The sequence below is a fragment of the Carcharhinus amblyrhynchos genome, chromosome 2 (genome assembly GCF_965287045.1).
Source record: "Carcharhinus amblyrhynchos chromosome 2, sCarAmb.v2.hapA, whole genome shotgun sequence".
NCBI classification, from domain to species: Eukaryota; Metazoa; Chordata; class Chondrichthyes; order Carcharhiniformes; family Carcharhinidae; genus Carcharhinus; species Carcharhinus amblyrhynchos.
The window spans coordinates 140,678,528-140,800,423 of NC_137325.1; the positions used below are offsets into that span (position 1 = coordinate 140,678,528).

At 45.7% G+C, this 121,896-nt stretch overlaps 2 protein-coding genes across 3 annotated transcripts; both read left to right on the top strand.

The window, feature by feature from the left end:
- Window positions 1-22,012: 22,012 nt before the first annotated feature.
- Window positions 22,013-81,809, top strand: hhatlb (hedgehog acyltransferase like, b). 2 transcript variants are annotated; one of them, XM_080213459.1, is made up of 12 exons: window positions 22,013-22,172; window positions 54,818-54,952; window positions 55,895-55,962; window positions 59,407-59,520; window positions 63,826-64,020; window positions 64,921-65,130; window positions 66,542-66,713; window positions 68,073-68,217; window positions 69,522-69,557; window positions 70,702-70,903; window positions 75,761-75,905; window positions 80,061-81,809. In XM_080213459.1, exons 2-12 carry the CDS (start codon window positions 54,847-54,849, stop codon window positions 80,171-80,173), a joined length of 1,506 nt encoding a protein of 501 aa, XP_080069585.1. In that variant the 5' UTR covers window positions 22,013-22,172; window positions 54,818-54,846; the 3' UTR covers window positions 80,174-81,809. The 2 variants fall into 2 exon arrangements, with proteins under 2 accessions (XP_080069585.1, XP_080069575.1); XM_080213449.1 differs by lacking the exon at window positions 22,013-22,172 and adding an exon at window positions 35,744-35,962.
- Window positions 81,810-96,247: 14,438 nt separating this feature from the next.
- Window positions 96,248-115,507, top strand: klhl40b (kelch-like family member 40b). The gene is made up of 6 exons (XM_080213470.1): window positions 96,248-97,455; window positions 99,325-99,485; window positions 102,474-102,581; window positions 108,064-108,249; window positions 113,277-113,423; window positions 115,188-115,507. Exons 1-6 carry the CDS (start codon window positions 96,331-96,333, stop codon window positions 115,297-115,299), a joined length of 1,839 nt encoding a protein of 612 aa, XP_080069596.1. The 5' UTR covers window positions 96,248-96,330; the 3' UTR covers window positions 115,300-115,507.
- The last annotated feature ends 6,389 nt before the right edge of the window (window positions 115,508-121,896 follow it).

The following is a 121,896-nucleotide window of genomic DNA, read 5'->3' on the forward strand; positions in this document are numbered from 1 at the left end:
CCAGGCTCACATTGTGGTTTACTTAGAGACGCTTAAAAAAAGGCTAGAATCGTCCGTATCTAAGGAAGGATGTGCTGGCCTTGGAAAAGGCCCAGAGGATATTCACTAGAATGATCCTTGGAATAAAGAGCTTGTCATATGAGGAACGGTTTAGAAGGATGAGGAGAGGATCTTATCGAAACTTACAGGATACTGCAAGGTCTGGATAGAGTGGCCATGGAGAGGATGTTTCCACTAGTAGGAGAAACTAGAGGTGGCACGGTAGCACAGTGGTTAGCACTGCTGCTTCACAGCTCCAGGGACCTGCGTTCGATTCCCGGCTCGGGTCACTGTCTGTGTGGAGTTTGCATGTTCTCCTCGTGTCTGCGTGGGTTTCCTCCGGGTGCTTTGGTTTCCTCCCACAGTCCAAAGATGTGCGGGTTAGGTTGATTGACCATACTAAAATTGCCCCTTACTGTCCTAAGATGCTTAGGTTAGAGGGATTAGTGGGTAATAATATGTAGGGATATGGGGGTAGGGCCTGCGTGGGATTGTGTAGACTATGTGATCGGTGTAGACTCGATGGGCCGAAGAGCCTCTTTCTGCACTGTAGGGTTCTGTGATCTGTGATCTATGATCTAGAACCAGAGGGCACAATCTTAGGCTAATGGGATGATCTTTCAAAATAGAGATGAGGAATTTTTTTAGTTGGAGAGTGATGAATCTGTGGAACTCTTTGTCGCAGAAGGCTGTGGAGGTCAGGTCATCAAGTGTTTTTAAGACAAAGATAGATAGGTTCTTGATTAATAAGGGGATCAGGGGTTATGGGGAAAAGGCAGGAAAATGGGGATGAGAAAAATATCAGCCATGATTGGATGGCGGAGCAGATTTGATGGGCCGAGTGGCCTAATTCTGCTCCTGTATCATGGTCTTATCTACATATCTAAGGAAATTTGGCATGTCAGCTAAGACTGTCATCAACTTTTACAGATGCGCCATAGAAAGCATTCTTTCTGGTTATATCATAGCTTAGAATGGCTCCTGCTCTGCCCAAGACTGCAAGAAACTACAAAAGGTCGTAAATGTAGCCCAATCCATCACACAAACCAGCCTCCCATCCATTGACTCTGTGTACACTTCCCGCTGCCTCGGCAAAGCAGCCAGCGTAATTAAGAACCCCATGCACCCCAGATATTCTCTCTTCCACCTTCTTCCTTCAGTAAAAAAAATACAAAAGTCTAAGGACACGTACCAACCAACTCAAGAACAGTTTCTTCCCTGCTGCTGTCGGACTCTTGAATGGACTTACCTTGCATTAAGTTGATCTTTCTCTACACCCTAACAATGACTAACAATACATTCTGCACTCTCTTGTTTCCTTCTCTATGAATGATATGTTTTGTCTGTACAGCATGCAAGAAACAATACTTTTCATTATATGTTAATACATGTGACAATAATAAATCAAATCAAATTAAATCAAGTATGTATTAATAAACAGGGCCTTGTCCCCTATAGACAGAAGGGACACAAACACACATTGCACCTTTTTTCAACTGAATAGCAACAAACACTGCCTGGCTCATTCTTGAGGGCAATGACTTGACTGCTGCCACCAGACTTTTAAATGGACTTAGCCCATACTAAATTGATCTTTCTGCAATCTCTCCTTTCCTTCTCTGTGAACGGTATGCTTTGTATAGCACAAGAGACAATACTTTTCATTGTATGTTAATACACGTGACAATAATAAATCAAATCAAAATCAAAAATCACAGTCAACTTGCCTGGTCTGAATTTAAACAAAGCTTGTAGTTAACTATCAGATATTAGTTAACTGATACATTCCAATGGCAACACCTCGATCAAAGTAAGTCCACTTGCCAACCAATTGACACTCGTGCAGTATTATTTGTTGTTCGTTCTACAATCTTGCATTCTGAAATTGAAAACAGTAGTGGGGCCACAACTGGAGTATTTGTGTGGTTCTGGTCACCACAGTACAGCAAGGACATAATTGCTTTGGAGAGAGTGTAGAAGAGATTTACAAGAATGTTGCCAGGCCTAGAAAAATGAGGCTATGAGAAGAGATTGGAGCAGTTGGGGTTGTTTTCCTTGCAGCAGAGAAGGCTGAGGGATAAAATGACTGAGGTATACAGAATTGTCAGGGGTAAAGATAGAGTAGACAGGAGAAACCTGTTTCCCTTGGCACAGAGTTCAACACTTGGGGGTCATAGATTCAAGCTAAGTGACAGAAGGATTAGATGGGACATGAGGAAAACTTCTTTTATGCAGAGGGTGTTGGGTGTCTGGATTCACTGCCTCGGTTGGTAATGAAGGCAGAGACCCTAAATTCTTTTAAAGGTACCTGGATCTGCACTTTAAGGCTTGTTAGCTACAGGGCTATGGGCTAGGTGCAGGAAGGTGGGAATAGAAAGGGCACCTGGATGTCTTTGGGTCCACATGGACAAGATGGGCTAAATGGCCCTTCTGTGCTGCATCATTTCTATGGTTCCTGTAAATTGTCCTGATCTGATAACAAAGTGCCTTTTGTAATCGATGCTTAATGACAGATTTCCTTCCATAAGGGGCATCAGTGAACCAGATGGGCTGTTATGACAACCAGTATTTACTTGGTCACCAGTTAATTGATCTCAAATTCCCCAGCTGTCGTGGTGGGATTTGAACTCATTTCTCTACGTAATTAGTCCAGGTCCCTGGATTACTAGTTCAGTAATGTGATAACTATGTACCAAATGACTACCATCTTGCACCCACTCACTTGTGTAAATGATTGGTCTTGGCAGAAGCCAATCAGACTGTCATTGCTGTCCTTGCTTTTACTCCCCCCCTATTGTCATCTGTCCTTTGTTATTATTAACCACTAATATAACGTGTGTTTGTCTCACCTGATTTAGGGGCCATAAAGAAAGAAAAACTTGCCCCTCACTCGGGAGGAAGTCCTGCCTTAAAGAGCTGTCGGCCAATAAGATTGGGTAGCTCAGATGGTAGAGCATCAGATTTTTAATCTGAGGATCTAGGGTTCAGGTCCCAGCCTGGCTGCTGCTTTCGGGGCATTAAAGTTATTGGCAGTAGGCAGGAATGCGGGGTTGAGGTTACAATCGGATCAGCTATGAATGGCAGAGCAGGCTTGAGGGGCCAAATGGCCTACCCCTGCTCCTAATTTGTATGTTCATATAGCCTGCAGCACCCCTGTCCCTCCAATGAAAAGAGCTGCAGTGAACTGAGGAGGACTTTCAGGAGGATGCCTGAGACTTGTACCAGAAGGGAAGTTAGGTTTAAGGGATTCTAGTGCAGAGAGGATAGGGAAGGCTTTGGGAGGGTAGGAAAGGGACAGGTGATCAAAATGATTGGTGGGGGGGGGAAGGTGGAGGGAAGTCCAGTGGCCACTAGACCCTAAGGGAAGGGTGGCACCCGCAGTCAGAAGGGGGCTTCGAATGGACGCACCCAAGCTCCACTTTCCATCCAAGATCTAAGCCCGTTCTTTTTTGGGCTGTGGGCTTCCACCACACCAGGTAAATCCCCACACCAGCCTAAAAGTTAAAGCTGGTGAATAGTTGCCCTAAAAACCCACTGGTGGGGGAGTGTGAAATTCAGTTCATGAAGATGAAAAGAATAGGAGGTTATGTCAATAGGCTGAGACATAGTTACGTTGACAGAGGTTTGTGGCTAGCATAAATACAGACGCCCCACACACTTTCCCCATCTCGTCTCGATAGGGAGATTTTTAAAAAGGATGCCTGTTCCTGGTTTTTACCCAGAGGGTAGTGACGGTCTGGAATGCGCTGCCTGGGAGGGTGGTGGAGACGGGTTGCCTCACATCCTTTAAAAAGTCTCTGGATGAGTACTTGGCATGTCATAACATTCAAGACTATGAGTTGAGTGCTGGCAGATGAGATTAGGTGGCCAGGTCAGGGCCTTTCCTGTGTCGGTGCAAAATCAATATGCTGAAGGGCCTTTTTTGCATTTTGGTATTCTGTGACTACAAAAAAATCTGCGCGTGGGTTTTTAAAGTCACAAATAGGCTTACATTCACACTGCAATGAAGTTACTGTGAAAACTCCCAGTCACCGCACTCCGGCGCCTGTTCGGGTACACTGAGGGAGAATTTAGCATGGCCAATGCACTTAACCAGCACGACTTTGGACTGTGGAAGGAACAACCGGAGGAAACCCACGCAGACACAGGGAGAACGTGCAGACTCCACACATACGGTGACCCAAGCTGGGAATCGAACCGGGGTTCCTGGCACTGTGCGGCAGCAGTGCCCACCACTGCGCTACCATGGTGGTGGTGAGGGTAGGATTGTTGCGGGTTGTGATGTTGCCGAGGGCAAACAGCTTCTACAGGATATGGACATCTGTAGATTTGGTGCCAATCATGAATCAGCTCCTTATCGGTGTGGTGAGGGAGGCAGGCCGTCGGGGGTGGGGTGGGGCGGGGGGGGGGGGGGGGTGAGTGTGGAGGGAGAAAATACAGATTGGCACGGTAAGAATTTTAAGAGCAAGTTAAAAATAAGCCAGACTTAGAAAATGACAAAGATTCACACAACACTAAAGTAATGCTTAAGAATTGCAAAGCAGCAAAAGCCAAATATGGATCTGCATTGGGAGACAGATTTTTCTGAGTCAGATTTCTCTGCCCCCTCCCCCCATCATCACCTCTGAAATAGTTGAGACAGATGTCCAACTCTATCTCAGAATGCGCTGTCTTCATTTATAGAAATGAAGCAACAGGGAGGGGTGGGGGCGGGTCTGAGGCAAAGTAATTCCCCACAGAGAAGGAAGAAAAACAGATGCCGTCTTCTCACTCAAACCTGGTTCCTTGTTGCTAAATCAGTTACCGAGAACACAAGAAATAGAAGCAGGAGTAGGCCAGCAAGCCCCTTCAACCTGCTCCGCCATTCATTACGATCATGGCTAATCTATGCCGGCCTCCACTCCTTTTCTGGGCCATTTCCCCCAGCCCTCTATCCTTCGATCTATCAAATATTTATCCACCTCCACTTTGAGTACTTCATAGGGCGGGATTTTCCAGCTGCACTCACCCCGAAACCGGAAAATCCCGCCTGAGGTCAACGGACCTTTTAGCCCCTCGCCTGCTATGATTCCCAGGGCAGGCGGAATGGGAATGTTCACCCCATAGAGCCATAGAGCAATACAACACGGAAACAGGCCCTTCGGCCCAACTGGCCAATGCTGACCATGATGCCCTCCCAGCTCATCCCAATTGCTCTCATTTGGCCCATATCCCTCTTTTTTTTTCCCCATCCTTTTACTCATCCAAATGCTTTTTAAATGTAGCTATTGTATCTGTCTCAACCACCTCCTCTGGCAGCTCATTCCATACACGCCCCGTCCTCTGTGTGAAGAAGTTGCCCCTCGGGTCCCTTTTAAATCTTTCCCCTCTCACCTTAAACTTGTGCCCTATAGTTTTCAATTCCCTATCTGGGGTCTTAACTTTATCCTTGATCTCCTTTGTTAACCATGGAGGGCCGAAGGGCCTGTTTCCTGTGCTGTACTGTTCTTGTTCATGAATCTTGCCTCATTTTGGACCAGCTGTTTGAATATTCTCATAAAGGGTCCACAAATCCCAATGTTTAATGTCTAGGTAATGTTACAAAGCAACTTAAAACACTCAAGAACGGATTTTAAAACCCGGAGGAGGAGTGAAATGGCTTATTGAACTCTACAAACACAGAGCTTGAGGACGTCAGAATCACGTGGACGAGCTCAAGGGGCCTTCGAGAGTAGATGGAATTCCTTTTACTGCAAGTGGATACGTGAGATGGAGCTGGGTGGATTAGCACTTTTAAAAAAAGCAGAAGGAATATCTGTCTGGCCAGGGACAGGATTGAGGGATCGAGTAGGTTTAATGCTGAGTGAACCACTGTAGCCCCTGAGTTGCAGGGACAATAGGTTGATAGTTGATAGGTTTTAAAAAAAGGGTGGCATGGACAAGTTGGACCGAAGGGCCTGTTTCCATGCTGTAAATCTCTATGACTCTATAATAGGTCTATCAGAGAGAGGATTAAACTTCGGTCTATGGATTGAATGATCCAATGACCTTTCCTTACTGGAGCAAAGGTGATGGAGGGGAGATTTGATAGAGGTGTACAAGATTATGGTAACTTTAGATGAGGTAGACAAAGAGAAGCTTTTCCAAAGAGAAGCCGATGATATAAGAACCAAGGCACACAGATTTTAGAATTAAGGCAAGAGATGTTGGGGGATATGAGGAAGAGCTCTTTTACACAGTGAGCATCAAGAACTTGGAACTTGCTACCTAAGAGAAGACCAAAGAACAAAAGAACTAGGAGCAGGAATAGCCCATCCGGCCCCTCGAGCCTGCTCTGCCATTCAATAAGGTCATGGCTGATCTTTTTTGTGGACTCAGCTCCACTTAACTGCCCGCTCACCAAAACCCTTAACTCCTTTACTGTTCAAAAATTTATCTATCCTTGCCTTAAAAACATTCAGTGAGGTAGCCTCAACTGCTTCACCGGGCAGGGAATTCCACAGATTCACAACCCTTTGTGTGAAGAAGTTCCTCTTCAACTCAGTCATAAATCTGCTTCCCCTTATTTTGAGGCTATGCCCCCTAGTTCTAGTTTCACCCACCAGTGAAAACAACTTCCCTGCTTCTATCTTATCTATTCCATTCAGAATCTTATATGTTTCTATAAGAACATTCCTCATCCTTCTGAATTCCAATGAGTATAGCCCAAGTCTGCTCAGTCTCTCCTGATAAGCCTGTCCTCCCAACTCCAGGATCAGCCTAGTCAATCTCCTCTGCACGCCCTCCAGGACCAGTATATCCTTTCTCAAGTAAAGAGATCAAAACTGTACACAGTACTCCAGGTGTGGCCTCACCAGCACCTTATACAGCTGCAACATAATCTCGCTGTTTTTAAACTCCATCCCTCTAGCAATGAAGGACAAAATTCCATTTGCCTTCCTAATTACCTGCTGGACCTGCAAACCAACTCCTTGAGACTCCTGCACAAGAACACCCAGGTCCCTCTGCACAGCAGCATGCTGCAATATTTTACCATTTAAATAATAGTCCATTTTGCTGATGTCCCTACTAAAATAGATGACCTCACATTTATCAACATTGTACTCCATCTGCCAGACCCTTGCCCTCTATCAATGGCTTCAGAAAAAAATTGGATAGGATATAAATTAACAAGACAGAGGAATGAGACTGACCAGATTCTTTTACTGAAAACTGCACAGACTTGAATGAATGGCCCCTCTTCTTTGCCATGGTGACTTTATGTTCCACATTCAAATTCCAAATGATACAACACTACTTAAAGTGTAGCTAGGATTCTGGAATGTCTTAACGGTCCATATTTGGAACATACTTCAGCCCCACCCTATACTTTAAGAAGTTACTTCCGGCCTTCCTTTTCAGATCCAACCTTTATCCAGACACAAGTTGCACTTGCCCAGAAATAGCTCCAGCTCTCACAGAGTAACCTAGAGAAGTTTGCAGCTGAGATTCTGATTCTGAACACTGTCGACAAAATATCAGCATGTCAAGATATTAAGAACATAAAGAAAGCAAGAGAAATCCATGTGTCCATTGAATCTCCTCTGCCATTCAATTTGTTAATGGCTGATTGTTTGAGTGTTATAGTCAACATCTTCCTATTTGAATGTGCACATTATGTCTTGAGCGAGTATGAGTATGTGCAAGTGAACACCATGGGTGGCGGAGGCTTTTGTGGGTCTACCCTTACCATGAGGGGCCTGTGTAACTAGCTGCCTCCAGTTCTGAGCCCATACGTACTGTGTTTAGCTATTTTTATAAGTAAAGAAGATTGAATATCAATATCCGCCATCTACAAGGTCACAAGTCAGGAGTGTGATGGAATACTCCCATCTTGCCTGGATGGGTGCAGCTCCAACAACACTCCAGAAGCTTGACATCATCCAGGACAAAGCAGCCCGCTTGTTTGGCACAAACATTCAATACTTCCACCACCGATGCTCAGTAGCAGCAGTGTGTACTATCTACAACATACAGTGCAGAACTTCACCAAAGATCCTTGGAAGGCATCTTCTCAACTCATGACTACATCCATCTAAAAAGACAAGGGCAGCAGATACATGGGAGCACCGCCACCTGCAAGCCACTCACCCTCCCGACTTGGAAATATATCACCGTTCCTTCACACTTGCTGCGTCAAAATCCTGAAATTCCCTCCCTAACGGCATTTATTGCCCATTCTTAATTGCCATTGAGAAGGTGGTGATGAGCTGCCTTCTTGCATTGCTGCAGTCCATGTGCTGTGTGCCCACAGTGCTGTCAGGGAGGGAATTCCAGGGTTTTAAGCCAGCGAAGGAACAGCAATATTTCCAAGTCATGATGTTGTGCGTCTTGGAAGGGAATTTGCAGATGGTGGTATTCCCATGTATCTGCTGCCCTGTCCTTCTAGATGGAAGTGGTCATGGGTTTGAAAGGTGCTGTCGAAGGATCTTTGGTGAATTGCTGCAGTGCATCTAGTAGATAGTACACACTGCTGCTACTGAGCGTCGGTAGTGGAGGGATTGAATGTTTTTTGATTTGATTTGATTTATTATTGTCACATGTATTAGTATACAGTGAAAAGTATTGTTTATTGCGCTATACAGACAAAGCATGCTGTTCATAGAGCACAGAGGGGAGAAGGAATGGAGAGAATGCAGAATGTAGTGTAGGTAGGGTGTAGAGAAAGATCAACTTAATATAAGTAGATCATTCAAAAGTCTGATGGCAGCAGGGAAGAAGTTGTTCTTGAGTTGGCTGGTACATCATCTCAGAATTTTGTACCTTTGTTTGTGGATGGGTTGTAAATTAAGTTTTGACCTGGATGTCATTGAGCTTGTTGAGTGTTGTTGATTGTAAATGTCTGAGGCCCCAGGATGCTCCTTATGACACTTCTCTATTCACAGTCTATCTTGGAGGACCAGGAGAGATTTTAACAGAATTATTTCAAGAGCTGATATTACTCACCTTTGAACTGAAAAGAATGAGAGATTTGATTGGGCTTTTGGCTAAGGAGAAGAGGGACAAACTATTCCCACTGGCAGGAGTCCATAAGCATGGAGTACAGATTTACATCGAACAGCTAAGAAATAGGCCATTTGTCATTTATCTCCCCTCCCATCCTACTTTATTGAACACTTTCAGTGTGTTCTCAAATGCTTCTCTTTATGATGATTCGAAACAATGCAGAAAGGAAATGGGAGCTGGAGAGGCTGAGTTAGAAGCTCTCCTATCTCCGAGCTGGAAGACCCTGTATTCAAGGTCCACGGCAGGACTTGTTGGCCACAAAAGTAGCTGGCCACTAATGCAGGCGAGCAGTGTGCACTGGTTCCAGTAATTGGTTCCAGTCTGGGTAAGTGGGTCGGGTTAGCGACAGAAATGGCATCCAGCTGTAAAACCATCTGCCAAATCCAAACATAATGGTGAAAGTATGATCAAAAAGTAATGTGGTGACCCCATGGAAAAGCTGAAAGAGAAAGGAAATGGGATTGATCTAAAGGTCCGATAGAAGAAAGTGGAAGAGAGAATGTCCGGGGTGCGAGGGGTCCTTGATTATACTGGGTGCCCTTCCGAGGCAGCGGGAAGTGTAGACAGAGTCAATGGATGGGAGGCTGGTTTGCGCGATGGATTGGGCTACATTCACGACCCTTTGTAGTTCCTTGTGGTTTTGGACAGAGCAGGAGCCATACCAAGCTGTGACACAACCAGAAAGAATGCTTTCTATGGTATGTCTGATTGGGGCTTGTCTTGGATAGCGTTACTCCTGTAGACACGAAATCAGAATTAAACCTGGCTTCGATGGAGTAGGAACAGAAAACTCTGGGAACACTCAGGGAGAGAAATAAAGCTACATTTCAGATCCATGACCTTCAACCTCTGACCTGCTGCATTCTCTGTCCTTATTTCACATTTCCAGCATTTGGGGAGAGGGAGGTTTGCAGTTTTAATCCACGTGCCTGTTTGCAATCCCTCCGGCAGCAAATCAGCAATGGAAGAGTTAAGAGACTGACAGCACTGGCTCCTGTTGTACGGGAGGTCAAAGCAATTCACCTCTCAGAGAATGAAAATCAATGCCCAGTTTAGACAAAAATCATTAAGAATCAAATCAGCAAAGTCTTCCAGGTCGCTGGAAACGGCAAGGCAATTTCAAATCCTGTGATTGTGGCAGATGGAGGGGTGAAATTGGCTAACAGGTTTAGTGTGTGCTGTTACCTCAGATCTTTACATTTCTTCCAGAGTCCAGACTCTCAATGATGTGCAGAAGTAAAGGATCTGTCTGTGCATTATCGACATATCAAAGTGGAAGTTGTCTTGCACTTCCAGCTGCAGCAGTCCCTTCAGACCTTGGAGACCATGGCAGACATTTTTCTAATTTAGTTATTAGTGTCAGTAGTAGGTTTAAGTTAACACTGCAATGAAGTTCCCCTAGTCGCCACACTCCAGCACCTGTTTGGGTACACTGAGGAAGAATTTAGCATGGCCAATGCACCTAACCAGCACGTCTTTCGGACTGTGGGAGGAAACTGGAGAACCCGGAGGAAACCCAGACAGACATGGGGAGAACGGGCAGAAGGAACTTTCTGTATCATGACTGTTTGTTTTCAAACTCCAACTCCAAAGGTTATCAAATTAATTTATGCTTCTAATTTTCTCCCCATCTCCCCTTCTCCTAGGCATGCTGACTTATTCTTGGACTGGGTTTCACAGGTGCTGATGTCCCTCTGATTCCTTGCATAATCAATAACTTATATTTGCGACCTCAGGAGTTGAGAAATTGGTCATTGTTCCATTCCTCTTCGAGATGGAAAATAAAGGGGAAAAATGACCAATTTCCTAAGAAAATGACTTGTGTGCCCACTCCCTCCAAGAGAGATCAGGTCTCATTTTAAAGTCAGAGGGACAGTGCCTCTGACAATGCAGCACTCCTTCAATATTGCATGGGAATACCAACCTGCATATTATAAGGGGTAACGAGAGGTACAGACTGGTGAGAAACTCAGCGGGATCTGGCATGGGGCTCGATTAAATAATTCCCTCTTGAATATTCTGTGGGGAAAAGGAAGCAGTGATATTGTCACTGGACTAGTAATCCAACACCTAGGGTAATACTCTGCAGATCTGGGTGCAAATCCCACCATGGCAGATGGTGAAATTTGAATTCAATAAAAATCTGGATTTAAATGTCCAACGATTTCTCAGAAGGCTAAGGAAATTTGGCATGTCAACTATGACTCTCACCAACTTTTATAGGTGCATCATAGAAAGCATTCTTTCTGGTTGTATCATAGCTTGGTATGGATCCTGCTCTGCCCAAGACCACTAGAAACTACAAAAGGTCGTGAATGAAACCCAATCCATCATGCAAACAAGCCTCCAGCATAATTAAGGACTCCACACACGCCAGACATTCTCTCTTCACCTTCTTCCATTAGGAAAAAGATACAAAAGTCTGAGGTCATGTATCAACCGACTCAAGAACTGCTTCTTCCCTGCTGCTGTCAGACTTTTGAATGGATCTACCTTGTATTAAGTTGATCTTTCTCTACACCCTAGCTATGTCTGTAACACTGTATTCTGCACCCTCTCCTTTCCTTCTCTATGAACGATATACTTTGTCTGTATAGTGTGCAAGAAACAATACTTTTCACTGTATGTTATTACATGTGGCAATAATAAATCAAATCAAACCATGAAACCATTGTCGATTGTTGGAAAAACCCATCTGGTTCACTAATGTCCTTTAGGGAAGGAAATCTGCCGTCCTCACTTGGTCTGGCCTACATGTGACTCCAGATCCACAGCAATGTGGTTCACTTCAGTTGCCCTCAGGGATCTACAATAAATGCAAGTCCAGCCAGCGATGCCCACATCCTATGAATGAATATTTTAAAATAATTGAATGATGAGTTATGTAACTGAAGCAGGGGGCAGCACAGTGGTTAGCACTGCTGCCTCAGAGTGCCAGGGACCTGGGTTCGATTCCCGGCTTGGGTCGCTGCCTGTGTGGAGTCTGCACATTCGCCCGTGTCTGTGTGGATGTCCTCCAGGTGCTCCAGTTTCCTCCCAGTCAAGGATATGCAGGTTAGGTTGATTGGACATGCTAAATTATTCCGTAGTGTCCTGGGATATGTGGATTAGTGGGGTAAATATATGGGGTTACAAGAATTGGGCCTGGGTGGGATTGTGTAGGTGCAGACTTGATGGACCAAATGGCGCCCTTCTGCACTGTAGGGATTCTATGATTCTATGAGAGAGGGAAAGAAAGGGTTAATTGGCACGATAACCACAGACTTCAGCTGCTGACTTGGAGTGATTTGATATTGTGGTGACGTCAACTTTTAACCTTTGTTTGTGAAGTTGTTGAGATTTGCACTGTCGGAGGCTTAAAATGCCACAACTGGAAAATGGCACAGCAATGCTGAGATGATGAGGACTGAATTCTTGAGCTTAAGGCGTTGGCAGATTTAATGTGTTTGCGTCAACCATCTGATCAAGGATGTGTGTTTAAGGCTAATTGGATACCTGTCACACCGTGCCAACCCTGAAGCTTCAGGGCAAAACTAAAAGCCGGTGTTTTCTTTTGTGAATCATCAGCAATCCTAATTTCAAATCATCAAATTCTAATGTTGGAACTGAAATTGATGGTATCAGGGATGTCAGATCTCAGTTACACGAAGAGACAGGAAAGGCTCGACCTTTTTTTTCCCTTCAAGCAAAAAAGATTGAGGGAGAGGATGATTCGAGGTGTTTAACATTTGGAGGGAATTGAATAAAGTAGATAGACAGAGAGTGTTTCCGGTAACCTGAGGAGAAAGATTTAATGTAATCGGCAAAAGAACCAGATGGTGAATGAGGAAAATGTTATTTTACACAGGGGTTTATTGTGATCTGGAATACGGATCTCAGTGGATGATAAATTTCAAAAGGGAATTGAATAAATATCTTGTAAAAGAAGCATTTACAGGGTATATATGTGGAGTTACAGGGCCTGGGTCTGGGTGGGATTGTCGTGGATACAGACTTGATGGGCCAAATGACCACCACCTGTACTGTGGGATTCTATAAACCTGAGTGTCAATGCAGGGCTGAAGGAGATCAGAAGATTGAATTGGTGCCTGAGGAACCAAGCCTCCAACAGAAGTGCTCTTTATTTTCTTTGAACTTGTAGTGAGATTAAATCAGACAAGAACATAAGAACATAAGAAATAGGAGCAGGAGTAGGCCATCCAGCCCTTCGAGCCTGCCCCGCCATTCAATAAGATCATGGCTGATCTGTCGCTGCTCAGTTCCACTTTCCCGCCCTCTCCCCATAACCCTTAATCCCCTCTCCTATCAAAAACCCATCAACCCGCGTCTTAAAAATATTTAGCGAGGCAGCCTCCACCACTTCAACGGGCAGAGAATTCCAGAGATTCACCACCCTTTGAGTGAAGAAGTTCCTCCTCAACTCCGTTCTAAACCGCCCCCCTTTTATCTAGAGGCTGTGCCCCCTAGTCCTATTGTCTTTTTTGAGCGGGAAGAGTCTTTCCACCTCTATCCTATCCATCCCATTCATCATCTTATATGTCTCAATGAGATCTCCTCTCATTCTTCTAAACTCTAACGAGTACAAGCCCAGTTTATTCAGCCTCTCCTCATAGCTCAACCCCCTCAACTCCGGTATCAGCCTAGTAAACCTCCTCTGCACTCCCTCCAAGGCCAAAATATCTTTGCGCAGGTGCGGCGCCCAAAAATGCACACAGTACTCCAGTTGCGGCCTCACCAATGCCCTATACAGCTGCAGCAAGACCTCCCTACTTTTATATTCAATCCTCTTCGCTATGAAGGCCAGCATCCCATTCGCCTTCCTGACCACCTGCTGCACCTGCAAGCTGGGTTTTTGCGACTCATGCACAAGGACCCCGAGGTCCCTCTGCACCGTCGCCTGCTGCAGTTTTTCGCCCCGTAAGTAATAGTCCTTCCTACCATTCTTCCTACCAAAGTGGACCACCTCACACTTGCCAACATTAAATTCCATTTGCCATTTCCTGGCCCATTCGCCCAGCCTATCTAGATCCTTCTGTAGACTCTCCACACCCTCCGCACAATTTGCCGTTCTCCCAATCTTGGTGTCATCAGCAAATTTCGACACTCTACACTCGGTTCCCTCCTCCAGATCATCTATATAAATGGTAAAAAGCTGAGGCCCCAGCACCGACCCCTGGGGCACTCCACTAGTCACCATCCGCCAATCCGAATAGCACCCGTTGACCCCCACTCTCTGCCTCCTATTTGACAACCAATCCTCTATCCACGCTAACACCCTACCCCCAACTCCATGTCCCCTGACCTTCTGCAATAACCTCTTGAGAGGCACTTTGTCAAACGCCTTCTGTAAATCAAGAAAGACCACATCCACCGGCTCTCCTCTATCCACCGCCCTAGACACATCCTCATAGAACTCCAGTAAATTTGTCAGACACGACTTCCCTTTAATAAAACCGTGCTGCGTCTGCTCTATCAAGCAATTCCCTTCAAGATGCCTCGCAATTTCCTCCTTAATGACAGATTCTAACATTTTACCTACCACAGACGTTAAACTAACCAGCCTATAATTCCCCGCCTTTTGCCTGGCACCCTTCTTAAACAACGGCGTAACATTAGCCGTTTTCCAATCATCCGGCACTTCCCCGGAATCCAGCGACGTCTGGAAAATAACCACCAAGGCATCCACTATCACCTCCGCCATTTCTTTCAGAACCCTCGGATGCATTCCATCCGGTCCTGGCGACTTGTCCACAATCAGCCCCTCCAGTCTGTCGAGCACCGCCTCTCTAGTAACAGTAATGTCATTAAGACCCTCCAGTCCTATCACCTTTCCATCGCTAACACCCGGCAAATTATTCACGTCCTCCTCCGTGAAGACAGAAACAAAAAAGTTATTCAATACCTTAGCCATATCCCCATCCCCTACCACTAGGTCCCCTTTCTCATCCTCTAAAGGACCAACATTCACCCTAGCCAGCCTCTTCCTTTTTATATATTTATAAAAACTCTTGCTATCCTTTTTTATATTAAGCGCTAGCCCAGCTTCATAGTTTCTCCTACCCTTCCTTATCAACTTCTTTGTCAATCTTCGTTGACATTTAAACCTCTCCCAATCCTCTTCTCGCCCACTACTCTTAGCTACTCTAAATTCCTCCGCTTTTAGTTTAACACTTTCCTTCACCTCCTTCGTTATCCACGGCTTATTACCTCTCCTCCTACTATCCTTTTTGACCATCGGAATAAATTTCCGTTGAGCACCAAGAAAGATCTCCTTAAAGATCCTCCACTGCTCCTCAACAGACCCTCCCTCCAACGCGCTCTCCCAGTCCACATTCGCCAATTCTTCTCTCATCCTACCATATTCCCCTCTATTCAAACAAAGGACGCGTGTCCGGGAACCCACTTTCTCCTCCTCCATCTGCACCAGAAACTCCACCATACAATGATCACTCTCCCCAAGAGGATCCTTCACCACAAGGTCCCTAATTCTACCCGCCTCATTACATAGCACCAGATCCAAGATAGCTCGCTCCCTCATCGGCTCCAACATATAAGATGATTAGAGGTTTAGATAGGGTGGATAGTGATAGCCTTTTTCCTCGGATGGAGAAAGCTAGCACGAGGGGGCATGGCTTTAAATTAAGGGGGGGTAGCTACAGGACGGATGTCAGGGGTAGGTTCTTTACCCAGCGGGTGGTGAGGGATTGGAATGCCCTGCCTGCTGCAGTTGTAAATGCGTCTAGTTTGGGGGCGTTTAAGAGATCTCTGGATAGGTTTATGGACGAAAAGGGATTGGTATAGGCTAGTGGGTCATTGTTTTTGTAACTGGTCGGCGCAACATCGTGGGCCGAAGGGCCTGTTCTGCGCTGTAATGTTCTATGTTCTATGTTCTATGTAACACACACTGTTCGAGGAAACTATCCCGGCAGCATTCCAAGAACTCATCCTCGAGCCCCCCACGTCCAACATGGGTCGACCAATCAATATGCAGATTGAAATCCCCCATAACTACGGCCGTCCCATTCCTGCACGCCGCACTTATTTGCGCGTTAACAGCCCGCCCCATCTCCAGATCATTATTCGGGGGCCTATAGACGACACCCACCAGCGTCTTCCTCCCTTTGCTGTTCCTAATCTCCACCCACAACGATTCCACCCTCTGCTCCTTGGCTCCAATATCATCCCTTGCTACCACCGTGATGCTATCCTTAATCAGCAGAGCTACGCCCCCCCCTTTTCCCTCCTGCCTATCCTTCCTAAACACTTGATAGCCCTGTACATTCAGCTCCCAGTCCCTGTCACCTTGCAGCCACGTCTCTGTAATGGCCACCAGATCGTATCCATTTGTGTCGATCTGCGCCACCAGCTCATCCACTTTATTCCGAATGCTTCGTGCATTCAGATAAAGTGCTTTCATCCCAGCCTTCACCTGGACCCTATTTGCCGCAACGCCACCAACTATACTCACGCCCCCTACTCCCTCTATTATTGGGACATCCTCGGCCTCTTCCCTTACATGTACCCTCTCCTTAACTTTAGACTTCGTAAGGTCACCTACCCTCGCACCCTCCCCCCCCCTAATTAGTTTAAAGCCCTGTCTACAGTCCTCTTTACTCGATTCACCAGCACTCTGGTCCCAGCACGGTTCAGACCAATCCCATCCCACCCGAACAGGTCCCACCTACCCCAATACTGGTGCCAATGCCCCATAAATTCAAACCCATTCCTCCCACACCAATCCCTGAGCCACCCATTCACTTCCTTAATCCTGTCAACCCTACGCCCATCTGCACTCGGTTCAGGCAGTAGCCCAGAGATAACCACCTTGTCGGTTCTACTTTTTAATTCCATTCCCAGCTTTTCATACTCCCTCCCCAGATCCTCAGTTCGCATTTTGCTTACGTCGTTGGCACCCACATGTACCACAACGACCGGATTCTCACCCTCCCACTCCAGGTTCCTCTGCAGCCCAGCTGCGACATCCCGGACCCGAGCACCAGGCAGACAACACACCCTTCTGTGCACTTTGTCATTGTGACAAAGGACAGTGTCAATACCCTTCACCCCACTATACCCAATCACTACTACGTTCCTTTTCCCTTTCTCTTTGCCTATGTCCTGCTGCAGCACTGTACCGTGTGCAGCTTGCTCACCAACCTCACCTGCCTCGTTCTCGTCCAGCCTGGAAGCAAGAACCTCAAACCTGTTATGCAGATTAAGAGGCTGAGGCCTCCGCTCCTCACCCCCCTTCCTCCTCCCAGCAGCCCCCACTTGTCCCTGACCCTTAGAGTTAGCCAGTCTAGGGGGGGGTGGATGTCACTTGCACCCCATTGACAATGGCACCCTCTCTCCCCCTGATGAGCCTCAGTGCCTGTAGCTCAGAGGCCAGCTCATTTACCCTGAGCTGGAGCTCCTCTAGCAACCTGCACTTACTGCAGACATGGTCACTGGGATGAACCCTAGGGTCCACCAGTTCCCACATCATACAGAAACCACACATCACATGCCCCTCCATTATTCACTGTAGTAGTTTTGAAAAAATTTTTTTGTTTTTTTTTTGTTTTTCAAACGAACTCACCTGGCCTTTTTTCCTTCCAGCCCTTTTTGATATTAAGCCCTAGTAGCTCACTCTGCTTCCCACTCACTCCGCTGCCCGCTGTCTACACCAGGCCTCCTTTTAAACCTGGCACTGATTTAAAGCTGATGGCCCACAACTGCCTGCTAACCACTCCCTCAGAATTCTTAAAGCAGTAAATACAATAAATAAATGCTTTAAACAGTTCTACAAAGAACAAAGTGCTTTAAACTTATTTTAAACAGGTTTTTAACAGGTAAAATCTTAGCTCTCTCTCTGCTCCTTCACTCGTCTGCTCCAGCAAACAATGGAAGGCTTCACCTTGTGGTCAGTTGATATTTAAATCTGATGGCCCACAACTGCCTGCTAACCACTCCCCCAGAATTCTTAAAGCAGTAAATACAATAAATAAATGCTTTAAACAGTTCTACAAAGAACAAAGTGCTTTAAACTTATTTTAAACAGGTTTTTAACAGGTAAAATCTTAGCTCTCTCTCTGCTCCTTCACTCGTCTGCTCCAGCAAACAATGGAAGGCTTCACCTTGTGGTCAGTTGATATTTAAATCTGATGGACCACAACTGCCTGCTAACCACTCCCTCAGAATTCTTAAAGCAGTAAATACAATAAATAAATGCTTTAAACAGTTCTACAAAGAACAAAGTGCTTTAAACTTATTTTAAACAGGTTTTTAACAGGTAAAATCTTAGCTCTCTCTCTGCTCCTTCACTCGTCTGCTCCAGCAAACAAAGTAAATTGTTATTTCAAAAACATGGCATAGGTACGATAGATCAACTGACCTCCTGTGTGCTGTGCAACACTGAGAGTTTTATTCTTCGGGGGATGTGGACATCGCTGGCAAGGCCAGCATTTATTGCCCATTCCCAATTGCCTTTGAACTGAGTGGCTCGCTCAGCCATTTCAGAGGGCATTTGGTCGCCGCACTTAACGCAAGGATATTTTGGCCTTGGAGGGAGTGCAGAGGAGTTTACTAGGCTGATACCGGAGTTGAGGGGGTTGAGCTATGAGGAGAGGCTGAATAAACTAGGCTTGTACTTGTTAGAGTTTAGAAGAATGAGGGGAGATCTCATTGAGACATATAAGATGATGAATGGGATGGATAGGATAGAGGTGGAGAGACTCTTCCCGCTCAGAAAGGACAGTAGGACTAGGGGGCACAGCCTCAAGATAAAGGGGGGGCGGTTTAGAACGGAGTTGAGGAAGAACTTCTTCACTCAAAGGGTGGTGAATCTCTGGAATTCTCTGCCCGTTGAAGTGGTGGAGGCTGCCTCGCTAAATATTTTTAAGACGCGGGTTGATGGGTTTTTGATAAGAGAGGGGATTAAGGGTTATGGGGAGAGGGCGGGAATGTGGAACTGAGCCACGACAGATCAGCCATGATCTTATTGAATGGCGGGGCAGGCTCGAAGGGCTGGTTGGCCTACTCCTGCTCCTATTTCTTATGTTCTTATGTTCTTAAGAGACAGCCACATTGCTGTGGCTCTGGACTCACGTGTAGGCCAGACCGGGTAAGGACGGCAGATTTCCTTCCCTAAAGGACATCAGTGAAGGTCCTTTACAACAATTAACTATGGTTTCGTGGTCACAATTACTGAGATTGGTTTTATACTCTTGCTTTTAAGCAAGTATGTAGCTTGGAAAAGTGGTGGTAGTTAGGTGGGGTGGAAGCGTGGTGGGGGTGGGGGTGATTTAAGTAGGGATAGGTTGTCAAGGAAAGAACAAAAAAGGAAAAGGTGATATGAGAAAAGACATTTCCACACAGAGAGCGGTTGGGGTCTGGGATGCTCTGCCTGGAATTGTGATGGAGGCAGGTTCAGTTGAGACATTCAAGAGGGCAGTAGATGTTTATTTAAATCAATAAAAGGGGGTATGGGGGAAAGGACAGAGGAATGGCACTAAGTCATGATGTTTCTTTGGAGAACTGGTGCAGACCTGATGGGCCAAATGGCCTCCTTCTGAGCCGCAACAATCCTGTCATTCTGTGATAGGCTGGAGAGCAAGTGGCAAGTACAGCAGCAAAGTGGCTAGCACTGCTGCCTCATAGCGCCAGGGACCCAGATTCGATTCCTGGCTTCGGTCACTGTCTGTGAGGATCTGCATGTTCTCCCCATGTCTGTGTGGCTTTCCTCTTGGTGCTCTGGTTTCCTCCCACAGCCTGAAAGACGTGCTAGTTAGATGCATTGGCTGTGCTAAATTCTCCCTCAGTGTACCCGAACAGATGCCACAATGTGGCGACTAGGGGATTTTCACAGTAACTTCATTGCAGTGTTAATGTAAGCCAACTTGCGACTAATAAACTGAAAAAAAAAGTGATGAATTAGCTGGAGGGATAATTGTTACACAACCTGTATTTAGATAGCACCTTTAATGTAATGAAATGTTACAAAGGGCCTTTCAGGAGCATTATAAAGCACAATTTGACACTGAGCCACTTACAGCAATAAACAGGCAAAGGCTTGTTTAAAAGGTAAATTTTAAGAAGCAACTTAAAGGAGGAATGTCAAATGGGTTGGTAACGGGAGGGGTAAAGAAACACAAATTGGCGACTGAGAATATTCCTTCCCATAAGGAAAAGATGAGCCTCTCATGCACTGTCACACCCCCCCTGGAGAGTGAGCTATACCTGCCCTGTTAAATCATTGACACTCAGCATGACTTCAGACTGGAGTGAGCCAGTTATAAAACTGCGCTGCCCTTGAGGACAGTGAGTTCGCTGAATGACATTTAGTGTGATTGCTTTTTGTCTCGGTGGGGGTGGGGAAGGGGGTGTGCTTGGTCTTATCAGCCAATATAACCTGACACTGAAGCATCAGGGAGATGTAACCAGCAAAAACACCCCCCGCCCCAGCCAACGCTCCCCCCCCCCCCCCCCCCCGCCCAACCCCCTCACCCCAACAAGACAGGCCTCGTGTCTCTTCACACTCCTTACCCAGGTGGGAGGGCAGGCTGACTGGCCTGGGTCAACACTGTCAGCACATCGAACCCACGGCATTCCCAGAGCGCCCTTCATAATTCGAGGACATTGCAAAGTGCCTTCAGACCAATGGAACACGGTCAAACCAGAGAGTAAGCTCTGGAGACTTAATCCCTTCTTTCACACTGATATCATTTGTCATTTATAATGGAGAATTTCGGAACATAGAAACAATAGGAGCCATTTAATTAACCCTCTGAGCCCTGTGTCGTATTGAACTAGAGGGGTTCCAGCTCTATCAGAGGCCTCAAAACTAACTCATCGGCCAAATAGCCTCAGCTCTGAGAGAGTGACTTTGTCCAACCCACGGAGGTGAGGAGACATTTCTTCACCCAGAGTGGGGAGCCTGTGGACTTCATTAGCAGAGGAAGTAATTGATGTCAAAACATTGAATGTATTCAAGAGGCGGTTGGATATAGCACTTGGGGGGAATGGGATCAATGGTTATGGGGAGAAAGCAGGACGAGGCTATTGAGTTGGATGATCAGCCACGATCGTGATGAATGGTGGAACAGACTCGAAGGGCCAAATGGCCTCCTCCTCCTATCTTCTATGTTTCTATGTTTGCTGTGCCAAGTAGTTTTAACTGAGTGACTCATTCTCAGCTGCAGGGAGAATGCAGGCACCTGCGCTTTTCAAGAAGTGGTTCTCCTCTTGGCTGCAGAAACAGAAGCAAATGGCCTTCAACTGACGTCACCATGACCACACACTACTTGATGTGTGGCACAGTGGTTAACACTGCTGCTTCACAGCACCAGGGACCCGGGTTCGATTCCTGGCTTGAGTCACTGTCTGTGCAGAGTCTGCATATTCTGTATGGTTTTCCTCCAGGTGCCCAGCTTCATCCCACAATCCGAAAGATGGATTGGCCGTGGCAAAGGTATGGGGATAGGGTGGGGGAGAGGGCCTGGGTAAGGTGCTGTGTCAGAGAGTCAATGCAGACACAATGGGCCAAATGGCCTTCTCCTGCACTATAAGGATTCAATGGTTCTATCTTCTGGGAAGTTTAGAGAAAGGATGATTTTATGATTCCAATGAGATTTAGGTTTGAGATTATAACTGAGGATAATTTTGTATTTACCCTGATATTAAATACTAACTAAATAAATTGAAGTGCAGAAGACCATGAAACGGGGGCGTAACTGGATTTTTCAGGAAGCAGGCGATTTGTTAAGAAGAACAAACATTGAGATTTTGTTTTAAGATAAAAAGATTGTGGCATTCTCTCTGAACAAATCATGGCTTGCCCTTTAACATGGAGATTTGTTTTGCTCAAGGAAGGAGCATTGGGTAATTCACTCCCCCTCAACAATCAGGAAGCTGTGGGTAGCAGGAGTTCCCTGGAGTCTTGCTGTGTACAACCTGACACCTGGAGAGACATCAGCACTGGAAAACAAGCCAGCAGCACACACACAGTGCCGGGCTGAGCTTCCCACTCTAATGTGGGTTGGAGCTAGCAATGGGGCCTTTATTGTCTGCAGGACATGTTGCTGCCAGCTCCAGCTAGCAGGGTGCTGCACTGTTGGGCCATCTCTGTGAAGGTAAGAAGTTGTGTTTAATATGGAGCAAAAATAGAGGTGATTCTTTCCTCAGACTCTGAATGCTGGGCACTCAATGTGTGATGAGTATCTCAAAACATTCTGTTTGGAAATGTTTGTTTAAAGCGTTTAGTATTCTATTCATGAGAAGGAGAGAGGAGCAGGACATAATTCCCCCCAGCCCCAGTATTTTAATGTCAACAAGGAAACACTTGTTTAATGAAGTGCCTGATAAATGTATAGATGCTAAAAAGTTACGATGGGGGCAGCACGACAGTACAGTGGTTAGCACCGCTGTCTCACTGCGCCAAGGACTCAGGTTCGATTCCTGGCTTGGGTCACTGTCTGTATGGAGTTTGCATGTTCTCCCCATGTCTGCATGGGTTTCCTCCGGGTGCTCCGGTTTCCTCTCACAGTCTAAAAGATGTGCTGGTTAGGTGCATTGACCTGAAGAGGTGCCAGATTGTGGCAACTAGGGGAATTTCATAGTAACTTCTTTGCAGCGTTAACATAAGCCTTACTTGTGACTAATAAATAAACTTTAATCCATTTTAAAGGGCGTTGTGGCACTTAGTCAGATGATTTGCATTGAAGTGTAACAACTTGTGATTATTCCTACCTATCTGGGAGTGAACTGCCTTCTGTTCACTCCCCGGGATGTGGCCATCATTAGTAAGATCAGCATCTATTGCCCATCCCTAATTGTCAGCTTTTGGAATCGCTGCAGTCCATGTTTTGTGATGACAGAGTAGTTTGCTGGGCCATCTCAGGCAGAGTTTAAAATCCAACCACATTGGGTTTGGAATCTTTTTTTAATATTCATTCGTGGGACATGAGTGTCGCTGTGTTGTGCCTGTCGCACAGTCTGTTTTAATCTTTGTATGGTGGACAAATAACTGCGAGTAGACGTCTTGTTAGTACAACCAATATTTATTTAAGAACACAATCAATAATCACCCACCCAACCAACAATAAGTTATCTTGCAGAAAATACTAAAGTTCAAGTCCTTAACCTAAATTTGAGTGACTGGTAAGTACCCAAGTAGATATTGGCCTTTATCTGTGTGTTGGTCTCGGTTGCCCTCTGTGTCGTCTGGTCCTTTGGTCTGGTCTGGCACCCTGGCTCTGGTCTTCCTTCCTTCTCGGGTGTGGTGGCTCTCCTCATGCTGGTCATTGCTGGCGATGGTCACCGGTGTTGCAGTTCGTTTGTGGGGTCAGAGAGAGAGATACTTGGTTGTGCAGCACCCTTTATACCCCGTTGGGTTTTGCAGTCCTTTTGGCCATTGCCAATCAATCGATCAGGACTTGATCACCCTGATCCATAAAGTCCAACTGGCTTCTGCCACACCGATCTCTGGGTGTGTCCCCAACGGCCATGTCTGTAGGTGCTGGGGGGGGCACAGAGGGTTCACATTTCCCTCCCAAATAAGGGGTTACTCACCCTTATGTCTGGTAAACAACCCAGTTTGACCAGAAAGTCTCTTTCGTCCTGGAGATGACCCATATCTTGTGTATTCACTCGTCTGGATTCCAGCCTGTTTATCTTTGTCTTTTAAGCTGTAGCCTGTCATTTTAGTTCATGCTCAATTGTCCCAGAGTGCTTTACACATCGCCATTTTAGATGGCCTGTTTGGCCACAGCTGACTGGCCAGCATTTATTATCCATCCTTAGTTGCCCGAGGGCAGTTGAGAGCCAACCACATTGCTGTGGCTCTGGAGTCACATGTAGGCCAAACCAGATAATGACAGCAGATTTACTTCCTCAAAGGGCATTAGTGAACCGGATGGGTTTTTCCAACAATTGACAATGGGTGGGATTTTACAGCCTCGCTCGACCCAAGATCAGAAAATCCCACCTGAGGTCAATGGATATTTCCATTGTCTGCCCCTTGCCCATTCCGATTCCGTGACGGACAGGGTGGTAGAATTCCGGCAAATGGCTTCATGGTCATCCGTAGATTCTTACTTTTTTAAAAATTCAAATTCCACCATCTGCTGTGGTGGGATTTGAACCCGGTCCCCAGAATATTGGCTGAGTTTCTGGATTAATAGTCCAGTGGTAACACCAGTAGGCCATCGCTTTCCGCCATAAGTGAGAGCAGATTAGGATGGCAGATTTCCTTCCCTACGCAAATAAGGTTGTATTGGCAACACAGTAGCTTCAAGCTTACCATCAGTATTATTAGCTTTTTAATTCAGGATTATTTAATTTATGGAATTAAAATTCCCAGTTGGCATGATAGGATTTGAACTCCTATCTCGGGATTACTAGTCCAGCAACGTAACTGCTGAGCTATCATAGATCATAGAACCCTACAGTGCAGAAAGAGGCCCTTTGGCCCATCAAGTCTGCACCGAACACAATCCCACCCAGGCCCTACCCCCATATCCCTACATATTATACCCACTAATCCCTCTGACCTATGCATCCCTAGACACTAAGGGGCAATTCCTTAGCATGGCCAATCAACCTAACCCGCACATCTTTGGACATATTAAGAGAGGCAATGGGATGCCCTATTTCTTTTTTGAAGGGGTAACCAAGAAGGTAGATGAGGGCAGTGCAGTTGATGTTATCTACATGGACTTTAGCAAGGTCTTTGACAAGGTACCGCATGGTAGGTTGTTGCATAAGGTTAAATCTCACAGGATCCAGGGTGAGGTATGTAAATGAATACAAAATTGGCTTCTGCAGGGTGGTTGTAGAGAGTTGTTTTTCAAACTGAAGGCCTGTGACCAGCAGGGTGCCTCAGGGATCAGTGCTGGGTCCACTGTTATTTATCATTTATATTAATGATTTGGATGAGAATATAGGAGGCATGGTTAGTAAGTTTGCAGATGATGGCATAGTGGACAGCGAAGAAAGTTATCTCCAATTGCAACGGAATCTTCATGAATTGGGCCAGTGGTTGACAAATGGCAGATGGAGTTTAATTTAGACAAATGCGAGGTGATGCATTTTAGTAGATTGAACCAGGGTAGGACTTACTCAGTTAATGGTTGGGTGTTGCAGAGAGTTATAGAACAAAGTGATCTAGGCATTCATGTTCATAACTCCTTGAAAGCAGAGTCACAGGTGGACAGCGTGGTGAAGAAGGCATTTGGCGTGCTTGGTTTCACCAGTCAGAACAAGAGTTGGGACGTCCTGTTGAAGTTGTACAAGGCATTGGCAAGGCCACACTTGAAATACTGTGTACAGTTCTGGTCACCCTATTATTGAAAGGATATTATTAAACTAGAAAGAGTGCAGAAAAGATTTACTAGTTTGCTACCCGGACTTGATGGTTTGAGTTATAAGGAGAGACTGAATAGACTGGGACTTTTTTCTCTGGAGTGTGGGAGGCTGAGGGGTGACCTTATAGAGGTTTATAAAATAATGAGGGACAAGGTAGATAGTCAATATCTTTTCCCAAAGGTAGGGGAGTCTAAAACTAGAGGGCATAGATTTAAGGTGAGAGGGGAGAGATACAAAAGTGTCCAGAGGGGCAATTTTTTCACACAGCCAGTGATAACTGGAACAAGGTGCCAGAGAGGTGTGCACAAGTTTATTTTTTAAAAAACATTTAGATAGTTCATGAATACAATGGGTATAGAGGGATATGGACCAAATGTGGGCATTTGGGATTAGCTTAGAGTTTTTTAAAAAAAAGAGCGGCATGGACAAGTTGGGCCAAATGTCCTGTTTCCATTTTGTAAACCTCTATGACTCTATGATTCTGTGTCCTTTAATCTTATTCACGGGGTCATGGTTAGCGAACAAGCCAAATTTCAACCTTGTGGCCGCTGAGATGAAGGGCGGCCACTCATTCAGCCCACTCACTAGCCAAGGTTGCCCATCACCGATGTACTGGACCTTCACTGGCCCCAGATGGGGGAGGGAGTCAAACGTTTGGCATTAGACAACTGCTGTCTCACAGACAGCAACACAACAGCTCAGGGTAACCCATACCAACCTGAACACCTCACAGTGTCTGGACAGATTGACTTTATTTTTATTTATTCTTTCAGCGGAGGGGGTATCATTGGCTAGGTCAGCATTTATTGCCCGTCCCTGAGTGTCCTTGTGAAGGTGGTGGTGAGCTGCCTTCTTGAACGTAGGTACATCCTCTGTGCTGGTAGGAAGGGACTCCCAGGATTTTGACCCAGTGACAATGAAGGAACAGCGAGTGGTGAGTGGCTTGGAAGGGAACCTCCATGTGGCAGTGTTCCCAAATGCCTGCTGCTTTTGCCCTTCCAGGTAGTAGAGGTTGTGGGTTTGGAAGGTGCTGTCACAGGATCCATAGTGAGTGGCTGCAGTGCGTCTTGAAGATGCTACACACGGCTGCCTCTGTATGTTTGTGCTGGAGGGAGTGAATGTTGAAGGTGTTGGATGGAGAGCCAAACAGGTTGCAAAGCGCAGGTAAATTCAGAGCAGCCAGTCCCCTTTTGAAGAATTCACTACACCAGCCATGTTTATTATTTGTTTATTGTGATGTCTCTCACACTTTGAATTTAGTTAATTACCATCAAGATTGTGAGATTGACACACTAACCCTCACCTTGAAATGGTCTTTAAATCACAGCCCCATATCCGCAAGCTTCATGTAGTTGTGTAACTGCTCAAAGTATGCACTTGTCATCAATCCATTGTGGCCAGATTACTAGTACATGCTTTTAATGATAGCTTTTGATCTGATTTGATTTATTATTGTCACATGTATTGATACACAGTAAAAAGTATTGTCTCTTGTCTGCTATACAGACAAAAGATACCATTCGTGGAGTACATAGGGCAAAAGGAAAGGAGAAGGTGCGGAATATAGCGTTACAGTCACAGCTTGAGTGTAGATAAAGATCAGCTTAAAATATGGTAGTTCCATTCAAAAGTCTGATGGGAAGACGGTGTTCTTTAATTGGTTGGTGCGTGATCTCAGACTTTTGTATCATTTTCCTAACGGAAGAAGGTGGAAGAGAGAATGTCCAGGGTACGTGGCATTCTTAATTATGCTGGCTGTTTTTCCAAGGCAGCGGGAAGTGTAGACAGTCAATGGATGGGAGGCTGGTTTGCATGATGGACTGGGCTGTGTTCACGACTGTTTGTAGTTTCTTGCGGTCTTGGGCAGAGCAGGAGCCCATACCAATCTGTGATACAAACAGAAAGGGTGCTCTCGATTGCACATCTGTGAAATTTGGTGAGAGTAATGGATCTGCTTTCCTGCAGCTTGCCTCCAAGTACACATGGGTTTACACATGGCAGCACTTTCCAAACCCAAGACCACTTCCATAGAACCATAGAAAATTACAGCTCAGAAACAGGCCTTTTGGCTCTTCTTGTCTGTGCCGAACCATTTTTTGCCTATCCCACTTTTTCTGGAACAAGTTGCCAGAGGTGGTAGTCGAGGCAGGTACAATTTTGTCTTTTCTACCAACTCTGGCCTTTTGGTGTTTCCTTCCTCCTCACTCAACCTCAACCATTAAGAGAGAAAATAGAGATTTGTACTTTTACAGTGTCTTTCACGATCGTACAATATCCTAAAGTCAATTACAGCCTGTGAAGTATTTTTTTGATGTGTAATCACTGTTGTAATGTATTGGAGCTGGCAGCCAATTTATGCACAGCAAACTCCCACAAACAGCAATAAGATAAATGACCAGATAATTTGTTTATCGGATGTTGGTTGATGGGTAAATATTGGCCAGGACCCCAGGGAGAACTCTCCAGATCTTTTTCCAAATAGTGTGCTGGGATCTTTTCTATCCAGCTGAGTGGGTAGGTGGGACCTTGGTTTAATATCTCATCCAACAGTGCAGCACTCCCTCTGTATTGTATTGCACTGAGCAGCACCATTGGTGACAGAATCTTTAGTCATCACATTCCTGCTTGCAGGAATTCTTTCCTTCAGTCTCTTTTACCTCAGCTGTATTTGTGGTTCCCTCCCCTAATCTCTCTCCCTTAATCACTCCCATCATGACATAGGCTCCTCTTACAAAGCAAAATGTGATGTCTCCAATCTAAATGTTACCTTATAAATTTCTGCGTAATAAAAGTCTTAAAAAAGGGAGAAATTGACAGGGATATTGTTGATATTTTCATACATTCCATGAATATAGGGTTGATCCTGTAAACTAGCAGATTTCTTGTCCTAAGGTGCTTTTCCCATTCTAGACTTATGCAATAAACACCAGGTAACCCGGTCATCATCATTTTGCTCTGTGTGGGTAGATGCTTGCTGAATGCAAATTGGCTGCCATTGACGGCACCTCAAAAATATTTCCTGCGTCGCAAAGGAGTTTGGAATGTGCAGAGGTTGTGAAATACGCCATATAAATGCAACTCTGCCTTCCTTAGGAAAGGCCATTGAAGTAGACAATAGGGGCAAGTTGTTACTCAAGGCACGGGGTGAGAAGGTGGGTGGGAGAATGTGGGATCTATCTGTTGGCCAATGAGCATTTTTGTGAGCCTGAAAATTAGTTTTTATAACATAGAATATGACGAAGGCCATTCAGCCTCTGGAGCCTGTGCTGTTGTTCCAATGGATTATGACTGGATCATTAGATCACATTTGGGGAAAGTTACAAAACAAAGAGATCTCAGGATACAGGTTCATAGCTCCCTGAAAATGGAGTCACCGGTGGACAGAGTGGCGAAGAAGGCATTCGGCATGCTTGGTTTCATCGGACAGAACATTGAAAATGGGAGTTGGAATGTCTTGTTGAAGTTGTACAAGACGTCCCAACAAGGCAACACTTGGAATACTGTGTGCAATTCTGGTCACCCTATTACAGAAAGGATATTATTAAACTAGAAAGAGTGCAGAAAAGATTCACTAGGATGGTGCTGGGACTTGATGGTTTGAATTATAAAAAGAGGTTGGATAAACTGGAATTTTTTTCTCAGGAGTGTAGAAGGCTGAGGGGTGATCTTATAGAGATCTATAAGATAATGAGGGCACAAATCAGCTAGATAGTCAATATCTTTTCCCAAAACTAGAGGGCATAGGTTTAAGGTGAGAGGGGAGAGATACAAAAGTGTCCAGAGGGGCAATTTTTTCACACAAAGTGTGTGTGTCTGGAACAAACTGCCAGAGATAGTAGCGGAGGCAGATACAATTTTGTCTTTTGAAAAGCGTTTAGACAGTTACATGGGTAAGATGGGTATGGAAGGATATGGGCCAAATGTGGGCAATTGGAACTAGCTTAGGGTTTAAAACAAAGTGCAGTTTGAACAAGTTAGGCCGAAGGGCCTGTTTCCATGCTGTAAACCTCTATGACACTATGTGGTAAATCAAAGAATAGAGACCAGGCAAGAGATAAAGATATAAATGTGGGAATGATAAAAAGACAGGATGGTACAGAAAATACAAATCTAAAAGTAAATTAGCTAACAAGGCTAACAGTTACAAAAATAATAAAAGGGGAAAAAAACCTAAGGCTTGGTACCTGAATACATTTGATTTGATTTATTATTTTCACTGGTATACAGTTAAAAGTATTGTTTCTTGAGCGCTATACAGATAATGCATACCGTTCATAGAGTACATTTGGGAGAAGGGAAGGATAGTGAGCAGAATGTAGTGTTATGGTCATAGCTAAGATGTAGAGTAAGGTCAACTTAATAATGGTAGATCCATTCAAAAGTCTGATGGCAGCTGTTCTTGAGTCAGTTGGTATGTGACCTCAGACTTTGGTATTTTTTTCCCAATGGAAGAAGGTGTAAGAGAGAATGTCCAGGGTGTTTGGGGTCCTTGATTATGCTGGCTGCTTTTCCAAGGCAGCGGGAAGTGTAGATACAGCCAATGGATGGGAGGCTGGTTTGTGTGATGGACTGGGCTCTGTTCATGACCCTTTGTGGTTTCTTGCAGTCTTGGACAGAGAGGGAGACAGATCAAGCTATGATACAACTAGAAAGAATGCTTTCTATGGTCATCTGTAAAACCTGGTTAGAGTCGTAGCAGACATGCCAAATTTCCTTGGCCTCCTGAGAAAGTAGAACACATGTAGCATTCGAAACAAAACAGATGAACTGACAGCACAAATAGAAATAAATACATACAATCTGATAGCCATTACAGGTTAGGACCTGAATACTGAAGGGTACATGACACTTAGAAAGGACAGGAAGCCACAAAAGGTGGAGGTGTGGCTCTCTTAATTAATGATACACTGGGGTTACCCAAACTCAGGAAACCAGGATGGAGAAGCAGTTTGAGTAGAGATGAGAAATGATAAAGGTAGGAAGTCATTTGTAGGAGTGGTGTACAGGTGTCCTCACAGTAGCTATTTGGTATGACAGGGTATAAAGGAAGGAATGATGGGAACCTGGGAATACAGTAAGAAGTCTCACATCACCAGGTTAAATTCCAACCAGTTTATTTGATAGTAAACTCACAAGCTCTTGGAAACACTATTCCTTCTCCACATCATAACCTGGGAATAATCATGGGAGATTTTAAACTACATATAGACTGGAATAATCAGATGGGCAAAGGTAGCCTAGGTGTAGAATCTATAGAAAGTTTTGAGATAATTTCTTAGAACAGCATGCTCTGGACCAACCAGAGAGCAAGCCATAGTAATCTTGGTATTATGCAATGAGATAGAATTAATTGATAACCTCAAACTGAAGATACCCCTAGGTAGCAGCAATCATAATATGATTGAATTTTATATTCATTTTGAGGGAGAGAAGAGTGGGTTTAAGTCTAGTATCTCAAACATAATTATCTTGCAATTGTGTCTTTGCTTATATATATAGTGTTTGTGAACCTACCTCCACTCATCTGATGAAGGAGTAGTGTCCAAAAGCTTGTGATTCCAAATAAACCTGTTGGACTTTAATCTGGTGTTGTAAGACTTCTTACTGTGCCCATCTCAGTCTAATGCCGACACCTCCACATCATAGCTTAAGGGAAATTAAGAGGATATGAAAGCCATGCTAGCTAAAGTGAACTGGCAATTTAGTTCGGTAAAGATACAGAGGCAGATATTTAAGAGGATATTTCTGAATACAGTAAATAGATGCATTCCAACGGGAAAGAAAAATTACAAGAGGTGGACCTGCAATCCATTGTTAAACAAAAAAATTAAAGTTAGTATCACACTTAAGGAAAAACATATGATAGGCAAAGATGGGTGGCACATCAGAAAATTGGACAGAATATTTTAAAAAGCAAAGAATTACAAGAAGATTGAGTATGGTGAGGCCGCAGCTGGAGTACTATGTGCAGTTTTGGGCGCCGTACTTACGCAAGGATATTTTGGCCTTGGAGGGAGTGCAGAGGAGGTTTACTAGGCTGATGCCGGAGTTGAGGGGGTTGAGCTACGAGGAGAGGCTGAATAGATTAGGCTTGTACTCGTTAGAGTTTAGAAGAATGAGGGGAGATCTCATTGAGACGTATAAGATGATGAATGGGATGGATAGGATAGAGGTGGAGAGACTCGTCCCGCTCAGAAAGGATAGTAGGACTAGGGGGCATAGCCTCAAGATAAAGGGGGGTGCGGTTTAGAACGGAGTTGAGGAGGAACTTCTTCACTCAAAGGGTGGTGAATCTCTGGAATTCTCTGCCCGTTGAAGTGGTGGAGGCTGCCTCGCTAAATATTTTTAAGACGCGGGTTGATGGGTTTTTGATGAGAGAGGGGATTAAGGGTTATGGGGAGAGGGCGGGAATGTGGAACTGAGCCACGACAGATCAGCCATGATCTTATTGAATGGCGGGGCAGGCTCGAAGGGCTAGTTGGCCTACTCCTGCTCCTATTTCTTATGTTCTTATGTTCTTATGAGAGAAAGCTAGCTAGCAATATGGAGACAGAAAGTAAGATTTCCTATAGATATTGAAAAAGAAGAGAATTAACAAAGTGAGCATTGGTCCCATAGGGAGTGAATGTGCTGAATTAATAATGGAGACTAAGGAGATGGCAGGTGAATTGAACAAGTATTTTGTATCAGTCTTCACTATAGAGGATACAGATACTAGGGCCTGAACCTTTTTACAATTTATATAAATGATTTGGATGAAGGTAAGTTCGGAAGAGGACATAAGGCAGCTACAAAGTGATATTTGTAGGTTGAGCAGATGATAAGACCATAAGGGGCAGAATTAGGCCGCTCGGTCCATCGAGTCTGCTCCACCATTCATAGAACATACAACACTACAGCACAAACAGGCCCTTCGACCCACAAGTTGCGCCGATCACATCAATACCTACCATTCCATAGACCTATCTATAACCCCCAATCCCATTAAATCCCATATACTCATCCAGAAGTCTTTTAAAAGACCCCAGCGAGTTCGCCTCCACCACCACTGACGGCAGCCGATTCCATTCACTCACCACCCTCTGAGTGAAAAACTTACCCCTAACATCACTTCTGTACTTGCCTCACCGCACCTTAAATCTGTGTCCTCTCGTAGCGACCATTTCAACCCGGGGAAATAGCCTCTGAGAATCCACCCTATCTATTCCTCTCAACATTTTATAAACCTCTATCAGGTCGCCTCTCAACCTTCGTCTCTCCAGGGAGAAGAGTCCCAACTCCCTCAACCTATCTTCATAAGGCATGCCTCCCAATCCAGGCAACATCCTTGTAAATCTCCTCTGTACCCTTTCAATAGCTTCTACGTCCTTCCTATAGTGAGGTGAGCAGAACTGCGCACAGTACTCCAAGTGGGGCCTGACAAGGGACTTATAAAGTTGCAGCATTACCTCCCAACTCCTAAACTCAATCCCTCGATTAATGAAGGCCAGTACACCATACGCCTTCTTGACCACATCCTCCACCTGCGAGGCCGATTTAAGAGTCCTGTGGACCCAGACCCCAAGATCCTTCTGCTCTTCAACACTGCTAAGACTCCTGCCCTTGATATTGTACTCGTTCATCCCATTGGTCCTGCCAAAATGGACCACTACACATTTATCCGCGTTGAAGTCCATCTGCCACTTCTCTGCCCAGTCTTGCATCCTATTTATGTCCTGCTGCAACTTCTGACATCCTTCCAGACCATCCACAACACCACTGACCTTCGTGTCATGGGCGAACTTACTAACCCATCCCTCCACTTCCTCATCTAGGTCATTTATGAAAATGACAAACAGCAAGGGTCCTAGAACAGATCCCTGGGGCACTCCACTGGTGACTGACCTCCATGCAGAAAAAGACCCATCCACAACCACTCTCTGCCTTCTGCAGGCAAGCCAGTTCTGGACCCACAAGGCCAAAGGCCCTTGGATCCCATGCCCTCTCACCTTCTCAAGAAGTCTTGCATGAGGGACCTTATCAAACGCCTTGCTGAAGTCCATGTACACCACGTCCACTGCTCTTCCTTCATCAATGTGTTCAGTCACATTTTCAAAGAACTCAATAGGCTCGTAAGGCACGACCTGCCCTTGACAAAACCATGCTGAATATTTCTGATCATGCTAAACCTCTCCAAATGCTCATAAATCTTGTCCCTCAGAAGCCTCTCCATCAGCTTACCAACCACTGAGGTCAGACTCACCGGTCAGTAATTTCCCGGGCTATCTCTGTTCCCTTTCTTGAAAATAGGAACCACATCCGCAATCCTCCAATCCTCCAGAACCTCTCCCGTCTCCATCGACGATGCAAAGATCATCGCCAGGGGCTCTGCAATCACCTCCCTCACCTCCCACAGTAACCTGGGGTATATCCCATCTGGTCACGGCGACTTATCTATCTTGATAGAATTCAGAAGTTCTAGCACATCCTCTTCCTTAATATCCACAATTCAATCACGGCTGATATTTTTCTCATCCCCATTCTCCTGCCCTTTCCCCATAACTCCTGACCTTCTTATTAATCAAGAATCTATCTAACTGTATCTTAAAGACACTCAATGACCTGGCCTCCACAAAGAGTTCCACAGATTCACCCCCTCTGGCTGAAGAAATTCCCCCTCATCTCTGTTTTAAAGATCGTCCCTTTTAGCCTGCGATTGGGTCCTCTGGTTCTAGTTTTCCCTACTAGTGGAAACATCCTCTCCACATCCACTCTATCCAGGCCTCGCTGTACACTGTAAGTTTCAATAAGATCTGGCAAAACAGCATAATATGGGAAAATGTGAAACTGTCGAATTCAGCATGAAGAAAGAAGTATGTTATTTAAATATTGAGAGGGTGCAGAGGCTTCCGGTTCCTATTATTTCTTTGCTAGTGCATGAATTACACAAGGCTAGTAATAAAGGTAAGGCAAGTAATTAGGAAAGCTAACCACAGTGTCATTGTTTATTGTTAGGGGAATTGATTACAACATTAGAGAGATTATACTTCAGTTGTACAAGGCACTGGTGAGGCCACATATGGTGTACTGTATATAGTATTGGTCTCCTTATTTAAGGAATGATTTAAATGTATTTGAAGCTGTTCAGAGAAGACTGATAACTAGACTAACATTGGTGCTGCCTTTTTCACTGTATCCCAGTGAGGATACACTGAGGAAGGCAATGGCAAACCGCTGCAGTCATACAAAGCATAATCATGGAGCAATCCATTGGAAGTCCATGCTTACCAATGCCCTCTCAGAGCAGGGCAGCTGAAGGAAAAGGAGGTGGAGAATGACTGACAGACTTGAAGCTTACAATATGTACAATATCATTTTGCTTGGGGCAGCACGGTGACACAGTGGTTAGCACTGTTGGCTCACAGCGCCCGGGACTGGGGTTCGAATCCTGGCTTGGCCTCTTTTAAGGTCAAACCAAATAAACAAACTCGAGTTAAATCAGGACAAAGTAAAAGGGGCAGCTCCCCAAAAGGAAGGGGAACAGCCCGAACAAAATCAAAGTACAAAGGAAACTTGAAAACATCACATTAAAATGTGATTATTAAGGTCAATAATGCACCCCAGCCCCTGCGGTGCCCAACGAGCGAATCCTGGCTTGGGTCACTGTCTGTGTGGAGTTTGCACATTCTCGCCATGTCGGCGTGGGTTTCTTCAGGTGCTCCGGTTTCCTCCCACAGTCCAGAAGATGTGCTGGTTAGGTGCACTGGCCATGCTAAATTCACCCTCAGTGTACCCGAACAGGCGCCGGAGCGTGGCGACTAGGGGATTTCCACAGTAACTTAATTGCAGTGTTAGTGTAAACTGATTTGTGACTAACAAATAAACCGTAAACAAGCTTTCCAACTCACCAAACACTTAATTATGATGTTGGCCCTTTAACAAGGAAGAGATCCAAAACAGAGATTGCCAAGGCAATTCCGTAGCACAGCCGTATATAGAAACTGTAGTGCTCTGAATTGCACTGCCCCTGAAAAGCTGGTGGCAGCAGGTTAAAAAATAACTTTTCAAAAGGTAATTTACTTTGGGCAAAAATAGAGCTGCAGGGCTGTGGAGAAAGGGCAAGGTGTGTGAGATTAATTGGAACGCCCTGGGCTGACTGTGAGGAGACAACATAGAGCATTAAGTAGGTAATTTGCCAATTGATGAGCATGTCGAGCCTGTTTGCTGTCCCTCCGACTTTCATGGGGAGACTGGGATGACTAACACAGCCAGCAGTGGATGGGGTTAAGGAAGCTGTCACCTCTTCCTGGAGCTGCTGAAGACAGAAAGGCTTGATGGACAGCTGCAGGGTGCCTGGGACGAGCCAAGTTCTCCTCTGCTGGGACTGCATTTAAAAATAATCCGCCGTTCCTGACTTCTGCTGCGCAGCCTGGGGCGGTGGGGGAAGAGAGAGGGCTGCTGCCAGTCCCATCAGCAAAAAAAAGAGAGCAAATCCCAGGGAGGAAGGCATGAGTTAGAACCGTGGCAGACACAAAATCTTCAGTGTCCCCACTACCCTTGTTAAAGTACTGGATTCAAGGTCAGTGCATTTAGGAACTGGGGGGGGTGAGCAGAATATCTGTAAACTGCTGCAGTGCAGAATCGGTGCCAAACAGCAAGTGCCTGGGCACTGTATAAGCATGCATGGGCTTTCAGAGAACTCCGACTGTCTGCATTGCTCTCCCTCTATCTGTGTGTATTTGCGTGTTTACAAACTGACCCTAAACCGCTTATTTTCCAATGCTGTATATATTGCAAATGGTGTGTTTCAAAGGACGGATAAATGGTAAGGGTGGGGGAAGCAAATCGTCTACATTTTCAGGGAGCGAGTGAGCCTCGAACCTCTATCCAGAGGGCTATATTGAGTGTCGCTGCAGCTGACGAGAGACACTGCAGTCCCTTAAAATAGGCAAATACGCTGCTGTACCCCTCCAATGAACTGGATAGGCACTGCAGCAACTCCCTGTAATAAATATTTCAGAGATGTCTCTGCCCCGTGGGAATAATAGTATTCACCACCCCCCCATTTCATTCACAGCTTGTCTAGGCATTCCCCCCCCTCCCCCCCCCCCCCCACTCATTCCACTCACAGCTCCTCTGGGCATTGTGTGGATTTGGAGATACCCAAATATTGAGAAAATCTCAGATTCATTTTACAAACAAGAGTTGGGCTCAGTAAGTCCGACACACTCATTGGAATTCAGAAGAATGAGAGTTGGCCTCATTGGGGAAAGTGTCAGATTCTGAGGGGTATCCTGGCTGGGAGAATGGATAACACAGCTGCTGAGAGGATGATTCCCATTCCTGGGAATAAAGGGGTCTCCTATTTAAGACGGAGATGGGGAGGAATTTTCTCTCACAGAGGGTGGTTGGTGTTTGGAAATCTCCACTCCAGAGAGCTGGATCATTCAGTATACCCAGTTGGTGCAGGCTTGGAGGGCCGAAGGGCCTGTTCCTGTGCTGTAATTTTCTTTGTTCTACATTCAAGAATTTGATTTGATTTATTATTGCCACGTGTATTAGTAGACAGTGAAAAGTATTGTTTGTTGCTGCTATACAAAGCATACCATATATAGAGAAAGAAAGGAGAGAGTGCAGAATGTAGTGTTACAGTCATAGCTAGGGCATAGAGAAAGATCAACTTAATGCGAGGTAGGTCCATTCAAAAGTCTGATGGCAGCAGGGAAGAAGCTGTTCTTGAGTTGGTTGGTACGTGACCTCAGACTTTTATATCTTTTCCCCGACGGAAGAAGCTGGAAGAGAGAATGTCCGCAGTGCGTGGGGTTCTTTCTTATGCTGGCTGCTTTTCTGAGGCAGAGGGAAGTGTAGACAGAGTCAACGGATGGGAGGCTGGTTTGTCGTGATGGATTGGGCTACATTCATGACCTTTTGTAGTTCCTTGCGGTCTTGGTGAGGAATTGAGATCACAGCCAGAATCCAATCCTATTAAATGGTGGAGCAGACTCGCTAGGTTCAATGGCCCACTATTGGAATAGGAATGGCCATTCCTATTTCTTCTGTTCTTACGATCAAAAATCATCGATTATCTCTGCGCAAAGGAAACCTCTTCACTTGGACACGTTGATCAAGTTTTCTAAATATTTCAGTTTCAGATGATTTTTTTTAGCATCTTTCATGTCCTTGCGGTGTCTTCCAAGAGCCTTTGTGTCCACTGCAGTCCTGCTTGAAGCCTAGTTGTTGTCATAATGTAGGACAGCTGCAGTCAATGTGTGCACAGCAAGATCCCACAGGCAGCACTGTCACAGTGAAGAGATCACCAGTTTATAGCAATTGTTTGAAGGATTAATACTGGCCAGGACAGTTCCCTGCCCTCCTTTGGAACAGTGCCATGGGATTCTTTAAACCCACCTGAGCTGGGGGCTTTGGTTTAATGTCTTATCTCAAACACCTCCAACGGTGTGGCAGCGGCACTCTTTCAGCACTACTCTGGTGTGTATGTCTAAACTTTTGTACTTTAGCTTGCTGGATGAATCGACTATATTATTTATAGGTTCAGATTCCGAAGGGCTGCCACTAGTGATGTGTCTGACTGCAGAACCATCCCAGAAAAGTCCCAGATTTGAGCTCTGTTAAGTAACAAGTTAATGCTGTTGCCATTAATGTTCTTGGGCTGGGTAGGGGTGTGATGTTCCCACTTTTAACTGTCCAGTTACCCTGCTGCTGAAGGTGCAGACACACTGACTCTCCACAAAGGAGCTCACATCAGGAATGGCCCTGCAGATGAAGTCACCCGTCGCTGGTGTCACGTAACAAATCTATTTCCCCCCCTCGCTCCAGCGGATCCATCCTGGTATAGAATTATTTCCGCTCACTATGACTCTGTCCCTGTATGGGCCAGCTCCACTCAAATACCATGTAAAAGTTGCTCCCCAGTCATTAACTGCAAAGACTTTATTCTCAATTAAAACTACAGGGGACAGGAGAAGACTCGAGTTCAAGGCTTGAGGAAAGAGCAGGGAAGTGGGATTAGCTGAGTTGTTCATGAGAGCCGACATAGATGTGACAGGCTGAATGGCCATACTATAACCATTCTATGATTCCATAACCACACTCAAACAAAGACCCTTCTTGGATTTTTATGTAGAAGGAAGCCATTTGGCCCATCACATCTGTACTGGCTCTCTGACCATGCAGCTCACTTAGTGCCATTCCCATGGCGTCTCCCAATCATCCTGCGCATTTTTCCTTATCAGATAATCATGTAATTGTGTATTGAACATTTCAGTTGAACCCACCTCCATTACACTCACAAGCAATGCCTGGATCCTAACCCCTCGCTGTGTGAAGAGGATTTTTTGTCATATTGCTTTTGCTTCTTTAGCCAATTATTTTCAATCTGTGCCGTCTTGTTCTTGCTCTTGACTCATGTTGGAACAGTTTCACCCTATCTCCAGACCTCTCTCGATTTTGAAACTCTTGAGCAAATCCCCTCTCAGCCTCCTTTTTGAGAAGGAAAAAAGTTCCAACTTCTCCAATCTCACTGTGAATTTAATTCTGAGATAGATAGGTTCTTGATCAATTATTGTCACATAGAATTCTATGGTGCAGAAGAAGGCCATTCAGCCTATCAAGTCTGCACTGACTACAATCCCACCCAGACCCTATTCCCATAGCCTCACGCATTTACCGTAGCTGGTCCCCCTGACACTAAGGGGTAATTTTAGCATGGCCACTCCACCTAACCTGCACATCTTTGGACTGTGGGAGGAAACAAGAGCACCCGGAGGAAACCCACACAGACATGGGGAGAATGTGCAAACTCCACACAGTGTCCCCAGCTGGGAGTCAAACTCGAGTCCCTGATGCTGTGAGACAGCAGTGCTCATCATTGTACCACTGTGTTGCCACATGTATTGGGGTACAGTGGAAAGTGTTGTTTCTTGCATGCTATACAGTCAAAATATAATATACATAGAGTACATAGGGGAGAAGAAAAGGAAAGATTGCAGAATGTAGTATTACAGTCATAGCTAGAGTGTAGAGAAAGATCAGTTTAATGTAAGATAAGTCCTTTCAAAAGTCTGATGGCAGCAGGGTAGAAGCTGTTCTTGAGTTGGTTGGTACGTGATCTTAGACTTTTGTCAGAAGAAGGTGGAAGAGAGAATGTCCAGGGTGCGTGGGGTTCTTGGTTATGTTGGCCGCTTTTCCAAGGCAGTGGGAAGCGTAGACGGAGTCAATAGATGGGAGGCTGGTTTGCACGATGGTTTGGGCTATGTTCGCAGCCTCTTGTAGTTTCTTGCCATCTTGGACAGAGCAGGAGCCATACCAAGCTGTGATACAACCAGAAAGGATGTTTTCTGTGATGCCTTTTGGTAAAGGGCTCAAAGATTATGGGGAAAAGGTGGGAGAATGGGGTTAAGAAATTTATGATGGAATGAGAGCAGACTCAATGGGCTGAATGGCCTAATTCTGCTCCTATATCTTCTAACTGAAGTGCCTCATCCCTGGAACATTCTTGTGAATTTCTCCAAATCCTTCACGTTCTGCCTAAAGTGGGGCTGCCAGAACTGTACACAATACTCATTGAGTGTCTTTAAGACAGAGATAGATTCTTGATCAATAAGGGGATCAGGGGGAATGGGGATGAGAATATTATCACCCATGATTGAATGGCAGAGCAGATTCGATGAGCTGAATGGCCTAATTCCACTCTTACATCTAATGGACACTGGTTTGCAAACAGCTTGATTGAGCTGAAGGCAGTGTCCGGAGATGGTGAGGGTCACAAATATCTGGTAGGGCTAAAGGTGATGAGTTTTTTCTTCCCAGTGTTTAGCTGGAGAAAGTGGTGACTGCACAGTATTGACACTACAAACATGGGGGAATTTTGGTGTTGTCAGTGTCCACTGGGAAGCTGTTGTTTTGTCTTGGGGTGGTTTGACCAAGAGATAGCATAGAAATGAGGACTGGGCCAGGGGTGAGATCTTTCAGAAAGTTGAGGGACATTGGACTAAAAAGATGTGGTTAACTTAAGATATTGAGATGAACTAATGCACCACAGTTACAGTGAATTTAGTTCTTCATTTTGCTTGGAGCCATAATGGTGTCATTGGGAGAGACAATCTATGGTGTTAGAACATAGAACACTACAGCACAAACAGGCCCTTCGGCCCACGAGTTGCGCCGATCACATCAACACCTACCAATCTATAGACCTATCTATAACCCCCAATCCCATTAAATCCCATATACTCATCCAGAAGCCTTTTAAAAGACCCCAGCGAGTTCGCCTCCACCACCACTGACGGCAGCCGATTCATAAGAACATAAGAACATAAGAAATAGGAGCAGGAGTAGGCCATCTAGCCCTTCGAGCCTGCCCCGCCATTCAATAAGATCATGGCTGATCTGTTGTGGCTCAGTTCCACTTTCCCGCCCTCTCCCCATAACCCTTAATCCCCTCTCTTATCAAGAACCCATCAACCCGCTTCTTAAAAATATTTAGCGAGGCAGCCTCCACCACTTCAACGGGCAGAGAATTCCAGAGATTCACCACCCTTTGAGTGAAGAAGTTCCTCCTCAACTCCGTTCTAAACCGCCTCCCCTTTATCTTGAGGCTGTGCCCCCTAGTCCTACTGTCTTTTTTGAGCGGGAAGAGTCTCTCCACCTCTATCCTATCCATCCCATTCATCATCTTATACGTCTCAATGAGATCTCCCCTCATTCTTCTAAACTCTAACGAGTACAAGCCTAGTTTATTCAGCCTCTCCTCATAGCTCAATCCCCTCAACTCCGGTATCAGCCTAGTAAACCTCCTCTGCACTCCCTCCAGGGCCAAAATATCCTTGCGCAGGTGCGGCGCCCAAAACTGCACACAGTACTCCAGCTGCGGCCTCACCAATGCCCTATACAGCTGCAGCAAGACCTCCCTACTTTTATATTCAATCCCCCTCGCTATGAAGGCCAGCATCCCATTCGCCTTCCTGACCACCTGCTGCACCTGCAAGCTGGGTTTTTGCGACTCATGCACAAGGACCCCGAGGTCCCTCTGCACCGTCGCCTGCTGCAGTTTTTCGCCACGTAAGTAATAGTCCTTCCTACCATTCTTCACCACCCTCTGAGTGAAAAACTTACCCCTAACATCACTTCTGTACTTGCCTCCCCGCACCTTCAATCTGTGTCCTCTCGTAGCAACCATTTCAACCCGGGGAAATAGCCTCTGAGAGTCCACCCTATCTATTCCTCTCAACATTTTATAAACCTCTATCAGGTCGCCTCTCAACCTTCGTCTCTCCAGGGAAAAGAGTCCCAGCTCCCTCAACCTAACTTCATAAGGCATGCCTCCCAGTCCAGGCAACATCCTTGTAAATCTCCTCTGTACCCTTTCAATAGCTTCTACGTCCTTCCTATAGTGAGGCGACCAGTACTGCGCACAGTACTCCAAATGAGGCCTGACAAGGGTCTTATAAAGTTGCAGCATTACCTCCCGATTCCTAAACTCAATCCCTCGATTAATGAAGGCCAGTACACCATACGCCTTCTTGACCACATCCTCCACCTGCGAGGCTGATTTAAGAGTCCTGTGGACCCGGACCCCAAGATCCTTCTGCTCTTCAACACTACTAAGACTCTTGCCCTTGATAGTGTACTCGTTCATCCCGTTGGTTCTGCCAAAATGGACGACTACGCATTTATCCGCGTTGAAGTCCATCTGCCACTTCTCCGCCCAGTCCTGCATCCTATTTATGTCTTGCTGCAACTTTTGACATCCTTCCAGACCATCCACAACACCACCGACAAAGGGTGTTGACAAAGGGTATCCCGTTGATGAAGTGTTGATGGCAGGAGAATGTTGGCCGAAAGAAGTTCTGAATTCCATTGAGATTACACAGATGATGATTGGATGTGTGAGATAATAAGAGGAACCTGTGAAGTGGATAGATTGAGTCAGTTTGTACTGATTATGGAGTCTAGGGGATACGGCCTTGGAATTAAAACTAGATTTTTCCAAAATGAACCTCGGAGACTCTTCTATATGCAAAGAAGGCTAATGTTGGCCATCATTGCGAGAGGTTTCGAGTACAGGAGCGGGGACGAGTTGTTGCAATTATACAGGACCTTGGTGAGGCCACACCTAGAGTATTGTGTGCAATTTTGGTCTCTTTTTCTAAGGAAGGGTGTTCTTGCTCTCAGGGGAGTGCAGCGAAGGTTTACCAGGCTGATTTCAAGGATGGTGGGACTGATGTATGAGGAGAGGCTGACTAGGTAAAGTTATTTTGCGCTGGAGTTCAGACAAATGAGGGGGGGAATCTCATAGAGACTTATAACAGGACTAGGCAGGGTAGATGCAGGGAGGATGTTCCCCGATGGTGGGGGGAGTCCAGAACCAGGGGTCACAGTCTGAGAATTCAGGGTAGACCATTTAGGACGGAGGTGAGGAGACATCTCTTCACCCAAAGAGTGGTGAACCTGTGGAACTCATTACCCAGATGCCTATTCTAATCCCTCGGGGGACGTGGGTTCACATCCCACCCGGGAAAATTTCAAATGAATAACATTTAATTATAATCTATTCTCTCTTTTTATGGTCACCTTTTATGGGGAGATAGTGTTGAAGTGTTAATGAAACGAGTAATCCAGAGGGTGACCTAACTCTATCAGGCACTCTTAAATTGCAGAAACTATACACCCTTACAGATCATGCTGCTCATCAGCAGTGTGACACATTATTGTGTGCACTGAGTGCACACAACGCGCAGATTTAAAAAAAGAATTCTATAAAAAGGATTGCATTGATTGACCTATTTTAGTCACTGTTGACCTGAAATATTATATTTTGTTTGGCGGATTTGAATCATAGAAGTTAACATCATGGAAATAAGCCCTTCGGCCCAACTTATCCACGCTGCCCAGTTTTTACATTAAGCTGGTCCCAATTGCCTGCATTTGGCCCATATCCCTCTATACCCATTGTAGCTGTCTGAATATTTTATAAAAGACCACATTTTGCCCATGTCTATTACCACCTCTGGCAGCTTGTTCCAGACATTCACCACCCTCTGTGTGAAAAAATTGCCCCTCTAAATCCTTTTTTTATCTTTGCCCTCCAGCTTTAGACTCCTCCTTTGGGAAATGATATTGACTATCTAGCTGATCGATGCCCCTCATTATTTTGTAGACCTCTATAAGATCACCCCTAAGCCTTCTACGCTCCAGAATTATTTTAATTTAAGATATAAAATAAATAATATGAATGCCATATTAAATTATATTGCTGAGCAAACATCCACTGGTGCAGATTAATTGGCTATTCTTATAATTAATTCATTTAAAAATATGCAGATCAGCCACGCAAAGGATGGCTAAGGTTATATCTGTGATTTCAGTACTGTGCTCAAATCCAATGTTAGCGATTAAAATCATGTTATATGTTGAGGTTTGGGAATTCTGTGCATTTTGAATTAAGTATATTTGCGTTGTTTTGTTTGGTGATTAACCATAGTTGGGATATTTATCTCAAACCCAGGTTTTTGGAAAGATGGAAAAGGCATTCCTTACTCAAGAGGAATGGAAAAGGGAGTTTTATATTTTAAGTTTGTTTATTAGTGTCACAAGTAGTCCCGGATTCGATTCCCGGCTTGGGTCACTGTCTGTGCAGAAACTGCACATTCTCCCTATGTCTGCATGGATTTTCTCCGGGTGCTTCAGTTTCCTCCCACAGTCCAAAAGACACACTGGTTAGGTGCATTGGCCATGCTAAATTCTCCCTCAGTGTACCCAAAGAGACACCAGAGTGCAGTGGTTAAGAGAATTTCACAGTAACTTCATTGCAGTGTTAATGTAAGTCTTATTTGTGACTAATGAATAAACTTTCTTTTTTAGGCTTACATTAACACTGCAATGAAGTTACTGTGAAAATCCCCTAGTCACCACACTCCGGCGCCTGTTCGGGTACACTGAGGGAGAATTTAGCGCGGCCAGTGCACCTAACCAGCATGTCTTTCGGATTGTGGGAAGAAACCCACGCAGACACGGGGAGAATGTGCAAACTCCACACAGACAGTGACCCGACCAGGAATCAAACCTGGGTCCCTGGTGCTGTGAGGCAGCAGTGCTAACCACTGTGCTACCCTATATAGGCATCTTGATGAATAAACGATGGAAGCAATTATCTTAATAACCAATTTACCTTTACTGGAACTGAGAGCCTTCCTTCTCTTCGAATAAGCAAGAAACAGTTTCTTAAGCACTTTTCCTGAAGGATGTAGTGAGCCAACCTCTGACATCACCAGTAATGGTGAGTATTTGGCAGATGAATCCCGATTGAAGGAAAGTAACAAATAGAAGTGCCTGAAAAAGTAGCGGACAGCGTGGGTAACACCTGACAAACAATTGATGTATGTCATATTCCCAAACTCAGTGTTAGCATGTGTTACACTTTTTAATTTGATTTATTATTGTCGCATGTATTAGTATACAGTGAAAAGTATTGTTTCTTGCGCTGTATGTAGACAAAGCATACCGTTCATAGAGAAGGAAAGGAGAGAGTGCAGAATGTAATGTTACAGTCATGGCTAGGGTATAGAGAAAGATCAACTTAATGCAAGGTAAATCCATTCAAAAGTCTGGCAGCGGTGAAGAAGCTGTTCTTGAGTTGGTTGGTACGTGACCTCAGGCTTTTGCACCTTTTCCCCGACAGAAGAAGGTGGAAGAGAGAATGTCCCTGTAATCATGGTGTTACAAGGATTACACTGGCTGCTTTTCCAGGGAAGTGTAGATGGAGTCAATAGATGGGAGGCTGGTTTGTGTGATGGACTGGGCTCCAGGGGACCCTTCTCCTCACCTCAGCACAGTGAAGAGGCTGTGTGGAGTAAGAGGATGTGAATCTCCTGGAAACAAAGACACATCCACTGAGAATGAGGTTTGCATACAAAGAACAAAGAACAACACAGCACGGGAAACAGGCCCTTCGGCCCAACGAGCCCGCGCCGCCGTCCCCCTGTCTCAGTGACCTATTCATGATTTTAGTCTACGCCTAACGTGCGAGGATCAGGGAGGTCCAATTTAGGGACAATTTAGTACCCAATCAATCAGCCTAAAAGCACATCTTTGGGATGTGGGAGGAAACCGGAGCACCCGGAGGAAACCCACGCAACCACGGGGAGAACGTGCAAACTCCCACAGACACAGGCCCAAATCCATGTGTCCGCACAGCAACAGAGATAGTCTCTGAGCTGTCATGTTGCCCTCGAGATGGTCCAGTTTAAGCACACTAACGACATGAAGCAATAGGCAACTCCCGAAGCAACGTCCAAGAGCAGCCCACTACAACCTGCCGCATGCATGCCCCTTGCTGGACTTAAATGCCTGTGGAGACAAAAAAATTCATTATTAAACAGGCAAAGACTAACATCCCTGAGGCAAAACGTATTCCCAGGCCTACAATGTTAAGTAAGGCCTACTATATCCCCCTACATGGGGGGACTTGGGACTAATGACCAAGATATGGTGGTATAGTGATTGTATTAACCATAAGATCCCTATAGTGCAGCAGGAGGCCATTCGGCCCACAGAGTCTTCATTGACTCTCCGAAAGATCATTTTACCCAGGCCTATCTCCATATGTGCACCATGGCCAATCCAGCTAACCCACACATCTTTGGACACTTAAGTTGCCTTAAAAAAAACACATCTGGTTCACTAATGCTCTTGAGGATGTAAAGTTTTTTTTCCCTTACCTGGTGAGCAGTGGTTAGCACTGCTGCCTCACAGTGCTACGGACCTGGATTGGATTCCCAGCCTGGCTCACTGTCTGTGTGGAGTTTGCACGTTCTCCCCGTGTCTGCATGGGTTTCCTCCAGGTGCTTAGATTTCCTCTCACAGTCCAAAGATGTGCAGGTCGGGTGGATTAGCCATGCTAAATCCAGTGGGGTTAAGGGGATAGGGCAGGGGGGGCTGGGTCTGGATGTGTGCAGTTCCAGTAACACTCAAGAAACTTGACACCGTCCAGGATAAAGCTGCCAGCTTGATTGGCACCACATCCACAAACATTCATTCTACTGCCGATACAATGACAGTCATGTGTACTATCTACAAGATGCACTGCAGCAGCTCACCAAGACTTCTCAGGCAGCACCTTCCAACCCATGAGCTCTGCCACCTAGAAGGGCAAGATGCAGCAGATACCCAGGGAACACCATCACCAGCAAATTCCCCTCTGAGTCACTCAATCCTACAAATATATCACCATTCCTCCACTGTCACTTGTCAAAAAATCTTTAACGCCCTCCCTAATAGCACCTACACCTCAGGGACAGCAGCAGTTCAAGAAGGTGACTCACCACCACATTCTGAAGGGCAATTAGGGATGTACCATAAATGATGGTCTAGCCAATCATGCCCACATCCAGTAAACGTTTTTTTAAAGTTGGAAGCAGTGACCGTGTTGTAAGTGTGTGGGAGAGATATTGCAGAAGCACCAGCGCAGACTGGAACCAATATTCTGGCATGATAATATCACGTGGCAAACCATTCACATCAAACTGTGTGGAGTTCACACATTCTCCCCGTGTCTGTGTGGGCTTCCACCGGTTTCTTCCCACAATCCAAAGATGTGTGGGTTAGGTTGATTGTTCCTTAGTGTCCCAGGATGCGTAAGTTAATGGGATCAAGTATTAAGGGTTGCAGTAATGGGGCCTGGATGGGAGACTTGATGGGCTGAATGGTCTCCTTCTGTAGGGATTCTTTGATTGTGGTCTTACTCCACAATACAACAATGCATAAGAATTAAGATGCATAAAAACCACTCGCTGTGCAACGCAATGTGCTCTGGACTGATTTGTGCTTTTTATCCCTTCTTTTTTGGAATATATTTTGAATGAAACAGACTGTTACAGACTTTCTAATGGGACGCCCATGTATCACCCCTCAAGTACTAAAACAAAGGTAAAATACTCCAAATACAAAACATGACCTACAGTTAGTCACAAGAGGCAGTGTAGAAATATTAAATATCTTCCTCCTAAATGTATACTTTGACAAGTCAGACCTCAGATTGTGTGTAGTCTCTCCTGAATTAACATCATCACTGCTCAGTAACCACACAATCTTTCACCTAACTATAATCTGAGTGGCGGCATTGCCACATATAAAGGAGTCTCACTGGCCTTCAGTGAACCCACCTGGATTTATCTGTCCCACTCTATGAACGATTCCCCTGTTATTTCGTTTATCTTTAGTCTTTTTAGTGTCACCAATAAGGCCTTGAACTGAGTGATTTGTTTGGCCATTTCAGGGGCTTAGAGAGTCAACCACGTTGTTGTGGCTCTGGGGTCACATGTAGGCCAGAGCAGGTAAGGACGGTAGATTTCCTTCCCCAAAGGACGTTAGTGAACCAGGTGGGTTTTTTTCCTTTTTTACAACAATCAATGATACTTTCATGGTCACCATTACTGAGACGAAGGTCCTGATTTTACCAGCATGCCTGCCCCAGGGATGGGCAAGGCTTGCAGAATGGCATTCTCCATTTCCCCCTGGGGCGACCTTTCGAACTTTGAGCAGGCATGCCAGTAAAGTTCCGGCCTAGCTTTAGATTCCAGATTTTATTAATAGAATTTAAAATTTCAACAGCTACCATGGAGGGATTTGAACCTGTGTCCCCAGAACATTAGCCTGGGCCTCTGGGTCACCATTCTACCGCGATGGCACAGTGGTTAGCATTGCTGCCTCACAGCTCCTGGGACCCGGGCTGGATTCCCGACTTGGGCCACTGCCTGTGGGGAGTTTGCACATTCTCCCCAGGTCTGCGTGGGTTTTCTTCCACGTGCTCCGGTTTCCTTCCACAGTCCAAAGATGTGTGGGTTAGGTTGATTGGACATGCTCAGTTAAGCCTTAATGTCCTGAGATGTGATAGGTTAGACTGATCAGTGGGGTAACTAAGTGGGGATAGGGTCTGGGTAGGATTGTTGGTGCAGACTCAATGGGCCAAATGGCCTCCTTCTGTACTGTAGGAATTCTGAGTCTATCTCCCCCATTGTAAAGACAAAGCAGTTTCTGAAATCACTTTTTTAAAAATGCAGATGTTCCAAATGATTATAGAATGCATCTGATAAGGACGTTGAAAAACTGGTTGGGCCAAGAAGACTTATTCTAGAGGAAGCCCTCCATATTTATGACAATATTTCTTTCAAAATACAAGACCATTTCCAATGACATGTGTTGATGAGGTTGAAGCTTCTGGTGAAGTCAAATTTTACCTTCAGCCATAACTGCAGCAAAAGATCAGCTTCTTATTCAAGAATGTTCCATGGTGCTGGCCAACACAAACTTGATTTGGTTTCTGGAGAATGAGGTTGAGACATTGATCTCTTTGCCCGTTGAAGTGGTGGAGGCTGCCTCGCTCAATATTTTTAAGACGCGGGTTGATGGGTTTTTGATAAGCAAAGGGATTAAGGATTATGGGGAGAGGGCGGGAAAGTGGAACTGAGACACAACAGATCAGCCATGATCTTATTGAATGGCGGGGCAGGCTCGAAGGGCTAGATGGCCTACTCCTGCTCCTATTTCTTATGTTCTTACGTTATCTCTTTGCTCCAAAAGTATTTCGGGGACTGGATGACAGATTGAGTTTGAGATTTTGCAGCAAGTGCTTAGTTACAGTGACTGTTCTCTGAGTGAAAATTAAATTAGCCAAGCTTGTTACAGGCTGAAGTTATTGGTCTGATGTTTGTAACAGTGCCAGTTAGTGGGGACACTGGTAAAATCAGCCAGGGAATGGCTATTTATCTAATATTCAAGCCCTGGGACCAAGCTTTTTAAGGTAATGTTGGCTGGCCTTTGATCTTTGCAGGTTACATTTTAGCACTGAAGAACTCATCACACCTGCAGACGCAAAATAACTTCATCCATTGGGAGGTGAAATACAACAGTTCAATTTAATCACTGCCCTCAGGGGAGTGTCCTAGGCCCAATGCGGATAAATGTGTAGTGGTCCATTTTGGCAGGTCCAATGGGATGAAGAAATATAATATCAAGGGTAGGACTCTTAGCCGTGTTGAGGAACAGAAGGACCTTGGGGTCCGGGTCCATAGGACTCTTAAATCGGCCTCGCAGGTGGAGGATGTGGTCAAGAAGGCGTATGGTGTACTGGCCTTCATTAATCGAGGGATTGAGTTTAGGAGTCGGGAGGTAATGCTGCAACTTTATAAGACCCTTGTCAGACCCCAGTTGGAGTACTGTGCGCAGTTCTGGTCACCTCACTACAGGAAGGATGTGGAAGCTATTGAAAGGGTGCAGAGGAGATTTACAAGGATGTTGCCTGGATTGGGTAGCATGCCTTAGGATGAGGGAGCTAGGTCTTTTCTCCCAGGAGAGACGAAGGATGAGAGGTGACCTGATAGAGGTGTATAAGATGTTGAGAGGTGTAGATTGGGTGGATTCTCGAAGGCTATTTCCCAGGGCTGAAATGGTCGCTACGAGAGGACACAGGTTTAAGGTGCTGGGGAGCAGGTACAGAGGGGATGTCAGGGGTAGGTTTTTCACTCAGAGGGTGGTGGGTGAGTGGAATCGGCTGCCGTTGGTGGTGGTGGAGGTGAACTCGTTAGGGTCTTTTAAGAGACTTCTGGATGAGTACATGGGATTTAATGGGATTGAGGGTTATAGATAGGCCTGGTAGGTAGGGATATGATCGGCGCAACTTGTGGGCCGGAGGGCCTGTTTGTGCTGTAGTGTTCTATGTCCAACCATCTTCAGCTGCTTTACGTATGACCTTCCCTCCATCGTAAGGTCAGCAGTGGGGATGTTCACTGATGACTGCATTATGTTCAGTTCCATTCGTGACTCGCGAGACACTGAAACATTCCATATCCAAAAGCAGCAAGATGTGGACAGTCTCCAGACTTGGGTTGACAAGTGGCAGAGGCAACCTTGGCACTATCAATGAGCATCTCCAACACGAGGGAATCTAACAATTTCCCCTTGATATTCAATGGCATTGCCATTGCCAAATCCCCCACTATCAACAGCTTTGGGGATTACTATTGATCAGAAACTGAACTGCACTAGCCATGGAAATACTATAGTCACAAGAGCAGATCAGAGGCTGGGAGTCCTGCAGTGAGTAACTCATCTCCTGATTCCACAAAGCCTGTCCATCATCTTCAAGGCACAGGTTAGGAGTGTGATGGAATACTCTCCACTTGTCTGGATGGGTGCAGCTCCAACAACACTCAAGCAGCTCAACACCATCCAGGACAAAGCAGTCTGCTTCATTGGTATCCCATCCATCCCTTCCTGCTGGTAACATACTCTGCACTTTCCCTGGTGACATAGTGCAGGTCTCGCAAAATCCTGTAAACATCAGTGAGACAGGAAAATCCCAACGCTAGCCAATGCACAGCGGGACAGTGGTTAGCACTGCTACCTCACAGTGCCAGGGACCTGGGTTCGATTCCCAGCTTGGCTCACCGTCTGAGTGGAGTTTGCACATGCTCCTTGTGTCTGCGTGGGTTTCCTCTGGGTGCTCCAGTGTTGTCCCGCAGTCCAAAAGATGTGCTGAGTAGGTGCATTTGCTGTGCTTGATTTTCCCTCAGTATATCCAAACAGGTGCCAGAGTGTGGTGACTAGGGGATTTTCGCAGTAACTTCTCTCTCTCTCTCTCTCTCTGTCTCTCTCCCGTTGCAAAGTCTTTTACTTCTTGGGAATGCCGGGGATTGCCCACCGTTCCCTCGTCTGAAAGGACTTGGTACTGGTGACAAAAGTAAATAAACTTTAAATAAATGCTGGGCAGCTTCCACCACTGGAATATCTCACTCATTCACTCCATCTACCAACGGTGCAGAGTAGCAGCAGTGTGCACCATCTTTGAACGAATCGTTCAGTGGATGTGGGTGTCACTGGCTGGACCAGCATTTATTGCCAATCCCAAATTGTCCTTGAACTGAGTGATTTGTGTGGTCATTTCAGAGTCAATCATAGAGGGTCTGGAGTCACATCGGCCAGACCATCTAAGGATGGCAGATTTCCTTCCCTCTAGGACTTAACTAAACCAGATGGATTTTTGCAATTGACAATGGTTTATTTGATCATCATTAGACTTATAATTCCAGATTATTTTTCTTGTTGAATTCAAGTTTCACCATGCGACACGGTGGGATTTGAACCCTTGTCTGAGAGCACTACCTGGGGTCTTCATAGCAAGGGGGATTGAATATAAAAGTAGGGAGGTCTTGCTGCAGCTGTATAGGGCATTGGTGAGGCCGCAGCTGGAGTACTGTGTGCAGTTTTGGGCGCCGTACTTGCGCAAGGATATTTTGGCCTTGGAGGGAGTGCAGAGGAGGTTTACTAGGCTGATGCCGGAGTTGAGGGGGTTGATCTATGAGGAGAGGCTGAATAAACTAGGCTTGTACTCGTTAGAGTTTAGAAGAATGAGGGGAGATCTCATTGAGACGTATAAGATGATGAATGGGATGGATAGGATAGAGGTGGAGAGACTCTTCCCGCTCAAAAAAGACAGTAGGACTAGGGGGCACAGCCTCAAGATAAAGGGGGGGGAGCGGTTTAGAATGGAGTTGAGGAGGAACTTCTTCACTCAAAGGGTGGTGAATCTCTGGAATTCTCTGCCCGTTGAAGTGGTGGAGGCTGCCTCGCTAAATATTTTTAAGATGCGGGTTGATGGGTTTTTGATAAGAGAGGGGATTAAGGGTTATGGGGGAGAGGGCGGGAAAGTGGAACTGAGCAGCGACAGATCAGCCATGATCTTATTGAATGGCGGGGCAGGCTCGAAGGGCTAGATGGCCTACTCCTGCTCCTATTTCTTATGTTCTTATGTCTCTGGATAACTAGTCTATTGACACCTCCACTACACCAGTGCTCCCCATCTACAAGATGCACCGCAGGAACTCTCCAAGACTCCATCAACAACACCTTCCAAATCCACAACTACTACCATCTAGAAGAACAAGGGCAGCGGATACCTGGGAACACCACGACCTGCAAGTGCCCCGCCAAGTCGCTTATTATCCTGACATGGAAATATATCGGCTGTTCCTTCACTGTGTCTGGGCCAAAATCCTGGAATTCCCTCCCTAACAGCACTGTGGATGTACCTACACCATATGGACTGCAGCAGTTCAAGAAAGCAGCTCACCTTCTTGGGGTAATTATGGATAGCTGCTGGCCTAGCCAGCGATGCCCACATCCCATTTTAAAAAAGGCAAATTTATTTATTAGTGCCACAAATAGGCTTACATTAACATTGCAATGAAGTTACTGTGAAAACCCCCTAGTTGCCACACTCTGGTGCCTGTTCGGTCAATGCACTAAACTAGTACATCTTTCAGACTGTGGGAGGAAACTGGAGCACCAGGAGGAAACCCACACAGACATGGGGGAAACCAACACCAACAGTGACGCAAGCCAGGAATCAAACCAAGGTCCCTGTTGCTGTGAAGCGGCAGTGCCAACCACTGTGCCGCCTGAATTTATTTTAAAATATTGTTAAATTTGTTCCAAGAGCAATGCTTTGATACAATTGAAATGCAGCAGCTGTCACACAGCTGTCAGGTAATCCCTTTGGCAACATCCCGTTTTTCCATGTCGGTGTTGTGTGTGGAGTTAGAATTCTTGTCCTTAACATAGAAACTAGAAGCAGGAGGAGGCCATTCGGCCCTTCGAGCCTGCTCCACCATTCATTATGATCATGGCCGATCATCGAATTCACTATCCTGATTCCTCTCCCCCGCGCCCCCCCACCCCATGTCCCTTGATTGCTTTATCCCCAAGAGCTATATCTAATTCCTTCTTGAAATCAGACAATGTTTTGGCCTCAACTCCATTCTGTGGGAGTGAATTCCACACATTCACCACCCTCTGGGTGAAGAAATTTCTCCTCACCCTCAGTTCTAAAAGGTTTACCCCTTATCCTCAAACTATGACCCCCTAGTTCTGGATTCCCCCCACCATCGGGAACCTTCTTTCTGAATCTGGCCTGTCTAACCCTGTTAGAATTTAATGAGATCCTCTCTCGCTCTTCTAAACTCCAGTGAATATAATCCTAACTGACTTAGTCTTCCCTCACATAACAGACCTGCCATCCCAGGAATCAGCCTGGTAAACCTTCGTTGCGCTCCCTCTATAGCAAGGAGATCCTTCCTCAGATAAGGACACCAAAACTGAACACACTGCTCTGGGTGTGACCTCACCAATGTCCTGTATAATTGCAATGAAACATCTCTATCCCTATACTCAAATCCTCATGCTATGAAAGCCAACATACCATTTGCCTTTGGTGCCTGCGGTCCCTGCACACTTACTTTCAACAACTGATGCATGAGGACTGCAAGATCTCATTGAGTACCCACCTCTCTCAATTTACACCCATTCAAGTAATAATCTGTTTTCCTATTATTGCTACCAAAGCGGATAAGCTCACATTTCTCCACTTAATACTTGCCTGATCTCTCTCTGCCAGAGTGAGTCTTTCAGTAAAACTAGTCTTTGGACAAATGCCAAGACTCAGTTATTTGGCTGGGATGTGATAAAGGGCTAAATCTGATTCTGCCTGCTACTGAACCAAAATGGAAGCCTGGATGTCTTGACTCATTGATGGAATGCTAATAAGGTTGTAAATTCCTGTATCGGGTCACACCAGTTGTGCAGCAAGGTTGCGTTTCATCTTCCTTTAAAGGTGCCTCAGTGGGGAAACCTGGTTTGGATGCAAACTCAAGGTGACTGCTTTCAGGGGAAATGGCAACACTGGATCTAAACGAGCCATTATCTCTGATTAGACTGACTCTGTCATTGTGTGTGAGTGCATGCGTGTGCGTGCGCAAGTGTGTGCGTGCACATCTGAGTGTGCAGGTATTTGAGTGCAAGTGTGGGTGTTTGAGTGAGAGTGTGGGTGTGTACATTTGAGTGTACACATGTGTGCATGTGTGTGTTTGGGTGTGAGTGCGAGGGTGTACCATTGCGTGCATCTGCACGTGTTTTGAGTACGAATGTATGCATATCCGTGCATTTGAGTACGTGTGTGTGTTTGAGAGTGAGTGTATGCATGCATGTCAATTTGAGTGTGTGTGTGTGTGTGTGTGTGTGTGTGTGTGTGTGCGCGAGTGTGTATGTTTGAGTGCGAGCAAGTCTGTGTTTGCATGCATGTGTAAATGAGTGCGTGTGTCAGCCTCTTATTCATTCTTGGCAATACTAAGCAACAAAAATGTGGTATGCCTGTCCTCTGCTCACTGTTGTAACACTGGTGTTAACCTGTTTATTCTAAATGGCTTAACCCCACCGTTATAACAGGGCACTGAGAAATCCCAAATGCGTTCTATCATTGCCAGTGCAAATTAGATGCTGTAAAGCAGAGAGTCTCCGGTGGTAATGGTATGTTTTAGTTTCAGTTGTGTTCTAGTTTCTAATTCTGTCTCTTTCCTCTCCCCAGTTCTGTTCCGGAGTGGGTGATCTGCAGACATGGGCATTAAGACGGCGTTACCCAAGGCAGAGCTGTGCCTTTACGCCCTAGCCTTATCTCTGGCCATTGTGTGGGCAGCCAGCTGGGTCTCTGAAGCTTCGACAGGTAACAGGAGTGAGGCTGATCGATCGACACGGTCACCGTTCCCCCTGGTTCTCCCAGATTTTTATTGAATTAAAATGTCACAATCTGCTATGGTGGGATTCAAATCCAGGTCCCCAGATCTTCCCGAGGGTCCCCAGATCTTCCCCAAGGACAATACCACTAGGCCACCGACTCCTTGGTTCCCCCTTCAGTCTCCAAGCGAACTTTTTAACTCGCTCAGTGTTGATTCCTGTCTTGATTTCAAAAGAAAAGAATCCCCCTTTTTGATCTGTCCAACTCCAGTAGGAATGGTCACACACCTCTCCTCATGTTTCTCCTCAGTTCCTCATGAACTGTCACCATGTGAGTGAATCCACTCTCAATGACTTTGTTTCCAATCCTGGTCTTGGCAGGTCACCCGCTGCTCCTCTCTTCAGCTGTGTTCGCACCGCGATTCTGCCTGGTAGCTAACAGAAAACCATCTTTTCCCCTGTTCCTCAAAACAGCTTCTGGTCCCCTCATTACTGAGACAGTGAGGGAGGGCATGCCTGTATGATCAGGGGGAGCGAGGGAGGGCAGAGTATACGATGAAGGGGAGCTGGGGGGGATGTGCAGGACGAGGGGGGGGGAGGAAGGGCGTGGGAGGGGGAGGGTGGGTGTGTGAGGGTGAGGGGGAGTGGGGGGAGGGTGAGGGGGAGTGGGGGGAGGGAGGGCGTGTGAGGGTGAGGGGGCGTGGGGGGAGGGAGGGCGTGTGAGGGGGAGTGGGGGGAGGGAGGACATGTGGGGCAAGGGCATGTGGAGAGAGTGGGAGGGAGGGCGGGCGTTGTGCAGTGAAGGGAAATCACACCTGGCCTGGGATTTCTCCTGAATGGATCGAAGGAAAGCATTTTCCTGGGAAATGTCAGTCCTTTGATTTACAGCCTGCCTGTCTCCCATCTTGAAGTTTATATTTGTCTCCTACAGAGAATGTGGGCCGGCAGAGCTTTAAGCAGAGTGTCAAACGAGGGTGGTCGTATATCGGCCGGAAGATGGTAAGTCCCTGCTGATGCTGACAGTATTGACATTGCCTCACTGACGGGGGACGAGTGTCGAGTTGACTCAGTCATTCTGAGACATTAGCCTTGGATTGAAAAGGGGCAGTGAGCTGAAGAAGGGTGAGATGGAGGAGTGGGAGAGGTTCATGAGGAGGTAGTTCCAAAGGGATCAGCAGAGAATGACCAACCAGAGTGGAGAGGTTAAGGTCAGGAATACACGCGAGGCCAGATTAACAGGAGTACAGAACTCTCAGTGGTTAAAGTTTATTTCTTAGTGTCACAAGTAGACTTACATTAACACTGCAATGAAGTTACTGTGAAAATTCTCTAGTCGCCACACTCCAACGCCTGTTCAGGTACACTGAGGGAGAACTTAGCACGGCCAATGCACCTAACCAGTACTTCTTTCAGACGGGGGGAGAATCCGGAGCGTCCGGAGGAAACCCGTGCAGACACGGGGAGAACGTGCAAACTCCATATAGTCAGTGATCCAAGTTGGGAATTGAACCCAGATCCCTGGCATAGTGAGGCAGCAGAGTTAATCGCTGTGCCACTAGGGCTGGGGGTTGGTGGGGATTTGAGACAGGGAGGGAGCAAGGCCATGGAGAAATGGCTGAGAAACCAGAAAAGACAAATTAATTTGGTAAAATTGAAATGTTTGCATAGAAAACAGTCAAAGCTCTCGGACGATTGTGTTCATCTTTTAGTCTTTTTGTACATGGGGATATTGTGGACAAATGGTGCTGAGATAGGTGACCAGCCATGGCCTTTTTGAATGGTGGAGAAAGCTTGATGGGCTGAATGGCCTACTCCTGCTCTTATTTCCTATGTTCCTGTCTCAGTTGGATTTCAACAGGTTTATTTGGAATCATGAGCTTTCAGAGCGTTGCTCCTTCATCAGGTGAGTGAAGAGATTTCACAAACATGGCATATATAGACACAGACACAGTAGCAAGATAATCTTTGCCTATATATTGCCGTGTTTGTGAACCTACCTCCACTCACCTGATGAAGGAGCAGCGCTCCAAAAACTCATGATTCCAAATAAACCTGTTGGACTTTAACCTGGTGTTGTGAGACTTCTTACTGCGCCCACCCCAATCCAACACCGGCATCACCTTGCCGTTTGGATTTGGAATTTCACTCTTACAAAACAAAGAATAACACAGCACGGGAAACAGGCCCTTCGGCCCAAGGAGCCCGTGCCGCCACTTTAACATTGTGAGTTCCCTCTTCCACCCATGACCTTTGTCTACGCTTATGGCACTCCACATTGGAAACCAGATTGAGGGGAGACTAATTTAGGTCTGAGCCTGGCCTGTGTTTGACGTTTGGATGCAGCTTCCAGTAGGTACAGCCACTAGACAAGCAGTAACACAGTGTGCTGTCTTTGGGACGAGCTATTTGGCAGTGTTCCAGGATGTGAGCTTAGACAGCACTTACATTGTTATCCTCGACATCCTGTCATGTACAGCTGCTAGTTCTCCCCGTTTTAGCTCCCTCTCTCTCTTTTTCGTTCTCCTTATCTCATTTCATTCTGTAATAACGTCAGTTACAGCTAACGTACATTTAAACTGTCTTGTTAGGGCCAGTCCTGATTTGCTTCTGAATCCCACTCTTGCGCTGATCTATTTGTCAACTTCACCCCGTCAACTGTCACCACAGTTCCAGGCCCTTACCAGCAGATGGCAGCACAGAACAAGTTATAGAATCATAGAATCCCTACAATGTAGAAGGAGGCCATTCAGTCCATCGAGTCTGCACTGACGACAATCCCACCCAGGCCCAGTGGTTAGCACTGCTGCTTCACAGCGTCAGGGACCCGGATTCAATTCCTGGTTTGGGTCACTGAGTGTGTGTGTGTGTGTGTAAAATCCTGCCCAAGGTCAATGAACCTTTACATGGTCTACCACCACCCCACCCCCCTACTCCCCCACCCCACTCCCTCACCCCCAATATGATTCCCATGCCGGGCGGGATGGGGAAATTCTGCCCATTGAGTACTAAAGCAGGGAATCTAAAGTGTCCAGATCACACCAAAGAGGCCAAAATGCCTCTCTCTGTGCCTGAATCAAGATATTCTGATTGCTTCAACATTACTGGACATGGCAAAATGGCCTGAGCATTGATGAGATCAAGGCACCAAGAGATTGGAGCATTGATGAAGAACAGCAGTAAAGAGGGGAATTGAAGGAGGTGTTGGCTGTATAATTATTGTGTGCAGACGCTGGGCATTAACTGGCTGCAGACTCGAGGGCCCCAGAAATCAGTAAATTGAGAGGTGGGTGGGGGGTGGGGGGAGGTGTAGGGCTGATAGGTAGAGAGTCTGTAAATGGGGGAGGATTGGCAGAGAGCAGTAGTAAATTGGGGGGGGTTAAGGCAGAGGGGCTGCAAATAGGAGGGTTGGGGAGATGGGCACTAGATGTGGGAGTTAAGGGAGAGGGGCATTACGTATGGGAGAGTTGAGAGGGAGGGGCATTACATGGTGGAGGACTGGGGAGAAGTGCATTAAATGGGGGAGGGTTGCGGAGAGAGAGAGACGTAAAGTGGAGGTTGGTTGGGGAGAGGGGCAGTAAATAGGTTGAGCGAGAGGGGCATTAAGTGGGGGAGGGGTGAAGAGAGAAGTAGTAAATTGGGGGGAGATAAGTAGGGGACAGTATAATGTTAGGGCCCAGATCAGAAATTCTAAGGTATATTGTGAAGTTAGCCAAAACTCCAACTATTTCTGATTTTGGTATTGGTGTGAGCATAAAATGTTTCACTTCAGGTGTGATTCTATTGACCCACTGGAAAGCTTTTAATAAAACAAATTTTATTTAACAACACTGTTAAAATACGGCAAGGAATATAGTTAAGACACACAGCCTGGACATATTATAGGGGAAGCTAGTAAAGTGCATGAGAGCGAAAGAAATAAAACAATTTATTGACGAGATGAGATTAGATATTTGGGGAGGTGATGGCCTTCTGATATTACCGCTACTCTATTAATTCAGAAACTCAGCTAATGTTCTGGGGACCTGAATTCGAATCCCACCACGGCAGATGGTGGAATTTGAATTCAGTAAAAAAAAATCTGGAATTAAGAATCTACTGATGACTATGAAACCATTGTCGATTGTCGGAAAAACCCATCTGGTTCACTGATAATCTTTAGGGATGGAAATCTGCTGTCCTTACCTGGTCTGGCCTTTATGTGACTCCAGAGCCACAGCAATATGGTTGACTCTCAACTGCCCTCGGGCAACTAGAGATGGGCAATAAATGCTGGCCCCACAAATGAATGAAAAAAAATAGACAAAGAGTGTTGGTGATGAGGCTCCAGTGGAGAATATGCACTAGTACTGACTATTGGGCTGAATGGCCTGTGCTGTGAATTCGGTGCCACTGAGCCACGAATGGTGGAACTGGTTACTCATTTCCTTATGTTTTGTGTTGCAGGATGTTGCTGATTTTGAGTGGGTGATGTGGTTCACCAAGTTCCGAAACTACATTCTCTTTGCTTTATCTGGTCACATTCTGTTTGGCAAAGCCATTTCCATGACGGTACCTCAGGTGGGTACGAATCTCCGTCCTGTGTGAGTTGCTGTTCAAATCATTTCTCTTTGTCTTTTTTTGGAAGGTGGGTGTAGTGAGGAGGCAGGATTTATAGATCCGTTCTAGAGTTCACCTGGTCTTTCTCCATTTATTCATTGATGGGATGTGGGTGTCACTGGCTGGGCCAACATTTATTGTAAGAAGTCTTACAATACTAGGTTAAAATCCAACCAGTTTTTATTTGATTTCTTATTTGACTTCTTACTGTGTTTACCCCAGTCCAACGCCAGCATCTCCACATCCTGACCGACATTTGTTGCCCATCATTGTTGCTCTTGAGCTGCTGCATCCATATGGTGTAGGTACACCCACAGTGCTGTTAGGGAGGGGATTGCAGGATCATGCATATTGTCATATGATATCATGGGTCATGAAAAGTCTGCATTGTTTTTGGTGATCGTTCACTTCAGATCTGCTGAAATTTTCCTGCGCTTTTTTTATATTAGCTCAGGGCCAATCTTCCTGCCTCCTGCTCTCAGTCTCTTCTCAGGGTGGTCCATGAGGGTCTCCTGCCCCCCTCCACATGCACACAAAAATCTGGAACCTTCTGTGCTCCATAAGTTTATAACTCACTGGATGTGACAGGACAGTTGGGGACAGTACTGAATAAAGCATACAGATATTGGCTTTATTAATGGGGCTTAGAGTACAAAAACAAGGAGGTTATGTTAAAACATGTGTAAGACACAGGTTCAGCCTTAGCTGGAATATTGTGTTCCGTTCTGGGGCCACACTTCAAGAAGAATGTGAAGGCATTGGAAAGAGTAGGAAGTCTTGTGGTGATGGGCTAGCGACCCTGCTGCTGAGCCAGAAGCTGCGGGTTCGAGTCCCACCCCAGGATTTGATGGCCAGGGAAGGTGCATTCATAACGTGGTTTAACAGGTTGTGTATCAGCCTGCAAAATCCTTCCAAACGCCTCAGTGGCTGGCAGTGAGAGCTCCTGGACAGCCTTGCTTGATGTGGAAGGACACCGTCTCATGAATCATAAAATCCCTACAGCACAGAAGGAGGCCATTTGGCCCATCAAGTCTGCACCGACCACAATCCCATCCAGCCTTTATTCCTGTAACTCTACACATTTACCCTGCTAACCCGCTGACTCTAGGGTCAATTTAGCACGGCCAATCAACCTAACCCGCACGTCTTTGGACTGTGGGAGGAAACCGGAGCACCCGGAGGAAACCCATGCAGACACGGGGAGAACTTGCAGACTTCAAGCAGACAGTGACCCGAACCGGGAATTAAACCCAGGTCCCAAGCGTGAGGCAGCCGTGCTAACCATTGTGTCACCATGGCGCCAAACTATAAACTACTGGTGACCTGTTCCTGGAAGCAGCCAAAAGTCTGCTTCAGTGCGTCACTAGGAGGGGAGAGAAGAATTGGAGAGAGTTCAGGAAAGGTTTCTGATGGAACTTCAACTATAAATAGGAGAAGTTGGTACTGTTTTTCCTGGAGAGGTGAAAGCTAAGAGGAGCTTTCATAGAGGTATTAATCAGAAGGGTTCTGGTCAGACTATATTGGGAGATGTTATTCCAACTCGTGAAATAATGGAGAACGAGAGGACGTGGATTTAAAGTAATTGGCAAAACAAGCAAAAGTGATATGAGAGAAAAAATCTTTCACTCAGTAAACGGTTCAGGTCTGGCATTGCCTGTGGAATGTGGAGGAGGCTGGTTCAAGACAAGCTTTCAAAAGGCAATTAAACAGTCCTCTGAAAAAGAGGAAAGTGCAGGATTCACACGGGGGAGGAGAAAAAATGGTACCAGGTGATTTTCTCATTTGGAGAGCCAGTGCAGACATGATGGGCTGAATAGCCTCTTTCTTTTCTGTAGCAATTCTGTGATGTTCATTTTTCAGGAATTTCTGCTGTGGCAATCCAACACTCCCCCCTCACCCCCAACACCCCCTCCCCACCTTCTCTTGAAGGGGCAGCTTGCCTTTACGATCGAGAAAGGATATTATTAAACAAGAAAGAGTGCAGAAAAGATTTACTAGGATGCTACCGGGACTTGATGGATTGAGTTATAAGGAGAGGCTGAACAGACTGGGACGTTTTTCCCTGGAGCGTAGGAGGCTGAGGGGTGATCTTATAGAGGACTATAAAATAATGAGGGGCACAGATCAACTAGATAGTCAATATCTTTTCCCAAAAGTAGGGGAGTCTAAACCGAGAGGGCATGGGTTTAAGGTGAGAGGGGAGAGATACAAAAGGGTCCAGAGGGGCAATTTTTTCACACAGAGGGTGGTGAGTGTCTGGAATGAGCTGCCAGAGGTAGTAGTAGAGGCAGGGACAATTTTGTCTTTTTAAAAGTGTTTAAACAGTTATATGGGTAAGATGGGGATAGAGGGATATGGACCAAATGTGGGTATTTGGGACTAGCTTAGGGGTTTTAAAACAAAAAGGGCGCCATGGACAAGTTGGGCCGAAGGGCCTGTTTCCATGCTGTAAACTCTATGATTCTATAAGCGAGCTGCTTGTACATGTGGCGCCGCCTGCTGCATCCAGAGCAGGTTGGGGGAGCCGAGACCAGTGCTGGGGGTGCCCCTTCAAGAGAAGGTGGGGACGGGGTGTTGGGGGTGAGGGGGGAGTGTTGGATCGCCACAGCGGAAATTCTTGAAAAATGAACATCACAGAATCGCTACAGCAAAGATGGAGGCCATTCTGCCCATCAGAATGTCCCAAAATCATACAATTGAGGTGGACCTTCTGTGTCTCGCCCGTCTCGATCTGAATGGCCACAAATTCCCCACAAATTGGGGCAACTGAATTGTTGATGCTTCCCCCTAGTCTTCCAGAGCAACAACGCCGGGGTCAGTGGCACGTTCCCAGAATTTTGTTTATCATTTCCATTTGCCATTTTTTTCCCACAATGTAATTTTTGAGGTGGGGCTGAGATTTTCCAAGCTGCGATAGTCACGGGGTGATTGATGTGCAAAGTGAAAGTTCTTATGACCCAGATTCTGAAACATCTCAAAAAGATGAGAAAGCGACTCCCACCCGTTGTAAAGTAGTCTGTAGGTCAGGCCTGTCTGATGATGGTAAGGGAGGGGGTGCTGGGGCCAGAGAAGGGGGTCCTGATTAGAACACAAAGATTGATAGCAAGGGGGAAAGCCTCAGATTACAGGACGATATAGACAGGCTGGGGCAAATAGAATTTGACCCTGAATTCCTGTGAGTGATGCAATTTGGGAGGAATCACAAGGTAAGGGAATACACAATGAATGACAGGATCTAGGAATTACAGAGTGCCAGAGGGACCTTGGGGTGTATGTCCAAAGATCCCTGAGGCAGGTGGATAAGGTGGTTAAGAAGGGATATGAGCCTTATTAGCTAAGACTTAGAATATAAGAGCAGGGAGGGTATGATGGAGCTGTATAAATCACTCGTTAGGCAACAGCTAGAGAACTGTGTGCAGTTCTGGTCACCATGTTATTAGGAAAAGTGTGATTGCACTAGAGAGGGTGCAGAGGAGATTCACCAGGATGTTGCCTGGGCTGGAGTGTTTCAGCTACGAGGGCAGGCTGGTTAGGCTGGGGTTGTTACCCTTGGAGCAGAGAAGGCTGAGGGGGACATGGATTGAGGTGAACACAGGGTGGGTAGGAAGATACCTTTCCCCTTGGTAGAGGGGTCAATAACCAGGGGTTATAGATTTAGGGGAAGGGGCAGGAGATTTAGAGGGGATTTGAGGAAGAGCCCTCTTCACCCAGAGGGTGATGGGAATCTCCCTGCCAGAAAAGGTGGTAGATGGGGGGGTCCCTAACAACATTTAAGAAGCATTTAGATGAGCACGTGAACCTCCATGGGATACACAGCTATGGACCAAGGGCTGGAAAATGGGATTAGAATAGATAGGGGCTTGGTAGCCAGTGATGGGCTGAAGGGCCTCTTTCTGAGCTGTAAACTCCATGACTCTGAGAAAGAGTAGAAAACTCTGAGGCTCTTCATAGAATGAGAGAGAACTGAAAGGAGGCCATTCAGCCCACTGTACCTGTGCCTGGAACAGGACCCAGCTAATGCAGCCCCACGTGAGGTGTGATTGGGGCCCTTTCCAGGCCCATGGGGGATTGAGTTTTACAGTTGGTATTGACGCAAGTGTTGTGGACACTGTGTCTAAACCTCTCGCACACAGATCCTGACCCGAGCTTCTCCAGGGTCTGTTTGTTCATTACTTAGAGCATGGTTATGATTCAGTAGACAATGTGGGGTTTTTGTAAAAACTGATGTGATTATTTACCATATTACCGATGGTCTCTTTTTCACAGCACAGATCCTTATATTTTATGACTTACGGGATCCTCGCAGTCCTGGCTACAATGGGCACCTCATACCTCATCTTAATCCTGGTGCACTGCATTCTACTCTACAGCGTTGGACTGGCTAAACAGAAGTGGCTGTGTTTTGCTGCTGGACTTTGCAGTTTAGCAACATTCAAATTAGAGCCCGTGAGCTCTTGGCAGGTAAGAATATAAGGAGTAGCAGCAGGGATAGTCCAAGGGTGGGCACTGGCGTAGCAATCCAGAGACCCAGAGTAATTCTCTGGGGATCCAAGTTCAAATCCCACCTCAGAAATTGGGGAAATTAGAATTCAACCATAATCTGGAATTACCAGTCTAATGGTGACCATGAAATCCCATTGTCAGTTGTAAAAAGCCCTCAGGTTCAGGGAAGGAAGCCTTGTCTACGTGTGACTCTGAAATGGCCTCACAAGCCACTCAGTTTAAGGAACAACAACAAAAGTTGCCAGAAAAATTGGTGCATCATCACTCCGCCATTCGATAAGTTAATGGCTGATCTTTAGCCTCACCTTTTATCGGGCAGCATGGGTGGCACAGTGGTTAGCACCATTGCCTCACAGTGCCGGAGACGTGGGTTCGATTCCCGGCTTGGGTCACTGTCTGTGTGGAGACTGCACATTCTCCCCGTGTCTGCATGGGTTTCCTCTGGGTGCTCTCGTTTCCTCCCACAGTCCAAAGACGACATGCAGATTAGGTGCATTGGCTGTGCTGAATTCTCCCTCCAGTGTACCCGAACAGGCGCCGGAGTGTGGCAACTAGGGGATTTTCACAATAACTTCATTGCAGTGTTAATGGGAACCTACTTGTGACGCTAATAAACAAACTTGAACTTTAACTTTCTGCTCTATCTCCTTATCCTACACTGACAGTGACCCCCCCCCACTACACCGCCCCCCCCCCCCCACCCCCGCTGCCCAGTTCTAGATTTTCCCACAAGAGGGAACATGCTCCCCATCTCCACTCTGCTAAGACTGTTTATTAGCCTCTTTTCCTCTGGAAGCAGTGCTAAGACACTCCAGTTTGACCTAGAGCTGAACTCTAACCTGGTCCATCTTGTCCTAGACTGGGTTTGTAACGGGCACCTTCCAGCTGTACGACGTCCTGTTTTATGGAGGAAGCGGCTTCACCATCATGCGCTGTATGAGCTTCGCTTTGGAAAATGCCGAGAGGAAAGATGGGAATTATTCGATCCTGGATCTGCTGATATATAACTTCTACCTCCCCTTCTTCTTCTTTGGACCTGTTATGACTTTTGATCAGTTCTACGCTCAGGTAAGCTTAGAACCAGCGCCCAGGAGACAGAAGGAAGACTGGCATTTATGTAGCGCCTTTTTCTTACCTTGGAATATCCCAAAACTGCTTTGCAAGTGGTGAAGGACTTTAGAAATTTAGGCTGGGATTTTCCAGTCCTTCCCACCGGTGGGACCTTCCAGCCCCCCCCCCCCACCCACAGCAGGTTCCCCACCAACAAGATGGGTGAACAACATGAAACGCCATTGATGTCAACGGAACCTGGGCATCCCGCTGGTGGCTAATGGCAAACCATGTCCGCCACTGGAAAACACACCGTGGAGGGAAGCGGGAAATCCCGCCGGCAGAAAGGGCTGGAAAATCCCACCCATCACCAACTCGGGAAACAGTACCACCCAACAAACAACCAAAAAACAAGAAGTGGATCATTTTCTTGATGTTGTTAGTGGGAAAACTATCAGCCATGATGTTAGAATGTAAATGGTGACAACTTTGTATTGGATGTAATGTGACCAATGGCAACAAGCTGTAAGGGTCAGCTGATGCAGTAAACCATGGAACCAATTATAGAATAATGTCATGGTCAGCTGACTCATTATAAATAAGAACCTGTTGGGAATTGTGGGGAATTTAGATTGGCCCAGGGTGATGCCCCAAGTTTGGAGTAATGAAGTTTCTTTATTAAATTCTTTCTTTGATTTATAAATTAGAGTAAGTTTTGTTATATTTTTATTATCTACATTTGAAGAGTTCCTTCCAAAGAAATACATGATACTGGAGAGCGCTCACTGGCTGCCTCTCGGACAATGCCATGGGGTTTATTGCACCTGTCTGAGAGGGAAGATCTGGTTTAATGTCTCATTGGAACGAAGGCATTTCTGGCAGTGCGGCACTCCCTCGCCACCGCATTGATGCGTCAGTCGAGCTTATGTGCTCAGGTCACTGGTGGGTTTTGAACACCATTCCCTCTACGTTACACAAGCGCATCTCTGCACTGCTGTGGTAACGTGGCTCCTATAAGAGGCAAACCTTTGCAGGCCATGTGACCCTATGGAATGGCTGTGCAGGAAGCCGGGCCAATCGGAAATGAAGACCCACATTCTGGGACGGGGAGAAGCTTCAGTTGGAGCTAGAGAGGAGAAGAGAGCAGGCCCCATGATGCATTCTTTTCGTCCTTTTATCTTGTACATAGTTATGTTAATTTATTAAAGCCATTGTTACTATAACTGCAGCAAGGAAGGTGTCACGTGAGAGAAGAAATAAGTCATGCACGAGCAGCAGTCACTTTAAGGGAACCTTAAAGGGGCCACGCAGTGCAGTGAAAGGGTTGTGCACTGGAATTAGAGGTAACATTGGTGAGGGCTGAGACCTATCCTAATCAGCTTTTCCTGTTCCAGAAGGTTCTTTCACTCTGAGCTCTCGTGCCCCGCAGATAAACCAACCAAAGTTAGTTCGGAAAGAGAATGAGATGTGGAACATCAGGAAGTATGCTTTAGCGCACGTTGCTGTAATAATCCTCGTTGATGTCTTCTTCCATTACCTCTACATTCTGACCATCCCTTCAGATCTGAAGCTGGTGGCACGTCTTTCCGACTGGGCATTAGGTAAGTCACCCAAATGACCATCAGTTGCCCCATTGCAATAGCCTCCTAAACTCCAACCCCTTGGAGCACCACATCCATGTTCGAATCTCCAGCCTTAAATCCTAATCAACCCTTATCCCTGACCTCACTGTGCCTCCAATCAACAATTATTCCTCCCAACCGCACCCCCCTCCACCCCACCATGAACATCCTCCTTTTCCATTCCTAATTCCTCTGTGATCTTCTTAACTTGCTTTAGTCTCGCTCCGTCCTCCCTCTGTAAAGCCTTACCCTCAGTTCACTCTTGGCTACTTTGAGTTTGGGCCACTTGTCTGTGGGCCTAGAATTCCCCTCCTCCCAAAAATTAAAAATAGTTTATTTCAAAATTAACATTTTAAAGCAGGCACAGCCAGTGAGGCACTTTTCTTAAGTTTAAAGTTTTTATTAGTGTCCCAAATAGACTTACAATAACACTGCAATGAAGTTACTGTGAAAATCCCCTAGTCACCACAGTCCAGCGCCTGTTTGGGTACATTGGCCGTGCTAAATTCTCCCACAATGTACTGAACCAGCACGTCTTTCAGACTGTGGGAGAAAACCGGAGCACCTGGAGGAAACCCACGGAGATACAGGGAGAACGTACAGGCTCTGCACAGACAGTGACCCATCCTGGGTTCCTGGCGCTGTGAGGCAGTAGTGCCAACCACTATGCTGCCTTGTAGCCACTGCTGTAATGTAGAGAAGCTCATGATCAACTTGCACACTGTAAGACAAATTCTGTGGATAGGTTTATGGACGAAAAGGGATTGGTTTAGATTAGTGGGTCAGTGTTTTTTTTTTAAAAAAACTGGTCGGCGCAACATCGTGGGCCGAAGGGCCTGTTCTGCGCTGTAATGTTCTATGTTCTAATGTTATATGTTCTAAATGTTTTGAAGATTAGCATCTGAATGAGGCCAGGACATTCCACAGTTTTTATTGGACTCTCTGACCTGCCTTAGTCACTTTGAGAAGTAGAGGTGCCTGGGGAGTCTGAGTCGCTGTGGCAACATGCAATTTTTTACATGTATCTGGATCTATGGTTGGTGATGGTAGAGGCTCCAACATTCTTCTTATGATCACTCTTCCTGTCTGCCATTGGTGTGGGCTGGGAAGACTTTGCAGGTTGATATTCAACCTGTTTGGTCACATTATGAATTTGCCATCGAGAGCTGGGGTGTGACTCGAACCCAGAGCTTCTGATTCGGAGGCAGGGACACTCCCCACTGTGCCACCAGACCTCACATGTAAAGGCAGCTACCAAACTAGAAAATCCAATTCTGTGCTGATGGAATTTTTACTGATGAATTGTGTCTTTCTCTTTGCCCTGATTATCTGGCGCAGCTTGTTTGGCTTATTTCAACCTGATGTACGACTGGGTGAAGGCAGCGGTGATGTTCGGGGTGATCGGAACAGTGGCCAGGCTCGATTACCTAGACCCGCCCAAGCCACCGAAATGTATCACCATGCTGTATGTGTTTGCTGAAACGTAAGTGTCTGCTTTTATACAGACTCCATTTCTTTCAGTTTCCAGGCTCTTTGTCCTCCTACCGGATGGAAAAAATGACTAGGCATCGCAGGACATCCCAATCTGCAGTGTGGATAGGGTGGGGCAGCTCCGCACTGTGGATAGATGTCCCACTTATCTTCACTGAATTATAGAAGGCCATTCAGCCCATCCAGTCTGTACCATCTCTTTTGAGGTGCGTGGCACTTCGTTCCATTTCCTCTTGTCTGTGGGGTGTTGGCATTTCTGGTGATACCATTTATTACCCAATCCTCATCGCCTTTTGAGAAGGTGATAGCCCCTTCCAACTGGGAAGTTTTGATCTCACATCTACAGGAGTTAACACTGGCAATTAATTCCTTTGACATAGAGCTAGCTAAGAATCAATATAAGATCAGCATTGAGGAGTCCTATAGATGGAGGTGATTTGAATGTTTAGTGGCAGATGATGATTACTGAATTGATTTTTTTTTAATATTTTCATTTACGGGATACGGGTATCGATGGCTGGCCAGCATTTACTACCCATCCCGAACTGCCCCTTGAGAAGGTGATGGTGAGCTGCATTCTTGAACCACAGCACTCCTAAGGGAGGGGGTTCCAGGATTTTGACCCAGCGACAATGAAGGAATGATGATATATTTCCCAGACAGACTGCTGCTTTGCAGCTCCAGGATCCTGGGTTCGATTCCCAGCTTGGGCCACTGTCTGTGTGGAGTTTGCACATTCTCCTCGTGTCTGCGTGGGTTTCCTCCGGGTGCTCCAGTTTCCTCCCACAATCCAAAGATGTGCGGGTTAGGTTGATTGGTCATGCTAAGAAATTACCCCTTAGTGTCCAGGGATGTGTAGGTTAGAGGGATTAGTGGGTAAAATATGTAGGGATATGGGGGTAGGGCCTGGGTGGGATTGTGTTCAGTGCAGACTCGATGGGCCGAATGGCCTCTTTCTGCACTGTAGGGTTCTATGATTCTAATGAATGACTTGGAGGGAGATCTCCAGGCAGTGGTGTTTCCAGGTATCTGATGCCCTTGTCCTTCTAGCTGGTAGTGGTTGTGGGTTTGGAAGGTGATACCATGGTGAGATCCTGCAGTGTGTCCTGTTGAGAGCATGGACACTTCAGGCCAAGGTAGCCAATCACTGATCCAGGGCTTTATTTAAAAACAAATAAATCTTGGAATACGGATGCTGTTGGCGTTTATTGCCCATCCCTCGTTGAGAAGTTCGGGAAAAGTAACAGACTTGAAATATTTCCTGCCACATCTTAACTGTGTGATTTTATGTTTCAGGCACTTTGACAGGGGGATAAATGATTGGCTGTGCAAGTAAGTAACAAATGTTCACTTTATTTCTTTCAATTTGCTCCTGGAATGTGGGTGATGTCAACCAGGTCATATTTTTGGAAAAAAACATTCATGAGACATTGGTGTCGCTGGCTGGGTCAGCGCTTACTGCCCATCCCTGAGTTCTAGGCCATTTCAAAGGGCATTTTAAGAGTCAACTACACTGCTGTGGCTCTGGAGTCACATGTAGGCCAGACCAGGTAAGGACAGTAGATTTCCCTCCTTTATGGACATCAGTGAACAAGGTAGGTTTTTAATGGTTTCAGAATCATTGTTAGACTTTTAATTCCAGATTTTATTGGATTCACCATCTGCCATGGTAGGATTCGAACCTGGGTCCCCAAAGCATTACCCCGACTCCCCCTATTTAGAAAGCTTTTCTCATTGTGACGACAATGTTCCCGTGTTGTGGACAAATTGTCAACCACAGTTCCTACGTTGTAACAGCGACTACATTCCCTACCTCCTCCTCACTCAGGCCGATGCTCCTGCTATCCTTCCAGTGAACTCCATGCTGAACTCGGATTTCTGCCCCCACCCTTGCTGCCAGACATAGAGACACAACCCCATCCATCCTCACTGTTGTTGCTGGGAAGTGAAAGCAAGATAGTTTGGGAGGGGTGGGGGGGGAGATAGTGATGTCACAGTAACGGTCCAGAGGCCTGGCTAATACACAAGTTCAAATCCCACCGTAAACGTTTGGTGAAATTTAAAATTCAACTAATAAAAAATCTGAGATGATAAATTTGTCATTAATTGTCATTAGTGAACCAGATGGGTTTTTAATGTCCTTTAGGGAAGGAAATCTGCCATCCTTACCTGGTCTGGCCCACATGTGACTCCAGAGCCACAGCAATGTGGCTGACTCTCAACTGCTCCTCAGTGGCTGAGTGAGACACTCAGTTCAAGGGCAATTAGAGATGGGTAATAAATGCTGGCCTAGCCAGAGACACCCATGTCCCATGAAGGATTAAGATTAAAAAAACAAGGTTTGACCACACGGGGCCTCTCTGTGAGTGGGCAGGTTGCTGATGCTTGCTGCTAACTGTGTGACTCTATCCCAGTGAGATGAAGAGAGAGAAGCCTCTGTAAGCAAGCACTGCCATGTAGTTTCTCCTTTTCCCAGGTACGTTTATGATTACCTGGGAGAAGATCACGACAATATTCTGAAGGAGCTCCTGGCCACAGTTTGCACCTTCCTGATCACGACACTGTGGCTGGGCCCAGGGGATGTGGTCTATATCTGGTCCGTGTGTAACTGCTTTGGTCTCAACTTCGAACTCTGGGTGCAGAAGTTCTTCCAGTGTGAACCCTTTGCATCGATTGAGGTAAGGCCCTTGTTTCAAACACTTCCCTTTGTTGGTTGATACTCTTTCCAGCCACACCCCCTGCATCCTGAAGCTAAAAGATCCTGCAGGTATCCTGGCTCGGTAGATACACAGTGAGCCATTCACCTTGTGTTGACAATGCCTCGCTTAGTGACATTTTTATCTTTGAATCTGAAGGTTGTGGGTTCAAGCCCCCACTCAGGAGTTGAATATAAAAAGGGATTGATATTGGGTTTCAAAGCTGGTCCCCGCAGTATTACCCTGGGTCTCCGGATTACTACACCACCTCTTTCCCATTGTCCTTCTAGGTTTTTTTTAAGTTTATTTATTAGTGTCTTAGTAGGCTTATATTAACACTGCAATGAAGTTACTGTGAAATTTCCCTAGTCGCCACACTCCGGCGCCTGTTCAGGTACACTGAGGGAGAATTTAGCATGGCCAATGCATCTAACCAGCACACCTTTGACTGTGGGAGGAAACTGGAGCACCCGGATGAAACACAGGGAGAATGTGCAAACTCCACACAGTGACACAAGTCGGGAATCAAACCCGGATTCCTGGCGTGAAGAGGTACCAGTGCTAAGCACTGTGCTGCCTGCTAATGGTCGTGGGTTTGGAAGGTGCTGTCTAAGGAGTCTCAATGAGATCCTGCAGTAGATGGTACACTAGGCTATCACTGTTCGTCAGTGGTGGAGGGATTGAATGTTTATGGATGTGATTCCAATCAAATGCATTACTTTGTCCTGGACGGTGTTGAGCTTCTTGAGTGTTGCTGGAACTGCACCATGTTCATCCAGCAGAAGGAATTCTTCAGTTGCCAGCAATAAGAAGAGCTTACTTCAGTAAGTACATCAAAGAAAAAGTTTTAATAAAGAAACTTCATTACTCCAACACTTGAAACCACACCCCGGGCCACACAAGCGTTCCCAAACTGCTTCTTATTTACATTGGGTCAGCTGACCACCAGATCATTTTGTCATTGGTTATATTGTCAACTGGGTCAGCTAACCCTCACTGTATATTACCATTGGTTACATTCTAACAATGCATCCAGGCAGTGGGGAGTATTCCATTGCACTCCTGACTTGTTCCTTGCAGATGGTGGACAGGCTCTGGGGAGTCAGGAAATGTGTTACTCAAAGAACAAGGAAAATTACAGCACAGGAACAGGCCCTTCGGCCCCTCCAAGCCTGCACCAACCATGCTGCCTGACTGAACTAAAACCCCCTACCCTTCCGGGGACCGTATCTCTCTATTCCCATCCTATTCATGGATTTGTCAAGATGCCCCTTAAAAGTCACTATTGTATCTGCTTCCACTACCTCTCCCAAACTTACCACAAGGCTCCCAACCTCTGACCTGCTCCGGTAGTTACAAATGGTCTAGTTCAGGTTTTGGTCAATAGTATCACCACGGGAATCTCCTGTTAAACACCTTGGGTGCGATCTCACTGCTCATTCACACCACGTTCCTGCTGCAGCGAAGACGGAGAATTTGGTGACCAGCCAAATCACCTGTTCACTGAAGCAGGATGGGAAAATCCCACTAGCATGAACAGTCGAAAAATTCTGGCCCTTGGGTCTTTTTGCTACTTTAAAGGTGCTATCTAAATGCAAGTTGTCGCGAGTACCAGCTGGAAAGTTTGTGCGTTGAGTATTGGGAAGGTGATGGTTTGGGGGGAGGGGGGGGAGAAGGGAAAGGCTAGGATCAGATTAGACTGTGATGCCCCTGAGATTGCCTCACCTTAACAACACTCGCCATCAACTCACCTCTAAAGACCATTCAATCAAATGACTCACTGGATTGCTGCAGTGTCCGGTGGAACCATGATGTGGAGATGCCGGCGTTGGACTGGGGTGGGCACAGTGAGAAGTCTCACAACACCCAGCTTAAAGTCCAACAGGTTTATTTGGAATCAGGAAGTTTTTCGGAGCACTGGAATCACTCACCCGATGAAGGAGCAGCGCTCCGTGAGCTCCAGATTCCAAATAAACCTGTTGGATTTTAACCTGGTGTTGGGAGACTTCTTACTGTGGGAACACAACACAGCTGGGTGCGTCTGTCTGTCAAGAAATTGAGGTGGGTTAGAGGAAAATAGTAATTTAAAAGAAAGCTCAGAACCTGCTGAAAGACAAAGATTTAAAAAAAATTAAAGTTTATTTATTAGTCAAAAGTAGTTTTACATGAACACTGCAATGAAGTTACTGTGAAATTTCCCTGGTCGCCACACTCCGATGCCTTTTTGCGTACACTGAGGGAGACTGTAGCACGGCCAATTCATCTAACCAGCATGTCTTTTGCACTGTGCAAGGAAACCAGAGCACCCGGTGGAAACCCACAAAGACATGGGGAGAACGTGTAGACTCCGCACAGACATTCACCCAAGCCGGGAATCGAACCCAGGTCCCTGGCGCTATGAGGCAGCAGTGCTAACCACTGTGCTGCCATGCCATGCAGTGAGCCTCACTGACAATTAGCCATCCCTAATCGCCCTCAAGATAACCAAGTGATTTGCTCAGTTGTTTCAGTTAAGAAACAGCTGCATTTGTAGGCCAAACTAGGTAAAGACAGCAGATTTCCTTCTGTAAAGGACATTAGTGAGCCAGATGGATTGTTACAACAATCCTGAATTCCAAGGATCATTATTACTGAAACTAGTTTTTTAATCCTCATTTAATTGAATTTAAATTCCTGTTCTCTGAATAGTTATTTGGTAACATGAACTTTAGTATTGCTTGAAAAGAAGACAGGCTGTTGAAGCTTTTCATCTTGCACTCATCAGGACAGTTTGCAAGAATACCAAATTAAAAGGGAACAACAGTTTATATTTCATGTGAAGAGAGTGCTGATTGGTTGACAAGTGCATTCTGATGATTAGAGGTGTTGCCATGGAGAACGCACCAGTTAACTGATGACTGATAGTTAACTGTTAGGCTTGTGTTACTGCTACGACCCCAGCTGATGTTATTATTGACAAGTCAGATTCCAGATTGATCGCTCCTTTTTTTTGATTTTTGTTTAAAGACATGGATGAACAGAGTCACAGGACTGCCGATGAATTTTTAACAAAAGAACAAAACATTTATTAAAATGCTGGATAAACTCGACAGATCTGGCAGCATCGGTGGAGAGAGGAACAAAGTTGACATTTGACATTTTGGCAGGTCCAATGGGATGAAGGACTATAATATCAGGGGTCGGACTCTAAGCAGTGTTGAGGAGCAGAAGGACCTTGGGGTCCGGGTCCGTAGGACTCTTAAATCGGCCTCGCAGGTGGAGGATGTGGTCAAGAAGGTGTATGGTGTACTGGCCTTCATTAATCGAGGGATTGAGTTTAGGAGTCGGGAGGTAATGCTGCAACTTTATAAGACCCTTGTCAGACCCCACTTGGAGTACTGTGCGCAGTTCTGGTCGCCTCATTACAAGAAGGATGTGGAAGCTATTGAAAGGGCGCAGAGGAGATTTACAAGGATGTTGCCGTATGAGGATAGGTTGAGATAGCTCGGTCTTTTCTCTTTGGAGAGACGAAGGATGAGAGGTGATCTGATAGAAGTGTATAAGATGTTGAGAGGTACTGATCGGGTAGATTCTCAGAGGCTATTTCCCAGGGCTGAAATGGTCACTATGAGAGGACACAGGTTTAAGGTGCTGGGGAGTAGGTACAGAGGAGATGTCAGGGGTAAGTTTTTCACTCAGAGGGTGGTCAGTGAGTGGAATCGGCTGCCTTTGGTGGTGGTGGAGGCGAACTCAATAGGGTCTTTTAAGAGACTTCTGGATGAGTACATGGGACTTAATAGGATTGAGTGTTATAGGTAAGCCTAGTAGGGAGGGATATGATCGGCGCAACTTGTGGGCCGAAGGGCCTGTTTGTGCTGTAGTTTTTCTATGTTCTATTTCGAGTTTGGATGACTCTTCCTCAGAGCTGAAAAGGGGTCATACGGACTAGGATTCTCTGATGTTGGACACACCGTCCCCTGCTGCCAGCGAGAAATGGAGAATTTGGTACTCAGCCAAATCTCTATTCACTGCAGCGGGACCGGAGAATCCCAGCCGTGGGCGAGGTTGGAGAAGTCCGACTGTTAACTCTAGTTTTTCTCTCCGTGAATGCTGCTGGACCTGCTGAGATTTTTTTCTGTACCTCATTGACCTGTCGTGCGACCTTCTGGATGTGCACTGTCTGACCATTTCTGTTGCTGCCTCACAGCGCCAGGGACCTGGGTTCAATTCCCAGGTTGGGTCACTGTCTGTGCAGAGTTTGTACATTCTCCTCATGTCTGCATGGGTTTCCTCCGTGTGCTCCAATTTCCTCCTACAGTCTGAAAGACGTGCTGGTTAGATGCACTGGCCATGCTAAATTCTCCCTCACTGTATCCGAACAGGTGCCAGAGTGTGGCGACTGGGGGATTTTCACAGTAACTTCATTGATTTTGATTTGATTTATTACTGTCACATGTGTGCTATGCAGACGAAACATACTATTCATAGAGAAGGAACAGAGAGAGTGCAGAATGTCATTGACCGAGAATAAAAGATAGAATTAGGTGGTGTGCTGGGCACAGCTTGTAAGAAGTTGCCTTGCTCTGGCACCATCTTGGATGCAGTGTGTTGCAGTGTTAATGTAAGCCTACTTGTGACACTAATAAATAAACTTACAACTTCCCTTGTCACGTTTCTCCTTCCCAATTACATGACCTCTCATGTCTTCAGATGGAATTCCCTTTGCTACTTTCCTGCCCACCTGACCAGTCCATTGGCATCTCCCCGTTTTATTGCCCCCCCTCCCCCCCCCCCCCCCCCACCCACCCCCCGCATTAACCACCCGGCCACTGATACTCTTGTCTTTTCTTTCTCCCCCAGGCTAACCAAATGTCTGAAGCAATGTCACGACGAATCAGAGGGGTGTTTGGAGCTGCAAACTTCTGGGCTATTATTCTCTACAACATCCTTTCACTGAACAGCGTTGACTTTGCTCTACTGGTCGCTCAAAGATTGATCCTAACCGGTAAGTTTTTTTTTTAATCGTGGGGTGGGTGAATTAACAGCATCTCATTAAGGTTAGGGCGTGGACAGGTTTCCCATTTCCCCATGGATTCACTTCCCTGTAACCGGCGGGTTCGGTTCTGTTCTGTACATTTCTGTGGTCCAATTAGGCAGTGGGTTGCAGTGTTTGCTTGCTTTTACAAAAGGCTGGTACAGAGGCGATGGGCCGAACGGCTGCCTTCGGCAAAGTAAGTTTCTAAGATTCCATAGATGGTCTGCCTCCAGGCATCTGCCAGGGCCAATCATTGCCCAGATGCCAGAGGAAAAGAGATTACAAGTGAAATCACATTGGGTAATCCACTCTGAGTAACAACCTTCACTCAGTGTCTTTCAATTTAAAACAATACCTCTTGGACATACAGCCTTCTTCAGAATCAGTTAACATTAAAACAAGTATGCTCACATGATATTAGATTTCCAGCTTTTCACATCAATGGACTGAAATCCAAACAGCAGTTTTTGAGAAGGATACATCCTCATGACAGCAAAATGGGGAAGTAAAAATAGTCTCTAGCAACTTCCATCTTCAGCATTCAGAGACAGAAAAGGATACCGCTCTCCCTCTTCTGCAACTTCCAAAACAGCAACACTCAGACAGCAGAATCTCCAATTCTAGATAGGATTAAGAATGGACACTGCTCTCTCTCGCTCAACTCCAAACGGCAATAAGGCTGGAATTCTCTGTGAAAGCCTAGCTGTTTCCAGTCATGTGACCTGACCCGTCAATCAACCCAATCAAGCTTTACTCTGTAATCCCAGGAGAACATTAAAACAATAGAACACTGCATTAGTTCAGATTAAAACAAACATGGTATCGATTATATTGATGCAGGAACAATAGAGGACACCGGCTCCAGACAAAACAGCTCCAGTAAAATGCCAGGGACTACTAGAAACATGCTGCAGAGAAATATGATTAAAATGCATTTCTTAAAGGCTCGGTATCGTCACATTTATAAGCATTCAAGGTGCCCAGAACTGTACAAGAAAATAAATATGAAGCTGTAAAATGGCTGAACTACGACCCTCTGGGTTCAATAGGACCGGAAGGTGTGTAGGAAGACGCAGAAATATTAAGGGTCCTTGTCCTGCAATAAGGCTGCTGGAGATCCAGTCGAAGAGGAGTAATTTTCCCCAGAGCAAGTTTTCCTGCAGGTTATCTTGTACAAGAAATAAGCAATACTGGTGGGAGTGCTAAAGGATGGTTACGTACAGGTCAAATATGCTTCATCCTTACATCCAAAAACCAGACACATTCAAAAACTGGCTATACAGGTTAATCGGTATGTTGATAAAACAGATATATTACAGATTTAATATTTATTAACAGGCAAGAAGTAGGATTATTAAACTAGAAAAAGTGCAGAAAAGATTTACTAGGATGCTACCAGGACTTGATGGTTTGAGTTATAAGGAGAGGCTGAATAGACTGGGACTTTTTTCTCTGGAGCGTAGGAGGCTTAGGGGTGATCTTATAGAGGTCTACAAAATAATGAGGGGCATAATTCAGCTAGATAGTCAATATCTTTTCCCAGAGTTAGGAGAACTGCAATGATGTTACTGTGAAAATCCCATAGTCGCCACGTTTGTTCGGATACACTGAGGGAGAATGTCAATGTACCTAACCAGCACATCTTTCAGACTGTGGGAGGAAACCAGAGCACCTGGAGGAAACCCACACAGACACAGGGAGAACATGCAGCCATCACACAGACAGTGACCCAAGCCGGGAATCGAACCTGGGTCTCTGGTGCTGTGAGGCAGCAGTACTAATCACCGTGTCACCATGCTGGGAGCAGGGTTGAAGTCCTGGATTATATTGAATGGCAGCGCAGGCTCCAAGGGCAGTAAGGCTTCCCCTTGCCCTTGTTATTCTCTTATTAGGATTTACTTACGGTATAAACAGAGGAACAGGTTCTGAGCAAAGGTGACTTTGAGCTGATCTCCTGGAGGGAGTGAACTCTCACATTGTGCTGATCCGGATGTGAACTTGCTTCAAGCTTTCTCTCGAACATTTGGTTCATTTATTCTTCACGTGTTTCTTGTTCATACTTGACAAAGTGTAGGCTGCACTTTTTTGTGAAATAGTGTCTTTAGTTAACTGGGCAGCGATAGGAGAAATGTCTATAGAATAGCACAGCACGGCCAGAGGCCATTCAGTCCATCATGCTTGTGCTGGCCCTTTGAAAGGGTTACCCTTCCTTCTGTTGAAGGATACTGAGGGTGGAGGAGCGCTCGATTGCTTCTGCAGCCACAGTGAGAGGTTACGAGAGATGGAGAGGAGTTCATGTATCAAAGCCACGCACAGTGTGTGATAAAGGACAATGGCCGCGACAATCTGCATGATTAGAGTAATTTATTTTTGAACGCCGCCCATTGAAACGGACAGGAAGTGTTATCACCATGATGGGGATCACGAACCCTCAGAGAGACACAACTCACAGCGAGGATATCACACTTCCTGCCTCATTGAAAGTAGATGGATTGCAGCCAGTCTGAGCGAGAGGGGAGGGGAGATTTCTGGGAATGAGATCTTTACTGATGTGTCACTCAAATGACATGAAATAACATATATGATTGGGCGGTTAGTACGTGTCAAATCACAGGAGTATCCTCCACATTCCACTCCTGATTTTCAGTAAAACTCTGCTGAAACATCCATGCGCTTGGACATTGGTGACATAGAACTGTGATGCCTCTCCTAGTTAACCAGCATGCCACCCTGGGCTGACAAAAGAGAATAGCGATTTGGATAAAGTACAGGTGAGAATTCTGGAGAGAGCGCAGAGGAGGTTTACCAGGATGTTGCCTGGTATGGAAGGACTGGGGTACGAGGAAAGATTGAGCAAATTGGGGCTTTTTTCCCTTGAAAGACGCAGACTGAGGGGGGATCTAATAGAGGTATATAAGATTATGAAGGGTATAGAGTAAACAGAGGTAAGCTATTTCCTATGATAGAGACACATAGGACAAGGGACCATGGACTTAAGGTGAGGGGGGAGAGGTACAACACAGATATTAGAGGGAGGGTTTTCACACAGAGGGTAGTGGGGGTATGGAATGCTCTGCCAAGTAAGGTGGTGGAGGCAAACACGCTAGAGTCATTTAAGAGTAACTTAGACAGGCACGAGTGGGTTGGAGATGGGTGGATATAGGAGATTGTTTTAAATAAGGGTCATTAGCATTGGGGCGTTCCTGGTAACGTAAATGGATATGGTACAATAATAATGTTTTTTTTCCTTTTCGTTCACAGGTTTGAAGTCGGTCCACCTTGTGTCCAACGAGGGGCATACACGCGATGGGTCGTACTGGGGCTGCTCTTGGTTGTTCGAGATTGGCCTAGTGCGTCATGTCGTTAGTGTGTGCCTAAACTGGACCAGATACTGGGCAAGACGACAGCTCAGTGACTATCACTGATTGCTGTGCAGACACATGGATTTGGGCCGGTGTCTGTAGGAGTTTGCGCATTCTCCCTGTGCTTGCGTGGGTTTTTTCTGGGTGCTCCGGTTTCCTCCCACACCCCAAAGATGTGCTGTTAGGCTGATGGCAGGAATAAATTGTCCCTAAATCAGATTCCCTCAATCTGGATGGCCATAAAACATTAGACAGGGGTCGTGGGTGGAGAGGGGGACTGGTGGTGTTGAGATGGTGGCGCAGGCTCGTTGGGCCGAAGGGCCTGTTTCCCGGGCTGATTTTGTTCTTTGTTCTTTGAATTTCGGTAGGCGTGGATTGGGAGTGGGTGTGTGGGGTGGATACAGACTGAGTGGGTCTAGAGGGGGAGAGAGAGAGGGTGGGTACAGAGAGCGCAGGTGGGATGAGTGTGAGCTTTTTCTCCATGTATCCCCTCCCCATCTCCGCCATTCTTTCAGACAAACACATTTAATTGAAGTAAGACTGACCTGCTGTTCTCTGCAATGGCTGTCGCTACCAACAAAGGCCTCGTGGGACAAGAGGCCCCCCACACTTGAGTGCTGCCTCTTACTAGGCCCGAGAGTTCTTGAAGGCCCTTGATTCTCTCTCACCGCTGAAGGGTTTTTGGTAATTATGTGTATTTTTGAATCCAGCTCTGGCCACTTGAGAAACCGTCTTTGTTTTTCTTTGAAAATTATAATTGCAGGATTTCCCTGGAGCCCGTTAAGTATCCTCTTTGTGACCTACTGCGGAGTTCAGCTGATCAAGGAGAATGAACGTCAATTAGCCCTGGAAGCTGACAAAGAGAAGGTGGACTAGAGGACTCGCCAAGAAAGGAAGTGAAATCGACAGAGGAGAGCTTGCCTGTAAACCGCTGATAAATTGGCCACTTGTGTGATTGTGTAAAGGTTTCGATTGCCGAAACAAGCAATTATCCAATTGAATTGTAAGATTGCCCAACTGCTTAGTTGTCCGTCTGTCAATTCCCAGGCTCCCATTTGGCTGTGAATCTGCCAGACCTCAGTCTGCAGGCCCTCATTTTAACAGCTCTGCCTGGGAGAAGGCCGGGTAACCCCTTTCTACACACCCCTGTCCCCAATCTTTAACCCGGTCCACCCAAAACCCAGTGGCTTCTTTCACTTGCCCCAATCCATCCTCTCTCTCTCCCAGTGCACTAGCCTCCAAGGGTGGGCTAGGGCCCCCAGTGAGTGAGGCACACACACACACACACACACACACATTGTCCTCGTGTAGACTTCCCCCCACTTCCTCCCTTCTCCCCCATCCTGTTAGGGGATTCCATCACTCCACACTTGACAATTAGTTAAGGGCAGCACGGCGATTAGCACTGTTGCTTCACGGTTGCAGGGACCTGGGTTTATTCCTCACTTGGGTCATTGTGTGGAGTTTGCATGTTCTCCCCATATCTGCGAGGGATTCCTCCGTGTGCTCCAGTTTTCTTCCACAGTCCAAAGACATGCGGATTAGGTGCATTGCCCGTGCTAAATTGACCCTTACGGTCCTGGGATGTGTAGATGGATTAGCGGAGTAAATATGTGGGGTTACGAGGAAAGGGCCTGGGTGGGATTGTTGTTGGTGCAGACTCGATGGGCCAAATGGTCGTTTTCTGCACTGTAGATATTCCACGATTCTAATTAGAGAATTAAATGGTACAAAAGGAAGCCATTTGGCCCATCATGTCAGTCCTAGTTCTTTTCAAAAATCCCTTTCCTTCCGTTCTTTCCTCATAACCCTCCCCATTTTCCTTCTCTGTTCGATTTGGAAAGTTAGTCTTGAACCTACTTCCATCATGCATTTTTTTTGGGCCGTGCATTCCAGGTGACAACACCTCATGGATTATTTCACAAGGAATCCTGCCTGGAAGTCCTGGAAAACTGTGCCACCAGGTCACAGGCAAAATACAACAGGTCAGGCAGGATCTGTGGAGAGAGAGAGAGAGCGAGAGTGAGAAATAAAGTTTCAAGTTCCACATGACTCTTCATTGGAACGATCAGGTCATGGCCATTTTCCAGGAGCTTCCATGGGGCTGCCCTTGGTTACGGAGGGAGAACCTCCCTCTGATCTTACCCCTCCCTCCCCCTCCCCGTCACTGAGGTGGGGGAAAATGGTGAAAAGGCCACTTGGTTTTTCTCTGGGTTTTTCCCGACAGGAACTGCTGATTAAAAGACTAACTAAGAATTAGCAAAGAGTCACTGTTCCCTAATTATTCAGCTGTGGGCTTTTTTTTTTCTCTGTCCAAGTGTTTCCGACACTCGGCGCACAAGTAATTAACTATTGTCAAAGGTTTAACTTAATTTATTCTGTTCAGTCCTGAGGTTTTTATAACACAAATCCACTGTGTCTCAGATTTATGTGAAGGGTGACAGTCAGATAGCAGACTGTGAGCTCTCATAAACTGCACTGGTTAATAAACTCATTTAGAAGCAATTCACAGATGTGAATGAGATGTGGGCTTATATTCTCTGGAGTTCAGAAGAATGAGAGGCGATCTCAAACCTTGATAGGGTGGATGCTAAGAGACTGTGTTTTAGTTGGGGTCGGGGAAGCCAGAACAATCTCGGGAGCCAATTGTTTAGAGCTGAGATGAAGAGAAATTAGTTCACTCAAAGGGTTAATGAAGCTTTGCAATTCGCTCCCCCCTCCCCCTCCCTTGCCCTCCCACAGGTTTGTGGATGCTCCATCATTGAATATAATGGTGTCTCAGGAAATCGAGGAATTATAGAGAGGGTAGGCAAATGGGAGTTGACACCTATTGGGAAGGTTTTGTTTACAATGTTAGAGGTTTACAGCATGGAAACAGGCCCTTCAGCCCAACTTGTCCATGCCGCCCAGTTTTTACCACTAAGCTAGTCCCAATTACCTGCATTTGGCCCATATCCCTCAATACCCAGCTTACCCACATAACAGTCTCAATGCTTTTTAAAAGACAAAATTGTACCTGCCTCTATTACCATCTCCCTTGTTCCAGACACTCACCATCCTCTGTGTGAAAACGTTGCCTCTCTGAACCTTTTCTATTTCTCCCCTCTCACTTTAAACCTATGCCCTCTAGTTTTACACACCCCAACCTTTGGAAAAAGATATTGACTATCTAGCTGATCTGTGCCCCTCATTATTTTATAGCCCTCAATAAGATCACCCCTCAGCCTTTGCACACAGCAAGATCCAACAAATTGCAAAGTGATTTTTTTTATTATTCATCAGATGTAAGTGTTGTTGTTGCCCTTCCCTAAGTGCCCTTGAACAGAATGGCTCGCTGGATCATTTCAGAGGATTTGAATCAAATGTAAGCCAGCCCAGGTAAAGACAGCAGATTTCCTTCACATTAATGAAGCCGATGTACTTTTACAATTGTCATTCCATGGTTATCATCAGATGTTTACATTTGGGATTTTTATTGAATTCAAATTCCACCATCTTCCATGATGGGATTTGAAATCAGGTCTCCAGGAAATTATCCTGAGCCTCTGGATTACTAGTCCAGTAACAATACCACTATGCCACCAACTCCCCATTTTGAAAAGGTGGTGAGCTGTCTTCTTGCAGTCCCCTGGGTGTCAGTACACATACACTGATGGTAGGGATGGTGTTTCAGAATTTTGACCAAGCAACAACAAGGGAATGGTGATAAGTTTCCAAGTCAGGATGGTGAGTGACTCAGAGAGGAACTTGTAAGTGGTGGTGTTCCCAGCTATCTGCTGCTCTTGTCCTCCTCGATGGTAGTGGGTTGTGGCTCAGATGGTGCTGCCCAAGTTTCTGCAATGCATCTTGTAGATGGTACACATGGCTACTATTGGTCGTTGGTGTAAAAGGATTGGATGTTCATGGAAGGGGGATCAATCAAGCGGGCTGCTTTTTTCCTGGATGTTGTCAAGTTTCTGCAGTGCTGTTGGAGCTGTATTCATCCAGGGGAGTGGAGAGTGATCCATTGCAATCCTGACTCGTGCCTTGCAGATGGTGAACCGGCTTTGTGGAGTCAGGTGAGTTACTCGCTACGGTAGTTATAGCCTTTGACCTGCTCTTGTAGCCACAGTATTTATACAGCTAGTCCAGTCCAGTTTGTGGTCATTGGAAACCCCCAAGATGCATGGTCCAGGTCCTCTCCAGACACTGGCACAATTCTGATGTGGAGTGAGGACATCAATTTTGACCATTCCACCATAGCCACCCCCTTCTCTCCCCACCCCAGTCAGGGACCTCTCCCTCCGTGTGTGTGTGTGTGTCCCCTCCATGGACTAATAGAGGACACATGCCAAGACAGATGATAAGGTGTCAGCCTTGCGTGTGGCTGGTGAGTGGACCAGTAGACAGAATGAGCCCAGATGGCGATGTAAAGGCACGTGAGAGCAAGTGGAAATTTGCCTTCAGCTGATGGTGTGGCAGATCCCTGTGGAGTGTCAGCCTGTGAATGGACTTGAGAAAATGCGAATTCTGGGTGATGAGATTACCCTGTGGGAATGGATGAGATTGTTCATCCTCTTCCCACACTGGATTACAGACCTCTTCTGCACCTTTAGACCTAGGCAGAGTGGATGTGGAGAGGATGTTCCCAGTAGTGGGCACAACCTTAAGTGAAGAGGCACTGCTTTCAGACAAGGAATTCTTCAGCCAAAGGACGGTGAATCTGTGGAACTCGTTGCCACAAAGGGCTGTGGAGGTCAGATCACTGAGTGTCTTTAAGACCAAGATAGATAAGGGGATCAAGGGTTACAGAGAGAAGGAAGAAGAACGGGGATGAGAATCATATCAGCCATGAATGAATGGCAGAGCAGACATGATGGGCCAAATGGCCTAATTATGCTTCTACATCTTATGGTCTTATAATGGTGGAATGTTCCACAGAAATCCCCTGAACCAAACCTGGGTAAAATTGTCCCTCAGACAGACTGCAGAGGCTGGTATAGCTCCAACACTTGAGAAGCTTGACGCCATGCAGGACACAGCAGCCCACTTATTTTCTCCCACTCTATCACCTGCAACAGTCACCGTCTCCATCATCAATGCACAGTGACAGCAGTGTGCACCATCTACAAGATGCACTGCAGCAACTCACCAAGGTATAGTGGTTAGCACTGCTGCCTTACAGTGCTAGGGATCTGGATTCAATTTCTGGCTTGGGTTACTGTGCAATTTGCATGTTCTCCCCATGCCTGCGTGGGTTTCCTCCGGGTGCTCTGGTTTTCTTCCACAGTCCAAAAGACGCACTGGTTAGGTGCACCAGCCATGCTAAATTCTCCCTCAGTATATCCGAACGGCCGCCAGAGTGTGGCAACTAAGGGATTTTTCACAGTTGCTTCATCACAGTGTTAATGTAAGCCTACTTGTGACTAATAAATAAACTTTGTGTTACAAACGTCACAAATTTTTATTCAGTAAAGGAAGCAAGGATTATGGAGATGAGACAGGAAAGTAGAGTTGAGAATTATCACATCAGGTCAGACGTGATCTCACTGGGTCTGCCCCACCATTCAATGGGCCGAATGGCCTACTCCAGCACCTACATATTATCACAGATGCCGGAGACCTGAAATAACAACAGAAAGCTCAGCAGGTTGGGCAGCACCGGCGGTGAGAGGTGTACAGTTAATGCTGTCCTGAGTCCTGTATAACGTCCTGATCAAACTTGGATTTTCTTTTCCCACCCTGTTAGGATCAGGCAACACGGTGGCTGTGCCGCGCCTGTGGCGATACAGTAAATGGGAAAAATTAAAAGCCCCCCCTTCCCCCCCCACCCCCAGCCACAATTTCCCCCCCGCCCCACCCCAGCTACCACCCCCCCCCAAACCCCTCCTCCCGCTCCCCCCCCCTCCTCCCCAGCCCCCCCCCAACCCAACACCAACCCCCCCACCCCCCCCTCCCCAACCCCCCCCCCCTCCCCAACCCCCCCCCCTCCCCCCCCCCACCCCCCCCTCCCCCCCCACCCCCCCCTCCCCAACCCCCCCCTCCCCCCCCAACAACCCCCCCCCAACCCACCCCCCCCTCCCCAGCCCCCCCCCCTCCCCCCCCCCCCGCTCAACCCCCCCCCCCCCAACCCACCCCCCCCAACCCAACCCCCCCCAAATCCATGCCCCCCCAACCCAACCCCCCCCAAATCCATGCCCCCCCCAACTCCACCCCCCCCCGCCCCACCAACCCCCGAACCCCACCCCACCCCCCCCAGCCCCCAACCCCACTCACACCCCAACCCACACGAACCCTTGTTTAGAAGTTAACCCTAACCGTTTCAAACAGAGAGCGAGAAATTTCTTCAAATTGCACATGGTCACCTTCCCTCTCAGCTGATTCTCTTTTCAAATTGCTAATTAAGCAGTACCTGTCAGGCTTGTGCCGTTAATGAGGCAGTAAAAGCAATCCTCGTTGTTTAGTATCTGAATACAATCACTATTTTCTTGGAGTGGTGGCCATGGTAACGGAGGTCTAGAGTTGCTGCGCTGGATGTTTTTTTTTCCCTGAACCAAAGCTGAAGTTAATTAAAATGGAAAGATGAAACATGTGACAATCACACAGATTTATTCTTAGCCAGTTTTCTGTGAGTTGGATGCAATGTTATGTGAAATGAATACATTAGCATCAGTTAAACAAACAGCCCTGCTGCTGAAGGAAAGCAGTGGCTTTCTTCACTCCAATGCCCTCAGCTGAGAACAAATTCAAAATGACATGTTATAGAATCCTCACAGGGTAACAGGAGGTCATTGAGGTCATTGAGTCTGCACCAACCCACCCTTTTAATCTTACCCAGGCCCTATCTCCACGTATTTACCCCACTAATCATCTACACATCTTGGGACAGTAAGGGCCTATTTAGCATAACTAATCCACCTAAACTATAATACCTTGGGACACTAAGAAGCAATTTAGCATGACCAATCCACCTAACCTATATATCTTGGGCCATTAAGGGGCAATTTAGCATGGCCAATCCACCTAACCTATATATCTCAGGGCAATTTAGCATGTCCAAGGGCCCTAACCTGCACATCTTTGGAGTGTGGGAGGAAATCCACACCGACATGGCTGATCTGATTGTAAACTCAATCCCACCTTTCCAATGACCTTTGATGTGGGATAATGCCATTGAGCGTCATGGGGAGATGGAGCTGCTGAAGAAGGTCATTGCTTGGTACTTGCCAATGTACTCGACATAGTCATTCGCCAGGTTTATTCTGCTACCCAGCTCCTGACTCTAGGCCTATTCCCTCACTCTCTCTGATGAGGCTTCACAAACGCCACAGTGCTGCTAGTCAGTTTGATTTGGTTTCCAATTCTTTTCTTAGGCAGCCCTGGGGGGCTTCAAGCTGCCCTAGGCTCCTTCCACACCGCCATTCTCAAATCCTGGCTTCGTCCCTCACCTGATGGTACTGACTCTGCCCCTTAGCTTGTCAAAGATATTACTCCCTTAAAGTGTTATAAAGATGGCAGAATGGGAATGAGAATCATGTCAGCCATGATTGAATGGTGAAGTAGACTCAATGGGCCAAATGGCTTAATTCTACTCCTACGTCTTATGGTCCAAGCCTACAGGAGCTGAGTTGTTCCCCTGCTCAGCACACTCCCCCAGCACTGCCATCTGCTGGCTGGAGGCCTCTCTACAGAACAACCACTGGATGCAGAAACACTTCTCACGTTATCAAGAGCAGGAATGATAACGTCAGCTCCACTCAATAAACCATCATTTTTCTAATCAGAGCCTGAATGTGGATATTGGATGACCAGTTTTATACCCATATGGTGTAGAAGAAAGATCTTGCATTTACATAACACCTTTCATCCCAGACATCCCAAAAGCACTTCACTAAAAGTACATTTTCAAATGAAATCAATGTTGTACTGTAGATAAGACAGTAGCTAATTTGCACAGTTCTTGCTCCCACAAACAGCAATATAATTATTAGAATATTTGTTCAACATCCAGGACTGAATGAGCAGAAATTTCCTCCAACTCGAGTTTGGGAAAAATGAAGCCATTGTCTTTAATCCCATTGCAAGCTCAGTTCTCTGGTGATTGGAGTGATGACAGACAACAGGGGATGGTTGCAGAGGGTTGTTTTTCAATCCGGAGGCTTGTGACCAGCAGTGTGCCTCAGTGATCGACTGTTATTTGTCATTGATATCAATGATTTGGATGAGAATTTAGGGGCAATGGTTAGTAAATTTGCAGATGACACCAAGATTAGTGGCATTGTGGACAGTGAAGACTATCTAGGATCTTGATCAATCAGTTTAGTGGGCTGACGAATGGCAGGTGGAGTTTAATTTAGACAAATGTGAGGTGATGTATTTTGGTAGATCGAATCGGGGCAGCACTTAGTTAATTGGAGGGCTCTGGGGAGAGTTACGGAACAAAGATCTAGGGATACAGGTTCATAGCTCCTTGAAAGTGCGGTCACAGATGGACAGAGTGGTGAAGAAGGCATTCAGCATGCTTGGTTTCATTGGTCAGAACATTAAATACAGGAGTTGGGATGCCTTGTTGAAGTTGTATAAGACATTGGTAAGGCCACACTTGGAATACTGTGTAATTCTGCTCACCCTATTATAGAAAGGATATTATTAAAGTAGAAAGAGTACAGAAAAGATTTACTAGGGCGCTACCAGGACTTGATGGTTTGAGTTACAATAAGGGGCTGGATAGACTGGGACTTCTGTCCCTGAAGCGTAGGAGACTTTTATGGAGGCCTATAAAATAAAGAGGGGCATAGATCAGCTGGATAGTCAATATCTTTTCCCAAAGAGTCTAAAACTAAACGGCATAGGTTTAAGGTGAGAGAGAAGAGATACAAAAGGATCCAAAAGGGTAATTTTTTCACACAGGGGATGGAGTGTCTGGAACGAGCTGCCAGAGGTAGTACTAGAGATGGGTACAATTTTGTCTTTTAAAAAACATTCAGACAATTACAAGGGTAAGATTGGTATAGAGGGATTTGGGCTAAATGCGGGCAACTGGGACTAGCTTAGTGGTTAAAAGAAGAGCAGCATGGACAAGTTGGGCGGATGGGCCTGTTTCCATGCTGTAAACCTCTATGACATTATCTCTCTCCCTGAAAACCATGTTGAGGTAGAACCAAATGGCGACATATCTGACCTCGAGATGAGCTTCCAACCACACATTCATGCTGTCACTAAGACAACCCCAGTAACCTCTTCCCAAAGTACCTCAGCTCATCTGCTGCTGGAAGTTCATCCCTAACCTTCTTACCTCTGACTCTGATTAAGCTGAGGCCTGACTCATTGCTCTACTTTTAGTGAATTTGAGTCACCTAAAAGTTTGTCAACCGTACCTTAACCCAGTCTCATGTATTTTCTCTAATCATGTGTGGGACATGGGCATCGCTGGTGGGGGCTAGCATTTATTGCCCATCCCTAATTGCCCTTTGAACTGAGCAACTTGCTAGGCATTTCCCAATCAACCACATTGCTGTGGCTCTGGAGTCAAGTGTAGGCCAGACCAGGTAAGGAGAGCAGATTTCCTTTCCCAAAACTGTAGTGAGCCAGGTGGTTTTTTACAACAATGGACAATGGTTTTACGGTCATCATTAGACTTTTAATTTCAGATTTTTATTGAGCTTAAATTTCACCATTTGCTGTGGTGGGTTTTGAACCTGGGTTCCCTACACATTACCCTGGGTCTACTGGATTACTAGTCCAGTGACAATACCACTATGCCACTGTTTCCCCTTGTTCATCCATTACCTCTGTGCTCGTAAGCCTACACTGCCTGCTGGTTAAATGACACCTTCCCCTTGTTTTCAGATCTCTCCACAGTCTCGGTGCTTAGTAAGCAGGCAGGGCTTCATCGAAAGATGTGTACATTGTATGAATTTGACAATATACGAATTGAGTATGTTCTGAGCCATAGGTCAGGGTCTGTGCTCAGTAATCTGATCACATTTAGACCAGTGCTAAGGATACTACAACAGTCATTGATCTACGTAGATAGGGTGAAATTTGACCAGAATTCCTGATACGTCTGTTCACTCCTGATGTCGGGACAGGATCAACTTTCACATGATGGCTCCCAGAGCCAAATAGTCCCCACTTGTTAGGCTGACGTGCAGAGTTAGCACATGGGTGAACGGCCCTGGAAACTAAAGAAGGAAAATCTGTAATTACACAGTGAGAGCTTTCCATGCGTGCCTGTCTGAAACTGAAATATATTTTTGGAAGTGAGTAATTATTTACCTCAAGTTGACCTTTCCCTGCACTCAAATTAGAACGAGATCCTGAATGAGATGCAATTATAACCGAGGCAACGTGTAAACAACTTCTGGTAAAGTCTTGATTACACTGAGCGCTTACATCCTATTGAAATTGTTGAATTGTACTGACTTCACTCTATACAGACACGCATACACTGTCAGGATGATGGTGTGGTGGTATTGTCACTGGACTAGTAATCTAGAGAGGCAGGACAATGCTCTGGTGACCCAGGTTCGAATCTCCAACACAGCAGATGGTGAAATTTGATTTAGTAAAAAAATGCAACGACTATGAAACCATTGTCTTAAAAACTCATCTGGTTCACTAATGTCCTCTGGAGAAGGAAATCTGCCGTCCTTACCTGGTCTGATCTACACGGGACTCCAGACCCTTGGTAATGTGGGTGATCCTCAAATTGCCGAACCAACCATTCAGTTTGAGGACAATTAATGCCGGCCCAGCATCCACTGACTGAAGAAGAAAATACACATAATGTAAAACACTGTGGATGTAGAATCTGAAACAAAATGTGCTCTGACAAAGAGTCATCCTGATTCAAAACGCTAGCTCAATTTTCTCTCATAAATGTTGTCAGGCCTGCTGAGATTTTTGTTTTTGTTTCTGACACAGACATACTCAGGTATATTCACACACATGTACACACATAAACACTGACAGGCACAAAAACACAGATTAGTGCACACGCATTGACACAGCCATACACACATACGAACATACAAAATAGAAGCCGGGGGAGTTTATTCAGCCCCTTGAGCCTGATCCGTCATTCAATAGATCGTGGCCGATCTGACTGTGTTTCAAATTGCACGTTCCCGTTTACTCCCAATAACCTTTGATTCCTTTGCCTAATAAGAATCTATCTACCTACACCCTAAAAATACATCAATAGGGATGAAGTGGAAATGGTCGAGAGCTTCAAGTTTCCAGATGTACAGATCACCAACAACCTGTCCTGGTCCCTCCACACCAACACTATAAGAAAGCTCACTAATGCCTCTACTTTCTCAGGAGGCTAAGGAAATTTGGCATGTCTCTCACCAACCTTTACAGATACACCGTAGAAAGCATCCTTTCTGGATGTATCCTAGCTTGGTATGGCTCCTGCTCTCTGACCAAGATTGCAAGAAACTACGAAGGGTCGTGAACAAGGCCCAGTCCATCAAGCAAACCAGCTTCCCATCCGTTGACTCCATCTACACTTGCCGCTGCCTTGGAAAAGCAGCCAGCGTAATCAAGGACTCCACGCACCCCGGACACATTCACTTCCACCTTCTTCCATCGGGAAAAAGATACAAAGATCTGAGTGCACATACCAAGCGACACAAGAACAGCTTCTTCCTGCTGCCATCAGACTTTTGAATGGACCTTCCTTGCATTAAGTTGATCTTTCTCTACACCCTAGCTATGACTGTAACGCTACATTCTGCGCCCATTCCTTTTCTTCTCCCCTATATATTTTTCTTCTCCTTTTCCTCTCCCCTATACATTTCACTGTATACTAATATATGTGACAATAATAAATCAAATAAAAAATACACATACATGCACACATATACCCACAGGGCTGTTCACAAACACTGACAGACAGATGCATATACACACACACACAGGTATGTATATTCACACACATACACACACTGATAGACATAAATAATAACATACAAACAGAGATATACACACAGGCAAATTCATACACAGATAATCAGGTTCACACACATTAATACACACACACACACAAAGATATAGACTGACACACAAATGAAGTCACACATACTCACTGACATAGACATGCACACACTTACAGACATACACATACAGACACACACACACATGCACAGACATAGCTTGGTACAACTCGATCCATTCCCATGGGAAATGTCCTTAAACATCTGAAAAATGAAAGCGGTGTAAATGTTTCAGGTGAGTGTCAGTGTCTCAGCTATTAACCCATCTCTTCCGATTCCGTTAACCAATTGTCTTGCTGACTGCATCTAGAATTCTGTCTATTCACGAGGTTTATATAACAAACTGCCCGGAGTTGTTCAATGAGGGAGGTGAAGCGGGAAATTCAAACAGGAAGCAAAGTTAGCAGATGATATGGGATTGCCAACTCTGGGTTGATCTGGTCCTGGAGGTTTTATTACATGGACTCCCTTCTCCAGTTACCCCGCTGCTCACCATTAACTAACCACAACAACAACAACAACAACAACTCACATTTATACAGCACCTTTAACGTAACAAAGCATCCTAATGTGTTCACTCTGTCATAAAACCATAGAAAATTACAGCTCAGAAACAGGCCTTTTGACCCTTGTCTGTGCTGAACCATTTTTTTTGCCTAGTCCCACTGACCTGCACTTGGACCATATCCCTCCACACCCCTCTCATCCATGAACCCAAGTTTTTCTTAAATGTTAAAAGTGACCCCGCATTTACCACTTTATCCGGCAGCTCATTCCACACTCCCACCACTCTCTGTGTGAAGAAGCCCCCCCTAATATTCCCTTTAAACTTTTCCCCTTTCATCCTTAACCCATGCCCTCTAGTTTTTTTTTCTCCCCTAGCCTCAGTGGAAAAAGCCTGCTTGCATTCACTCTATCGATACCCATCAAAATCTTATACACCTCTATCAAATCTCCCCTCATTCTTCTACGCTCCAGGGAATAAAGCCCTAACCTATTATGTATCCTTGTACATAACTGGGAAGCAGACAGGCTGTTCTTTCGGCTGACATTTGACTCACATCCTTTTCTCCCTCATCTTTATGTGTGTCTGTATGTGTGTGCGTGTGTCTGTATGTTTGTATGTGCATGTATGACTGTGTCAGTGAGCATGTGTCAGTCTATAACTGTAACAATACATTCTGCACTCTCTTATTTCTTTCTCTATGAACAGTATGCTTTGTCTGTACAGCGCGCAAGAAACAATACTTTTCACCGTGTACTAATATGTGACAATAATAAATCAAATCAAAAAAATCATTGCCAATGTTTTTATAATTAGTGAATGTATCAGAAACATCATTTGGTTTTTAATATTTTTAACGATTTTGTCCCAGAAGTGAGCTGAATACTGGAGGGTTGGCAACAGAAGGCCATAAAACCTCACTGCTGGATTTGGGGCCTGTGTGGAGTTTGTTGACCTTACGCAGGCCAGCAGTCGACTGAACTTTCCCTGATGCACATTTGATTCAGTGGACATCTGGGTTGGCTGATCCAGGATGGAATGTTCTGGAAAATTGGATTCCATCTAACTGAGTTCCTCAAGCTGTGAAGAGTGGGAGATCTCCCAATAAACATCCCTGACTGTTGGACTGATTTAAAATTAGAACCAAGCTAACCCTCTCCAGTGACAACGCATTATTATTCACCTTTATTTTTAGCATTTGAGAGCAGAGATCTTCATCCAGAATCTTGTGTCACACATCTGGAACATTTGGATAGAGAAAACAGCAGCCTTATTAACCTTCTCCAATTAAGGGCGAAGGCACTTATGAATGGCAATGGCGTCTGCCCCCATGGTGAAGGCTTATGTGTGGAGCTAGGGCCCCCAGGTGAGAATGATACCAGGGCCCCATAGGATAATATTCCAGTCAGAGGAAGCATCCTCAAGTGAAGGGAATCACAGAATCAGAATCCCTACTGTGCAAGAGGAGGCCATTCGGCCCATCAAGCCTACTCCAACAACACCCAGATCCTATCCCCATAAATTTATCCTGCTAATCCTCCTAACTCTCAAGGGCAATTTACCATGGTCAATCCATCTAACCCACACATCTTTGGACTGTGGGAAGAGACCACTGCACCCAGAGGAAACCCACGCAGACGCGGGGAGAAATGCGCAAACTCCGCACAGACATTCACTCAAGGTCAGAATCGAACCCGGGTCCCTGGCACTGTGAGGCAGCAGTGCTAACCACTGGACCACTGTGCCACCCTGAATTGGATCAGACAAGAGAGCAAGAAGATTAGAGATAAAAATGGGATAGGTTAATTTTCCAGACTAACATTGAGCCGGAGTTATCTCTATCCAAATGTTCCAGATGTGTGACACAAGATTCTGGATGAAGATCTCTGCTCTCAAAAGCTAAAAAATAAAGGTGAATAATAATGCGTTGTCACTGGAGAGGATTAGCTTGGTTCTAATTACTTGTGCTTTGCAAAATGCAAAGGAGCAAGTGGTGAGTCAGAGAGAATTTTTTTTGAACAAGGTGCCGTCCAAATAAACACATGGCTAATTTTCTAGAACATTCCAGGTAGCATCAGTCAACTCAGTTTTCAGACAGTTACCAGGAAAATTCACTTCCAATCCATGAGCTGGCTCACTTACCATAGATGTTGGGGTTTTCCAGTCCCACCCGTTCCAGGAATAGGGAATCGTTGCAGGTGGGATGGACAATTTGACGGACTGTTGCAAATTCTGTTGGCATTGAATGACCAGTCTTGGGGTAAGGGTTGGGGGGGTGGGGGCGCTAGTTTTGGGGGAAGTTGCAAGTTGCAAAGGATGTGAGGGTAGCAGGGGGTGGTGACATCAGGACTGGAAAATCCTGCCCCTTTCTTTCACATGAAGTCACGCTTACAGAATGAAAGCTCATGTGAAAATCTGTTTTCCTAAGCCATGGTCCAGTTGGCAACACCCTTGCTCCTGCGTGAAAGGGTCATCGCTTCAAGTACCGCGCCACACACCTCAGCATGAAAATCCACACTAACACTCCAGTGCCGTTCCGAGGGAGTGCTGCACTGGCAGAGAGCGGTCATCTTTTTGGATCAGATTTTAAACCATCCATCCTCTCAAACATAATAGATCCCACTGCACTTTCAGAGGAGAGCAGGGAAGTTCCTCCTACTCTGGGCAATATTTGTTCCTCAGCCAATATCACTAAATTATCTGGTTATTATCACGTTGCTCTTTGTGGGAGCTTGTTCTGTGAATGGTGGGGCTCTGTGGGGTTAGTTTGGGACTGAGTATGAACCCGCTACACAGTGAGGTGATATAAGAGAGTAATGACCCACACCCAAAGTCATTCTTATGCTGGATGGAGCTGTGTGTCTCAGCCAGCACGGAGACAGCTCCCAGATTGTACCTTTATTGTATCTTATTTATTTTTGTTAAAGGAAAGATGTGAAGAAAGCGTTCAAAGAAGGTTTACTAGACTCACACCAAAGATGGGCTAGTTGTCTTATGAGGAAAGGTCGGAGTGAGTAGACTTGTATTCCGTAGCATTCAGAAGAGTAAGAGGGGAATTGATCAAAACCTTTAACATCCTGAGGGGTCTTAACCCCTCATTGCTTGGGTCATTGCTTAAAAATAAGGGATTGCTCATTTAAGACAACTGATACAAGATTCAAAAGTCTGAGGACACGTACCAACTGACTCAAGAACAGCTTCTTCCCCGCTGCCATCGGACTTATGAATGGATCTACCTCGCATTAAGTTAATCATTCTGTCCACCCTAACAATGTCTGTGACATGACATTCTGCACTGTCTCATTTCCTTCCCTATGAATGGTATGCTATGTATAGCATGCAAGAAACTATACTTTTCATTGTATAATAATATGTGACAATAATAAATCAAATCAAAATCAAATCAGATGGGGAGAATTTTTCTCTCTCAGAGGGTGGTGAATCTCTGGAACTTTTCCTCGAGGGACAGTGGAAGTAGAGCTTTGAATATTTTTAAGGAAGAGCTAGATCGATTTTTTTTTAAAGTTCATTTATTAGTGTCACAAGTGGGTTTATATTAACACTGCAACGAAGTTACTGTGAAAAATCCCCCAATTGCTACATTCTAGCACCTGTTCAGGTACACTGAGGGAGAATTTAGCACGGCCAATGCACCCTAAACCAGCACGGCTTTCAGGCTGCGGGAGGAAACCAGAGCACCCGGAGGAAACCCACGCAGACACAGGGAGAATGTGCAGGCTCCACATAGACAGTGGCCCAAGCCGAGAATCGAACCTGGGTCCCTGGCGTTGTGAGGCAACAGTGCTAAGCACTGTGCAATTAACAAGGGGGGGGGTGAAGATTATTGGGGCAGTGGGCAGGAGTGAGGTTACAGTCGGGTCTGTCGTGCTCTGAGCGGTTGCTGGTGGTGGTGGTGGTGGTGGTTGGGGGGTGGGGTGGTTATGATCCTGGGAGTTTGTGGTCTGTGCCCAATGAAAATGGAGAAGGTTGATTTCGGAAGGCACTGTACGCAAAGAGACTTTGTCGAGGCTCACAGGGATGAAACCGTGACATCGGGAAGAGTGCACCAACCTCAAAACAACCCTTCCACTCAACCCTTCAAACACCATCTGCCCCGTGTGTGAAGGCATCTGCTGATGTGCGTCGGGATTAACCAACCGCCTCAGAACTCACCCAACCGGAGTGGAAGCAACTCATCGTCAACCTGGGGGGATGGTCGAGGGAGGGGGAAGAACATGATTCACGCTTTTGGACAGACTGTTCCAGCCAGAATTCCTGTAGTTGTTCAGTCTGAGTGACTGCCATGTCCCTGAGGATGGGATCATCTTCCCCACCCCACCCCCACTGCCCTACACCACCCCACCCCCCACCTCCCCCACTGCCCTGGGCTGCATTCCTGAGCTTTGTGCCGATGCTCCTATATATAAACCCGAAAGGAATGTGCAGAGAGTGGGACAGCTGGAGCAGCAATCAACTCGAGCACACTCCGGCCGGGGAAACTGCTTCAAATCAGTCTCGCGTCTCTCACAGAGACTCACTTACCGGCCATGGCGATTCCCATCGACCCAGCGGAGGAGCCTCGCATTTACCAGCAGACCCTACTGCAGGAGGGGCTCCGCGACCTGCTGGAGAACCACAAGTTTGTGGACTGCGTCCTCAAGGTCAAAGGCAAGGAGTTCCCGTGCCACAGGTTGGTGCTGGCGGCCTGCAGTCCCTACTTCCGCGCCATGTTCCTCTCCGACCTCGAGGAGAGCAAGAAGCGAGAAATTGCCCTGGAGGATGTGGAACCCGAGATGGTGGAGGTCCTCCTTCGTTACATCTACACCTCGGAGGTCCAGCTGAGTGACAACAACGTGCAGGATATCTTCACGGCGGCCAACATGTTCCAGATCCCCTCCATCTTCACTGTCTGCATCTCCTATCTGCAGAAGCGTCTGGGCCTGAGCAACTGCCTGGCTATCTTCAGGCTGGGCCTGATGTTGGACTGCCCCCGGCTGGCCGTGGGGGCTAGGGACTTTGTCTGCGACCATTTCAACCTGATCAGCAAGGACCAAGACTTTCTCCAGTTGACCCCCAGTGAAATCATCGCCATCGTGGCCAGCGACTCACTCAACGTGGAAAAGGAAGAGATGGTCTTTGAGGCAGTGATGAACTGGGCAGCTCACGACGAGAGCCATCTCAAGGCCTTGCCAGAGCTGTTCGACTGCGTACGCTTCTGCCTGATGGCCAAGGAGTACCTGAAGGATAAAGTGGAGGGGAACCCAGTGGTCAAGGCCAACCCAGAGCTCCTCAAGAAGATTCAGTTGGTGAAGGACGCCCAGGAGGGCAAACGGCCCCCAGCAAAGGCTAAGAAGGGGAAGGCGGTGGCCCCAAAAACCGAAGGCGCAGATGGCGGCGAAGCCAAGGAGGAAGAGGAAGATCTGGTCCCCGGATTCTTGAATGAAAATCTACGGTTCGGCATGTTTGTGAAAGATCTGATCTTCATGATTAATGATGAGGCCACGGTGGCCTATGACCCCACCAACAATGAGTGCTACTTTGCCTCCATCTCCAGTAAGATTCCCAAAAACCACACCAGCATAGTGACCAAGCAGAACCAGATCTTCGTAGCCGGTGGTCTTTACTACAATGAAGGTGAAAAGGAAAACCCATTACATTCCTACTTCCTACAGGTGAGTTGGAGATCTACCTCGAGCTGACTTTGTTTCCTTCCGTGCCCCTGAATAACTATATTGGCCATGTTTAAAGGGCAGGAGAATGGGGAGGGGTTCTTTGAAAAACAATATTTAGAGTTGAATTGAAATATACATGTTTGAAAGTTGAAGCTGCAATGGAGGGTGCGTGGGATTGAATGTAGAGTTAAATGGGATAGGAGCAAAAAGAGGCTTATGTGGCGTATAAATGTTGGCATAGACTGTTGGGCCAAATGGCCTCTCTGTGTGCTATTAGCTCCCCTAATTCTAAATCATTATTCTCAGCCTGCATCTCAAAGGGGAGGCAACTGAGAAATGTTTATTGGGTAGTGGGTAAAAGAGTGACACAATGGGTAACATTGCTCCCTCATGGCACCAGGTTTGATTCCATTCTTGGGTGACTGACTGTGTGGAGTTTGCGCATTCTCCCCATGTCTGTGGGTTTCCTCTGGGTGCTCCGGTTTCCTCCCACAGTCCAAATACGTGGGGGTTAGGTTGGTTGGCCATGCTAAATTGCCCTTTATCGTCCCAAGATGTGTAGGTTAGGGGAATTAGCAAGGTAAATATGTGGGGGTGTGGGGATAGGACCTGAGTTAGGATTATCTGTCGGAGAGATGGTACAGACTTGATGGGCTGAATGGCTTCCATTTCAACTGTAGGGGTTCTATGATTCTAAATGCGTCCACTGGTAGGGAAGATCCTCGGTTTAGTTCCCGGCTTGTGCCGAGGGGACTGCTCCAACTGGCCTCAGTGCCTTTGAGCTGAAGAGAGAATCTGCCTGTCTGGCTATCCTGTCACCACTCCCACTTATTAATACGGTCAGTGAGTTGAGGCTGAGTTCGATCCCCTAACACTGCACCATGATTCCTACTTATCCAATTCAAGCTGCATAGAGTGCAAGTTACTGCCTGGTGCTTTAATTCTTACTTATCAGAGCTTCCAGAGATAAACCTGTTCTCAGGTTCAGAACTGGGATAACCAGGAGGAAAAGAACCAAACCATGAGGGATGTATTTCCTCAACTGCTGCAGGGCTCTCAGAGGCGCACAGGCTAAAATCAAAGTCATATTTACATTAAAAAAATATAATTACAGACAAAAGCAATTGAACGACTGTAAAACAAGAAGTAGTTATACGGCAGAAGTGCTATAAGCCTCAGACTTGAGGAGGCGGAGTGAGAGAACTGAAAAGTAAAGAGAATATCCTTCAGAAGGGGAGAGGCTGGTGGGGGAGTGGGGGGTAGAAATGGGAGGAGGTGGAAGCTGAGAGTTCTGGAGAAGAGTGTTAGTGGAGTGAGGAGTAGGAAGGGGCAGGGGTGGAGGTGGGGATGAGGAGGTTAGTTTTTTTAACTCAGGGCCTAATGAGTCCAACGCTGTTAACCTGGAGTTTCCTGATGGATGTATTGCCGCGGCATTGACCAACATTCCAACTCAACTACTCCCTGCGTTAGTCAGCTCTGGATTCTCAGAACCCTATACATAAATAAATCCTTTTCCTTCTGCGGGCGAGCTGGTTGGTTGAAGGAAAATGAATGTGTTTCAAAGGTAACCGATGAGATGCAAGGTATCTGTGGAATTCGCTACCCCAAAGTGAGGTGGATGCTGGGACAGTGAGTGAATTTAAGGAGGAGTTAGACAGATTTTTAATTGGTAATGGGTTGAAGGGTTATGGGGAGAAGGCAGGAGAATGGGGATGAGGAGCCTATCAGCCATGATCGAATGGCGAAGCAGACTCGATGGGCCGAATGGCCTGAATCTGTTCCTATATCTTATGAACTTGTATTGAGTGCCTTGTGAGATATGTAATCACAAGTTTGTTCTTTCTTTCTTATGTTGCACTTTGACTGCAGTTTGATCATCTGGACTCTGACTGGCTGGGGATGCCACCCTTGCCTTCTCCACGCTGTCTCTTTGGTCTGGGAGAAGCTGAAAACGCCATCTACGTGATCGGAGGGAAGGAAGTGAACGAAGGGGAAAAGATACTGGACACTGTCATGTGCTATGATCGACAGTAGGTTTCAATGAACAGGGCATAAGTCAAGGTAATGGAGTCTGCATCAGGTGGAATATCTTGAGCATTTGGTTAAAGTACAGCCAGTGTTTCACTGTGAATCAGCAACCTTGATGGTTCAATTTGATGGAATCAATTCTTAGTGAGTCATGTCGATCTACCTGTCTAACGTGTGTCTAGGCTCAGCGGTTAGCACCCTCATCTCTAAACCTGATTTGGACCTTCCAGACAGACCCAAGTGCATAATCTAGGCTGACACTCCAGTGCTGTGCTGAAGGAGTGCTACATTTGAATATGTTGTTGACGCTTTTCATCTCACACTCATCCGGTCAAACACAAGAACACCAAATTTCAAACAATCACAACTATTTACACGACAGGAGAAAAGAGTGTCTGATTGGTTGACAAGTTGACTCTGATTGGCACCATCACCCAAGAGAATCACCCAATGTTTATCCTTTAACCAACATCCATATTAACAAAAGACACAGATCGCTGTCCATTTACTTCATTGCCGTGTGTGGCACTGTGTATATGTATGCGACTGTGTAAAGTTTATTTATTAATCACAAGTAAGGCTTATATTAACACTGCAGTGAAGTTACTGTGAAATTCCCCTAGTCGCCACACCTCGGCGCCTGTTCAGGTCAATGTGTCTAACCAACATGTCTTTAAGACTATGGGAGGAAACAGAAGCACCAGGAGGAAACCCCTCTAGATACGGGGAGAACATGCAAAGTCCACACAGACAGTGATCCAAGGTGGGAATCGAACCCGCGTCTCTGGCGCTGTGAGGCAGTAGTGCTAACTATTGTACGACCATGCCATCCCGTGTATGACCATGTATGTGTACGTGGAGGACTGTGGGTAAGTGTGTGACTGTGTATGTGTGTCTGACCATCTGTATGTATGTGTAGGATTGTGTGTGTGTGTGTGTGTGTGTGTGTGTGTGTGATCATGCGTATGTGTGTGTGACTGTGTGTACCACTGCGTGTGTGTGTGTATGACTGTGTGTGACTGTGACTATGTATGCGCGTGACTGTATATATGACCGTGCATATGTGCGTGTAGGACTGTGTGTGTGTTTGTGTGCATGTAAGTGTAATAAAACAGCTTTGCCTATAATACAATAATGTCCACTTACTTGACTGAAACGCTTTGGGACATCCTGAGGTTGAGAGGGGAACGTTAAAAATCTAGCTATTTATTGCTCCGTTCCCACGGGTCTCTGTCAAGTTGTGAAGGAGCTCCACCTGTTACCCCAATCTGGTCACTGGCAACACTTTAAACAAAGCTCAAGGTCTTCTATTTGAGAGCAAATCTGCTACCTATTAACTTTACAAAGCTCTTTTAAGGATGAAAACCTTTGATAAAGTTTCATCTTAGCTTCCTTAGGAAGCAGTGATTATAACAGGAAAAGGATGCACAATCTTCTTCATCACACGAAGACGCATTAGTGCGTGTGCAGGAAAGGTTTACAAGAATGGTTCCAGGGATGAGAAACTTCAGTTCTGAGGATAGACAGGAGGGGCTGGGGCTGTTCTCCTTGGAGAGAAGGCGGCTAAGGGGAGATTTGATTGAAGTGTTCAAAATCATGAAGGGGCTGGTCAGGGTAGACGGGGAGAAACTGTTCCTTCTTGTAAAAGGATCTGCTTGTAAAACAGATTTAAAGTGACTTGCAAAAGTAGCAAATGTGATGCGAGAAAAAAATCTTTTCACACAGCAAGCGGTGAGGGTCCAGAATGCTCTGTCTGAACATGTGGTGGAAGCAGGTTCAATTGAAGCATTCAAGAGGGCATTATGCGATTACTTGAATAGAAACGATCAGTAGGAATATGGGGAAAAGGCAGGAAAATGGCACAAAGCCATGTTAGGAAAGCAGTGCAGACTTGATGGACCAAAAGGCTTCCTTCTCCACTGTCCCAATGCTCTGAGTCTATGAATACAAGGGGAAAAACTAGACAGCCATCAAACACATAGGAACAGGTTCTAAAATACTCCCGGGACTGTTTAACAAACTCCTAGTGACTGTCTGTAATACTGCCACACTCCTGGAGACTTACAAAGAATTCCAAAGATTAACAGCTCTGAAAGAAAATGTCTTTTCATCTGCATCTAAAATTAAACTGTGTCCCCTAGTTCGAAATATCCCACAAAGGGAAACATCCTTTCAGCTTTTACCCTGTCAATATCCCTCAATCTTTTGTTCCAATAAGACCACCTCTTATGCTTCTAAACCACAGGCCCAACCTTCTCAACTTTTTCTCATAAGACAATCCTTCTCATCCCAGGAATCAATCAAGTGAACCTTCTCTAAACCACTTCTAATGCTTAGGGAGTATATCCCTCCTTGAGTAAGGAAACCAAAATTGAATGCAGTACTCCAGGTATGCTCTTGCCAATGCCCTGGTGTAGCAAGGCTTCCCCTGCTTTAATATTCCAACCCTACTGCAATAAAGGCCAACATTTGATTTGCCTTCAAATTACTAGCTGTACCTATATGCTTGTATTTTGGAACACGTACAAAGACACCCTGATCCCTCTGTACCATAGCATGCTTCAGTCTCTCTCCATTTTAGTAAGGTTCTGCTTTTCTATTCTTCCTGCCAAAGTGGACAACCTAACATTTTCCCACATTATACTCCATCTGTTGAATTTCTATTCACTCATTTCACCCACCTATTTCCTTTTGCAGACTCTCTGTACCTTCCTCAGAATCTGCTTACACACCAATCCATATCATCAACAAATTTGATGTCCCTTCATCCAAGTCATTAATATAAGCCAGAGTTTTAACATTTTATATGGCACCTTATTGAATGGATTTTTGAAATCTAAATATACCACCAGTCCCCCCTATCTACCCTACTTAATACATTCTCAGATTCTGTGAGACCATTTATAAATGCCAACACATGCCCCAGAAAAGCTTGTTTGTGAAAGTTTTCCTCTGCACCTTTTATTAAAACGATCTCTTTCTTTTTCCAGCACTTTTAAGTGGGGAGAATCGGATCCACTTCCATATGAAGTGTATGGCCATTCAGTGGTGTCACACAATGAAAGGGTGTATGTATTAGGAGGCAAAGGAAAAGATAAGTAAGTATGTCTTTTCATTAAATATTGTTTTCAAATAGCATAAAACAATTCTGAGTGTGACCTGGGATCTGGTTAATTTCAAATCCACCCTTCACTAATCTACATGATGACCTCTTGAATTGCAACAGCTCCTCTCATGATGGACTTCACTTTGTCCTTGACTTTTGTCATTAGAAGGAGATCACAGTGTTGAAATCCAATCTCACTGCATCTTCCCCGACCTTAAGTCCATTCATTCCTCCTCAAACCTCCTAAAGTACGGGCTTGCTGACCACCTCAGCCTTTTGCTTCCTACAATCCCTCCATGCTTTTAAGATTCACGCTTGAGACAGTATTTCTCATAAAAAAGGAATATTTTTGTTTTTACTGAACTCAGTGATTGATAAGCTGTCACAGCCTGTTAACATTTACGTTGCAGCGCCACACAAAGAGACTGCCAAGGAGTTTTGTATGTGTCACTGGAGCTCCATATTGAGGGTCACAGGATCAGAATCCTTCCAGTGTAGGGAACAGCTGGGTTGAGTGAGAAGGGCAGCTCAGGGTCACCTGGACATTGGGTGTGGGGCATATTCAGTCACCTCTCTCAGACCACAGCTATTGCAATTTCGACCCAGAAGGGTCAGCATTCTCTACACAGGTTGGTTAGATGTGGACAACTCTCTTATTAAAGCCACAAATTCTTTCATAGATGACACAGCACAGAAACAGGCTATTCAGCCAAACCAGTCTATGCTTCCCTCATCCAAATTTATAAGCTCTCCATCATGTTGTTACCTAGCTTCCCCTTAGTGTACTTGCTTCAATAACCTCATGAGGTAGTTCCATATTCTCACCATTCTCGGGCTTCTGAATTTGTTTTTTTATTAATTCATGGGAATGTGGCGTTCCTTATCGACCTACAACTGAGTGGCTTGAGGGCAGCTAAAGGTCAACCATGTTGCTGTGGATCTAGAGTGAACCAGATGAGTTTTTAGTGATAACTGTTTCATTATCATCATTAGACTTTTAACTCCAGATTTTTGTTTTATTGAATTCAAATTCAAGGTGGGAATTGAACCCAGATCCCCAGAGAACTACCCTGGGTCTCTAGGTTATTATTCCAGTGACAATGCCACTACATCGCCACCTCCCCCAATATTTCTTCCCGTTGAATTCTCTGACTGGATACAGAATTTTTCTGCTGGATTTCTTGATGACTTTTGGCCAAGAATAATCTACTGATTTCAATCTGGGACAAATGCAGGAACCCTACATCATATTCACCAAAACCCTATCTGAGCTGGTGCCGTGGCAATTGAGTGCATCAACTCTGGCACAATTAGTATCTCTGAATCCCAAGGAGTGCGTGGCACAGTGGTTAGCACCACTGCCTTGCAGTGCCAGGCACCCAGGTTCAATTCCGCCTCTGGTGACTGTTTGAAGTTTGCATGTTCTCCCATGTCTGCAAGGGTTTCCTCCAGATGCTCCGGTTTCTTCCTACTGTCCAAAGATGTCAGGTTAACTGGATTGGCTCTGCCAAATTGCCCCTTATTATCTAAAGATGTGTAAGTTAGGTTGATCGGCCATGATAGTTTGCCCCTTCAGAGCAAGAGTAGGCCATCTGGCCCCTCGAACCTGCTCCGCCTTCAATAAGATCATGGCTGATCCTTTTGTGGACTCAGCTCTACTTATCTCAGCTCCACAAAACAATCAGCCGTGATCTTATTGAAGGCGGAGTAGGTTCGAGGGGCCAGATGGTCAACTCCTGCTCCTAGTTCTTATGTTTGTTCCCCTTGACAGTAAGGGGCTCACCATAACCCTTAATTCCTTTACTGTTCAAAAATTTATCTATCCTTGCCTTAAAAACATTCAATGAGGGAACCTCAACTGCTTCACTGGGCAGGAAATTCCACAGATTCACTACCCTTTGTGTGAAGAAGTTCCTCCTCAACTCAGTCCTAAATCTGCTCCCCCTTATTTTGAGGCCATGCCCCCTAATTCTAGTTTCACTTGCCAGTGGAAATAACTTCCCTGCTTCTATCTTATCTATTCCATTCAGAATCTTATATGTTTCTTTCAGATCTCTCCTCATTCTTCTGAATTCCAATGAGTATAGCCCCAGTCTACTCAGTCTCTCCTCAGAAGCCAACCCTCTCAACTCCAGAATCAACCTAGTGAGTCCCCTCTGCACCCTCTCCAGTGCCAGTATATCCTTTCTCAAGTAAGGAGACCAAAACTGTACACAGTACTCCAGGTGTGGCCTCACCAGCACCTTATACAGCTGCAACATAATCTCACTGTTTTTAAACTCCATCCCTCTAGCAATGATGGACAAAATTCCATTTGCCTTCTTAATTACCTGCTGCACCTGCAAACCAAGGCCTTGCAATTCCTGCACAGACACCCAGGTCCCTCTGCAAAGCAGCATGCTGCAATATTTTACCATTTAAGTAATAGTCCATTTTGCTGTTATCCCTACCAAAACGGATGACCTCACATTTACCAACATTGTACTCCATCTGCCAGACCCTCGCCCACTCACTTAGATCGATATCCCTTCGCAGACTTTCAGCGTCCTCTGCATACTTTGCTCTTCCACCCATCTTAGTGTCATCTGTGAAATTTTACACACTACACTTGGTCCCCAACTCCAAATCATCTATGTAAATCATAAACAATTGTGGTCCCAACACTGATCCCTGAGGCACACCACTAGTCACTGATTGCCAACCAGAAAAACACCCATTTACCCCCACTCTTTGCTTCCTGTTAGTTAACCAATCTTCCATCCATGCTAATACATTACCCGTAACACTGTGTACCTTCATCTCATGTAGCAGTCTTTGATATGGCACCTTGTCAAATGCCTTCTGGAAATCCAGATATCCACAGGTTCCCCACTGTCCATTGCACATGTAATGTTCTCAAAGAATTCCATCAAATTAGTCAGACATGACCTGCCCTTCATGAACCCATGCTGTGTCTTACCAATCAGACAATTTATATCCAGATGTCTGGTTATTTCTTCCTTGATGATAGATTCAAGCATTTTCCCTTCTACAGAAGTTAAGCTAACCAGCCTTTAGTTACCCCCCTTTTGTCTACCTCCTTTTTTAAAAACAGTGGCGTCACATTTGCTGTTTTCCAATCTGTGGGAACCACCCCAGAATCCAGCGAATTTTGGTAAACTATCACTAGTGCATTTACTATTTCTCCAGCCAGCTCTTTTAGTACCCTGGGATGCATTCCATCAGGACCAGGAGATTTGGCTACCTTTAGCCCCATTAACTTGCCCAACACTACCTCTTTCGTGATAATGATAGGTCCTAGGTTCTCACCTTCCACGGCCTTCCTGTCATCAATGGGATTAGCAGAGGAAATACATAGGGTCTCGGGGAAAGGCCCTGAATTGGATTGTTGTCACTGCAGGCTTGATTGGCCGAATGGCCTCTTTCTGCACTGTAGGGATTCTATGATGCTTGACTTTTCCAAGTTGCTTGGAAGAGAGAAATAGTGAAAAGGTATGGAATGTAAGCTGGCAAGAGGAATTTAAAAAAAAAAACATTTTGCTGTGGCCTCAAATCATTCCAAAACAATAAACAGGCCTTCTGGCACAGTTGTAGTATCCCTACCCCAGACAAGAAGCTTATTTTATTTATTTATTAATTAGTCACAAGTAGCCTTACATTAACACTGCAATGAAGTTACTGTGAAAATCCCCTAGTCACCACACTCTGGCACTTGTTTGGGTATACTGAGGGAGAATTTAGCATGACCAACGCACCTGAACCAGCACATCTTTCAGACTGTGGGAGGAAACCGGAGCACCCGGAGGAAACCCACACAAAAATTGGGAGAACGTGCAGACTCCACACAGACAGTGACCCAAGCTGGGAAATGAACCTGGGTCCCTGGTGCTGAGGCAGCAGTGCTAACCATCGTGCCACCATGTCACTCCAGATTCAAGTCTAATGCCAGGACTTGCTGGCTACAGAAGGCATGTTCAACATACTTCAACAGGCTGATGATCAGCTTGGAAATCCTTTCACCACTTCCCCTATAATTCCCCACAGGGTGAAAGCAGTGTGGCTGTAAAGATACATCACCACCAAGAACATTCCAAGACAACACACAACCAATGGAGTACTTGAGAAGTATGAAATGTAGCAGCCAATTTGCACACAGCAAACTTAATGATGCACTCCCAGGGACTTCATTAGTGAACAAAAGGGTTCAAGAGCAATAACATGTTCTAACTAATTCTGAACCACCTCTGCCCTAGGCGAGCCCCACCACCTCGCAGTGATTCCCCCACCCTAAGTCCCAAATGGTCACCCAGGAGTGGGGACCCTTATTCTGCTGTATTGCCCTTAAAGGAACAATCGCCACAAAACTCCCACAAACATCAGTCTGATGATGTGTTTAGGTGTCGGTTGAGGGGTAAATATTGGTCAGGATGCTGAGGAAAATGCCCCCGTTCTTCATTGCAGCGATCTAAAATTTTACTTCCACCTTAAAGAAAGGCATGAAATGAAGACCTAGTCTTACTTGAACATTTCATCGAAATGCCAGTTCCTCTGACTGAGCAGCATTCTTCCAAGAGGTATGATAGCATAATGGTTATGTTAACAGGGCTAGTAAATCAAAGATCTTGCCAAATGATGTGACGACTTGAGTTCAAATGGTAGCTGGGGGGTGGGTTCAAATTTAAATCAAAATCTAGTGTTGGCAATGGCGACCATGAAACTATTGAATTTTTGCTCTTAAAAAAAAAATCTGGTTCACTAATGCCCTTTAGGGAAGGAAATCTGCCCGCCATTTCCTGACTGGCCTACACGTAACTCCAGACCATTGATTTAGCCAATCACTACTATGCCCACCATCACCTTCGCAAGGGCAATTAAGCTAATTAGGACAGCACAGTGGCAAGCTTTGCTGCTTCACAGGACCCAGGCTCGATTCCTAGCTTGGGTCAGCCTCTATGCGGAGTCTGCACTTTCTCCGTCTCTGCATGGGTTTCCTTCCCACAATCTGAAAGATGTGCTGGTTAGGTGCATTGGCCATGCTAAATTCTCCCTTGGTGTACCTCAGTGTACACTGAGTGTGGCGACTAGGGGATTTTCACAGTAACTTCACTGCAGTGTTAATGTAAGCCTACTTGTGACACGAGTAAATAAGCTTTAAATTTTGGCCTTACCATCGCGCCTTGTGATCTGATTTTTTTTTAAAAAGAATGCCAGTCTATATTTTGTACTCTTTGGCCTTACCAGTGATCCTCGCATCTTGTGATCTGATTTTTTTTTTAAAAGAATGCCAGTCCATATTCTGTACTCAAGTCTCTGTATTAGGATTTGAACCCATAGCCTTCCCACTCAGAGGGAGATGTGTTTGTTATCAGCTGAACCACACTGACACCAGCACACAGTAAGTGCTTCTCTGTGATGGACAGGCTGCTCCATCTAGAGGTAAACCAGCGGTTTGACTGACTCCCCATTGATTTCAGGAAGTGCTTGAACAAAGTGTGCATGTACAACCCCGAGAGGTTTGAATGGAAGGAGCTGGCTCCTATGAAGACTGCCCGCTCTTTGTTTGGAGCAACCGTCCACAAAGACAAAATCTGGGTGGCAACCGGGGTCACCGACAGCGGGCTGACTGGAAGCATCGAAGTGTATGATATAACTGCGAACAAGTAAGTGACATGAATGTTAGCTCCCGCACTGCAGATTAGTAGAATTTCATCCCCATGGAAATTCCAAGACAAATCCGAATCCATTTCCCTCATGGTTCAACTCATTCTTCACCCAGAACGGTAGTCAGACCTGCCAAACTTCCAGGAATTCCACAATTAATCTCCTGGTCATTACTGTTAGCAACCCAGGAGGAACATCACCAGGACATTGAAAATCAGGATGGTGAGTGGGCGGCACGGTGGCTAGCACTGCTGCCTCACAGCACCGGAGACCCAGGTTCAATTCCGACTTCGGGCCACTGTCTGTGTGGAGTCTGCACGTTCTCCCCTTGTTCTGCATGCATTTCCTCCAAGTGCTCTGATTTCCTCCCACAGTCCGAAAGGCATGTGGGTTAAGTTGATTGGCCACGCTAAATTGACCCTAGTGTCGGGGGATAAGCAGGGTAAATATAAGGGGATATAGGAGCGAGGCCTGGGTGGGATTGTGGTCAGTGCAGACCAGATGGGCCAAGTGGCCTCTTTCTGTCCCGTGGAGATTCTGTGATTCTGAGTGGCTTGGAGGGAAATCTCCAGGTGGTGGAGTTCACAAATATCTGCTGCTCTTGTCCTCCTAAGTGGTAGAGGTTGCAGGTTTGGAAGGCGCATTGGTGAGTTGCTGTAGTGCATCTTGTAAGTAGTACACACTATTGCTACTGTGCGTCAGAGCGAATGGATGTTGAAAGTAGTGGGTGGGGTGCCAATTATGTGGACTGCTGTCCTGGATGGTGTCCACCTCCTTGAATGTTGTTGGAGCTGCACTCATCCAGGCAAGTGGGTGGTATTCCATTACACTCCTAACTTGTACCTTGTAGATGGTAGACAGGCTTTGGGAAGTCAGGAGGGGAGTTGCTAAATGCAAGATTCCCAAACTGTGCCTTGCTCTTACAGCCGTAGTATTTATAAGACTAATCCAGTTCAGTTTCTGGTCAATGGTAACCCCAGGACATTGATGGAAGATTTGCTGATTAGTTATAAACATATTGACGATGTATAGAAAAAGGCTGTTTGACTGAGTATGTGGTTGGAGATTGGGAGTTGATATGATGAAAGATCCAGGAATATCTCTGACCGTGGTTGGAAGCCCTGGTGGGACACAAGTTGATGTGTTCCCTCCTCCTGAGTTTTGTGGGTACTGAAGCATGTGTTGTATAGTTTCACACACCCGAAATGGGAGTGAGACCAAGTCATCTCCCTGGTTTGTATATAACTTTGTATCATACAGGGGGAAATACAACAAATCACAAAGGCTGCACTGCACAGAGATTGTACAGGCCATGTACTGCTGAATTCAAAGGGGTATAGGACAATGTTTGAGTCAGTGCACAAAATCCTCAACAAGACAAAAAGTTCTAATAATATAGTGTTTTTCCTGACCTTCCAAAGCATCTTATAGCCAATGTAATACATTGGAATTATAATCACGGTTGTATTATAGGAAACACGGCTGTCAATTTGCACATGCAAGCTCCCATTAACAGCAATACCATTGAAAGAAAAAGCAGATTATCTGGTCATTAAGTGAAGTTGATTGAGAGATAAAACATTGGACAGGATAAGGGGTGAAACACTACTTTGCAATAATGCGTGAACCCTCTCCACTTGAGAGGGTTTAAGGTCTCATCAGAATGATGGCATTACTGACAGTGCAGTGCTCCCACAGTATTATATTGCCAACATGAGTCTAAGAACATAAGAACATAAGAAATAGGAGCAGGAGTAGGCCATCTAACCCCTCGAGCCTGCCCCGCCATTCAATAAGATCATGGCTGATCTGTCGTGTCTCAGTTCCACATTCCCGCCCTCTCCCCATAACCCTTAATCCCCTTGCCTATCAAAAACCTATCAACCCGCGTCTTAAATATATTTAGCGAGGCAGCCTCCACCACTTCAACGGGCAGAGAATTCCAGAGATTCACCACCCTTTGAGTGAAGAAGTTCCTCCTCAACTCCGTTCTAAACCGCCCCCCCCTTTATCTTGAGGCTGTGCCCCCTAGTCCTACTGTCCTTTCTGAGCGGGAAGAGCCTCTCCATCTCTATCCTATCCATCCCATTCATCATCTTATACGTCTCAATGAGATCTCCCCTCATTCTTCTAAACTCTAACGAGTACAAGCCTAGTTTATTCAGCCTCTCCTCATAGTTCAATCCCCTCAACTCCGGAATCAGCCTAGTAAACCTCCTCTGCACTCCCTCCAAGGCCAAAATATCCTTGCGTAAGTGCGGCGACCAAAACTGCACACAGTACTCCAGCTGCGGCCTCACCAGTGCCCTATACAGCTGCAGCAAGACCTCCCTACTTTTATGTTCAATCCCCCTCGCTATGAAGGCCAGCATCCCATTTGCCTTCCTGACCACCTGCTGCACCTGCAGGCTGGGTTTTTGCGACTCATGCACAAGGACCCCGAGGTCCCTCTGCACTGTTGCATGCTGCAGTTTTTCGCCATGTAAGTAATAGTCCTTCCTACCATTATTCCTACCAAAGTGGACAACCTCACATTTGCCAACATTAAATTCCATTTGCCAGTTCCTGGCCCATTCACCCAGCCTATCAGGAATTGGTTAGCAGATAGGAGACAGAGGGTGGTGGTTGATGGTAATTATTCATCATGGAGTTCGGTTACGAGTGGTGTGCCTCAGGGATCTGTTTTGGGGCCACTGCTGTTTGTAATCTTTATTAATGATCTGGATGAGGGTATTGTTGGGTGGATTAGTAAGTTTGCTGATGACACCAAAGTTGGAGGTGTGGTAGATTGTGAGGAAGGGTGTCGAAGTTTGCAGGGTGACTTGGGCAGGTTGCAGAGCTGGGCCGCGAGGTGGCGGATGGAGTTTAATGCGGAGAAGTGTGAGGTAATCCATTTCGGTAGGAATAACAGATGTGTTGAGTATAGGGCTAACGGGAGGACTTTGAATAGAGTGGAGGAGCAGAGGGATCTAGGTGTATGTGTACATAGATCCCTGAAAGTTGGGAATCAAGTAGATAAGGTTGTTAAGAAGGCGTACGGTGTCTTGGCGTTTATTGGTAGGGGGATTGAATTTAGGAGTCGCAGCGTCATGTTGCAACTGTACACAACTCTGGTGCGGCCGCACTTGGAGTACTGTGTGCAGTTCTGGTCCCCACATTACAGGAAGGATGTGGAGGCTTTGGAGAGGGTGCAGAGGAGGTTTACCAGGATGTTGCCTGGCATGCAGGGGAGGTCCTATGAGGAGAGACTGAGGGATTTGGGGTTGTTTTCACTGGAAAGAAGGCGGCTAAGAGGGGATCTTATAGAAACATATAAGATGATTAGAGGTTTAGATAGGGTGGATGGTGATAGCCTGTTTCCTCGGATGGAGAAATCTAGCACGAGGGGGCATGGCTTTAAATTAAGGGGGGGTAGTTATAGGATGGATGTCAGGGGCAGGTTCTTTACCCAGAGGGTGGTGAGGGACTGGAATGCCCTGCCTGCTGCAGTTGTAAATGTGCCTAGTTTGGGGGCGTTTAAGAGATTGGTGGATAGGTTTATGGACGAAAAGGGATTGGTTTAGATTAGTGGGTCAATGTTTTTTTTTTAAAAATAAGACTGGTCGGCGCAACATTGTGGGCCGAAGGGCCTGTTCCGCGCTGTAATGTTCTATGTTCTATCTAGATCCTTCTGCAGACTCTCCACACCCTCTGCACAATTTGCCGTTCCACCAATCTTGGTGCAATCAGCAAATTTCGACACCAAACACTCGGTTCCCTCCTCCAGATCATCTATATAAATGGTAAATAGCTGAGGCCCCAGCACCGACCCCTGGGGCACTCCACTAGTCACCAACCGCCAATCTGAATAGCACCCATTGACCCCCACTCTCTGCCTCCTATTTGACAGCCAATCCTCTATCCACGCTAACACCCTACCCCCAACTCCATGCCTCCTGACCTTCTGTAATAACCTCGTGAGGCACCTTATCAAACGCCTTCTCAAAATCAAGAAACACCACATCCACCGGCTCTCCTCTATCCATCGCCCTAGACACATCCTCATAGAACTCCAATAAATTCGTCAGATACGACTTCCCCTTAGCAAAACCGCGCTGCGTCTGCTCTATCAAACAATTCTCCTCAAGATGCCTTGCTATTTTCTCCTTGATCACGGATTCTAGCATTTTACCTATAACAGACGTTAAACTAACCAGCCTATAATTCCCTGCCTTTTGCCTGCCACCCTTCTTAAACAACGGCGTAACATTAGCTGTTTTCCAATCTTCCAGCACTTCCCCGGAATCCAGCGATGTTTGGAAAATAATCACCAAGGCATCCACTATCACCTCCGCCATTTCTTTCAGAACCCTTGGATGCATTCCATCCGGTCCTGGCGACTTGTCCACAATCAGTCCCTCCAGTCTGTCAAGCACTGCCTCTCTAGTAACAATAATGTCATTCAGGCCCTCCACTCCTACCATCTTTCCATCGCTAACACCCAGCAAATTATTCACGTCCTCCTCCTTGAAGACCGAAACAAAAAAGTTATTCAAGGCCTCAGCCATTTCCCCATCCCCTACCACTAAGTACCCCCTCTCATCCTCTAAGGGTCCAAAGTTCACCCTAGCCAGCCTCTTCCTTTTTATATATTTATAAAAACTCTTGCTATCCTTTTTTATATTAAGCGCTATTAAGCACAGTCTGGACTGTGGCCACAGGTCCTTGGAGCGGCACTTCTACCCTCAACCTTCTGAGTCTATCACCTGCCACCAATAAGCTTTTGGAGGCAAGTTCCCCAACTCCAGCCAAAAAGAATCAAGCAGAACCATCCTTACGGCAGCCTGGCTAAGATGACGAATTGCAGTGAGGTGGAGGGGAAAACATCCTTGACACTGTGCTCAATCCAGCTACTCTTGCATCCAAATGGTTCGCCGGAAAGTCTTTAGCTTGTTGTTGGCACTGTATTTGATTTTTAAGAAAGAAAGAGTTTTTAAGAAGTACATTTTCTGTGTATTGTTTGACTGGTCCCTTCTCTACACTGTAGGTGGGAAGAGATGGCAGAGTTCCCTCAGGAACGCAGCTCACTGAGTCTTGTCACCCTGTCCAATTGCCTGTATGCCATCGGCGGATTCGCTATGGTACAAGTGGAATCTGGAGATTTTGTACCAACTGAAATCAATGACATCTGGAAGTAAGTTTAAAACACCACGTAACCAACTAAACATTTCCCACTCAGACTCCCTAGATCAGCTTCCAGTCACAGGATCAGAATACTCCCTCTCCACTGCCTGAGTGAGGCGCTTTCATCTGGATGTTCAAACTGACTATAGCGCTGAGCAAGAGACTGGCTCTTCAGTAGACTTAGGAGAGTGCCAAAGAAAAAATAGCCTCCAATCCTTCTAAACTTCATTGCAAAATCAGTCAAACACTTCACAAGATACACAAGATTGAGGGATCTCTGGGGCAGCATAGTGGCGGTCGTTAGCACTGCTGCCTCACAGTGCCAGACACCTAGATTTGATTCCTGGCTTGGGTCAACGTGGAGTTTGTACGTTCTCTCCATGTCTGCATGGGTTTCCCCTGGATGCTCCGGTTTCCTCCCACAATCTGAAAGATGCGCTGGTTTGGTGCACTGACCTGAGCAGGCGCTGGAGTGCGGTGACTAGGGGAATTTTACAGTAACTTCATTGCAGTGTTAAATTGTGACCAATAAATAAATAAACTTTAAAAGATCACTCAGTTTTGTCTGCAATTTACATATGGGTGATTTAACCAAACAAATCACGTGCTGTACGTTGGCACAGTGGTTAGCACTGCTGCCTCACAGCACAAGGGACCCGGGTTCAATTCCAGCCTCGGGTCAGCATGTGGAGTCTTCACATTTTTCCTTTGTCTACGAGAGTACCCTCTGGGTGCCCCAGTTTCCTCCCATAGTCAAAAGATGTGTAGGTTAGGTTGATTAGCCATGCTAAATTGACCCTAGTGTCAGGGGATTAGCAGGACAAATATGTGGGGTTATGGGAATAAAGCCTGGGTGGAATTGTGGTCGGTGCAGACTCAACGGGCCAAATGGCCTCCTTCTGCACTGTAGGGATTTTATGATTCTTGATCCATGCCAATGTCTTTTTCCTTCCCTAAGGAATATTAGTGAACCACATTGGTTTTTATGACAACACTCTCATGGTCACCATCTTTACATCACCATTACTAAGACTAGCTTCTAATTCCAGATTTATTAATATAATTTAAATCCCAATTCATGGTGAGAATTGAACCCACGCACCCAGAGAATTAGGCCAAGCCTCTGAATTGCTGGTTCAGCAACAATATCACTACTCCACCATTTCACCTAAGATTGGTAGACTTTTATTAGCCAAAGGGATATGGGGTGAAGGTAGGTATATAGAGTTCAGTCACAGGTGAGCCATGACCTTTTTAAGGTTAGTGGGGCAATGTGGCCTCCTCCAGCTACTATCATCATGCCAGCGAGCGACTCACAGATTATCTCCATTGCGTCTCCCCAGCAAGATTATGCTCTGATGATCAAAACTAAACAGTATTCAAGGGCTAGATCTGACCAGGTCAGATTAACCAGATTGGTAATGTCCTCTCCATTCTGTACAGGAAATATTTTAAATGGAAAGGAAAAAATTTGCAGAACTATAGGGAAGGAGCAAAAGAATCATAGAGGTTTACAACATGAAAACAGGCCCTTCAGCCCAAATTGTCTGTGCCATCCTTTTTTTAAAAAAAAATCACTAAGCTAGTCCCAATTGTGTCTGTCTAAATGTTTTTTAAAAGACAAAACTGTACCCATCTCTACTACTACCTCTGGCAGTTTCTTCCAGAGAGGGAGGAGGGACTAGTTGGGTAGCTACATCCAAAGAGTTGGCACAGAGATGGTATGTCTAATAGCCGCCTTCTCCCCATAAAATATTTTTGTTTTTGTTTCCAGGTACGATGACGACCAGGAGAAGTGGATCGGGATTCTTAGAGAGATCCCCTACGCTGCAACAGCAACTTTCCTCCCTGTACGACTGAATATTTTACGAATGAACAAATTATAAACCTAATTCTTCTGAACTAGGAACTGGTTTGAAAGGGAAGGGCAAGAGGTATTTTCAAACAGATTATTTGTATCTGAATATTGGATGATGGGAAAAATGTATTCTTTTTCTAAAAAATTAGCTACGGCATTTTAGAACCAATTGTTTTCAGGTGGGCAATGCAATTGTAAAGATGTTAGATTGTTAAATAAATTATTCTCCAAAAACATTTGTATTGATAACTTTTGAATGTATTTAATGTTCCATGGCATTGATGATTTTTCAAAAGAATTGTTCTGAAAGGAGGGTTGTGTGGCTTCCAGAGTTTTAACCCAGCGACAGTGAAGGAACAGCAATATATTTCCAAGTCAGTATGGTGAGTGTCTTGAAAGGGAACCTCCAGGTGGTAGTGTGCCCATGTATCTACTGCCCCTGTTCTTCCAGGTGATAATTGTTGTGGGTTTGTAAGGTGCTGTCTAAGGAACCTTAGTGAGTTCCTGCAGTGCTTCCTGTAGATGGTACATACGGCTACCACTGCATCAGAGGTGAAGGGAGTGAATGTTTGTGGATGGAGTGTCAATCTGGCTGCTATGCATTGGATGGTGTTGAGCTTCTTGACTGTACCATTGCACTTCTAACTTCTGCCTTGTAGACATTTGACAGGGTTCAGGAAGTCAGGAGGCGAGTTACTCTCTGCAGAAATTCCAGCCTCTGAACTGCGCTTGTAGCCATAGTATTTATATAGCTGGTCCAGCTCAATTTCTGGTAAATGGTAACCCCCAGAATGTTGATAGCTTACAGAGATAGACAGTGGTAGGATTTGAAAGATGAGTTATGGGGAGAAAGCAGGAAAGTGGAACTGAGCCACTTCAGATCAGCCATGATCTTATTGAATGGTGGGGCAGGCTCCTGCTCCTACTTTATGTTCTTATGAGGTTTTTGAAGAGGTATTGGGAATACTTTAAAAATTATTGGATGATACCAAGGCAGTAATTTATTTTGCAGCCCAATATGTGCAAGGTCATTAAGAGGGTCATCATTTAGTGTTTGATTGGAATCTGATAGGGGCTGGACAGACTGCTCCCCTTGCATGAAGGACAATTAGTGAACACTTTTAATGACAGTTTAGTACGTTTGAGTCACTTTTATGAGGAAGTTGCCTTTGGGCAGCCTGTCAAGTATTAGAACCACCAAGCTTCAAGGTATCCCTTTTAAGTCCTTCAATCTTGTCTTTAAGGGTTGACCTACATTGCAAGCCTAACTCCATGAGCTCAAATCTGGAGTTATGCTCAACGTTTGAGGACAGCAACAAATGTTCCAGAACCTTTTCCCAGGTTAACAGAAGTTAAAAGAACCCATAATTGACCACATTGCACGTGACTTGGGGAAGAAAGTAGTCCAATATGCCAATGGCCCTTTCTAACTATGCTTCTGTTTGGGTTTGAAGATTGTAATCTGTTTGATTGATATCTCAGGCTTTCCAATCATGTGACCATTCCATGAGTCGAACTCTGGAGGCAGACCTTTTAAGATCGGTTCAATCAAAGCCTCTCTCAGAAACACACGAATGAAGACTGCTGTCCTTACAGTTACAACAACTTTTCTGTGCTGTCCAAAGAACAGCAACAAAAGGAGGGCTGAGGAATAAGGTCAAAGGTCGAGTCAGTCAAAATGGAGGAAAAATGTCAGCTTAGAGACTTGAAATGTATAAATGTAAACATTATAGAAGCAAATTCAACAAAAGCAGACTTGAAATTTGACAACTTTAAGTATTTGAAGTCTTTAACTTGTCAATACACAAATGATAAAGTTTTTGGTCTTTGATGGGCAGCACAGTGGCTAGCACTGCTGCTTCACAGCGTCAGGAACCTAGGTTCGATTCCCAGCTTGGGTCACTGTCTGTGTGGAGTTCTCCCCCTGTCTGCGTGGGTTTCCTCCCACAGTCTAAGAGATGTGATGTTTAGTTGCATTGACCCAAACAGGTGCCAGAGTGAGGCAACTAGGGGATTTTTACAATAACTGCATTGCAGTGTTAATGTAAGCCTTATCTGTGACTAATAAGAAAACTTTTTTGGTGATTTGAATCTAATTTGTATAGAGGAAGGAAACAGAACAATTTAAATTTTGGCTTCAGGTTTTAATTTCCATTTTGGATTTAACTGAACCAGAGCCCAAGTCTTAAACATCAAAAGAAAAAGATTTGGATTTATAATCGCGCGTTCCTTGACCTCCAGACATCTCAAAATGTTGTTTCTTGAGCATTACCATTGTCGTGGTTAGCTCGCAATTCAAGGATGATGTCTACTTGGGTTGCAAGCTTCTGTCAAGGGTCCTTTTGAGGCTGAACAGGCTGATCCTTGACCCACAGATCATCCCATGGGGTGTGGAATTGGGAGTGCAGGATTGGCTTCTTTTTCTTTCCTTCTCTTTTGCCACTCTGTCTTGTCATTAAGATGCTGGGACTTGAAGTTTGATAGACAAGTCATCACAATTGGCAGCAAGCTGCTCTCAAGGTAATTCTCAAGTGGAGTCAGTGTCGTAATGCAGCAACTGCGGCAGCTAATTCAAGCACAGCAAACTCCCACAAACAGCAGTGACATGATGGCGAGATTAGTTGATGTTGATTGAGGGATAAATACTGACCACGTCACTACCTTTAATGATTTGCCTACGTACATGTCCCTGGATTCCTTTGTTCCTCTTCCCCATTTAGACACTTATCCAAGCTGTTTGTGTCATTTTTTTCCTTTAAAAAGCTTCACCATGTCACATTTGCCTGTGTTGAAATTTCTTGGCCAATATTGCCCACTTTGCAAGTTCATTTGTTTTAGTTTACATTGTCACAGTCTTTCTTGGTGTAAACTACACTCCTCAGTAGGGTGCCATCTACATATTTTAAAACTGTACTAATAATTCCCAGGTCCAAATCACTGATGTAAGTCTTGAACAACAAATGGTCCCAACTGGGATCCCTGTGGAATTTGCTGCAAGATTCCACTTACCTTCTCGTTGAGTGGGAGACCAGGAACTCGTCCTGCCAAGCTTTGCGAGTTTTAGTACATGCGTGGGACAGGAACAGACTGCACATACTGAGCACAGCATTTGGAGTTCTCCTGGCACCTGTGTGAAGAAAAGAATAAAGGGTGCAAATCCTACACTGTGACTCAGGGGTGCGGCATCATAATAGGAGAAATTGTCCAGACAGGAGATGGGGAGAGCTCCCACAGGGAGTCCTAGAGAGGGGAAACAGGGAGATGTTCCCCCGGGGAGTTCCAGAGGGCTGTGAGGGAGTTTGGGGGGGGGGGGGGGGGGAGGAGGATCCTCTGGGGAGTCCCAGAGACAGGAACAGGGAGAAGTCCCACAGGGAGTTCCAGAGAATGGAAACAGGGAAAGGTCCCACAGAGAGTTAACGACATGGAGAGGTCCCAGTCCAGACGAAAGAGACAAAAGAGAACATAAGAACTAGAGGCGAGATGAGATTGCAAGTCTGAGAGATATGCTGCCATGGAGGCAGAAGAACCATTTAAGAGGCTTCCAAGGCTAAACTAAATCTTCGAAGGTGAAGACTGAAATCCCCTGTGAGAGATGCAGTTTCAATGAGATTGGTTGATTTAGTGTTTACTGATATTTGGGTGGATTGCCAAGAAATCCATGAAATCAAAGTTGCTATTTGTGTAGTGCAATGTCTTCAACAACCGTTTGTATGTTTAATTTGCATTGACCTCATTAGCATTGATTTTTACAGCGCAAGAGATAACACAAGTTGCTTTTATCTTTCTGACCTTGCTTATTGTATGGAATCTTGGTCATTATTTTCTCAACAAGTGTCTTGGATTCACAAACTTTATCTTCTTTAAACAAAAAGTCATTGGTCCCAAGCCAGATTTTCCCAAAAGCTTGACGCTATGGTTCAGAGTCATAAAACAATTTGGAGGCTCTTAACAGGTTTCAATTCTAGTGCTGGTAAACAGTGATATAGTACTGCTTTCTCAGGAGCACCAGGGATCCAGTTTGATTCCTGGCTTGGGTCACTGTCAGTGTGGAGACTGCACATTCTCCCTGTGTCTGCGTGGTTTCCTCCAGGGGCTCCAGTTTCCACCACAGTCCAGAAGATGTGTTGGTTGGGTGCTTTGGCAATGCTAAGTTCTCCATCAGTGTGCCTGAACAGGCAGAGTGTGGCGATTAGGGGATTTTCACAGTAACTTCATTGCAGTGTTAATGTAAGCCTACTTGTGACAATAATAAATAAACTAAAAAATACTAGTACTTGCTAAGGTTAAGATTGATAGATTTTTCAGTGACTTTTACTATATTTGTCAATGGCTGTGCCTTTTCTGGAGAGGAAACTTTCATCTCGGAGTGATTCAGGTTAATCACATTAGCAGAAATGTTGAAGATGAAAGCAGACATAATTGAGGTAAAACCACAGCATTTAAAATTTGAAGAAATACACAGCTGGGGTTAGATGGAGTTCAGTTGCAGGTGAAGCAGCTTGAGATGGAAAAAGAGTTGAGCAGAAACTTGAAAAAGAGGAAAAAATGAGCAAAATAAATGCTCACGAGCTTGAACTTGAACACTGGAGAGGTGTTAGCAACGGAGTAGAGATAAGAGATAGAGTGCTTCAAAAAGAGAAATATAATGGATAGCATGGACTGGCTAAAGAGAAGTTTTGGTTCAAGAGAAGCTTCCCCCGTCAATAAGTATGATACTATAGAAAAAAAGTGATGTAAAGAAACTAGTATGTTTCAATTACTGTAAGAATGAAAAGGGAAACTGGAGGATGTATTGTACTTAAGATTTCCAAAAAGCATTTGATAAAGTGCCACATCAAAAGTGGTTGTAGAAAATAAAAGCTCATGGTGTAGCACTTAACATATTGGCATGGATTGAATATTGGCTGGCTGATGGGAAGTAGAGACTAGGCATAAATATTATATCTTACTACAAAAAGATACCTGAGTGGTGTGCTGGGATCTCAACTATTTACAATTTATATAAATGACTTGGATGAAGGGATGGTTGCCAAATTTGCTGATGACACAAGGTAGCTAGGAAAATAAGTCATGAAGAGAATATAAGGAGGCTACATAAATATTTGCGGTCGGACAAGGAAATGGCAATTGGTATATAAACGTGGAAAAATGTGGACTTGTCCATTTTGGCAGGAAGAAGAACAGAAGCATCTTATCTCAATGGCGAAAGATTGAAGAGCTCTGAGGTAGAGGAATCTGGGTGATCTAGTGCACGGGTATGCATAGAACATAGAACATTACAGCGCAGAACAGGCCCTTCGGCCCACGATGTTGCGCCGACCAGTTACAAAAACAATGACCCACTAGCCTATACCAATCCCTTTTCGTCCATAAACCTATCCAGAGATCTCTTAAACGCCCCCAAACTAGACGCATTTACAACTGCAGCAGGCAGGGCATTCCAATCCCTCACCACCCGCTGGGTAAAGAACCTACCCCTGACATCCGTCCTGTAGCTACCCCCCCTTAATTTAAAGCCATGCCCCCTCGTGCTAGCTTTCTCCATCCGAGGAAAAAGGCTATCACTATCCACCCTATCTAAACCTCTAATCATCTTATATGTTTCAATAAGATCCCCTCTTAGCCGCCTTCTTTCCAACGAAAACAACCCTAGATCCCTCAGTCTCTCCTCATAGGACCTCCCCACCATACCAGGCAACATCCTAGTAAACCTCCTCTGCACCCTCTCCAACGCCTCCACATCCTTCTTGTAATGCGGGGACCAGAACTGCACACAGTACTCCAAGTGCAGCCGCACTAGAGTAGTGTACAGTTGCAACATTACACTGCGACTCCTAAATTCAATCCCCCTACCAATAAACGCCAAGACACCGTACGCCTTCTTGACAACCTTATCTACTTGATTCCCAACTTTCAGGGATCTATGTACACACACACCTAGATCCCTCTGTTCATCCACACTATTCAAAGTCCTCCCGTTAGCCCTATACTCGACACATCTGTTGCTCCTACCAAAGTGAATTACCTCACACTTCTCCGCATTAAATTCCATCCGCCACCTCTCGGCCCAGCTCTGCAACCTATCTAAGTCTCCCTGCAGACTATGACACCCTTCCTCACAATCTACCACACCTCCAACTTTGGTGTCATCAGCAAATTTACTAATCCACCCAACTATACCCTCATCCAGATCATTAATAAAAATTACAAACAACAGTGGCCCCAAAACAGATCCCTGAGGCACACCACTCGTAACTGCACTCCATGATGAATATTTACCATCCACCACCACCCTCTGTCTCCTATCTGATAGCCAATTCCTGATCCAACTTCCTAGATTACCCACAATCCCATACATCTGCATTTTCTGCAGAAGCCTACCATGGTGAACCTTATCGAACGCCTTACTAAAATCCATGTATACCACGTCAACTGCCTTACCCCCATCCACCTCTTTGGTCACCTTCTCAAAAAACTCAATAAGGTTAGTAAGGCACGACCTACCCGCTACAAAACCATGCTGACTATTTCTAATCAATTCATTACACTCCAAATAACTATAAATCCTATCCCTAATAATTTTTTCTAAAACCTTGCCCACAACAGAAGTAAGACTCACCGGTCT

Coding starts and splice junctions, on each gene's coding strand:
- hhatlb (XM_080213459.1), top strand. CDS start 54,847: ATGGGCATTAAGACGGCGTTACCCAAGGCAGAGCTGTGCCTTTACGCC. Junction 59,521..63,825: donor TTTCCATGACGGTACCTCAG/GTGGGTACGAAT, acceptor TCTTTTTCACAG/CACAGATCCTTATATTTTAT. Junction 70,904..75,760: donor AACCCTTTGCATCGATTGAG/GTAAGGCCCTTG, acceptor TTTCTCCCCCAG/GCTAACCAAATGTCTGAAGC.
- klhl40b (XM_080213470.1), top strand. CDS start 96,331: ATGGCGATTCCCATCGACCCAGCGGAGGAGCCTCGCATTTACCAGCAG. Junction 99,486..102,473: donor GTCATGTGCTATGATCGACA/GTAGGTTTCAAT, acceptor TTCTTTTTCCAG/CACTTTTAAGTGGGGAGAAT. Junction 113,424..115,187: donor GAAATCAATGACATCTGGAA/GTAAGTTTAAAA, acceptor TTTTGTTTCCAG/GTACGATGACGACCAGGAGA.